Source organism: Ambystoma mexicanum, chromosome 4q (genome assembly GCF_040938575.1).
Source record: "Ambystoma mexicanum isolate Mex_15411 chromosome 4q, UKY_AmexF1_1, whole genome shotgun sequence".
Lineage (NCBI taxonomy): Eukaryota > Metazoa > Chordata > Amphibia > Caudata > Ambystomatidae > Ambystoma > Ambystoma mexicanum.
The window spans coordinates 728,266,020-728,410,198 of record NC_090928.1 but is presented as its reverse complement, the minus strand read 5'-3'; the positions used below and the strand labels follow the sequence as shown (position 1 = coordinate 728,410,198).

Below are 144,179 nucleotides of genomic sequence, written 5' to 3'. Positions count from 1 at the left end.
GATCTCAGTCTCTCTGGACTTTAGGTATGGGTGCCCGACTTGCACAGTTGCATGGTATCCGTTTGCTTCACTCTCCTGCCAAATATGTGATTGTCTTTTAATTCAGCTCAGGATCCCAGGCTCTCTCTTTAGCTAGGGTCCCAGACCCTCTGGCTTTTGGGTGCGAGTACCGGACTCGCACAGTTATGCTGTATCTGGTTGGTTTCTCATTGGTCTCCCTGTGACTTTCAAAGGGTAGGGTCCCCGTCCCTTTTGTTCTTGTTTTCTTGTGTTCACCCTGTTGCTTTCCCCGCCCTCTTACAAGCTCATGGGCCATCCACGTAACTCTCTGCCTTCTCCTTGCCGGTACCGGAAGTTCCCAGGCAGCTGTGGTCTTCCTGGAGGCTCTGGTAGCGTATGGGCATCCAGCGGGATCTGCAGCATCTCTGCAGACTGAGGCCTCCCTTTGGCTGTGCGCTCGGTCTCTTCCGCGGTTCGATTCACGTTCAGTTATGGCTCCTGCTTGTCCTCTTCAGGGGATGGCTCTCGTGTCTCCTTGGCATCTGAGCTTGAGCTTGAACTGCCATGGATGTCCAACATCGGCTTGCTGTATTCCCTGTAGCCAATCACTGGCCACTGGGAATTAGACTGCTGGCTTGATTCCTCATGAGTGATCCTTCTCCTCCTGATCATCTTCTTCATCACAGTCCAAGTCTTAAAGTTATAGGGGCAACTCTGGAACACCCTACCACTCAACATCAAAACTATCAAGTCCTTCCAGATCTTCAGGAAGCAGGTCATCAGCTGGCTCCTAAACAAAGAGTAGCCCCACTAACACCAGATCTCACACCCCCTGCGCGGTAACTGGCTCATGCACTGTATGTATATTGTAACTGTATATTGATAAATGTATATATGTGTATGTATTATAAGTATGCACGAAGTATGCAACACAATGATACTTCTCAACGCTGTAACCGTATTCTTAAGCGCCCTTCTACTGTGGGATGTTTTTACCCATGCATCCAAGCCCTACCATAAAACTGTGCAGTACTGGCATGGAAAACATCATGATGGCCAGAACTCCCCAGAGAGTGCACAGGGAAAACATGAAGAATAGGCTGCCACCCATTTTTGCCTATGTTGTGAGCACAGGAGGGCACTGCCTAAAACAACCATTGGGCTACACACACAGTAGCCTGAAACCATTGGGAATGGCAATGCTGATTGCCAAAAAGCAACTCAGAACTGTGGGGAATTCATTTTCTTAATCCCAAAAATGGTTGCAATACCGGTACTCACCACTATCGGAAAGCCTGCGTTTTAAAACCACCAGACTTTTGTGTAAAACTGAACAAATGAAACAAAACCAGGCCAAGGAAAGACTTGCTTAGAGGTGGATACAATGTAAAACTATATTCTGAAATGACTTGAAGGAAGTAATTATTTAATGTATATGTAAAAATTGTAAGTTTGATTTAAACTCGGAACAAATAGTGACATTTAGCTGAAACCTGGCTTAATGAAACTGGATTCTGCCTGACAACTACCCCCGACAGGAGTTGAAACCTGCTCAGCCACTCTTCCCAGGCCTAGCTGCATCCTGCTGCCCCTTGCCAAAAGGAGTTGACACCTCTCTGATCAGATTAGGGGTGGAGCACCTGGGAACTGTAAGGGACAGAAGAATGCAACTTCCTTGACTCAGGCAAATGTTATATTGGGGGGGGCCGTAAAGTGGCTTCCTCTTAGGGGAAACTGGGAGGGGCAGTGCCTCTGCAAGCCAGCTGAGCTTGGGGGAAGTGGATAAACCAGTTATTCCACCATGTGATGTGGGAAGCCACACCCCTTTTTGACCAGGGCATACTTTTAAAAAGATGGATAATTCATAGTACGGACCTGTAAAAATTATATAAATAATATCATTATTCTTGTGATTTTTCTGTGCACATTTTAAGAGGTGTTAGGACCCTGTGGTATGTTCCTGGGGATAGTAGCGGAAAAAAGGTTGCTACTCCAAATGTATACATGTTAAAAATCTGACACTTTATCATCTGTAACCCATATCCCTGGTGCACATTTGTGTAAAATCTGGAAAGGTTTATAGGTCGTTATCTGGATGAAAAGGGGAGAATTCTGTCATCAGTGGACACGACATCGTACAAAGACAGGGATCGGATGGTTTGGTGCTACCGAAAATATGTAAACTGGACCTATAATATGAGAAAAATGGTACATAGATAAATATGTATTTGGATCAGAAATAGATGTGTGTGCAATTTGACACAGGGAGGTTCCTCTGACCATAAAACTTACAGCATCACTCTGACACTCCATTTCTTTCCCCCAATCAAAGGAGAGAGGAGAATTGGGCCAATGACAAGTAGAGAGGGGCAGGCTCAGTTAAGCCACGCACACACCCATTTTCAAAACACATAAAAAGAGACTGCTGGGACAGGTAGAGACATTCAATTCCATTTGCTGCGGAGCATGCTGACCGACGACTTCACATCCAGAGATCCAGACTTCAAATCCATCAATCACCAGAACCTGTAGCAGAAATTGACTCCAGAATTTGTAGCAGAGAGGCCTGAATCCACCAGCTGAATCCTCTTCAGCAGGCCTCAAAACCAACCAAACTATTCAACAGCCCGGCGAGCTGTTTGAATTTTTGCCAAGAATTTTTGCAAGAACCTGTAGCAGTATCCAGAAAGCTGTGCTTTGTCCGGAACCCGTTGTGAGCAGATCCGGTGCTTGACAGACCCAAAGAGCAGAGCTGACCGAGATAGCCGGGACTTCAGAACCACCCGCCGGAAGTCCCGTCCAACCTGACCAGACTGTGACGAGGCCTATTTCAAATAGATATTGTGAGTACCTAGCAGAACTGTGCAGAACCAATCTCTTAGTTAAAATAATCTAATCCAAACTATTTTAACCTAAGTAGAACAGCCTCCTAGAAATCGTGTCATCTGTCATTTTTAAAGCTGCACAACTGTCACCTGTCAATTCTGCAGCTGCAAGCTGTCACCTGTCATTTTGAATTTTACTTTAAATCCGAAAATCTACCTTTATTAAATCGTCCGTATCCCTGGAACCGTTTGGGCTAGGAACGAAATGTAAAGCTGTGATTCTAGGCTTTCCAACGAACCTAGAACCGACTTCCTACTCCTTATACTTTTTCCGCAATCACGATTTACGCACTCGCGAAATTTACCGCGATTTGCGATTTTGGCTCAATTTCTCCACTTGTCAAAATAGCAGCTCCATTCTTTCTTTTGTTAAAATCTGTTTGCAACTTGGTAATAACTCAGAGCATTGCTAAAGTGAGCCTGAACTAATACCAACACACATCTCCCACTCACCCTGAATCTCTAGAGGGAATTAAAGTCAGTTGGCACATTTTCCCATCCATTGCCATCACATTTAAAAAGCATTTTGCGCCTGTGTTTCAAACTCCTACCTGTTTCCTCTAAGCTTGCTGGGGGGGAACTGAATACAAATAAAATAAACAAACAAACAAAACAAACAAATACTTTGTACCATCTATGTTTCTATCCTTGTTATGGAACTTGGGTTGGCAACAATATATATTAGGTATCTTCTCTGTCACAGTATTGGCTTTCAAGCCACATATGGTGTAACCTGTATTATCTGACTTTTCAATGTTATTATCCAAGTTAGAGTGACTAGCTTGGTAACAACATGAAAAAGGAGCTTGGCTGATTTTGCAAGAATATATCGGCTCTTTCCAATGAAGGGATCGGGGGGGGTTAATCAAAGGTGGTAATGTGGTTTGACACGGTGTCCCTTGTTAACAATCATCCTTAGTCCTATATGGAAACTCCCTCTCAATGAAATTCTACATCATCATACCACTCCCAGGCTAACTATTGTCTGTGGGCGCACCACCCTGGCCCCATGGGAAAGGTCTCCCTGCCAGGGAAGAAGGGACGACATCCTCGGATTCGTCACAATATACAAATCATTAAGTAAGGGCATAGACACATTAGAGAACATTCTTGATGAAGCAAAGTCAGAGATTGAACACCTGAAGAATTAAATAGCTGACAGACTATCGGTCAGGAGTCCACAGAAGAAACACAGATTTATCAGCAACAAAAAGGCTAATTAAATAAGGAATTAAAGGATATGAAAGAAGAAGTGACTTCCAGATCTTCGCTTTTGATGCTGGTCAGGCTAGCCTGAATGAGTCTAGGGAACAGCTAATGCAAAGTAAACAGGAGATCATAATTGAAATGGATCCTAATGCTAGGTTGAGACAAGAAAGTAAACATATCTAAGTGACTTTGGACTCACAGTTTAAAACTCACAGACAGAGCAGTTTCATGGAAGAGGAGAGATTGTTCTCAATCCCTGAGGCCACCTCTCCATTGTCAAAAGCTTTCCAAAGTCAACAGGAATTACAGCGCATGGTTCAACTCATTTATCAGAGACCATGTAGCCCACTTGGCTGACATTAACAAAATGCAACCTAAAAAAGCATTTTAAAAGCAATTATCTATGCCGGTGACTGAGCAGGTGCTCCAGAATCCCTAGGTACATGGAGAAACACAGATTTTTAGTGACAATATGATGACATGCCATATTATCTAGCTCATCAGAAAGGATTTAAGGCCCATAATCCAGACCACAAATGGGAAAGGGAAGTGAGAGAGGGACCCCAGTACCATGTACCTAGGCAATCTCCTTATAGTCATAGTGACAAAGGGGATAATATGCAAGTAGGGAAGGGGATTCAAGCAGGGCCTCTAATTCTGATGAAGGAAACTGAATCCAAGTAAAGAAACATAGAAAAAGAAAACCATAATCACAGTTAGGGTAAGACCCAATCGAATAGATTAAGGGCATAGAAAGCTTCATGACCCCTTACCATAAAAATCCTAAATATTCTGTCTGGCCATCTAAAAATGTACGAACAGATGATGCCATCATTAGATTGAACAATAATCGAAACTGCATGGACTGTTTGCTAGTTTCTTGGCTGGATCGTAAAATAACAATCATTACAAATGGTCCTTGTGCAATGTGGTCATTTAAAAGACAAAAAGTAACTTACAGAAGTCCCCAAGAAGCCTGCAGGGTAGCCTACAATTTTATGTGTGCTGAGGGCCAATCTCCTATGGAATTTTCTCAATAACTTGAATAACATTTGCCCAGATTTCTCAACGTGTCAATACCAAAAGTTGGAAATTCAAAACCTTTTTCTTCTATGTCTTCTTGGTTAGTGTGAGATTTCGCTGACTCAAGATCCCTCAGGTGGATAATGTGATGAATCCTGCTGTGTAATCATGAAATCCCAGCCTAAAGTCTCCTCCCATGTGGTTAGGCAAAGGCAGCCGCTACCTGAACCTAACCTGGTATTGGGAGGGAGGATCACATGAGAGAAGGCTGTCAAGGAAAAGTGGTGACTCCGTCAGGAGGGACGCAGTGTTCATCTTCTGAGGATGAGGTTTCTCTAGTGCCTAAATATTTAATGGCATGTTGTCACCGCAGAGCTCCCTCTCTCAGAATTACCCAAGGAGCCCAGTATGAGGACCCTTTTCATAAACATGATATACATACGGGTCAGGAAGTTAATATTACTACTTCCAGTAGTTAGGATTCTACATTATGTTTAGAACGTATATCCAAGAGAAAACCATCCCTTTCTTTAAAATCCTAATAAAAACAACCACAATATCTACAAATGGATAGCACATGACAGACATTTGTTTTTACAGTGTTTGAAGCATCAAGAGTATTAATGAGCTGTTATTCAATATATTGCTCATATCAAGGTTTGTCAGACAAACTTTGTTATGAGCAATATATTGAATAACAGCTCATTGTAGATATTGTGGTCGTTTTTATTACTTATGTATTTGTTTTACTATTTGCACCATGTACATCTTTCTAGAATAAATGTGTTTTTATTTTTATTTCCTGTGCCCCACTGGTGTAATCTAATTATGTTAGACTAGGTTTTAGAACTATGTCAACTACCGCTTCGTGCTACCAGGGAGAGATAGCCTTTGACTCAGCTCGTGCTTGTTCATATTGCATACATAACTGTCTGTTAAGTAGTATTCACTGTCAGTACTTTGACAAATCTGTGGATGTTGCCCCTTCTCTCCCAAGGGAAGACCTTTCCAGGGTAGTTGGTCCACAGTACAATAGTCTCCTTGGGAGTGGTGCACCGAGGGAGGATTGCATGGGGAAGGAATCCCCCCATGGGATTAGGGATGGCTATTCTCAGAAAATGCAGCATGCCCCCGCTTCCAAACACCCAATCCCTTCTCCAATACAAAATCCTCTTTTCCCATCTCTAGATAAAAGCAATATGTTCTGGTGTCAAGTTAGTCAACCTAATATACTGGGCAAGACTAACATACCAAAAATACCAAGTATGTTGCATCTGGTTTTAAAATACGTACTGTGAAGAAGAAGATGACCGAGTGTCTGAGTATCACTCTGGTTAACCAGAGTGAGCCCTCTAGCTTCTCATAGGAGCCGATTGGCCTGAACTAACACAACAATCCAGCGTGGGAGTTCAAAAGGAACTCAGCTGGGACACTAGAGGAGAACAGTACTCTGAGGAGGAACTATAGGAGCAGTGCACCAGGTGAGCAGATGAGACCTGAAAGAGAATTCGTGAATGGAGAAAGAGAATGCAAATGCGGTCCAGGACGGAAGGACAACTCGGGCTGCTGCTGTGACGAACAGGGGCGCTCCAGGGCCCGGCAAAGCATCCGTGCAAGCAGATGCGCACTTGTCAGAATCACATGTCTGCACAGACGCTGCGGACCCTGCCAACAACCCGCATGCTACCAGAGCTTTGAGAAGCAACACAGCTGCTTGGGAAACGTCAGTACCTGCAAGAAAGAAACAACGATGTATGCAGGTTACCCAAGAGGGGTAAGAGGTCTGTGAAGCAATGGGGTGAAAGTAGAAGCTGGAACAAGAGGGTCTGGGACCCATAGATGACCTTGCAAATCTGGGACCTGCACCCATATGAGAGGGTCTGGGACCCCGAGGAAAGCCAAGATAGAGCAAGAAGAATTGTATGTTTGGCAGGAGAGCGAACCAAACAGATACGATAACGGATTGCGAATCTGGGATCCACACCCATATGAGAAACCGAGAATAAGAGGGTCTAGGACCCTAATTGTAAAAGAAGTAAACAAGGAAGAGTTGTATGCTTGGCAGGGGAATAAACCAAGGAGATACAATGCTACATTGCGAGTCTGGGACCTGCACCCATGTGAGATCTGGGACCCTGTGAAAGAAAGAGAGACAGTCCCGGAGAGGACAATAGCTTGGCAGGAGAGTGAACCAAGCCGTTCGGAATATTGCGAACCTGTGACCCGCACCCACATGAACCTTTGGGAACAAATGGGTCCAAAACCCTGGAACTGAAAATAACTAATTAGAAGGATATGATCCTATGCTTGTTAGTGCAGTGTGCCAAGTTGGTGGGATAAAGAACTGAACATCTGAGAAGCCCATCCTTGTCAACTGCCAAGTGACCTTTTACCTAAAAAGGATACAGGGCTCAGAAGCCCAAAAGGAGGGAAAGTAGAAGACGACGTCTATAGGAAAGGGGCTCAACCCTTGCCTTGGAATCCTATATTTGTGAATATTGTTTATGTCACCAGTTTTTTATCACCCGAGAGACTATAACCTTTTCTGTGGGTGTGGACCACTATGAGCACTTTACTTTGGGAAGAGATCATCCTTGCACAGTTGGTTTAAGTTAGTAGTGTTATGGACAGAGATAGGCTTTTGAGACACGACAGTGATGGACTTTTTCACTAGTTTTCTTTGAGACAGGGAAACCCCTCCAAGCTTTTGAGATAGATATTTTTCCAACCCTTTCTTAATTAATAAAAGTCTGTACCCCAAAAAATGCCATTGTGTCGGAGCTTTACTTCTCCACCCTTGCAGAACATAGAGATGAAATATCTATGGTACACTAGTTTGCCTGCACACAATTTCAACATTAAATGTTTATCATATATTATTAAAATTATACTGTTAAAATGTGTCTCTGATGTTTTCTTTTTACATGAGGGAAACTTATTTATATGTATATTACTATGCCCAGTTCCTGCTATAGGGGACCTCTTTTAGTTATGAAACCAAATACAATGGTGGATCGCGTGCTCCAAACACACATATAACAAAAATGTGTAGCTACCTGAATCGACATAGATCCCATAAATACCTTTTTACTAAATTAATGTCAATGTGTATCCCCATAAAACAGGTTTCTCAAGTTACCCTGAACCACAAAATATGTCCCCAACTAGTTTCTAATTAAGCAATATGACCTGCGCGGCGGGGGCATTACCGACTCGGGTAATGCCTCGGGCCCATAGTTATAGGCCCGAGTGAAGATTTGCGTGACAGGGACACTAAAAGCATTTTTTCTGTCCCGAAAAACGTTTCGGGACAGAAATAAAAAAGGAAACACCAAGAAAATGGCTGCCAGGAAAGGGAAAACGGAGTCCGTTTCCATGACGGCCATCGGGAGTGGACGCGCTGGAAACATGAGTCTTCCCAGCCAGTCCGGCCCCGAAAAAAAAAGGAGAACAAGGTAACTATGGTTGGGAAAGAGAAAGGGAAAAAAAAAAAAAAAGACATAAAAAATCTAAAAACGTACCTGCATCCCCGGCGGGGGACGATGGAAGCCTCCAGCCGTGTGGAGGCATGGAGCGGGGATGGCCCCGCTCCGAGCATCTACGCGGCTGGAGGCTGCCATTGTCCCCCGCTGGGGACAAAGGAGCAAGAAGATAAGTGGGGTGGGGTGGGGGAGGGCAGGGAGGACGAAGGAAAGGGAAAAAAATGCCTTACCTGAGTCCCCAGCAGGGGGCCAAGGCAGCCCCTCAGCCGTGGGGAGGCTCGGAGCAGGGATGGCCCTGCTTCGAGCCTCTTCATTGGCAGAGGAGCTGCCACGCCTCCCACCAGGTACAATGGCCGTGGAATCCCAGCCGATGGATTCCCGGCCAGGTAATGCCTCGGCGAGGGCCAATCAGAATGGTTGTTTCATTCTGATTGCGCCCTCGCCGGGTTCTAAATTGAAATAATCATGAATAACCTGTAATCGATAAACAACATACATGCAGAATGAAACCTGTTTAGCTCTAGTCCAGTACACTAGGTTCCCAAGCTGGCCCCATGCCATCAAAGTTATTGTAATCTCGGCGTTCACTGTTATCTAGGTGTGTTTTTTTAGTGAATAACTATTTGCATATTTGGACTTGTAGTTTCACTTTTTCAGTAATTGGTATGGTCATTCAAGCCCCACCAAGCAAAGTATCTGTGGCTAAAAAGGCAAGGCTCGATAAAGGTGATGCTGAAAAGAGGAAGTGGGTTGGCAACAATTCTAGCAAGCATTTGGTATTGCTGTTGAAAGGTAAACCCAACCTCCAATCATCCTCCTAATGGCCTTGATTGTCAAAATGTGTAAAAATTAATAAATACATGTACAATGCAAGACAGTTCCATTTGGGTGAAATCTGGTTTAATGTTGTGGTAATGTTAGATCATCTGTTGGAATCTTTTACACTTACCACCTGATCTTAAATCTAATGTTCTATGTCAAAAGTTGAGTGGCCCCTGCTATGCTGTTCTTTTAAAAGTCTATCTTCTATACGTTTCTGCCAGTTACTGTACAGCATTAAAAGATAAGAGGATGCCAGCTTGGGACTATACTTACATTTAAATTTGTAATTATTTGATGCATTGAAAAACAGCAATGTATTCATGCAACGGTGCTATTAGGGCAAAACTGCAGAGTACTTTATGCACAAGACAAGAGAAGGGTGAGGAATCTACATAACACATTGTTTTTAAACTAAACAATAATGCAATAAACAAAACAGTAATGCAAGGACGATGGAGTTCTGGCAGCTAAAGAGGTGTATAACATGAGCAACCAATTCTACAAAGAAGATATAGGCCAAAGTCCAAGACTAGCATGATGAAGGGACATATTTGATAACACGCAGTTAAAGATGTAGGGCTGCCAAGCTAATGTGTTGCAGTTAATATAAAGATAAACGTCTTATTCACTGGTTTTGGACAATTTTTATAGCAAATCTAGAATGTACCTTGGGGTCAGGCAGTGTCAACTACGAGCACCACTGTAGGTAGGACTGATCTCCCCCGCTCTTTTTCCAATGTCATGGTATTCAAATAGCGCTTTACAGACCGAAGATTGTGTATGTTAGGATTTATTTGATCATCTTTTGCTTAATAAAAACAAATGTCTATCGTGTTGACAAGAGTTTTGAACCATATATGGTGCTTATTCAAAGCTTAAGCAAAGACATAGGAGAGATTTAAGCCCCGGGATGGGGTCATGACACATTTTTCAAGTTGGCTTTCACCTGAATTTGTAAATATACAGTACAGAGTACAGCTGCTCAGATGTAAGCACCCACGGAGTTATTGTAATTCACTGATGGTCATTCATTCATTCATTCATTCATTCATTCATTCATATGAAACATGTGCACATTAAGCAAGGGAAGGCTAAAAGATAATGTTGCATAAACTTTAGTCTTTTTGTCTTACGCAACGGATGGGTGTTGGTTACAGAGTCCTTTAAGCAGGTACATTTGTTACAATGAAAATTCTCCAATCATACGCCTTCTGCCTTATCAGTACCTTGGTTAGTATGGGGCACCTCTTGCCTAGCACCAAGATTACTCTTTGAGGTGAACAAATGTTATGGAAATTGTTAATAGTGTTCGGGCCATGACATTAGACATCTCCAATTTGGATGAAGGATGGGCTTGTGTGCAATAGTTAGTGAGAGGGCTAATGGAGTGGAGATGTGGCTTCAATAAAAGGTACTTACCATTTCAGTATAGAGCTTCCTGTTGTCATCACATCCACGTTGCCAATTTGAAGTGTTGAATGCGACAAGAAGGACGTGTGTGAAACCAAGGGTATCCTCAGATCTTCCCCAATTAGATCCTCTGCACAGGTGTCCAGGGAAAGGCCATCGCTTTTGGATCCTCACCCTAGGGTTGGTGAAGCGAGGGAAGACAACCTGAGCGGAGAGTTCTTGGGGGCAGGGAAGAAAATGTCCTCAGGTTAGAAGTGGTATTTCCCCTTTCCACTCCATGATGAAACTCCTGTCCCGGAGGCAGTTATGGGTTATTGTTCCATACAGGAAGTCTCAACAGTGCGGAAGAACCAATAGGAGGAGGAAAAGGACTAGGAGTGGGTTGCCCTTGAGAAAGACATGCTATCCCCCCCCTTTCCTACCAACAACCAACCTGACCCTACCCCGACCTTTATGGCCTATTGTAAGCCATTTGCCTCACTTTCCTCAATATGACAGGTGACCTCAATATGACAGGTGACAGTACTGTGACGAGGAAGAGGAGGCTAAGAGGAATTAACACTACACACTTGTACCACTTGGGTACTGGGACGAGGAAGCTGCATCCTGAACATTGTGAAGGTCAGGCATGTCTTCCTAATTATGGTCAGGCAGATCTAATTGTCCAGGCACACTGAAGCCTGTTAGAAGGCTGCAAGTACATAAAATGAGAGACTGGGAACACCCCAGTGAGAATCAGCGGGCCGGAATGGCAGAGACCAGCAGGGGACCCGCTCTACGCGGAGGCAACCGTGGTGGGACTGGAAACAGAACCAGGACGTTGGCAGACCAGGATTAAAGAGGAGGCCACCTGCGTCCATTCAAAAGCAGATGCAGAACCGGAGCAAAGAAAGAAGCATCCGGCAAGTGAGCAGGGCTCACGACAGTGGTGTTTCCCAGTTCCAGAAGCGGAGGGGAAACAACAAGAGCCGCTGCAAGAATAAGCAGACTGGCGGCAAGTGTCGGAAGGGTATGCAGGCACTGGGGAGCTCCAAAGAGGACCACAGGCAGGTGCTGGTCCGTCTCTATTGAATACCAAACTGAAAGCAATAACTACAAAAGTGCATTTTGAATACCGAACTGGAAGCAAACATATTTAAACTGCAAGAATGCATTTAAAAAACAAGAGTGGGTTTTTTCCCAGAATGATTAACCCTTAAGCAACACAAGAAACTACTGAATCGAAAGCAACTTGCATTCAAAGAATATTAAAACCATTAAGCAATACACTTGTGCAGCATGATAAGAATATTAAAGTATATCCCAAGAGGCTAACAAGGAGAAGCCACTAAGAGTGGAACGTTGTACATACGGCCAGGAGGCCAAACAAAACACTTAAAGCAGAACACCTTGGTGCACAGGTGCAAGTGTCAAGCAACTCCTTGTTGCAAAGGAGCAAGTGCCAAGGAACCGGCGGGGCTGAAGAGCACAGGGATCCTGGTTTCCTGGTTTCGTGACCTGTAATGTGTGGACCGCAGTCTGACAACTACGCCTAGACCAGCAAACCCTGAATACTGAAGACCCAGGATATTGGGAAAATTAACTGGTAAAACGAACTAAAACAAGTGCAAAACGTGAAGTTGAAGTCTTGGGAAAGGGAACCCTGAGGCTGAAAAACCTGTTCATGTTATCTTGAGAGCGAGGTCTCAAGACACTTTTTTGTTTTGAAATGTGTTGCATTAGACTTGGAGTAGGGAAACCCGAGGATTATCTTGAACTATGTTGCTTGAAGCTCGAGAGAGGTAATCTTGAGACTTTTGTGGAAGTATCTTATACTTGGGGAAAGAGGACTGAGAAATGAAAGAAGCACCGACCTTTGAGTTGAAAATTGTTTCTTTGGTTATTTAACATCCCTACCCATGGTTAGTCTTTATGGTGGTGGCAAATGTAAATTGTGCACACAGACAGACTTTCAAGTGGGTCTATTTGACTCAGACTTTCCCTAGTTTTATTCCGATAGGGAAATCCCACCTTAGAAAAGGACAAAATAGGCCTTTAACCATCCTGACATTTGATTTAATAAAGTGTTTTAGTTGGAAATAGACGTCTGTTGTCTGTGTCTTGCTTCATGATGCCTTCACAGAGGACACCAGGAAAAGATGAAGCTGAGCCAAAACCCATAGCAACAGTGAGTGTGGTAAAGAGGAAAGAAAAGGAAGTGCATACCATAAAAAGTCGGAAGAGTAAGATATTGCCACCGAATGTAGAAAGACAGCGCAAGGGCAGAGAATCATGAAGGAAGACAAAGCCCACCTCCAGACCTGGGTAGAACAAAATGTTTCAGATGTGGGCACATGGGACATTTTGCTAGATTAATATTCTGACAGGCAGTGGGACAAAAGTATTCAGCATGCGATTTCAAAGGCCATTTCATGAAAACATGCAGAAGGAGGAAAATAATAAACTACATGCAAGACTTGGGACTACTTAGAGCTGGAAGCCATGAACAACAATGATGATGATGATGATACCCAGACATATCTTAAGTGCTGAGTGGCAATTGAAGGGATTACGGTGGAACTGTATGTAGACGCTTGCTCCGTGTATTCTAACTATTTGAAGGCGATGAGGACAACTTCAGTGTCTGGAATGCGATCGATTAAGGTCAGATGTAAGAGACCTGAAGGCATTTGAAGGATCCAGAGTAAAAATAGTAGGGGTTGCACACATTCTAGCAGAACTCAAGGGACACAGAGTGACGCTTGAAATGTATGTGTCGGAAAAGGGGACAAACGTACTGGGCAAGAGGGATCAAGGTAGCCTGAAAATAAGTTTGGATAAAAACCGCACTGAACAGGTACTGGCAATAAGTGAGAACACGAGAGTGGATGGCAACTTTCCAGAAGTATTCATGAAAATATGTTGAAAGCGTGAAGGACTATGCCCATGAAATCAAATTGAAGAAGTATGCTAAACCCACCGTGCACAAAGCAAGGAAATGTCCACTTCACCGTAATGAGTGAATTGGAAAGCAAACTCAGATGCTTGGTAGAGGAGAAAATCATTGAACCCATCCTCGAACCCATCAAAACAGCAGAGTGGCTAGCCCCTATAGTGGTGGCTCTTAAGCTGAAAGGCAAGACCAGAAAATATGTTGATTTATGAGATATTAACAAGGATAAAATCGTGGACAGGTTCCCAATGCCGTTCATCTGAGATGTTCAACTACACGGCTCAATGCCTCTGGTCTGTAAGTGTGCTATACAAATGCAAATAAATGACGCACACACCTTTACCACCCTAGATCTCTCAGCCGCCTATTATCAGATACCATTAGTAGAAAAGAGCAAGTCCTTGGACCCGGTTCACAAAAGCGTTTTATAATGGCGTAATCCCATAGGAAACCGCTCTGTGAATCAAGCCTCTTGTCTTTTATAACACCTTTCAGCACCTCTGATTTCTGCAGTATGCCCTTTGGATTAGTCATGGCTGCAACCATTTTCCACACTTGCTGCAAGGAAATCTTTGGAGTAATGTTCTATCAAGGCGCCATTCTGATATAAGGGAAGAGAAGCAAACACAATGAAAGACTTGCAAAGGTGTTACACAGGTTGAGAGACAAAGGGCTGAACATTGAAGCAAGCAAATACAGAATTAGAGCAGAGTACGTGGATTGTTTAGGGCTTGGTAGACATGAACACATACACAAAGAAGTACTACTGAAGGCCATACACAAATCTCTAAAACCAGACTAAACAAGGTCCTTTCTGGGACTGGTCGCTTTCTACAGCAGACATATTCCCATGTTCACTGCCATCACACGCCCACTAATACAAATCATGAAGAATGCGACAGAATTCAACTGGGGAGAATGCAAACAGGTGATAGAACAGATAAAAGAAGGCATATGATCAGCACCCAAACTAGGGGGCTATGTCAAAATTCATCCTGCCATTATTAATGTTGATGTGAGCAACAAACGTCTAGGGGTGGTGTTATCTCAAAACATCAAAGGAGAAAAGATTACTGTAATGTATGCCTCAAGAGCGGTCACTGACATGGAGTCATGGTACTCAGTCATAGAAAGAGGGTTGCTAACTTGCTGTTGGTGGGGTCAAGCATTCCTGCAAGTACATATGGAGCCACAAAGTAACCATCCGTACTGACCATAAACCATTGGTCAAAGTGCTCATAATAAAAGTGATGACCAGGACAACACCAATGCTGGCGAGATGGAGCATGAAATTGCTGGACTATGAATCCACTATTGAATAATTTCCAGGGAAACAGAACTGCTTATCACACTGTATCTAGACTGGGTCTTCCACTTAGGAGCGAAGCGACCAATCTAGATCACAAATGTGTCATTACTGGGGGAGAGGTACAAGAGGTTAGTGCCATCACCAAGAAGGAGTGGAGAGAGACAAACTAGGATCTCATACTAGAAAGTGTGAATAAGTGGACCATGCAAGGGTGGCCCGAATATGTGTCCTTCAAGAACTGAGGGGTTTGGGGAAATGAGGTATTAAATATCAAAGGAAGAGAAACTGCTGGTCTGAGGCACAGACATTATTCCACCTACAAATCTCAGGGACGGGATAATTGGGATGGGACATAAAGGGCACACTGGAATCACTGGGACCAAACAAAAGGTGAGGTCCAGTTATTGGTGATCATGGATATATATAAAAATAGAGAGGTCAATCAAGAGTTGCAGGCATGTCTCAACTCTAACAAGAGCATTCATATTATGAGGCATCGCTTGTGCCCAATTCTCGTACCCGTTGAGTCTTTGCAACATCTAGGCATCAACATAACGTGTTCCTATGAAGGAGTAGGCAAGAAAAAACGGTTCTAATGATTAACCACTTTTCTAAGTGGCCGGAAGACACCATAGTTGACGTCATCATGGGTGGAGCACTGATGAATTTCTTAGGAAGGGTTTTCAGCAGGAAAGGGTTCTCAGAGATCATAGTTCATGAAAACACTCCCCAATTTACAAGTAAGGAAATAAGAAGGTACTGTGAGAAAGAGGCAAAGTATGGCATTACTCCTCACTGCACCACCCTCAAACAAACAGGATGGTAGAACATCTTAACAGAGTGTGTGGATAGTCAATCCAACAAGCCATATTGAACGGAATAAACTGCTGCAGCTCTTATGGAGCATCCGTACCTCTCCCAAAAGCAATCAGACAGGTTATTCCTTTTAGATTAATGAGGGGAAGGGAGGCAAAAACTAAAGTGAACTATTCAATGCAAAAGGGATCCAGACCCACAAACAGTCATGGAAAGCGTGAAGGAGACCCAGAGAGCCAGTAATGCAACATATGACCCATGTGCCAAACCAGTACTCTTACAAACCGATTGGGTGGGGGATGAGGTGAAAGTGAAGTCGGGTGCTGGGGTAAAAAAGGGACACTCCAGTTTCAATTTCAAGATGGCCTCCGGATTGTGAGGTTGCCCGTCTCTGTGCTCGGTTCCAGGCCACGACAAAAGGAGACATTAAGCAAGCGAAAATATCGGAGGATTGCACACATCCCTTTCCCCACAGTATATAGAGGAGCTGAAGAATACTGCTGGGTGTGGAATCAGGACGATCTGTAAAACTGCACCAAGAAGCGGGTGATTGAGGCAATACAAAACCCTCCCGGGCGTGCAGGAGAAAGGGAAGCCGAGGATGGCCTGACCGAAATCGAGGCTAGCAGGGGAAATCTCGCAGTTGTCCAACGCCCACCGGGAGGTGATGGGCATGATATTGAAGCATTTACAACCCTGTCTGCGAAACCAGAGAACGCAGCACGGAAGATGGTGCTGAGGGACGGGGTGCAGTCTGAGACTCCAGAAGGAGGGGACGGAGATAGAACAGGTGCACACCCGGTCAGGGTGGCGGTTATTAAAACAAGGAGGTGCATTGAAGCATGTGGGCACCCTGGCCATTACAAATGTAGAAGACGGTATCCCCAGCATGCGGAGGACCGGGCTCGCTGAGCATATGTGAACAGCTAGCAGAGAGGGGAGCTCCGGAAGTCAGATATCGTGCTAAGTATTGGCAAGAGATACAGGAGCAGCGGAGAGCAAGCTGAGTCAACGTGATTGACAGTAGTTATGCGATTCCCAGCGCACCAGGTTCTAACGCTTCGAAAAGCTTGGACTGAAAGACAGAAAAACTGTGTTAAAGAATGTCCAAGAGGGTGTGGGAGAGATTCTGGGGAAACCATATGAAAAGTGAAGATCATCTTAAAAGGATACTCAAGCTCAGGTGAGTCATAATGTACGGTGGGAATTGTCTAAAGCCGCGTGACAATACATGGATAACCCTTTCTCCAGAGTTCAGGAAACATGCCCCAGGCACACCAAAGCTGCAGAATAAGGGGGGGCAGTATTAACACTTTGATTTCCACTCTGCTCCTACGCTGCCTAGATGCGGACGAGTTGATGGTGCAGAAACAATGCTTCTGGTTAGCCTCCAACCCCATTCATTAAGGATAAGTCACAAGATAGAAAGCTCAGGGCACTCCCCTGGGGAGACGGGAGAGGGATGCAGTGAATAAGAGGTGAGAACAACGGACACTTCCTATAGGCCCCTAACTCCTTCATCCAGTTGCAACAAGCATATCTAATAGTAAACTCTCAGCCCCATAAGGTGATACAGACAAGGTGTGTGCTCATACATTTGGGGGAAACGTTTTCAAACCATCATTGGCAAAACCAGAAATAGGGGGAAAGCTCCCAGATAGCAGGGACAAAACCCAGGAGCACCCTAGTAAGAGACAACAGGAGATATACAGGCATCAGCGCCGGATAAACAAGCTGCGAGAGGAGATAAGACCGAGAACCCCCCTATCATGGCATTAAACAAGGAGGAGTTGCAAGACTGTTTGAGAGGAATGGAAAGCAGGATGATGGAATCATTCCAGGAACAATTTGGGAAAATGAAAGAGGAGCTTAAGACATAGCTTCAAGAAGTTAGAAAAGAAAATAATGACCTTGGGAACAGAGTAGATGTGATTGAACATGGCTTGTCGGAAATGTCAGAAGAGGTCAAACAAAATAGTGCCTTACTAGAACAGGTATAGAGTAGGCCCCAGGAAAAGGAACTCAGGAGCAAGTCCCGAGAGGTCTTGGTGGCCTTAACTTCGTATACCATGAAAGAGGATATACTCAGAGCGGCACGACCACACCAGGACCTGAAAATAAACGGCACCCAGATCCATTTATATCAAGACTTGGCACTGACTACATTACAAAACGGAGGTCAATGCACCCAGTTACGAAGGTACTAGTAGCAAAAAATATTGCCTATAAATGGACGTTTCCTTTTGGGCTGCTATTTACGTGGGACGGCAAGCAACAACGGATCACCACATTCGAGGAAGGTCTGTCTTTGATGCACATGGAAGGGGACGAGGACCAAACTGAGCAGATGTCAGGACGTAACACCTCGGATGAGGGTACCAGGCCGTGGGAATGGACAGCGGACAGAAATAGGAAGCGTGAAAGGTAAGTAAAACTGACTGGTCCCTGCACTAAATGAGGGAGGAGGGCCTGAATATGCATTAAAACAATTTGTAAATAATGGTGCCATGGCGGGCGGGGAGGGAGAACAGATAGGTAATTTGCTAGACAGAGCAGGAGTGAACCCGGAAGGACGAGAGAATGAGGGATTATCTTGGAATCTAATTCAAGGTACAGGTTATCCTGTCTGGGGGAATTCCCAGGGTTGTACAAGGCCCAATGCCCTGGGTTACCATCCGGGGAGTTTGAGAGGACCTAGGCCATGGTTCGGTAAAGGGAAAGGGGAGGGAAACAGGAGGTGGGAAGGGGAAGAGTTGGGGTTAGAGTTCGGGGAGTTGGGAAGGGTTTGTTGGATGGTCTAGATTTTACATCGGGTTTGACTGAGAAGAGGGAAGAAACTTAGAAAAGGGTAAATGTGCACTAGGATTCGCTGGATATGGCTGTGTGAATATTGTAACCTTGAATGTGCAGGGCCTGAATTTACCTGTGAAACGCCACTCGATACTGGGGAGGCTCTTAGAACTCCAGGCATCTATAGTATTCCTCCAGGAGACGCATCTACTCCCCAAGGACGAACAGAGGATGTCACACAAGGCTTTCCCCAAACAATATTACACTTCTAGTGGGACAAAGACAAAGGGGGTTGCAATTATGATAGAAGCCAAGCTGACCTTTATAAAACGGTTTCTATACAGGGATCCTGATGGAAGGTATCTGATACTCAAAGGAATACTAGGGGACCAGATATTTACATTGGTATACATTGGTTGTGATATTTTCTCCTAACGAAAAGCAGGATGCCTTTTTGAAGGGGATTCTTCAGAAAATAGGAAGTTGGTGTGAGGGACAGGTAATTATTGGAGGAGACTTTAATTGTGTAATGGACCCTGTATTAGATAAAATGCTCCCACATTCCTCTCCAGTCGAAAGAAATAGACAAGTGTTGGGGAAACTGAGACCTGGGGGTAACAGAGACATGGAGATTCTTCCATAACTTGGAAAGGAATTATACCCATTATTGGGCAGTACATAAGGGATATTCAAGAATAGACATGGCTCTAGTTTCGTCAACATTGATCCCCCAGGTAGGAAAGATAGCAATTGGGGTCAAACATCTTTCCGATCATACCCCGGTGATACTACAAATTGAAATGAGTGCTATTTCAAAGAAAACGATAATGGGGAAACAGATTGGAGGATAGTTTGGTGTGCAGGGAAAGCAGTAGTCTGGGGAGAATTTATATCCCAATCCATAGCATAAAGGGAGAAAGAAGTAATTAGGAGGAACTTGGAGGGGGAGGTCAAAGAAGCAGAAGCACAACATAAAAAAAAATCAACACAAAAGACATGGAGAGCATTATGACAAATTAGAGCGCAGCTGGAAGCACACGTGGCGGACCGCTCAGCACAAGCTCTATTAAATACTAAACAAGAATATTATATGCAGGGAGGTAAGGCCAATCGATTTCTAGCAGCTAAAATGAGGAAGGGAAAATCCCGGAATGATATTGCCCAATTTAAGGATGAGCAAGATACACCATTTACACCGGAAGCAGATAAAATTTGAATTATGGAAACTTTTCACACAGGTTTGTTGAAACAAGAAGGGTTGGACCCCTCTCTTCAGGCAAGCTGTATGGAAACATTACAACTACCCCAGATATCCAAAGAGGAAAAGGAAACCTTACGCATTACGGTAAAAGACATTAGTGATGCAATAACATCCCTACCAAGTAATGAGACTCCTGGTCCCGATGACTTAGGGAACGGTTTTTACAAAAAACGTTTAGGGTACAGCTACTTGCACCTTTAACACATCTTTTTAATTAAATAAGGGAGGGAGGTACGATTACAGAAGACATGGGGAAATCCACTACAGTATTAATCCTTAAACTGGGGAAGGATCCAACAGATTGTGCCAGTTATCACCCCATTCCCTTACTAAACAGTGACGCTAAGATTTACGCCAGGGTCTTGGCAGCTAGACTAATGAGGGTTCTCCCAGGGATAATCCATGAAGACCAAGCTGGCTTTATCGTTGGGAGGCATGCGCAGGATAATATAAGAAGAGCCATAGACATAAAAGACGTGGGGACTAGAACTGGGCAATTATTCTCTGTAGCTGCACTAGATTCACTATGAGCTTTCAGTAGCCTAGAGTGGGGATATTTGTGGATGGTCCTTGATGCATTTGGATGTGGACCTGATTTTACTAAGATGATATTAGCGAATTTCCAAATACCTACAACAAACTTTCTGGTTAATGGGCAAACCTTTGCACAGATTAGAATCATGAAAGGCACGTGTCAGGGAAGCCCTTTATCCTCCCCTAATATTCGCCATGGCCATGGAGACTTGAGGTCATATTTAGACAGGATTCAGTGGGTAGTGAGTGGAAAAGAGACATATAAAATAGCGCTATACACAGATGACATTTTGTTATTTCTGAAGAACACAAAGGTTTCGCTACCCAGAGTGATGGAGAGGCTACAAGAGTTTGCTATAGTCTCTGGGTTTACTCTAAACTACACTAAGTCTAAGGCTCTAAACATAACTGAGGGCCGAGCAGAAATAATAAGACTAAGCAAGAAATACCCTTTAATCTGGGAAGATGAGAGCATACAGTATATGGGGATACACTTAACTAGCAGATATAAAGGAATCTATGGGGTAAACATATCCCCACCATGGAAACAGCTAGTGGAAGACGTTCACAGATGGGACACTCAGGAACTCTCTTGGTTTGCTCGCATAGCAGCTGTTAAAATGACGAAGCTCCCCCGCTTGCTGTACATACTGGCTTCGCTTCCGGTAGAAATACCACCTCATATGATTAGGACACTACAGTCTGAAATTATCTCCTTTATATGGCACAGGAAGAAACAGAGGATACAAAGGAAATTCCTAATGCACCCAACGCTCTGTGGGGTATTGGGGTTCCTGATGTGGAAGGATATATCTTGGTGGCTCAAATAGCACCTATGTTGAAATGGGCGATGGATGAGACACCAAAAGGTTGGTTAGAAATTGAACAAGGGGTCACAGCTATCCCACTGAGGGTATTATACACCATGCGAACTGCCGTTCAAGGGGCAAGGGGACAACTCTTAGAAGCAACCAAGGTATCGTTACGGGGATGGGACAAGCACTGAGAAGGAAAACAATACCCCGGGGATTGGGACCGTATACCCCAATGGCTTATAATATTGATTTCACCCGGGCCAGAAACGTACATTTTGGGATACATGAGTAGGGTCGAAACCCCTGGCATGAAGAGACTTTCCAGAACGGGAGTCCCCTCCTATTTGGCGAATGTAAGGATAAATTCTGTATAGGAGAGGGAGAGCGGTATAAATATATATAGATTAGACATTGGATTTCTCAAAAGGAGGTTAAAGGGGCAGGCTTAAAAGCCCTGGTGGGATTAGAACTAACCCTCCATGAAGGCCTGACAACCAAAGGGTTATCGGGATTGTACAGGCTGCTGGATGGGGCACAATTGGGAGATAAACTCCCATACATGAATAGATGGGAAAAGGATTTAGGAATCCCTATTGCGGAAGAGGAATGGAAACAAATTTGGAGGAGAAAACACAAAATATCTAAAAGTATGGTTACTAAAGAAGCAGAATACAAGATTTGCTATAGATGGTATCTATGCCCCCACCGGTTACATCGGATGAATGTGAATTATCCCCCTTCATGCTGGAGGCAATGTGGAGAAATAGGGAATCTATATATCACATGTGGTGGACATGCCCTAAAGCTAAAATATACTGGAAAGAGTTCCTAGGGCACATAAGGGAGATCATGCGGGCACAATTACCAAACTCACCAACTCTGATCCTGTTGGGAGCGGAAGTAGAGGGAGTCTATGCTTCCAGTGGTATAACCGCCACCCTCATTACGCTTCTGCTAACAGCAGCACGAATGACTCTAGCCCAACGGTTGAAAACACTGGAAGGACCTGTAATAGCCTGGTGGTGGGTAAAGATTTGGGGAGTGCTGGACATGGAGAAGGTATGTGCACTGAGAGCCGGGACATACCATATGTTTTTGACGGGAATGTCACCTTCATAAACCAAGGCTGCTCAAGATTGTACATGTGATTTGACTACAATGGCAAGGGAAACGCCCTTTGGGAAAAGGAATAGTATACTTTATAACCCGGAACAGTAATATCGAAGCCATGTATGTTGCGGTTTGGGAGAGAAAGGGGTGGGGGGTAAGGAATAGTATTGTTAAATATTTTAGATTGTAATATATTATTTATTTATTGTGTTTTACAGTACAAAAATATACTTTTAACAGACAGCATTAACATCATACATTATTTCGTCATCGTTAAGATCATTTAAGAAGACAAAAAAAGATTAAAAAATTAAGAACATTGCAGAATATCATTCAATCTATCATACTAAAATCACTAACAATCCACTGCACAAGCCTTTAAGAACTCTAAAATATGAATGGACAAGCTCAACTCATTACAATTTTAAATCCTTCTCCAAAGGTCTTCGTCTGTAGGCATAAAATTCAGAGATAACATTTCATTACGCAAAGACCACAAGGTCCGACACTGGACACACAAATGCTTAAGGGCCTCTTTGTGTGGTGGACAGTGACTACACAGTCTCTGGTCCCGGGGAATATTGTTCCACCAACCCAGGGTTTCTTGTGTCAACACTAAATCTCAGCATTCGGAACCTAAAGTGCCGTGAGGGGTGCTTTTTCCGTATGGAGCAGGCGTATTGACATTTTTAATTGTCTGGTCGAAATGATCCCCAAAACATTTGTGCTGGACTAGGGATTCTCTTAATTTGCACCACATGTGTCTAAACAATTTTGTATTAGCCAATTTTTGTGTGGATCTCAATACATCTAAAGATATACCCCTTTCATCCAATATTTTTGTACACCCAGAGGCCCAATCTACCAATACCTTGCAACCGCCTTTGCTCCATACTCTATTCAATCCCTCATAAATGGAGGCAACCGGTGGGAACAACATACTTGAAAAGAGCTGTAACTTCCCCCAGTCAATCATAGTTTGAATTGGCAATTGTCCCAATTCATAAAGGACCCCCACTAACGGAACTGACTGGGGTAAATGAAGGAGCTCTCGCCAGATTAAACCCTCCAATTTAGGCCAATTCATTCGTCGACTACTGGTTTGAGCTCCATCTATCAATTTCGAGATCATTTGCTCTTTATATAATTTTAAAACCAGGAGAACTGAAAAATCTCCAGAATTTAGCATCGAATAGACGTAATTTAACAAGAGCACCAAGAATATTAGCCTTAAGGTCTACCACAAGCTCAGGCCCATCGAAATTATCATAAATCGGTGAGCCTAAATACACAAACTAAGAGACCACCTCAAGGCTACCAGATTTTAATGATCATGAAGTCATTTTGCATTTTTTTTCCACCACCTTTCAGCACCAATACCTTTGATTTCACTGTATTTAGCACCAAGTCCAAGCTTTCCATAAACTCTTCTACTGCCACTAAGGCTCTTTGAAGGCAAATGGCAGTGAGGTTGCATAATACAATGTCATCAGCGTACAATAAGTATTGTATCACCAAGGTTCCCAGTCTTGGTGGATTTGTACTTACTTTTTCCAAGTGGTCCGCTATGCCCAATAAATAAAAGCAAAAAAGAAAAAGGGGCCAACACACATCCCCGACGTAAGCCCCTGTTAGTTTGGATCCATACCGAAAATCCACCAAAGGCATCCATCCTAACCCCGATTCTTGGATCTGTATGCAATATATTAAACCTCATGATCACTGAAGTTGTGTGATTAGACACCAGATGGTTTAACTATATACATGGAGGAACCAATCGTAAAAGGATGTACTGGATGTAATGTGATTGGAATTTGTGATTATGAGTGAATACATAAAAAAATGTAACAAATATATTTTTTAAAAGGGACACTCTAAATACTCCAAACCTCTCAATGTTGCAAAAGTGTTTTGCAATGCAGTGCAAGTGGAAGGAAGGGCAGTGTGGAACATCAACATAGAGGACAGATGGAACTGTTAGGACAAAAGAGAGTGAAGAACACTAGAGGTTGGGGCCCCAGTCCACAGTCTGCAAGATAGAGGCGATGAGAAACATAAACAACCACAACTCAACTCTGGGAGGGCATGGGTCAATGAAAGGGACTGAAGGATAGTGCTGAGACCCCAAAGAAAAATGGGAGCAGGTTTAAGATGAATTAATCCAAAAGGCCCCCAAAAGAGACAACGAAAGGAAGGGTGGTAGCAGCAGGCTATCTCTCAATGAGGGGCAGAGGCGGGAGGAGGAGACTAGAGAAGACAGGAGAATGTCCATGAAACAGGTACATTACAAGATATAACAAAATTGTTAAGAGAACAGAACGGAATGCTGAGTGCATCCGTCTTTCCCAAATGTCCCTCTTCTTTCTCATTCCCCCATCTTTTGTCCACGATCTCTCCTTCTTTCGTCCTCCACAGGGAAGCAGTGGCGTTTTTCCCAGGCAGAAGACCAAGTGCTTTGGGCCACATCGCCAACTTGGAACTCTGGAAGGTTGGACTTGTGAAGAACAGTTGGTGGGAGGGCTGGAGATGTTGCAGGTGGTGCAGTCAGGGTCGCTTCAATAAAGATACCTACCTTTCCAGTACGGAGCATCCCAGTGTTATCCTTCTTGTCACACTTGCCACTGCAGCTAGTATCACCACTATTTGTACATTGAAGACCGAAAAACATAGGTTTGCAACCTTCAAGAGTTCTTTGATTAGCACGTTGGGGCAAACGTGGATGGCCAATGTGGGCGAGACGTCCAAAATTCTATTGAACAGCAGGGAATAATAATCAGTTAATTTATTTAGGTTATTTGTAAGGCACAAACATACTACAAAGAGCCTAAAGGTCAGAGACAGCACCACGGGGTGGCCAAGGGGGGCCACTGCCACCTTTATAAAAATGCGGGCCCCCCTACTTGCAGAGGCGCCACCAGGGGGTGCCAACAACAGTGACCTCATCAGGCCACCCCTATGAAAAATGTGTGGGGACGCCACTGCTCAACGTGCCTATCTAGATTGACTGAGAAAGAGGGCATTAGTTAAAAGTTTGGGCAAAGAGACTCGTTTTGATGAATTTAAGGCATAGCTCCACTCAACCCTTTCTCCCTGTCTTGTGGTTCCCCCTCCTCTGCTACCCCTGCATCCTATGTGTACAGTGCTCCTTGCTTCCTTCCAAGCTAGGTTTGAACTTTATAAATCCCACACATACATATACATGTCAAGCAGTTTGCAAACTTTGTGAAAACAGTGCTACTCTGTAAGGTTCATAGTGCTGTACACTGTGTTGACGTCAACCAACGCTACTCGATCTGCTAGGAAGCACAACGATCAGAGTGCTCGACCCAAGAAGTTACACACAAGTTTCTGCAGCAGGAGCGTAACCCATTTGAACTATGTTACCAAGATAAAATCAAAGATTAAAGAAGCAAAACGGATGTTTTTGCCAAAAAGAGGGGACTCAAAAAAACAGGGCAGGTGGCACCCCTAACCAAACCTTTGTTTGCCATAATGGTCGTTGAAAATGTAAAACCGGGCCGAAGCCCCGAAAAAACAGCAACTACAGAGGGCAACGTGTGCCTCCTGAAATCCACCACACAAACACAACAGAGTGAAGCAGATAATTAAAAGCACGCCACATCCCAACAGCTTGCTTTTTGTTTCTTGCAAAAGCGGCGTGTGGGCGTGCTGGGTCTCATCTAATGCCCCCTCTCCCCATTAAACTTTGCCCCTCTCTACCTGTCTCTAGCTCGCCGCCTCCCCGCGTTTTGTGTTCGCAGCTAAGAGAGGGCGCGCGGGGCGGGGTGGAAGAGGAGGGGTGGCTCAGATGGAAGGGAGGCCTCCGCCTGGCAGGGAGGGCGTTCCCGGCCCGCCGCCCCCCGCCTCATGCATATGGAGCGGACGCATGCGCCAGGCCCCGCCCGGGATGAAGCCCTCTCACTCCTCTCCCGGTTTCTCGCATTGTGGCTTCACCCCCTGGATCACCTAGCGCTGTTCTGCCCTCTCTCCGCCTCCACCAAGAAAAGAAGAGACAGCAGAAGAAAAGGAGGGGAGGCACAGCAAGGACCTTGAATAATAACCGCGAGACGGGGCACAAAGGGGCGCTATTGAGGAGCCCCCCGCCCCCCAGGAGGGCGCCGTCTGTCCTCCACTCGTGCATGCACAAATCGGGCCGGTATATGAGCCTGGCCCAAGGCGCCCAGCTGCATTAGAAGCCCACACCCCGGGGCCAGCAGTAGTACCAACACCACCACCGCAACCCAGTACCACACACCCCGGGGACGCACGGACCATGCATGCCTCTACTGCCCCGAGCTGCAGGAGGCTGCTCGCCCTGCTTATATGTCTGCGCTTCAAGGTACGTGCGGCAGCAAGACCTGCGGACACCCGGATGCTTGATTATTTCTGTTTCTACCTTTTTTTTGTTGTTGCACGGCGCAGCCTCGGGTGCACTACTGCAATGCATCGACGATTGTGTGTGGGTTGATCCACCGGAACATGGAAACTTCGCACCAGCGTTTTGAGTTTAGGGAGTTTGAAAGAGGACCGTGCTGTGTCAGAGGTCTCATCTCTTGGAATGCAGTGGACGAACCGTTTCATTTGCAAAGGACCAAACCGTTTGCATTCAAACTGGATCAATGTTGGCTGCGGTGTCCGGAGCATTTGGTGTTGTGTGCGGGGGTGTCCCACTTGCCCACATCTGGAAAATTAAGGGGGGAGATTGTGCAGCAACGAAGGGGATTGTATTCGCCTGTGGTTTTGTATTAGAATGAGTGATATTTCATATGGATAAGGGGTAGTAAATACGTGTAAAATAACGTGTTTGGTTTAGAAACCGACTCTCAAATATGGCGAGTTGGCATAGTTCTGGACTGTGCTGTAAATCGGGGCACCTGGTGTGGGGTTGCTACATCAGCACCCTCGTCTCGGCCATAGGTGTCACGTCTGCCCTTCCTATAGTGGAGGCAGTGCGAGGTGTGAGTAATAGGTGGCGTGTTCTGCAAACATTGTGTTTTCTGTGCCTAATTGACGTGCTTAAGAAACATGGCGGCTTTTTTGTATGGGGTAAAAGTGGTACAGTCTTAAAGTTGGATGGAAAACTGGGATACTTCCGCACAGTGCAGAGGGCGGGAGGCGTTCATTTAGCAGGGGACGCATGGCAGTCTCGTGTGCCGCGTCTCCGTGTGCAAGCTTGTGTGCAGCAGTGTAGCATGCGTCTTTAAACTTGCACAGAGCAGGAACGGATATGCTGTTGTGTTATGTACCGGAGAGCAATATTCGCTGGTATGTTTCTGTAATTAGTGTTTCCACGGGGCTACTAATTGCGTTTGTTTTCTCACTGATTATTGCAACCCCGCCCCTCAACCTAGATGCGGTCCATGCAATCAGTGTCTATTCAACCATGTTGAAGTTTGCTCTATGTACGTACACGTTGCCTTGCTCCGCGCTAATTCTAACGTTCTCCCATGTTGGTTGCAAGTGTCTGCACGTTGTCTTGTTGCGCCCATGGCATAATCCTATGCCCTAACTGCCTGTCTGTACTTCTGAGCAGCGTTGGGCATTAACTGCAGATTTTCGCCTGTTGTGCATTTGCCTTGTGTTTAGGGGTGGGTGCATACTTGCTGAAATTGTGCAGGGTTATGTTCCAGTCCGTTTTTTACTGCACGAGTTCCCGTTTTAAGTGCAGGACTACAAGTCCCAGAATGCAACGGCAAAACGTGCTGGTCAAGCACGATGGGGGTACGTTGGCGTTTGTTGTTGTACATGTCACCCGCCGCCCATGTTCTAGCCAGCTCTTTTTGTTTAGTGTTGTGCACACGCGTGTTGTGTCGTTCGTCGTGTACACGCTCTAACCTACAGTGGAACAGGTGTCGGGGTTTTCTTTGCCGTGTGCATGCAGTGTTGTGCCCACGACATGTCACTGCTCTAACGCCCATCTCTCCCCCACTGCAGGTGTCTCTGTGCTCCGGGCAGTTCGAGCTGGAGATCCTGTCCATGCACAACCCCCTGGGGGAGTTGCAGAACGGCAACTGCTGCGATGGGCCCCGCAATCCCGGAGACCGGCGCTGCACCCGCGACGAGTGCGACACCTACTTCAAGGTGTGCCTGAAGGAGTACCAGGCCCGGGTGTCTGGCTCGGCCGCAGGGCCCTGTAGCTTCGGCGGCGGCGCCACCCCAGTCCTCGGCGGCAACGTATTCAGCCTGCGCTCGGGGCGAGCCTCTGCCAGCAGCCGCCTAGTGTTGCCCTTCACCTTCGCTTGGCCGGTAAGTCTAGAGCTGATGTTAAAACGTGGAATTTCTCCGCATTGTGTGACAATTTGTACTTTTTTTCTGTACATATCGTGAGTGCGTTGCTGCGAGAGGCTCGTGCGATCACTGACGCGTCCCCCCTCCCCCGCAGCCTCCTGGTCGGGCGCGGCTGGTGATGTCTCGACACTCGCGGGACCTTGCGTAGCTCTATCCCCCGGGAAGAGCACATGCTAGGAGCCCCGGGCTGTAGGCCCCGCGCGAGGCCAGTGCGCCCTCTAGCGCCGCCGAAAGGGAGAGCTCGCCAGAAGCACACAACAGTAACAGAGGGAGAGAGAGAGAGAGAGAGAGAGATTACACACGCCTTCACTGCCCTGACCATAGTCCTTTCTCACCATGCATCACACACTTGACAGAGCCCCACTCCCAGGCCATCGATCGTTTGGCTCGAAGCACGTGGCTTCGCTCACAATAAAGGGTTCAAACGACCCCCCCAATCAGGAAATCCGACTTACTTGGAAGGGAAGTCACATATCCTAAGCCCTCATCCCCAACTATCAATTGGCCTTGGAGAGCAGGACCCACAAAACCCTCGCCCCAAAACACTTGATTCCAAGGTATTGGCCAATGACTCTCACCTGCTCCAATACTTTATTTGTTGTGTGCATTCCTTCTTGCCTCGAAACCTGTTAATTTGTGCATCCCTTTGAACACTAGCACACATGTCTGGTAACATTTTTGAAAACGGTGCACATGCACAAGTAATATAGAAACGCCACTAACATAAGGTTGCATGTACCCATGCTTATGGCAAAGCGCATGGTTTGAAAGATGACCGGGGAAAAGTATTTTAAGTGCACAGAATAACTGTTTTTGTGGCTATGGTGCTCAGGATTGATTCCTTGTTAAACATGCCTCTTTGAAGGATGTTCCGATTTGTATTTTCCTGTTTTTAATTTAGGTTCATCGGAATGTATTTACAAGTGGTTATTTAATGTGTTGCTTGAAAAGTACCAATGACAGTAGTTCATGCGGTCTTTGCTCATGGGATCATGATGCAACCTGATTTGCATTGATGGCATGCAGCAGTACCCCATCACATTTAGAGGCTCTGCTAGGATACTTCAAACCATGTTGTGAGCCTGATAATGACTTTTATGATTCTTAGAAGAACATGTGAGCAACTAGTATTTTGAGAACAATCACTACCCCAGAAATACTTATTGAATTCTTATACGTATACTTTTGAAGTAGGATGTATGTAAGATCTTATGCCATTCTATCAAGTCATTATAATAAATGTGTGGGGGGGGGGACGCGAGCGAATTGGCATCATTCAGTAATGTAATATCTGTGCATCAACTAACATAACCAACCTGTGCATGGGATGGTGAGAATCTGTCAAACTTCGAGGCACCTTTCAGATTGTGTATCACAGTACTGAAGGTACATCACGACCTGAAGTATGTGTGTTTTGATCTTGCTTCAATCGGCAAAATGCATTTTCAAAGAGACCGCATGCTTACAGCCACCATAGTCATGAAGATCTCTGCTTCACCCCCCCCCCCCCCCCCCCCCAGGATAAATAATTTCTGGAGCTATTTAGCTCTTTAGCTCCTGTTGTAGTCTAGGGTAGCCTGGTTGGCTTGACTCCAAGAGCTACCAGGTTTGCCAACTGGTACCGTACCTACTTGACATTAACTCTGGATTTGGGCATGTGTAAATGAACATTTAAACACATCTATAAGTAATTTAAAGCATAATGGCTTATGCAAAATGTACAGTAACCTATATACAAGCGTTCATCGTTCCCCAGAGGTAGCTCCTACTTACAGAGTAGCACCTGATGCTCCGTTTTAGCTCTTGCTTAATAAAATTCGTATTTAGTTCCTGGCCAAATGTACAACTTTTAAAATTGGGGGGCCTTTGGGTGGCTGGCACATTCCAGCGGTGTTCTTTGGATAATCTTTTGAGTCAATGTTTGAAGGAAAAAATCTAGCATCCATAGGTCGTGACTAGGGTGTCGTGCCTTAGGAGTGGAAGGTCAGGCACGTTTCCAGCATTTGCAACTATTTTTCTTAGCCAGTATATAGAACTGGGGATACTTGCTTACATTGGGGGGGGGAGGCAAGGGGCACCCCATATATCCTGTGATATTTGGGTGGTAATTGCACCAACAATAACGCCGCAGGTTAGTGTGTAGGATACTTGCAGTAAAATTGGATTATCTCGGCTGCATCTTTTGGTTATCCAGGTGTTTTGGACTATGCCTTCCATCAAACCCGAGGGATCGTAGGATCAGTCAATATCTGTGGAGCCATTGGTTACTGACCCTCTGCTCTATCATAAGCACATATCCGATGACCCGATGTAACTATTTCCGAGCATGGCTGTTTGGGTGCCCAATAAATCGACTGTTTGCAACACTTTCCATGTAACTTTAGAAGACACAGGGTTTCAAATATTGTAAAGGGTGCAGAATGCATAAATGTGACTGGGCAGGTGTATCCTGTTTTGCAACTTTGGATCACCAACCATTACTAGTGTTGATTAACCAGGACATCGAGTGTTGTTTTTTGTGTGTGTTTTTGAGTGGTTGTCATTCAAACTGCACATATTCATTGTGTGTCCTCCTCCTATGTGTTTGGTGGCGTTGTACTTCTATATTCCCTGTTGGTATGTGGAAAGGTGCGCTTGGTCCCCCTTAGATTCTGTGCGCATGGCCCAATTACAGACATCCATTGTTATGGAATTAGTGTGCCATTGTGTTTCCACCGAGTTATTACATTTTTGTAACGAGGCCTGTCGTGGGAAGGATTTGCATTGCACGCTGGTGGCACGCTACGTGTGTTTGAAAGCGGTCCTATGACTTGAACTCCTGTTCTCTTCCCACAACTGTGGTTTCCACTTTGATCTGGAAACCTTGGCAGTAGAGCACATGTCTGCGACCCTCTATCTGCTCCCGCTTTCTTTATTGATAAAACACCATTTCTGGAGTGCCTTCCCACAATGTCACAAGTTGGCAGTAGGGGGGGGAGGGTTCATTTACAAGTGTATCGTGTAACACGCATAAAGAGGAATGCAGGATGAAATGCCCTTTAGCGACTGTCTGCCTCCTGCACCTTGGGCACCTCGGCCCAGTTTCCCGAACTGCCGATTGGGAATGGGGCTTTCATTTTTGTGTGGGAGATAACAGTACCAAAGAACAGTGCTGTACAGTTCGCACAGCTATTCTTCCGGATGCATAAAAGTCGTTTTCGTTCAGAAGATGGAACATGATATCAAATAGGCCATCAAAGGGATTAAGGGCTTTATCAAAATGTCTGGTATTTGATGCGCTGCCAGTGCCCGTGGTTCTGTCTCGGTGGCATTTGACTTTTTCTCAAGGACACAGTTTTTCAGGAGGTTTCTCTGACCGAAGTATAAACGCGCTGGTGGGACATGGGAACCAAGGAGAAGGAAACATTTATGTTGTGGTAGACGCTTTTTCTCTGAGATTCTTTTTACATTTGTCTGTGAAAGATCAGGCTCTTGGTAACGTTGGATCACTCGTTAGAACCGTCTCTCTCCCATTTCTCAAAAGAAAGCACAGAACTACCTTGTTTGTAAAACTGGAAAATCCTTTACATTTTGAAGGCTTTCCATTCATAAACTGTTACTACGTTGTGAACTTCATTTTATTCCCCTTGGAAGGATGAGTGGCTCTGTGCAACATGCCTTTTATTTGAACCTGCCGATCCCACGGGGATCTGGCATCAAGTGCTTAACTCACTGAGCTACTTTCTTGCTAAATCTGTTGTAGTATTGAATATTGGTGTGCAGTACACAATGTGTGTTTGTTGGCCTTTGCAGCCGAAACTTGGACTACTGCCTTGTACTTTGTTTTAGGTTGTTGGCGCACTGTAAAGCAGTGCCTGAAAAGCTATCCAGTAGGCTGAACTTGTTTGTTTTGGTTGCAGTAGCGCTGCGTAGGTTTGTGCATGTTGTCTTCTCGGAGATGATGCGTTTAAGGGGCTATGGCCTAACTCCCTCTCAAGGAGCTGAAAGGCCTCCTGATCCACGTGTCTGCTTTTCTAAGCCTGGAACCCCATTGATGGATGTCAATAGAACGGGTTTAATGCTTCCAGGTTACCCCGTACAGCAGCTCCTTCGTGAATGTAGCAGTAGGACGCGTGCACGGAACATGTCCCTATGCTTTGCGTGTTCACATTGCTTGAAGGGCTGCTGCTGTCCTCGCCAGCCGCCGCTTCTCCTCGGTGCGCACATGGCAGGCCGCGGGGCTGCATGAATATGTATAAGCTTCGTTGGTTTGGAGGGATTTCACTGGCTTTCTTGCTTTAACAATTCCCTTGCATTGAAGACCTTGTTGCCCTGACTACTCTCCTCCTGCTGGCTGCAAAGCTGCCCCAAGCATGCACTTTGTATGGGAAGTCTTCTGTAGGTTCTTGTCGTTTTGTGTCCATGTTTTGCTGACTCGGAATAATGAGGGCAAGCTTCGTTTTGTGTGGCGTTTGTGCAGGTTTAGTGTTTGGAAAATGCTGCCTCGGCGAATCTAGCGCAGTTGTGTTTTGAGGGATTGTTCGTGGCCCCTGTTGTGATTAACGGCCAAATGGAGATGGTGGGCTGTAAAGTCATTTAAGTGATGGGAGGTTGGAAGGAGTTGCTAGGTAACCAGGGAAAGGACCAGCCCAGAAAGGGGTGGCACCCAGAAAGCTGCGCCTGTGAAAGAATGCAGTGAACTGTGCTGCTGGTGCTGGGTATGGAGCTTTAGTTTTCAGTCCAAAATACCGTGCCTTTACTTACATTGTCGCATGTGAGTTTAGAGTTTAGGCTATTTGATGATAAGGAAGTGCTGATATTTCCGGCTATTACTTACGCGTGGTGTTAGCATGATTCAGCCTTTTTGAGGGTGGCGGGGGAGCGTCCATGTTCAGATAAATTTCATTTGCGAGAATCTGGGCGTACATCTAACGGTAAGAGGAAGTTCAACTTTTGACCTTTTTGTGTCCAGTTCCAAGAGGGAAGGGGGATCAGTGATGCTTTTGTATTCATACACCCTAGCTTGGTGTAGGCCGCAAATATCCTTTCCTTGTGGCACAGCTCAAAGCTTCCCACTTTGTCTTCTCATTGCACAGTGATTCAGCGTCCATCCTGCCCAGCCTTGCTGGGTGGGTGGCCATGTGCTCAGTTGGTCATGGCTCTTGTTAGGCCTTCCCTATCTTCAAGGTTATCCAGTCCCCTTTCGATCTTGTTTTTTATTTTTGATAACGTTGTTGTTTTGCACACAAGGCATGGTTAGGTCTTGGTGCTTAAATCCACTTCCCTTTCTTTATGAGAACATAGACCCGTTTCTCCTCCTGTATCAAAGCTTGTATTTTCTATTCACATTATTGAAGCATAAGCGTATAGAAAAGTCACCAATACTGTTGTGTAGTGTTTAGCTACATTTTGTATTTTTACAAGCCTGTTCGATTGTGTGACATGTGTGGAGATGGCAATGTGCCTGCCACATTTACCTATATCATCTAAGTGAACGTTGAGTTTAATGTAGGGAATCGCCACAGAATATCACACACCCTCTGCTGCCCCTTGAATAAGAGGGCAACAATTCAAGTGGCAAGCTACACTCGGGCCATAAAAAGTGACAAGGCACCTCAATTCTATGCCTACACACAGCACACCATTTCGTGCTCGCAAAGAGTTACATGTCATAAGCCAGTGGCGAATACAATCTTTGTACCCTGCCTTGAATGACGTCCTTTCCTTCTCTGGTCAAAGCAATGCACTTGTCATGCTGCTGAAGTACATGCCTGTGCCAAGACCAAGTGTATACAGTGTCATCTTCTCTTGATGCATAATATTATTCCTTCTAGCAGCGGTGGTCTCCTTAAGCATTTGTCATTAGTTCTTCAGGAGTAGAAGGTAATGCGTTTGTTTGCAAAAGGCAATTCCTTCCGTAAGGGCACTGTCAACGCTTTAATAGCTCCTTACATTGGAATGTGGCTTCTAGGCACTCTGTATGGAATCCATCAAGCTGTGGTGCTTTGTTACCTTGATTTCCTTATTTTCTCCCAAAAAAGCTAACCCCCATTGTCAAAGTCCCACTGTAATTGCCCTGTTGGATAATGGACTACTCCTCTGATAAACGTCTGTCTGCCTCTCAAGTACAAGAAAAGGTTGCTTATTTAACTGTCTTAACAAGCTCTGGCTGGTCCTGTTGGTACACATTAAAACTCTGTACACTTTTTTGGGCATGTTCTCGAAATAAAGTTGATGATGACGACATGAAAACTCATATATTCTTAGGTGTTTTCAGATAGGACGATCCTGGAACAGAGTTGTACATTGGACCAGTTGGGGAAAGCGTCCCATGTACTTTGTGGATATAGTTTACCATCAATTTGCGTGTAGAGGGAGGCTTCCTTGTGAGCTGGTGTAGGGGTTAGACCGGCCCGCACACAGCCCAGCTCAAAGTCGGCAGTTTCTCTGGTATGCACTGCGTGCAGTGAAATTCCCGGAAACTGCTCTTTATTCCAACCTGGCAATGTTGGGCTCCTTCAACAGCGTATGGGACTGTCTGTGCGAAGTTAATGGGACATGCCTAAAGTAAGCAGTTCTGCTGCTCGGGCACTCGCTTTATAGCCTCGGGCTTAAACAGATGTAGGAAAGGCTGCTGGCCGATTTGATCAGGCTATTTTGCTAATGTTCTCGGGAGTTCACTGGTTGCTTGTTTGGGAGAAGGAATGTTTTTGACCTCGGCAATAGGTGTAGAAGGATAATTAGGAAATGTGCAAAATAGTTTGTTTGCAAAACATGGGCCAAAGGCACTTCGGATTGTCAATGGCTTACAGGGTACATCGACATAGTGGTCAATGGGATGCATTCCACATGTCTCCCTTTTTCGACCACACTGTTATGGAATAAGCAGTGCAAGTGTGTCCCAATAGTATGTCCTTTTTTGGCAATTCGAACAAATCACACTTGTGTTGGTTTAATTTTGAAGCAGAGTGCTGGAAAATGATTGTGGTATGCAGTGCTCTAAGAGACTAAAGCCCACTTACAAGGCAACTGGGACACAAGGAGTTAACGATGGGCCCGCAGTCCGTCTTTCGACCCTACGGTGACACGTGTGCCTCTGCAAGACGTCATGCTGTACTGAGACGCAGCACCCCATGCGCCGGTGTTTACTATCTACAGGTCGGAGCCGGCAAGCAACACTTCAGGAGATGGAAACGCTGTGTGCATGTTATATCCGTCATTGTAATGTATGCTTCTCAGGAGTGGTGTAACCTAGACACAGCTCACGGGGCAGTGGCTGTATGGTGCGGTTAGGTCAGGATATAGGGACTAAAGTTCTTGCACTGGTCGGGCACAATTCTTGAACTATACCCTTCACGAATCCCAGTGCTCTCCTTTTTGATTCATGAGACCTAGCTCCATCCTGGAACATGTTTTCCTAAAGGTATTGTCGTTGAAGTCTAAGTGACGCTTTTCAGTTGCAGACCATGGCATGGAAAGCGATCAGACTAGTCTGTGGCAGGGAATTTAGCCACTTTATCTATTGGGGGCTCTGGTGGTGGCCACGTTGGAGCCCGCTTCCACTGGTCACGTTTCCAGTGGTTTTAGTGGCTTGTTTATTATTTTACTTGTTTAAACTAAGTTCTGTTTTTTTAAACCGTTGGGGAGTAGCACTGTGTTTTTAATTCGGTTATTCAAAAATCTGGGCATGTCCTCAGCTGGTGCGAATGTGAAGATTTTCATTCAGTATGCGTAGTAATGAAATCGACCAGCTGCTTCTCGATTTCCCTACCCCCCTCTCGATAGCACGGCGCGACAGCCCCTACCTTGGTTGTTCTCCGTTTGACATTAGGCTGTTGGTGTCTGTGGTATTTCGACCATCATAGTTGCCTCCACTCTCCGGGAGGTCTGTACTGCAGTGCGTGATTAGTGCATCATGCTCTTATCAAAGATGTCGCAAGTAAACAGCAGAGACCATGGAGGAGAGAGAAGCTGGACTAAGATTGGCACTGGCACTGCCAAAGCATTAGGAAGCAGACCTGCTTGAGGGCAGTCCAGGCTTCTGATACCAGCTGCCATGGGCATAAACGACGGCTTGCAGCACGTGGCTGCTGGATTTGGCTGTACCACTTTGCATCTCCTTCAGAGTGGGAATGCAAGTGACCATGGTCTATCTTGACGATTTGTTACTGTACGAAATGCCGAGTGGGGTGCTTCTGGGATAAACAGTTGGAACGCACCATGTGTGCCAGCAATGCCACCCCTCGCCCCCCTTCACAAGAGGCTGATCCGTTTCAAATTACAGCAGCTCTCTCTGGAATGTTTTTTGTGACGAATAAGATGATCTGAAATGCACGTCGGTTAGCTCGAGCCATGGCCTGTTTTCCCACCGGTAGTGAGGCCTGCTCAGAGTGCTGGCCCGGATCCTGCATTCCCATTGCTTGCTTTGCCTTCGTGGTAGGGTGCACGGGGCGGGGCAGGGCAGAGACCGAATATCGACTACTTCGGTGGCCCCCTTTCACAAGCCAACTAAAAATGCTTGACTGGAAATCTGCAAGCACGTGACATTAACCCAAACGTGGTGTTCGCTGCGTGTAAGGCACTACAGCGGAAGCGTTTGGCGTCCCTTGTGGGAGCTTCGTAGGCCAGTGCCGCCAAGTGTCGGGGTGCTCGCCAAACCAGCCATTGCCCACGGTAGAAAGCCATTGCTTTTCACGAAAGCTATATATATATATTTTTTCTCCAGCTCAGACCGAGTAGAAAGGGGCCTTGTTCGGGCTTGCTCTTTGTGAACCTGACTGTTGTGCTTGGCTGGGTATGCGGTATTCTATCCATTAACCTTGCCACCCTGAGTAACTGGTGCATTTAATGATCAGTGGGCTGGTTAAAATAGGTAGGCTAGGTTAATGACTTGTGGGAACAGAGAATGAGTCTCCTCTTACAGAACAGATGGGGTCAAATTCTAAATATGTTCTTGCTGCAAAATATTAGTTTTTAAACTAATGACTCGAGATGCCATGCTTGAAGATAAAACTGTATGGCTTCTTTCATGCTCACCCGTTTGGCGGTTATAACCAATTGTCGTCTGGCCACCCATACAGAGGCCATGACAGCTAATATTAACCAAAACAATAGTGCGGCCACTCTGACTGCAGTGAGGATTACAGAACATAATGGGGGCCGTCCAAAAATAATGTTACTACAGGACAAGCAACAGGAAGCGGCAGTAGACTCAGCAGAGCTGGGCTCCCAGGCGAGCCATGGACGGACTTCACACAATGGTAACTTCTGCGCATTGTGTGTTCACAGGACACAGGGTTGCCAGATCAGACAGCAGCCCCGTGTATTGGCTGCTGTATACACATCCTTTTGGATAGTCCTGCTGTAGCCCCCCGAATCATTTGGCAAGAGGGTCATGGTTGTATCATTAGGCCCCTTTGCTTGTGTTACTGGTTTGGCCTTTACCATGCAGGCGTTTGCCCAGTCTGATATAATAGCATTCACGGTGGACGTGAAAGCTAAAGTGGCAATGAGGCATTCACCACTCTTGCCAAATCTGCAATTTACCCTGCACTATTAAACAACGGGTGTTTCCTTTTGAACACGTGCAAAAAAAACCCCAGAAGGTGTAGCTCCAGTTTGTCATGTATGTCACAGGAATTCTCAAGCGTGCCTTTTAACTTGGGGAGAAGGCTGGCATGGGCCAGGTTTCACTGGCTTCTGTCAAATCCATGAAGGCAATCCCTACCTGAAAATGAAAACCAGCTTGCATCGGAAAATGTATAGCATATGGAGGTGGGTAACCTTTTTAAAGCTCATTTCCCAGTGAAGGGTGGAGTATTTCATTTACAAAATCTATTTTGAAAGGATATTCAAATTCCAAGGCACTCCTGATGCAGAAATGTGACTCCTTCAACAGAAGACACTTGATGTGCTGCGATCCAATGCTTTTTGCACATACATGGCAAATCTACATCTCGTTCATCTTTGGGGGTCCGCCACGGTCTTGCCTGTCTCAGCAAGCCATCAAACTGGATGACTCTATTTCTACTTGTTCTGGGTGAGCGAGACCACATCACAGTAATAGCTGCTGAATCCTTCCTTTTTTATTTATTTTTTATGTTTGTGTGGCACAGATGTATTGGATTCGCTGTTGTTCTTTGGTGTGCCTTGTTAAAGTGTGAAACCCACGTGGACGTGTTTTTCTTTATTGGGGAACAGCTTGCCAGACACCCTATTCCATTGGCTGTGCCAATCTTGGTCGGATCCGATTACCTTGTTTGGCGCCTCAAACCTACATTGTTACTTCTGTCCAACCCCTCCTGCTCTGCCTGACGTCTTAGCTGCTCCATTCCCACGCGCGCGCGCGAATGGAACTGCCAAGCAGGAAGTTGCCAGTGAAGTAGGTTGCACTCACTCACTGCTAGGCCTTCTCATACGCAGGTGGCTTCAGGCATGTACCCAAACCACGGGTTCTATTGGGCACACTGACCCATCCATTGGTCCAAAAGATCCAATGGGCAGTTTGTATGTATCAATCAAGGGCTGTCTGTCGAGCTACAATGTAAGGCCCCCCCACCTTAATTGCATTATGCATAGTATGTGTCCAGTATATACTGCACATCTTTTACAGTACCCTGTTGATGGTGCTATGCCTCAAAATGTTCACTGGCCTCTGGTGAGTGATAGGCGAGAAAGTGTGTGCTGGCTGCATGTTCATGCAGACGCTTAATGTTTACATTGACCACGGGTAGTTTGTGGTCCTCTAGTTTGACTTGTACATTTAAATTTCACTTTTTGTGGAGGGGGTCGGGTTTAGAGGCCGGAACACCCTCATTTTAAAAACGAGTCGACTTACAAGAGTCGAACTAGAAGACCACAACATAGCTGGTCGATGTAATCGCATAGAACCAATGCAGGTGTTTACTTTTTATGCATGGCTAGTAGATTGCAACTTCTTTTTACCCCTGGGTGGCACTACCCTGTTCCTTTTGTGAAAAGCTGCGGTATTCCGGTATTCCAGAAGTACCGACCACGCTCTCCTGCCGACCATTACAAGCCATCTGCTCCCTTACTTTAATATCTGCCACTTGAACTGAAAGCGAGACTTTCCCACGCCCTCAAACACCCAGAGGGTGCTCTAGCTGCACGTAGCCCGTAGTTGGTTGATGGGGTGTGGCTTTGTAGTTCACTTATCAGGAACACTGTACTTTCTTCCGATTAAGTAAGGGGCATGGACGCGAACGGGGCGATGCGTCCAAAGGTCACCCGGGGCCCCGTCTCGCATAGCAGATGTGTCGGTGTGGAGTCTTGAAGTTTGCTGCTGCGGTCTCTCACGGATGATGCTTGCTTCTTCGGCAGACGCCCGTTAGCTTTATGCGTTGTTAGTAAAAAGCAGCTGTAGGTGTGTTTTGCTCTGCTGTGATGGGAAGATTACATTTATAATGGCGGTTTGCTTCTTTACGCCCCTTTGCATTGGTTTACCCTTTTACCTGGCATTGAAAAGATGGAAGGTGGTGGGGGTGTTTCACACTTTAATGAGGCATTTAAGTGTTGTCTTTCATTCCTATTCTAGCTTTCCAGCACACTGTCACAGTAAAAAGTAACATTTATGGTATTTACATGGATTTAAACATGTTGCGTGCATAAAAATATATAGCGATTGTCGTTTTCCCCCTTTTTGTTCTGCATTCTATTTACTCTGCTCTGCCTTTTTCATCACCCAAGATTTTAATATTCACCTCTCTCCTTCCTACTGTGTGAGAGTGCCCCGCTTTCTCCTCACACAGCCCTCTTTCCTAGCCTTCATTTCCTTTCTACTCCTATTTGGGTTTTTTTCTAGGTTTTTTTTCTAGGTTTCCTTCGGTCATTGAGGCCTGGCATTCCCTCTTACATTTTAACAATGTCAGAAAAGCAGGAGGTCCCGGTTGAGGGGCTGTGGGAGGAGAGAGCGCATGTCTGTCTTCATTATTTTAATAATTCTTCAAAGCACCAAGATAAATGTATGTATTAGCCGAGTGTGGTTGAGGCGACTGCTGCTACCTGCTCCCAGACCATTTCTAAGCTTTCCCTTTCATTCTTCAAAGGGATAACTCCGTTTTCCTCCAGAGGGGCACATGCATTGGTCTGGTTGTCTGTGCGGTGGGCACTCTACCATACTGTTTCCAACACAGATGGACTCTATGCGGATCTCTTGCAAGCACTGCCAGTGTACATTGATGGATCAGAAATCCAGGCAGTAAAATGAGTGCTCATAATCGCCACCTGCTGCCGGAACCAGACACAAGTTGGGTGGCCTCGCTCTGTAAGAAAAAGGGGTGCCGTTGGTGGGAGAGGCAGATTCAAAACCCGTGTTGATGGGTGCAGGTTTTAAGTAGCTGGTTCCTGTGTGCCAATCTCCTTTCTATTGGTTTGGTGGAGAGACCCAATTATGTTACCCATAGGAAAGAGCCTAATAGCCGACGGCCTTCAATGTTTTGGGTCTGATTAGCCACTGATATGAGAGAGTGGGATCGGGCTAAAAAATAAGAGCTTTGCGATGGCTCCATTATTGTTGGTGGGTAGCGGCTGGGCCTGCGGTGGGCATCTGGGGGATTTGTGTGTACAGTGTAAGCTGGTAACTCAGAAAGCAGTAGGCCTAACAAGGCTAGAACCATTTCACTATTGCACATTGCCACGGCCAATCTTTCGCTCACATGTGCTTTCGCAAATAGATGCATTGTACACCATGTGCAATTAAAAAAAAACGCCCCCAAGAGTTGGGAAATGGAACAGGGGCAGTCTGTAAATTTCCCGCACCTACATGGTGAGGTTTTTGGGGTGCAGGTACTTTTGGTTCAGAGAAAGGCGGCCTGAAATTTGAGGACTGCATGCACCAATTTAGTATGTTGGTGGCGGGCTGAGGGAATCTATCAAGCCTCCCTTGGACATGCTGAAGTGATGTTCTCAGTGGCCTGCTGAGACTTTTGCCTGTCTGCACAATGCACTTCAGCGACAGCACAAGATATTGGGTAATCTGGGAAGGGGTGATCATTACTGCTGGTTCCTCCCATAGGTATACCATGCTGTCTCCCATGTGCACCCAAACTCCTCTCATAAAGATCACACAACCCCAGGTCAAAATGAAATTCCCTCACGTCCAACGGCCGAGACACTCCCTGATGAGGCTGTACCAGAATTTTGGGTAGGGGCAGGCTGCAACGTGGAGCAGAAAATATTGATAGTGGAGTCTGGAAGTGTCCACGAAGCTGGGTGCACCACGCTGGGCAAAAGATGTGGAAGCTGCGGGAAGGTGAGAAAACATGCTGGCAGTGAAAGAATGGGCATTGGGCTGGGGGCTATAGGATGGACGGACCAATAACACGCAATCTCGAGTTTGCAGTGTCTTTGGACCCTTTTTAGGGAGATCTGTCAAGGTTCCCAACAAAGCTTTGTGCAACATATCTGAATCCAAAGCTCTGGTGCAGTGGAATCGTTTATAGTTGCAGAACCTTTTACATACGGTGCAGGCCTGCTGACGTTGAGCCGAATTGAAAAACCGTGAACACGACGTGGCCACCATTTGGTAGTTCTTATGGGTTGCACACAGGGAGTTGGCCAAATGTGTAAAACTGAACCACTGGAAAATGGGCACTGTCACATTACAGTTGGCCGTATATGGACACCTTTTGGTATCTGTAACATCAGAGGCCACGTTTTGAGTCATCTGTGGGCTGCCCTTTGCATACGTTTGGCAGAGCTTGCTGCATTGAAGAGGCAGTGGAGTAACTTTGCTGAAAATGTTGGGGGTGGGGAGCATGACCTCTGAAGAAAAGGTGCCCCGCCAAATGAATGGGGACAAAATGGTGTGACATGAAAGGTTGGAGGGCACAAACATCCCTGTGCCCTCCTAAAATTATGCCCATGTGAAGAGGAGATATCCATATAACAATCTTTACCTGCATCTCTAGGAGGTCTCCATGCTGTGCTTTCGCTATAGCACTGCTTGCACACTTTTTAGTAGAGGATTGCTTTGCCACGTCAGGATTTTCTCTATAGTAGCTGCACCCACCCACCTCATGGTTGTTGGCATGGTCTATCCCTATGTTAGATAATTCTGGGGGCAGACTATTGGTGTGGTGCGTTCTAGCCCAATACCACAGTGCAAAGAGGGGTGTGGAAGGTTTGTTGCCTAAATGTGCTAATGCCCGACATTTATTATTTAACGGCGTATCAAATATTTAGACATGGGTAAAAACAAAGGTGTGAAATGGCTGTCACATTTGGCCCATAACTGTCATAATATAATTTCAGTGGTTCTGTCCTCTGCCTGGCAGTGGTATGGTGGCATGTTGGGGACGCCATAGTCCCATGGGCTCGTGGCCTCAGGTCTGCCATCAGAAGAGCAAAGCCAGTGAGGGTAGTCCCCACATTCTTTGCTTCAGAAAATTTATAAAGGGAAACAAAGGTCCTGGTTTACAGTTGGTTAGACCAGGTGCCCTTGTCACTAATTATAGGACCCTACAAAATCGATGCATCTTTTAAAGTGTTGCTCGTGTATAAATCAGTTTTGCAAGTATGCGTGAGGATTTGGCAAATGGAAGTGTACACTCCAGTGAGTTTTGGCATGCTTCCTACATCTGTTTTGGGAAAAGTGAGCATTAGTTTGCCACTGAGTGGGACTGGGGTGGGTGCAAAGCCGCAGTTCATTTCGGAAATCGCAGGCAGTGGCGCATGTTTCAAAAGCCGCTTCTTTTGGTAATGCCAATAATAAATAATAGGCCTTTGCTGACTTGCCTGTGATTAGGCGCTGAGCTACATGCCCGAGCTTGCCCGTCTTTGCTTACATTTCTAAGCATTTTCCCACAGTTATCAGTGAACAAAATGGAATCCTGTTCAGCTTTAACTATGAAACCGATTTAGGCCGCATGCCAAGTCAGTACCTGTCACTGGGTAGGTTTTCCTCCCAGGCTGCAAGCTGGGTCAAGTCGCAAGCAGTAGGTTTGCTTTGACGGTATGCTACACTCTGCAGGTGTTTGCTTTTCGGTTCAAATGTTTGCTTCTGGCAACATATGTACTCGTTTCATGAATTAGAGAAATGGCTCTTTATATGTGAAGTGGCGGGGCTTGCACATGGGTTAGAGGGAGACTTCTGACTAACTGCCCCGTTTCAGAAAGTGTGTGGCGACGGGGGAGGCGTAGTCTGCGCAGCGTTCCATAGAGTGCTGCAAGTGAAGTAATTTCTGCTGTGTGCCAAGGGAATGCCTTGTAGGTGTGTCTACTGGAACGAATGCTGGCAGGGCTATAGAATTCCATAATAAGTGGGCGAGCTGTTCTTTTTATTTGTTCCGTCTTGCGATAGGTGATTAAAGGTGCATGGAGATAATGGCTGGCGAGCTTCCAGCAGAAGGAATGGCTTATGGTTATTACTGGAATGTTGAGATGTCCTCGGGAGATTATTGCGCTGGAAATGCGCCGCTTTTGCCGAATGGCTAGGGCGCCGGAGCGTCTTGCGCTTGGAGAAAGGCCGCGATCCCTCCCCTCCCCTTCCCGCCCCGCCCAAGATGCATCCGTTCTTTCCTGCGTCACCTGATACTTGTGGGAGCAGTGATGGGCCTTCTGTAGACAAAGCTTTCAAAGAGGTGCTGAAAAAAGCCCCCAGAGGATGTTCAGCGCAGTTTTGCAGCAAGCCCCCACCACCCCTCTTGTCATCACGCAAACGGCTAGTTGATATGGCTCTCGTTTTGTGACCAGAAGTGGGGGGCTAGAGCAATACTTATGCGACTTGGCATCGAAAAACATGTGCAGCTTGCTACCATGGCACTTGGTGGTTAAGTACATAAGATCAATTGGTGTATTCTAAGATGCACTCCGGCGAGCTGGAAGGAAGGTTTATGCTAAGCCCGTCCGGATAATGGTGTTTAAGGGGTGAGAAGAGGATCTTGTAGGCCGCACGTCTAAGCTGGTTGAAAACAGACACGATTTTAAATGAGATGCGAATGTTCTGCATGTGGTCTGCCTCTAGCAATTCAAAGCGGTGCAACAAGTTGACCATTTTTTTTTCACGCAGGTTATTTTCAGATGTTCAATTGTATTTTCCTCTTCTTTTTGCAGCGATCTTACACGTTGTTGGTTGAAGCATGGGATTACAATAATGACACGACCGGTAAGTCTCGAGACCTTTTGGGGCTATTTCTAGAAAACCGTTCTCGTCACTGCGTTCTTAAGGCGGTCACCAGGCCCCACGTGCTGCAGGCCCTGGTTAGCAGTGTCTGCCCAATTGCTGGGCATCTTGCCCAATCTGTAACCGAGTAGTGGCTTCGGCACACAGTGTGCCCTGTAATGGTACAGACCCACCAAGTAATGTGCACACATTTATAGAGTTGGCCTTTACACCAAAAGCCTGTTATTTTTAAATGTGTATTTATTGCTGCTTTTTGGCAATAGCTGGATATCATTCAAAACCACACACGTGCTTTTTGCTATTGTTCCTCGAGGTGCGACCACCCAACCATAAGCATGCTTAAGGGGTGTGTTGCCAGTAAAACGTGTACTACCCAAATGGCTCCTGTCTCCAAATGCAAGCGTAAAGTACTGTATGGCCAATACTTCTTCCTACTGTGGTCAAGGTCCTCCGGAGAGTCTTGCTGAAATTGGGCACATTCGTTATGGTGGATTGCATTTGGCACCCCGTACACTCGTTCTTCCCTTCTATACGTGTATGGTGACACTAAGGAAAATAATCATTGCGACATTGCATACAGCATGGTGGGGCCATTGTACAGAAATGCAGTCTAATTTCTCAGTTCCTAAATTATTCCTCCAACTTGTCATGGTTTTAGGCAGAATCGAACTGGCCAATAGGGCGATGCTGAACCAAAAAAAAAAACGCAAAATGCTAGTGTGAGCCTGTTTTTATTTTTAGTGCGCCACTTTTTTGGCCAGTTTGAGTTACTTTACTATGCGGTTAGTAGATTTGACAATTGTTGCTGAATAAATGTTCATTAAATTGTACAATTTGCATCACGTTATCAAAAAACGATCCCTTGGGTGCTATTCAAGCAGTCTGTCGCAAAGGGAGTGAATTGGCATTTGCAACTGTGAGCCACTTTTTCATTGGTGCCCGAGACCATTTTATGCCATAGTCCACCAAATAGAAACGTGCTGTCAGGGCAACCTTTTCTCAGTTCCGGCAGGTCCCCCACCACCAGCCCGACTACTTATTAACAGCCCCTGGGTGGGCTGCTGGTTGCTTTCCTGAAGACCTAGCTGTTCCCTCTGGCACAGCCTGCGTGGTGACAGGTTGGGCAGCTTTGGTAGCATACAAGGAAGCATTCCCCTTGCTTGGTTTATGAAACTGTTTTCATATGGGTGATGGCTCTTGGCAGGTGCTGCTATGGGGCCTGCACCAAGACGTAGCTGCACAGCTGTATTCTTGCACATTCTGTTCAAAGGCGAAGTTTTCAGCTTCAGAAGAATGGACATTATCCTATTTTTCTGCCTGACAAAAAATGTCCGTGGCCGTAATGGTAGTCTCGCATTCTCAGGGGCTACGTTTGGGTGCGCGTTCTTGCGTTGTTGTTGGTCGAGCTGCTGCTTGCTTTTCGCTGCGAGGCAGCTTTGCTGGCTGTGTGATGACTCTTCACGCCGCAGTCACAGCGCGGCCAGCAGCAGGTAGTAAGGCGGTGTCAGATCTCTCCAGTCACAAGGCCCAGTCCTGCGAGTGAAATACCACAGAGCTGTACAATGTTCCGCCCTAATGTGAAATATCGTTTAAGGCAAATGCAGCGTTTTAAAGGGGCAGCATGCGTTTGCTTATAGATCGTGTGCTGGGAGTTGGACCTGTGTGGACTGATGTCCTTCATCATTTCTGAACTGCTTGTCAGATGCCTTCCAGAGAGCGTGCTTAGGGGAAAGGCAAATTTGTCCCACAGGTACAAAGTAATTTGTACTGTGTACACAAATCCCTGTGAGCCAACCGTGAAAATCCATTAAGGAATGAAGCCCAACATCTCAAGTGATTGTTAATTTGCATGCTGTTCCCCTGCCAAATGTGAGTGAGGTCACTTATGTCAGTGTATTGCCAAATGTCACTGGCTTCCTTTCTAAACAACGGGTCTCATGGCATGTGTACCTGCGCTTTTTAAAGTGGCCTCTGCTCGTTGCTGTTTTATGCGTGATCTTTTTACTTGTTTCGAATAAAAATGTAGTAGGCGAAATAACTACACAGAACGCGCAAGCAAGGGTTTCCGGTGAAAAGTAGGCGGTTTATATGTAACACCACTATTGTTGCTAAAGAGGGAGATTGTAACGTTTTGCTTTGTAGAAAATGACGGGTGCCTAAAGGAAGCGCATGTCAATGTAAACTTGTTTTATATTCCTCCCTTTCGTTTACTAGATCCCGGTGATATTGTGGAGAAGGCGTCGCATTCTGGCATGATCAACCCCAGTCGACAGTGGCAGACTCTGAAGCAGAACGCAGGAATGTCGCACTTCGAGTACCAGATTAGAGTGGTTTGCGATGAATACTACTATGGTTTTGGCTGCAACAAGCTGTGTCGGCCGAGAGATGACTTTTTTGGACACTACAACTGTGATATAAACGGCAACAAAACCTGCTTGGAAGGCTGGATGGGCCCAGAATGCAAGAATGGTATGCACCGCTGTGGTCTTGATGCCTCTTGATTGTATCTGCAGCTTTTAGCAAGTGGGTCAGCTCACCACAACTTTTTCTGTGGGGCTGGGGGGGATGGTGGGGGGGGTCCGCCCCCCCCACTCAAAGACTTGTCAAGGTTGTTGAAACTTCCACCGCACCGCAACATGCGAAGCTCTTTGCTCCTGGAACTCCAAGATTAATCTTGTCCATCTGTTGCCATTTATTTCTATCGAATATCTCGTAGAGTGTCCCTCCGCCCTTGCCCCCCAGTAGAGTTAGAGCTAGTGTGAAGTGCCATCGGCTACAGCTTTGAATGGTACATTGTGGTGTGTGGGGGCTGGGGGCGTTGTATGGGAAGACTCTGCATCCCAACTTGTGCAGTGGCCATCAGCGGGCTCTCCAGGGTGATGGACGTGTAATGTGTTCAGCTTTGGCACGTGTATGAGGCTGGGTACGGATGAAACGCATTCTTCTGTGGCTGTGAGGGAGGCTGCGTGCTGATTCATTCCTCCCTGTGCTTTCTTTTCTTCCCAGCGATCTGCCGCCAGGGCTGCAGCTTGAAACATGGTACTTGCAAAGTTCCAGGAGACTGCAGGTAAGGACGCCACGGGCGATTTCTTCAATGTGTGCTTTTCGGGGGTGTCTGCGTCCATTCGAGTTTTAAGGGCAAGGGGCGGCCTTCAGTCGTAGCTATTGCCTGTTTCTCTTCTTGCACCAGTTCAGATGCCAACAGATTGGAGCTGCCCGCCACTTCACAGTAATGTGGGCCTAAGACGTTTCACGCGGATGCTGCTGCTTCTCCCTTTACCAATTGTCTAAATACAGCATTCCCTTTCTCCTGCTCCCTCGGCCCCTCCCTCCCTGCCCGGCCTATCAATGGGCTAAAGTCGAGCATTCTTTAGAGCAGGATTAGTTAAATCTCTCGGTTTCTTTGCTGTTGGGAGCCAGGCTCCGAGTGCTGAGAGGTTAATAGCTGGGAAGGAATCTTGTCAGTAGACTCTGACTGCAGAATGTGGCAGCAACGCTTTGATGTTGTGCCCACTCTGGCCAAGGGACAATGCGGCACAGAGCTTAGACATACCCCATCTTTAAATTATTGGAACTCAATAATTCCAAGTGAGGAGTTTTAGAGTGCTGTGTAATGTGTGTCCATTTGGTACACCTCATAGGTGTGCATCTTAGTGGACGCTGTAATGCCTGTTTGTGTCCTGGCTGCTTTGTGGTTTAAAGACGCTTGTAGCCATACTTTCTTAGTTCCATTGCTTTTTTTCGGCCTTCAATGTAAGGTTAATAAATGAACATTAAATCGGAGGTCTGGTCTGACGGAAAAGCTCCACCCCTGGCGGTTTTAACCGATTTGCCTATCCAGGGGCCAGATTACAGAAATCTTGCACTGGTGCAAGTGCACATTTGAACCGTATTAGAACTAACTCCACCCTCGTGCAAAATTGCATTGGAAGAATAGGCTTTTGCCTACATGCAAAATTGCACTTTTCGTACGAAGGTTTTCTAATATGGCCCAATGTTTTTGCACTAGGGCAAAGGAGTGCAAATACGGTGTTCTGTCCCCAGAAGGTAATGTGCACAGTTGAGACCAGTCATCTGTACATTTAATGGTGTCTGTAGTTCTTACCAGGGCTGGCGGATCAGAGCGAAGATTACTGCCCGAAAAGTGATCTAGTATTGCTGGTGTTTATCACTCCATTGTTCCCCCTTTCCTCCCTTATTAATCCTGAAGGTTTGGTCTTATTAGTCAATTTTAACACCACTGGTGTGAGCAAGATGTGGCCAGGTTTGTTAACTGATTTGAACAATAATGCTTTGTGTCACCAGTCCTTGCAAGAAACCTGCCTCTGGAGGGGGGATGAGTCGGGGCCGCAGCCTTTGTCCCTAGATGTCGCGGTCCTTTCTCTTTCCAGGGCTCACCTCCCACACTCTGCCCAGACGCGCGCTGTTGCTCTTATTGACTTAAGGTGCACAGTTCCCACGATTCATTTGCATACTTGAAACAATTCCTTTCTGATTAAAGCTAAACATTTGTCTGCCGCAGAGACCCCGTTGCCCCAACACGCTCTTTAATTCCAAACTATTCCATATCTTTCCAATTATGATTTTGACTTAAAAAGGAATGTCCCTGAGAGGAAATAGTCTAGCATACACAGTAAGTCATGTTTCCTCCAGTTGCAGCTTTGCATTCTATGCTTCAGCTGTGCCAACAATACCAAATGTGCTTTCTACAGGCTGGTTTTCTCATGAGAAAGTTAATGCACGTCTTGCGTCTGCATAACTTCATGGCTGGCTTGGCTTCAGTGACTATTTTTTTTTTTTTCTGCCCATCAGTGCACTCTTGTGGTATTGAGCAGAAACAGGTCCCGTTTATCTTGTGCGGCATGACTTTAAACCTTTCAATAAGATATCGCCTCCAAAACATGTTTTTCCTTTTGTCATTTTCAATGAGAGCACCATTTAAACGGGAAGGTTTTTTACCCCCCCCCCCCCCCCATACTCGTATATGGCAGGAAAGGACCCAAACTAGCAGGCATTCAGGGCTACAGTTCTAAAAAAAAATGTGGGGGTGCTCTGCATTACAGAATGGCAAATAACGTCACAGGAAGTAAACCTTTCTTAAAGGGCAATATGTACATTTCATTCAGTTTCTTTCTCAAATGAAGAAATACTGGGCAAATAAGCATTTGCCAGGACAACATATTTCCCTACAACCTTGCTGGCAGTATAAAAGGTGCACAAGAATCTACCGTGGAATGTCGACATTGGACTTTTTTGTAATTTAATTTATCTATTTTTTATTTTTTGGCTCTATAAGAGATTCGTGTGGTCTTGTGGCTAAGGGTCTCATCTCAGTTGTGTGACCAGGGTTCGAAGCCTGCTGTGGTACCATGCAGCCAATTCTTTTAGATTGCTTGGAAAAACACGAGGGCTGGTGGGGGACCACGTCCACCCTCAGAAAAAAGTGGATGGACGCAGTCTTCCCTCGACTTGTGACCTGTTGTCATTTTTATAAGATTCTAAGGCACAGACTTTTGTCTAAAACCTATATAGAAAATGCCCATACGAAAACATGGAAAACTAATACATTTTTGTTCACCAAATTAGTTACGTGATCTGAGGTGTTCAGCCCCTTCCAGAAAGGGGACACGCAGGAGGGGCTTTAAACTCTTATCGACTGTGAATGATTTAATCTTTTGAGTCATGTTTTTTCTTTATTATAAACCTGATGCCTATGGGAGCACCACCCGCCTTACTGTACCCTACTCGTGCAGAGTTGTGGTTTTAATCTGGAGACATACTCCTTATTGAGTTGGGGGTGGGTATTTAATCAAGCCTTCAAACACCAGGCCTTTGTCACTAGCTCCCCTTCTGCATTGTACACCATTTGTGTAGCTGCAGCCGTTGGAAGAGTTTTATAAATATGTGCATTGCTGGGAATGACCGCTGTATGAAAACTGGATATTGCTGTTTCAGTTTGTTGCACCTATCTCGTAGGGTTGGGGGGGGGGGGGGGACTTTACCATCCAGCCATAAAACCGATGGCCTTGCTCTGCACATCCCTTTCACCCACAACTAGCAATACAGTTTGGCATTTCTGTTTTAGGGTTAAAACATTTTGAGTACCTTTTTAGGTTCTTATGTTAATGAGCTTTTACTGTGCCCATCCCCATAATAGTTTTGCAGTGCAGAGGCTTTCCCAAATGGTGGCATATTGTGCCCCCACCTAGGGTAAACCAAACTGTGTTGTCCTCTCGCCCCAGGCACCCAAACAAAAGGAGGGCAGTAAAAGCTGGAGTTTAGCAATGAACAGGCAACCTCATGGATGATCACGTGAAGGGATGCTGGACAAGTGTTTTACGTACACATGTATATCGCCTAGTTTCCAAAGCAATTTGAGTCTAGGCGCCCTGCGCTGGAGTGGCACTCCAGCCACTATTAGACTCCTCGCTGTTCTGGCTCCTTATCAACCATGATCCTCTCAATTCCTTCTTCCCTGATCTAATCCTTCTCTTTAAGTCACTTCTAACGACATCCCCTTTGACCTGCTGGGGGACTTTAACCTCGCCAGCCCTCTGTAGCCACCTGCGGTTAACCTCAATCCATCCTATCTGACCACTCTCTCTACGACCAGCCTGATGGGTAAGCTGGTCGTAGGGAGACATGGGCCCTCTCTAGACATTCTCCCTCATTCGCTCTCTTCCTCTGACCTTTCCTTTTGTTACCTTTTTAAAATCTGTCCCTCCACCTTCACTCGTAATCTCCCCTCTTCAATGAATAAGAGGAAAGCTGGGCAGGACTTTCTTGCTCCTTAGGTTGACGTGAGGGCTTCTCTGCTCTTCCCCTTTTCATGCCTTTTCCCATTGATGGTTCTTTCTGACTTTCACTATGGGCTTATGATTCCATTTGACCAACACAAACCTGCGTGCACATGGACACCTTTCTGTCCTCTGCCTTGGATCACCTCTGAAATTAAGACCCTCAAAATAAGCATGCGCTGTTAACTATACCGCTTGCGCATATTATGTCTTGCTGCCCTAACTTCTGACCTGTACTCTGCCAAATCCCCCTACATAAACCTAATCTCCTCCCCAATCCCTCTGCAATCACCATGCAAACTTAATTTAACCTCCAATCTTTGCTCACCCTCTCAAGCCAATAGCCATCGCCTCCTCCCTTTCTGCTAATGGCTTTGCTCGCTACTTTTCCTCTAAAATGTGTGATCACAGTCCTCTGTCTGCCTCCCCACCCTCCTTCTAGCCATCACCTCTCCCCTCTCTTCCGGTCTCAACTACTTCTTCCCCTACCTCTCTTATTAAACTGGCACTCATACTTCACAGTGACAAACAATCTTGTACTCCCATCAACCCTTTTGCCCCTCAAATGGTAAAAGACTTTGTCTCACTCACTTGCCCTTATCTCTGAGCTCTTTAACCTCTCTTGGACTCTTCCCTACCTCTTACAAATCTGCAACTGTCTTAACCCTATAGAAGAAACTCTGCTGACCCAAACGTTCACATCAAACTAGCATCCAGTTTGTCTTCCCCACACCCCTGAAATGCCCCATTATTTAAGTCATTGAGCAGGTGGTCTTCGACTGGATCACAAAGTACTTTGAGAATTACGGCCTCATAGATCCACTTCAAACTGGCTCACATAGTAAACACTTCAGTAGAGGTGCACAAAGTCTTCAACTTTGTTACCTGCATTCTGTTCAGTCTACCTAGATCCTCCCCACTTTTTCTACCAACATGCCGGCTGGCTCCCCATGCACAAAGTGCTTGAAGTTCCTCCTCCTACAAAGCTATTGAATGGTCTTGCTCCTCAGTACTTGTCTGATTGTATTTCAGTTTACTCACCATCTCGTTCCCTCAGATTCCTCCGCGCTCCACCTCGCGTCCCATACCCTCTGCCACATCACACTTCTGCTTCTCCCTACTCGCTCGCTCCACTGGAACCCCCTGCCCATAACAAAGGCAGCCCAACTGGATCACTTCAAAGCTTGGTTTAAACGTCACTTATTAGCTGAAGGGCACCCTCATCCTCCTTACCTGTTTTGTCTCCAGTGTTTATCCCACTATTTTACACCCTCACAAACTGGCTCGCCCCTTGTTCTCATCTTTGTTCTATTGTACAAGCACCTTTCGTGGGAATGCCTCTGCCATCTGTAAATGTGTTATTGTATGTAGTTTCTGGTCTGAATTGGCACCTTGTTCTTCAAATAACCAACTACAATAACAAGACCCATTTTATGTGAGCTGTAATCGAGGCCATTTTTAAAAAGACTGCCAAAAGGTGTTGTGCATGTCTTCGTTTTGGTCGGGAACACTTGTTTGGGTCGAATGTAACCTTTCATGGTGCATCATTTTCAGTGCCTACAATGGGTGTATTTTGGCACATGAGAGCCGCCTTCCTTGCCTGGGCAGTTACTCATGTGTGCTGCTGGAAGTGATTTTCTTATTCTGCACTACGCTAAATGTGCCTTCTCTTTTTGTACGTATGGTCTTTACAATTTTTGCAAATTCAAAATGGTTTAAAGAGGCATAATTACCCTGGGGAGGAAGGCTGCAACCTGTGTTAGTGTTATCGGCCTGCACCAGAGTTATGGGCCTGAAGCAAAGCTTCTGGCATAGAACTAGGATTAGTGAGTGTTGGCTATTGGTTAAAAGTATTGCATATGAGGAACACAAAGCGTGTAGGTGTTTGGTTATTTACCCACCTGTTGACTGACCCTGGCCATGCTAATCCCTATGGCCATTGCCCACCAACTTCCTGACCCTCCACCCCGAAAACTCATCCTTCAGCACAAACTGATGGTAAGGCTTGATAAAGCTACACCAAAGTGCTTGCCAGTGTTCCCCCCCCCCACCCCCAAACAGTCTTCTTGCAGTTATTTAATTGGAGCTGTAAACACACAACGGGTGTTATACAAATGTCTTAACCACGTCTGCTTTGAACCACTCTAATGGTGTGTCCTTGACTGAAGTCCTGTGGAAAAAACAAGCATTGGCAAAGCCAACAGGGTTTTGACTTGTTTATACGTTTTGGGCATTGGCCAGGTACTGCTGTTATATGCCCAGGCACTCGCCCCACTTTGCAGCTCCCATCATCGATGCGCAGTTAATATCACTACAGTCTTTCCCACACCTACTCGAGCCAAAACTTATGGCACTGCCAAAGCTTGTTATAATGTCTAGAATAAAACCGTTCAAACCAAATGAAAACCGTGTGCCTAATCCTGGTGGCATGTGGATTTAAGGAGGACACTGGGCATTGGTTGGGAAACGTTGCTAGAGAATCCAGCTTTGCTACTGCGGTTAAAGACACTTGTTGGTTCATTGTTTGCCATGGCGCTACCACATTCCTACGCTATAATGGATTCTTAGCAGCACTTTGTCCCCTACCACTTTATGGCCAACTTTAGAGTTCAACTCGGACACCTGCCTGCCCTCTAAGACACGATAGTATGAGTAGGCCACTCTTTTTTTTCCCCGGGGGCCTCCTGCATACCCTTCCAGAGCAATTGTTTTATGAGTAGGGGGACTTGGACAAACTGTGGTACCCCTCCAGTTTACAAAAAAAGGCTGCTGCATTGTGGTTTAGTTATTTACCTATCATGTTTTGGTAAATCACTTTATTGTGTTTTCAGGTGTCAATACGGCTGGCAAGGGCAGTATTGTGATAAGTGCATCCCGCACCCGGGATGCGTCCATGGCACTTGCATCGAGCCATGGCAGTGTCTCTGCGAAACTAACTGGGGCGGGCAGCTGTGTGACAAAGGTAAACCCGTCTTGCTGATCACCGTGTGTCAAATTTGAGTTGGACGTGAGTCTGTGACAGTTGCTTCTTCAGTTGGCCGGTTGGTCCACTTTGCCAGAGCTGACATATACATTCGTGTGTGTGTATGTGCTTTAAAATGATTGTGAAACAAACGTGTTTGCCAGTTTAGTAACCCACATTTAATTTGACAGATCTCAATTACTGTGGAACACACCAGCCATGTCTGAATGGAGGTACCTGCAGCAACACGGGGCCTGACAAGTACCAGTGCTCCTGCCCGGAGGGCTACTCTGGACTCAACTGTGAAATTGGTAAGTGCTTTGAAGGTGAGAATAATTGATGTTTTGTTGCTGGAGAAGTATGTAGGTTTACAACGAAATGACGCATTCGTTGTAAGGCTAATTAAGCATGTAATGTACATCCAAGGCTACAGTCGGAATTCGTCTGTGCTGTGCGATAGGCTAGACAGTTGGTAAATGGAATATCCATTGTTCCTGCAGCATGCACCTTTTTATATGACTTCGGGGTGTCCCGGTGAGTATACATGTATATGCAAGGAGCTGAGGCCGTCCTGTGGGAACGAGCGCTGTACTGTACGAGCTGACCTGCGCCTGACTCCTGGCGTTTGGAGTCATGCTGTGGCGAACAGCTCCGCATGGCGTGAACCGAGATTTCCTGCCTAGGTTGCCTGAATCCACCGACTGATAATGGATGTGTAGTTTACCCCAGCCGGCTTGGAAGTTCCGATTTGCGCTGTGTATCTTGTCCTGCCAGAATCCACTTAATTGGTCTAATTGGTCTGGGTAATTAAGTGGTCAACAAACGCTAGATTTCACTTTGCAACAGCCTTGTGATGTTTAGTCTTATTGGCGGGCAGTAGTCATCGACACGTTCTTTTTCATTCCTTTAACACAGCCGAGCATGCTTGCCTGTCTGATCCGTGCTACAATGGAGGCATCTGCGTGGAAACCTCAACGGGGTTTGAATGCAAGTGTGCTGCTGGCTGGTCTGGCCCAACGTGCACTTTCAGTGAGTCCTTTCTTGATCTAGTCCCTTCTGCGCATGCGTGACTGTGAGCTCACCTCATGCTTTAGTAACTTCTGCGCATGCGTGACTGTGAGCTCAACCAAGCGTCCCTGCTCCCTTCCCACCCCCGCCGTAAAGAAAAGTGTACGTTCCTTGCTGGCACGTCTTCACATTTGGGTTTGTTTATTTGCAGATGTCGACGATTGTTCTCCAAACCCCTGCGGTTATGGTGGCACTTGCCAAGATCTAGTCGATGGGTTTAAGTGCATTTGCCCACACCAATGGACTGGCAAGACATGTCAGATAGGTAATGCATATGTGTTTCTACGTGCTTGCGCTACAGTGCTGGCGTCATCTGCCTGCTTTAGGTTTGCACCCACGCCGGTGCGGTTTACAGCCAGTAATTGAGCTCTGGGCAGAGATAAAGACGCATCACTCTTGGCTTAAGCCGCCGTTCTCCTCTGCTGGGCCCTGTGGGAAAGTTGCTCCCTCTGTTGAGCCGTGTCAACTCCTACAGGCCAAGGAGTTTACAGCTGGCCCTCGGTGTGGCTGATCTCATGAAGAGGGAGCAGTTTACATTCTTTGCTAATCCATCTGACCGCCCAAAATGCGGTGCCCGTCCCGACAGGCTGATTTCTTCGCAGGGGCACTCTGTGGCATGGGTCGCAAGACGCAGGGTTTATCAAATCCCGTGTTACTGCGCAAAGATACGTGGTTTTAAAACGCAACCGACACAATGTGCCTGTCGAGATTAAAACAAAAATGTGTATGTGTGGATGGTTTTACTTTGCTAGTCGGGGGGCCTGGTGCTGACACTTGTCCCGTGTTTCCCTCCTTTTAGATGCAAACGAGTGCGAAGGGAAGCCTTGTGTGAATGCCAACTCCTGCAGGAACCTGATTGGCAGCTACTATTGTGACTGCATTGCGGGCTGGACTGGCCAAGACTGTGATATAAGTAAGCATGTTCAGCACTCTCTCTTCTGTTCGCGCGCGGGATTTTGCCGGGAAGTTTCAGCAGCTGATGTTTTTTTTTTGGTTTAGGGGGGGGTGGGAGTAGTCATCATCGAATGAAAACATACAATTTTATCAGGTTCGTTAGTCCGTTGCTTGGCCGTGCTCTGATAAGGTAATTGAAACAATGATGTGAAGTTTCACGGAGTCTACTGGCGAGTTGCTTTTGGTTCCCACTCGTCCGAATAAGCTTATCGTACCGATATTGGAATTGTTTGTAATGATCAGGAATGCACTTTGCCTTCCTAGTCATGAGGTATGCTCACCAATATATTTTCTCTTGGCACAGATGTAAATGACTGCATTGGACAATGTCAAAATGGAGGCACTTGCCGGGTATGTTTCATGCAATGTATCTTGCTTTCTTAAACTCTATTCATACGTTTGTGAAGGCACCCGATCACTCACGATTCTTGTGTGGTACCATGTGGGACTAAGTACTAATTCACAGAATAATTTGGACCGGACATCGCTAGTAGGTCCTGGTTTCTGGAAAATAACTTGGCCTGAGTCTGCGCTTTGTTTAAACTTTGCCACAATTAAATGTTTCTCCATATCTCAGTAGGAGATGGAGGCTGGAGGGGGTGGGCATTTCACCCTATTTCTACAGAACAGTGCGCATGAGGGGATTTATTGTACTTAAACCACCAAAGCAATTTCCTCTTCCAGCCTTAAGTACACAATACCATGTTTTGGGGAGGGGATTTTTTTCCCGTCCTTATTTGGCTTCTTTTGGGTCGCACCGACTCTGTGCTGCAAGTTGTGTGCCGGTGTTGGAAGCACTGGGTAGATAATGGGTTGTGTGTTGCCCTTCTCCTCTGCAGGATCTTGTTAATGGTTATCACTGCGTCTGCCCGGCCGGCTATGCAGGGGATCACTGTGAGAAAGACGTCAATGAATGTGCGAGCAGCCCCTGTCTGAATGGGGGTCACTGCCAGGATGAAATCCATGGATTCCAGTGCCTGTGTCCCGCCGGTTTCTCTGGAAACCTCTGTCAGGTGAGCCCTACTGATAGCGGGAGGGGGGTGGCAGGGAGTCCTTCAGCGCATTCTCCATGTGTCCTCTGCCCCCCCACCCCCCACAATCCCCTTTAATGATGTCTATACTGAATGCCTCAGAACTAGTGAAGCAGAACATAGTCCTGCTCCTTATAAATCGCTGCCAAGAAGGTTGCCGGTGGAATATTTGTTTTGGGTTCGAAGTTAGAAGCTGCAGCCTGTCTTTTGTTGTGCTGGGGTTGCAGCAAGTGTGCTGTGCAATTAATAGGGGCTGATAGATAAAAAGGGCAGCTTTCCAGGGTCTGGTGCTGTTAGTGAAAAGCCCTACAATGCATTCTTTGTTTCACTCCTGTTTTTTTCTTCTCCTCTCCCTTTTGAACATTTACAGTTGGACATAGATTACTGTGAGCCCAACCCTTGCCAGAACGGGGCCCAGTGCTTTAATCTCGCCACCGATTACTTTTGTAGCTGCCAGGAAGATTATGAGGGGAAGAATTGTTCACACTTGAAAGATCACTGCCGCACTACTCCTTGTGAAGGTATGTGCACTGTCTAGGTTGTGCGTCCGGACCTTGGACCCTGGAAGTGTTTGTGCTATCTAGTCTTCATGATCGCACTGTAAAGATCGTATGCAGTGCAGACGAGTCCTTTTACTCATTAAAGCTTCGTTTTTGGTATATACGAATTCGCACAGCACGAGAACACATTGGATAGATTGCATGCGATGCCCAGTGAAGATCAACTGGTTTCTGCGTGCTTCCGGTTTAACGTCTCCCGCAGTCCCTTCTCTCTACCGAGTACTCCCACCCTAGCTCTGGGGCTATTGCCAGCCTCTGTTGGTCTCGGCTATTTTTGATTTTTAATGATCTTTTTATTTTTTTGGCTTAGTGTAATAATGAGTGCATTCAATGAACTTGTTTACTTGCTCCCAAGCCATCCCACCACTGGTTCTAGAGTCCTCTCCCACTACATTATTTTTGCATGTTTGCCAGTTTATTCCTTTTTGGTCATTTGAATATTTCTACCCTAATCAATAAAAACCACTCTGAATTAAGTATTCCAAATAATGATGCAGAACCATGGTTATGTGAACGCCACACAAATCTATTGGGAGCGTATACGTTCTTTACCTCAATAGCCCTCGTTGAAATAAGCCTGATGGTCTATCACAAAACGTAATTGCTCAAATTAATCCTCTCTCCTGCTGCGACATGTTTATGGAAAAGCCACGAGCCAAGCTCTTGTAATATAAGTTGAACTGTCATTAACAACCAATTGTATTTTGTGTCAAGTGGCTTTTGGCATCACAGACCCCTGCACAATTATTTTACCTATTGCCCTTCACTCTGGGGCAATCTGGTTTCTCTGTAGACCTTGAACTGTTGTCTAAAAAAAAACACTTCTGTGTTTGTTTTCCTGTAGCAAATTACCAGGCCTTCTAACTACCTGTGCGAGCTGACAACTCTTTGTGCCTTGGCATATCTTAGTTCGGTTTAAGAGACGATAGTTTAATACCAAACAGTTTTATTTGACTAAGTTAGGAAAGTGTTTTGCTCATAATTGTAGATCTGAAAGCCTATATGAATAGCCAACACATTTTATTTTGCCAACAGTTTTGTTTGGAAAAATCTTTGTTGACTACTTCTTTCACAGTGATTGACAGCTGTACTGTTGCAATGGCTTCTAACAACACACCAGAGGGCGTCCGTTACATTTCTTCAAACGTCTGTGGCCCCAACGGAAAGTGCAAGAGCCAGTCTGGAGGAAAATTCACCTGTGAATGCAACAAAGGATTTACGGGCACCTACTGTCATGAAAGTAAGACTCAACATTAACTGTTGTCCGTGTTCTCGGTTTGCTCCCTTTTTGTATTGGTTATCCCTTGCTTGTGAGAGTTTTATGGGTCAACAATTCCAGGGTTAAGGAACGGGCAAGACTGCGGCAGGAGGATGAGGTGGTGGTGGTGGTGGTGGTGGTGATGATGATGATGATGATGATGATGAGGAGGAGTGGAGTCTCATTTAAATAATGCAGGCAAAAGGTCCGACAGCAGGACTGTCTCAAGGTGTCGCACAGGACGAGGCATCTTGTCGCTGGTGGCTGCCATACTATTGCCCAGTGGTCTTTGACCATCACCCGCCAATGGCAAGCATAGATATTTCTTTTCGTCCTATTAACTGTACTGATGACTCTGGTTTAAAATCGCAGAAAGACAACGGTGGCTTCTGTTTTTTTTTTTTTTTTAATTTATTTTTTTGCTTGCTCCTCGACACTCGTACACCAGAATAAATTGAATTAAAAAAACGAATATCTGCCATTTCTTGCAGACATCAATGACTGTGAAAGCAACCCATGTGTTAATGGCGGCACTTGCATCGATGGTGTGAACTCCTACAAGTGCATTTGCGGTGACGGATGGGAAGGCGTGTTCTGCGAGATGAGTGAGTAACCTCCTGCTTGGCTTTCTGCTGCATGGCCGTGGGTTGGGGTTTGGTAAGCTCTCTGTCCTACACGCAGGTTTGTGGAAGTAGTTAACAAATTGCATCCAACCAGGAGTTCTCCAGGAACATGGATTGTTAGGCCTTCTGTGAGCATTAAGGTGTCTGGGATGCAGAGCGCAGGCGTTGTGGGGGGGGGGGGGGGCGTAAAAAAAAAAACAACAAACTATAACCAGTTTAAATCCTGTCTGAGGAAAACTGTATTGAATGGGTAGCATATTATTAGAATAGGTAAACCAAGACTACGCATTCAGGATTTTTTAAAAACAATTATTCCAATGACTTCCCCACAAACATTCCGTTTTACATTGCAGATATAAATGACTGCAGTAAAAACCCTTGCCACAATGGAGGGACTTGTCGAGACTTGGTCAATGATTTCTTCTGCGAATGCAAGAATGGGTGGAAAGGAAAAACCTGTCACTCGCGTAAGTATTTCTTAAATTGTAATCGCAAATCCTGTCCAATGTCTGTCCTCTGCATACAGTCACGTGTTTTCAAAGTGTGCCTCACCCTGCAATCTTCCATGGTTTCCCTCAGGTGACAGTCAGTGCGATGAGGCCACGTGCAATAACGGAGGCACTTGTTACGATGAAGGGGATACCTTCAAGTGCATGTGTTCGGGAGGGTGGGAAGGAGCCACCTGCAATATCGGTAAGCTTCGGTGTCTCTTGGCTAGAGTTAAAATGCATTGCAGTAGTGTTCTGTTTTTCATCTGTGTGTCAACACTATACCTTCAACTATTTTACAGCGAGAAACAGCAGCTGTTTGCCGAATCCCTGCCATAATGGTGGTACCTGTGTTGTTAGCGGTGATGGATTTACTTGTGTTTGTAAAGAAGGATGGGAAGGACCAATGTGCACACAGAGTACGTATCTTCGTTCTATTTAACATTAACTGGAGTCATGCAATAGTCCCCATCGGGCAACGATTTTCAGTCAACCCTCAGAATTAAAATTGAAAGTGGAAGGCAGAATAGTTCGATGTTGCTTGCAGCTTCACCTGACGGAGGGACTTTTTGTGGTAATTCCTGACCTTGGCATGAGAAAGTTGCAAGTGAGGTGTACAGGAGATGTTGCCTTGAGCTTGCGGATTCTTTTTAGGTAAGCAGCCTGTCTGCTTCCGCTCAGTTTCTGTAGCATCTCTGCACGGCCCTCACCATGTGTGCAGAAGCTTCCCTCTCTCCATATGGAATGCTGTGCAGTGGGATTAGGCTATTTCAAATTATTGTGCAAGCTGTGCCTATGACTGATCCCAGAACATGGAGAGGCAGTGGTACTGGGCATACTGGGTGCCCCGTGTCACATAAGATGTAGATCAGCAGTGCCATGAAAGGGGCGATATCTTAACAATCTAGGGGTTCAGTAGAATTCCGAAGGGAAGAGTTGTATTTGCCAGATGTAAATCAGTGTTCCTACTGGCACTAGCTCCTTGCTTATGCATTTCATGGTTTCGACCAGGCAGGTGGCCTTGTATACTTCACATGTAGTTTCGCAATTATCTATCAATTGAGGCAAAATGAGACCTTAAATTGAGGCCATCTTTGATAGATTTGAATGTTTTACTGATGAATGGAACAAATCTTCATCCTGAATTTGAGAGCACCATTAAAAAGCCTCGCTCCTGCGCTTTAGAGGCCACTTTTTTTGTTTGTTTTTTTGTGGTGGCTCATGCGTGACCCACAGAGTGGATAAACAAAACGAAATGGAATTTGTGGTTACTATTCAAAACGGCCATGTTTTAAGATGACCAAGCAGACCAATGGCCTTACAATAAATTCTCACCCATGCTTACCTGCTCCGAGGAAGCACACTGCTTGTGCTGTGCATGAGGGAAGCATTCCATTGCATTGCATTGTACCTCTTGCTCTCCCCTTCCCTGTGACCTCATCTGTCCGCATTTGCGTCTTCCCCATACCACACACCCTGCCTTCTCATCCTTCTAGAAAGTGAGAACCGAGTGTGGCAGTAGTCATCTGGTTATCTGCTCGAGGCACATGTGAAGTGGGGGGCAGGGCAGTTAATCTGGACCTCTATCGGAGGCAATGGAACTGTTGCCTGTGAGATCTAATGTTTGAAAGGCTATTCGCTGCACTGCAAACGGGTGAATTACTCTGCCCCATAAGTCAAGATTTGTGAAAGCGGTCAGGTCGGATTGCCCAAAACGTGTTAAGGAATGAATAGTTATTTCTTTTTTCCACAAGCTAGAGAATGTTTCATTTTCACTTCACCAAAAATCTAATCATTGCATGTTGAAGTTTAAAGTAATCTTTTAATCCGAGTTGGAAAATCTCTAGTTTTGTTTTTTAGTATACACAAGCCCCAGATGAATTGTCCTAGCTATTCCCTCGACCTTCCATGTTCTCAATATGCAACTACTTTTAGGCCAAAATGGTAATAACACGAGTTGGACAGATCTAGGACAGTAATGAAACACAGGGAGATTAGCAAGGGCAGGCTGGGAGAGCCATATGGTCCGTTTTGGTTCTGAAAATCTGCTATATCTTTTTGTTGTACAATATTTAAATGCAGAACGGTTTCTAACTTTGTTTGTTTATTTTTAGATACTAACGACTGTAGTCCCCATCCTTGGTAAGTACTGTTTGTGTTCATTGCATCTCTATAGGAAATGCTGTCCATTTTAAAATTTCCTGCATGATGTCTCTGTCCTAGTGTTTTAATACATATTAATGGTCACTATCTCTATATATTGCCAATTTAGTTACAACAGTGGAACCTGCGTGGATGGCGACAACTGGTACAGATGTGAATGTGCTTCAGGGTTTGCTGGGCCAGACTGTAGGATAAGTAAGTATAGTAGCATTGATTTACCAGTATATTCCAGCAATCTACCATATACTTGTTTTATCTTGTCAAAGTGATACCGTGAACATTGTCTGGCCTGATTTTGTAAGGCACACGTGTATGGTTCACATTTGTATTCCATGTTTCACTCTGATATAATCCTAGTGCTCTTCTGAACATTGCTTTTGGTTAATCAATTTTACTATTCAGTAATTTCAATACATATTTAGTCACATTGTGTAGCTTACTTTCCTCTCTTCAGTGTTCCTGCCCGCCTCACCTGATTGTGTGCTCTGCCCGAGGCATGGCTAAGCAGTACGCTTGCCGACGCTCGGCACAAACCCACCCCCCTTTTTTTTTTTTTCGATCCGGTTGAGTGTTTTAACTTGGGTGCTCCCCGCAGCATTTTCCCTCACAAATGTGATTAGCAGGGCCGTGCCACATTGCGGCCCTTGTGTGGCTTACTTTCCCCTCTTCCCACCCGCCTCCGACACCTGATTGGCACTCTGCCTCCTTATGAAATTTCGGTAGGGCATCCCCACTGCAGTGAAGGGCCCCGAAGCAAAGGGCAGCTCAAGACTGTGTTGACCCATGTTCGCCTGTGGAGCCTGCAGCCGTCAACTAGCAAGTGTGGTTCGAGCAGGGGGTGCAGCCATTAATTTACCCCACAAAACTGAAAAACCCAAACCTATCTTCTTTGTCTTATTAACATACAGTCTGATAAATTCAACCCACAGTTGGTATAGTAATCCTATTTTGCATCTAGCCTGATTGCTTTGGCAAACCATAAGTCTTAAGTGTCACTGCACTTACTGTTGTGCCCCCATTTTAGGCCATGCCCACTCTATCCAGATGTCACAAATCTAGGTGTTATTGCATAGACTGTTGTGCCCCCTCATTAGGCCTTTCTCCTTCCATCCAGGTATCCCAAATATAGGTGACACTGCAATGACTGTTGTGACCCCTTTTTGAGCCCCTGTAGCTTCATCCAGGTGTCACAAATCAAAGCGTTAATGCGTTGACTGTTGTGCCCCTCTTTTGGCCTTCTCCCTCTGTGTAGGTGTCCCAGGACTAAGGTTGCCACGATAACTGTTGTGTAGCCCTCTATCCGGGTGTCCTAAATTGGGGTGGTGTTTGCATTGGCTGTCGTGCCCCTGTTTCCAGGACGCCTTTCTCCCTATCCAGGCATCCTGGGTCTGGGGTTGCGGCATCTGTTTTGCCCCTCTATCCAGTTGTCCCTGGACAAAGTGTTGTTGCATTGGCTGTTGTGCCTACTCTTTGGGCCCTCTACCTCTATCCAGGTGCCCCAGGTCTAAGGTTTCTGCATGGACTACTGTGCCTCTGTCTGGATGTCCCAAGTCTGGGTGTGACTGCATTGACTGTTGGGCCTCCACACAATCCCTGGTAGCTAAGGTACAGGTGCCCTTTTAACAATCATTGTGTCTCCAACCCAGACACCTTCACCCACCATGGGCTTGGAGCCTGAAAGAAACTACCAAAGTACAAGGGTTTACTACCCTTGGTTCAACAAACACCCCTAAGATAAATAACTAAAAAGGCATAGGAGCCAGAAAGGAAATGACAGTAAACCAACCTCACCAACGAGCCCTTCAACAATCCACTATCTCACCAACTACAAGCAACAACGAACCATAAAGACCTGCAAACACACCAATCCAGAGAGTACGCCCACTCGGAGGAATACAACCCACAACTCAAAACACCACGTCTCACAACAAAAAAGTCAGAATGGACAACAGAAATAATGAGAAAACCCAAACCGTTCGGGAAGGTGCAGACCATCATGATCCCACAACTCTGAAAAACGGGACAAAAAAACACCCTCTGACAGCGTAAGGAGACATGCAAAGACTGACTGCATCGCCTGCTACCTCTCCAAACATGACTGCATGGTAAGCAAAGACTGACCAGCAACAACCAACCGACAGGCAATAAGCATTACTAATGCAGAGCCAAACAGGACAGCAAATGTTTCATGACAAGTAATAAACCATCCCAACCCGGTCTACACCATGGACAATACCACAACCAGAATCGGGGACAAACTGGAATCAATCACTTGTACATAACCTACGTCAAAGACTGGAACCATGGATGTGTACCAACACAATCCACCACCTGAAATGAACCGAAACCAACCAACCAACCAACCTAGCCATAAATCATATCAGTCTACTTGACGAAGAGACTGATCACCAAAGAAACACACCTGCCCAACATGTTCAACCAGGAAAAAAGCACCAACGGACAAAACACCGAACCAACAATACAAACAACCCAAAAGGAAAATCAAACTATACTGCAACTTTCTTGATGATCGATCCATGGCAAAACACTCAATAGAAATCCATGACCTTCTAAGCGAAGAAACCTGGTTATCCGACAAATACAAAGCCATCAAACTATGTGATACCAGACAATTTTAAACTAATACACGCCAACAGAGAAAACTGTGTATGATTGCGATTCCGCCTCCTTCAAAAAACACATCCGTGCATCTCAACTCATCACAACCAATGTAGAAGACTGATAATCCCTCCTCGATGGAATTCAACGACCAAACCAACATAGTATTCCTCCTGATCTACAGACCACCTTCTTAGAACCGTAACTTTGCAACTAAACTACCGGACGTGGCCACCATTTATCAACCTACCATGACAAACTGGTCATACTGGGATACATCAACATCTGGTTGGAAAAAGAAAACCAATCAACTGCAAACTCGCTCTGTGCACTCCTGGAAACTTTGCATTTCAACAAATAGATCCACCCACAATGCTGGACACGCCCTGGATGCAATCTTCTGCAGGGAAAAGACTATGCGCATCCTCGCCACCTACACCAGTGGTATGGAGCAACCACTACTCCATACCATTCTACAGCACATCCCAAACCAGTCTACCGGCCGGAAAGGAAATATTCCATACCCGCAAGAAAAGAACTAGAAGAACCTAGACCTAGAGGCATAACAAGCCTTCTAGACTCAACCCTCCCAAGTGAAACAGAATCCACCGAAACAACCGTAGACACAGCAGAGGACGCTCACCAGTTGGATCACTAAGGCCCTGGACCTACTCGCACCAGCATAAACATTCACAGCAACACCCAAAAAACTGGCAGCAAAATGGTTCACAGAAGAACTAATAACGAAAAAAACGCAAAATGAAAAAGTAATGGCGAGAACAATACACCCAACAAGACAAAATAAAATACCAAAGACAACTCAAACTATACAAAGCAACAGAATGTGGTCCAGTAAAGTCTTTTTCATAAATTTGGTGATTTATTTCTTGGTTTAATTAGCACCAAAGAAAACATGATAATAGAAATGAATGACAGTTTTTGACATGGTGAATCGCTACACAGCCGACGCGCGTTTCGACCTAAGTCTTTTCCAAGGCCAATTGAGTTAGGGGTTGGGCTCTGTGGTGTTGTAGTCTGGTCCTCCCAGGTAAGGGCGCCAGGGATCAGGAGATCCCTCGCGCAGATCAACTCGCCGAACCCGGCCTACGAAAACTGCTAGCCAGCCGCCCTGGCGCCCTTACCTGGGAGGACCAGACTACAACATCACGGAGCCCAACGCCTAACTCAATTGGCCTTGAAAAAGATTTGGGGCGGCTGTGTAGCTGTTTCTATTGTGATGTTTTCTTTGGTGCTAATTAAACCAAGAAATAAATAACCAAATGTATGACAAAGACTTGACTGGACCACATGATAATTAATTTCACGCAACAGCGATCATTGGACTAATATATCCAACCAGCGCCCAACTGATCCATGCGTTTGTCATCCCCACAATTCTTCTAAAGTAACTGGGAACCTCGGAGTTGGTTCCCTGACAAACCAGGATCCAGGCTGCTAGCAGACCCAGAAAACAAGTAAAGAGGAGGTGCGTAGGTGAGAGGGAGTCCCGACAACTTTAACTCCAAACAAATGCTAATATACAAAGCAACAATCCTCAAAGCAAAAAAGTACTATTCCGCCACAAGAATAGAATCGGCATTCAATCCACAGAAGACGCTCTTCAAAATCATCAGATTAAAAAAAACCTTCCTGCAAGAATTCCATCTACATGACGCACGCACTTTGTGACAACATCACCAACCACCTGAGATCAAAAATAGATGCAATCAGGAGACCATCAACCTAGCCTAGGCAAATGCAACCACGCTGGCTGGTCCACAGATACCAAGCGAAACGCAGATTACAGAAAAACTCAACTGCCTAAAACCAATTGCAGAAGAAACCTTCACCACACTGAGCAAGGACCACAACCTTGCAGGATCCCTAAGGGACCCCTGACTTCTTCAAAGGAATCCTCAACCACAGAACCCCAGCAACACTTCCAGAACCTAATGAATCTATACCTCTACTACTGGTCTTTCAAATCAGCATACATTAAACAACTGATAAGGAATTTGAAAGCGCAGAAGACCCAAGCAACTACAGACCGATATCCAACCTTCCATACCCAGCAAAGATCCTGGAGAACCACGTGTACAAAATCCTTCTTAAAAACGTCGAAATAAACCTAATACACGACCGGTCACAAGTTGGCTTCAGACCAATAAGTGGAACAGAATCTGCTGTGAGCCTGAAAATAAACGCAGGCGACGATGCCCAATCGGTCCTCATACTACTGGACAAATCAGCGGCATTTGACTAAATCACGGCATTTGACAAAATCGGCAATGCAACACGAATAAAAAGAGTGATGGAATGTGACCTGCAGGAATCCGCACTAAAGTGGCTTAACTCATTCCTAACAAACCGAAAGAACATATCCACCACCCTTCAACTGAAACACCAAAAATGTATCCTGCGGAGTCCCACGGGGATCCAGCGTCTCCTCTTCTCTTCAACATCTACATGTGCCCACTGATGAAAATCATTCAAACCCACAGACCTACCGCCTACAACTACGCAGACGATGCACAACCGATTGTGAAAAAAAAAACAGAACCGAGGAACAAAAGAAAAGCCTCAACAACTGCCTCACAGACATCTACAACTGGATGACAACGAACCACCTTAAACTGAACCAGGCAAAAAACTTAAATGCTCTCACCCGCAGGATTCGACAGACGAAACCCACAACTGGACTGGGTGAATGGCATGGGAACGCAACCAGAGACCAACGTCTTAGTAAATAACCTAGGAATACTCCTGGACAGCGGACTATCCCTGGAACTGCGGACTATCCCTGGAACCGCAAGTCAACGCGATCGACAAAAAATGCTTCTCCTACGACTAGAGGATTACTCCCCTACCTTTCCTTCCGCCAGAGAACCCTCACAATCATATCCCTGATACTTGCAAGAATTGACTATGCAACCGGCCTCTACCTAGGAATGCCAGAAAAACTCGCCAAGAAACTCCAAATGATGCAAAATACTGCAGCCAGGATCCCATTAAGACTAAACAGAAGAGACCACATCACTCCAGCACTGAAAAGCCTACACTGTTTAGTGTAAAAAAAAATAAAAAAAATAATACTGCATCAAATTCAAAGCACTCTGCGTCGCCAACAAAGCCTTGCACAGACAAGGCGCTGTATTGCCCCAAGATTAGATTAGCCAGTATCGCAGAGGGAGGGTAACTACCTACAAATGGAATGCAAAACACTACAAAAAAATGTAGCAGAACAGCATTCTCAAGTCTATTTGCTAACCTCTGGAACACTGTGCCCAAAGAAATTAGAACCACATAAGACCACATCACTTTCAGGAAACAGCTCAAAACCTGGCTATTCAACAGACCGTGACAACCTTGAAGGACACCAGCAATAATAACACCACAGACCAACAACTAGAGTGGTGACGAGATGGGCCAAAGAACCACACACAGGCACCGGGCTAGATACCACCAAGCCGTAACCAAAGAGCGGCGCCAGAGGCTCCAATAAACTGAACAACTTACTAACCCATTCTCCCCGTCATGCTCCTCCCATAACGGACGCCATACCATGCCTTGGGCCAGCCACACTACACATACACAAACCAATTCTATGTTCACACATAACATCTCTAGATGCTGAAGCACGCCTAGAGTGAACCACCCACATTGTCCATAAAACCATAAACCATGCAATCACACACCGGATAATCTTACAGCTACAGCCACCCGTGACGCTGGATCCCTTATGGACACTAACCAGTGCGCACAGCTAAACACACCACAACCCCACTCCACACACTAACACAAAGCACTACCACACACCTGAGGCACTGAATTGTACCCATACGGTTACAGCACACTAGGCCTACCATATGTAAAACACAGAGGCCAGTTAATTCTGGTTCTGAGCCTATCCTCTCACCCTATTCTCACTAACCTCCCGCCCCCTCACTAAATCACCATAACGTACAAAACTGACTTTCCATGAAATCTCACTTCTTGCTGGCTTTTTCCCCTTCTTGGTTTGCCTATTTCCAAAGGATATGTTACTGGTGCCCTTACAGTTTGCTTTGACAGTTTTACTTTTCGATACAAAACGCTACAAGTTTAAATGGTCATTTTTAAGCTACCAATGCTCTATCTAGATTAGATAAGGGGGGGGGGGGGCTGTTTTCTGCTGCTGGGGAGATTCATTTATCCTTGATGTTAAATTAGAGCTAAATGAAAAGGATAGTATTTTTGTTCAAGCGACTGGATTTCATTAAAGTTGACCATCAATAGTCTGTGGTGTATATAGGAGTTGGCTGTAGAATGGTGCAAGTTCCCAGTAATTTGTTATTGCCATAAACCTGCAGGTGAGCACATTGTATCTAATTGTTGAAAGCTTCATTCTTAGCCATTACACTATTTTCTGCAAAGATCCCAGCATAATTTAAATTGGCCCTTCCAACACAAGAGCAACAAGCCTATCCCCTCACTCGTTTTGTGTAAATGCCAAATTCTTTTTTTGTGGACCTACCAGATTATGGCTCCATTATAGAACTAGAACTCATCGTCTGAACAAGTGTGTTAATTGAATACGGTATGTCCTGGGGGATGTAAAGGATTGATGATCTTGTTTCTCTTTGCAGATATCAACGAGTGTCAGTCATCACCTTGCGCTTTTGCTGCTACGTGTATGGATGAAATAAATGGATATCGTTGCATCTGCCCACCTGGACGCAGTGGCCCTAGATGCCAAGAAGGTAGCATTGGGGCACAGTTGGCATCTGGGGTTACATTTTTTGGGTTATGGTTTCAGAGTGATTCTTGATGGGAATCTAGAAAATACATGGTTTGTCTCTTTTCCAGTTACAGGAAGGCCCTGCATTACAAATGGACAAGTCATGCCAGACGGAGCTAAATGGGATGATGAATGTAACACTTGCCAGTGTGTAAATGGAAGAGTTACATGTTCAAAGGTGTGTGTAAATATCTTTACTTTCTTAACACAGCAGCTTACTTGAATTCATGCTTGGCATTGTCAATTATTGTGAACTCCCTCAATTTGCCTTTACAACTCTTAAACATCAAAATGCATGTGTATAGATTACTCCTAGGTTTCATCTCTGGTAGCACTAATCGGTTGACAGGTGTGGCCTGCTCTCTTGGGGTGCTTGCCTGCACCCCTGCGTCACTTTTGAGATGATGCCATTACTGCCTTCTGCAGTGATGACTATGCTGGCATGCTTTAATCTGTGTGATAAAAGGGGGATGGGGGGGTGCCCGAGAATGTGCATTCCTCAAACCTGAACGTCTTTATGATGTGATCGGAAATGATAATGATGCAGCCTTAAGTAGGTGACTGTATTGATATTCCCTTCAATGGCAGTAATGGTAACTAGAGTTGTTAGTGTTGGATGGGTTCTGGAGACTTGAACAGCGAGTGTTCTTCCACATTTCAGTAACACAATTGTACCATAGAAGTCTTCACTTTGTACAAACCAAATAGCATTAACACACCTGTGGGACTTGAAGCCAATGTTCAGTTTTACATGTTCTTAGACGACTGGTTCCGATCAAGAGACTGCTAAACTCCCAGAGGCCACTGGCTTTTAGTTTCTATCTAATCTAAATTGATGGCTCTCGTATCCCCAGCATTTGAGTTTCTGAATGAACCTCCAGCCGCCCACATCAGCCCCCCCCCCCGACTTGAATGTACAGAGTTTCCAGAAGAGGTCTTGAATCAAGTGAAAAATCATACAGAAGAAACTGATTGAAAAAAATGAAACAAACTGAAAACTGGAGCTCGTCAGAATGGAAAACTGCAGATTGAAACAAAATAATGAACACAAAATAATGGAAATTCGCAAAACTTTGCAAGAAGCTGAATATTAGACAGCAATAGCAATATGGATAATCCTTCGATAATGTTTTATGCTTTTGAAGGGAGGGATGGGATGAAGACGGCTCAAGGGCTTTTCAAAGCGTGCTCAATAGACTCAACACCATCAAAGAGCTACTAGTCAAGAAAATTCAGCAACGGGAGGAGAAACTTGGAAATATTACTGATCAGCTGCAGGATCAATTTACTGGAATTGCATAACTCTTGCAGAGCGACCCTGCTGTGGATCCTAAACCGGAGTAGGGAATCTTTCCATATTTATATATGAAAGGCTTGGTACTGTGTCAGATACTGCTAGTTATAATGCAACACAAAGTAAACCAGCTATTTGTGCGGGTCTTAACATCTAACCAATGCAAATAAATGGCTAACTCTAAAAGAATAATAATTTCCAGCAGTAGTACTTCAGTGAGTCCTGATGTCTCCCTGCTACTGCTTAGATTTGGTATGGCATGCAGACCTACATATGGTATAGGTTGTGCCACATTGGATCCTTGCAAACAAACTTCCAAGCAGAAGGATACAATTCTAATCTTGCCAGCAGCTGCCCAGTTATTGATGAGGTTGGCGAAATGTAGGCAAAGGACACTCCTGCATAGCCAGTTCCATACCACGGAAAGTGCGAGCAGTTGCACAAGTGCTAGGCATCCCATTCCACGGATCCGCGAACTCCAAGGCCTTGGTTTCCCAGTCAATGTGTTTCAATACCTTAATTGGGCTAACACAAAGGCCTCCATCGGCAAGGGGAGAGAACTTTCTGAGCATTTTACAATTGTGACGTGCTAGTAATGAGGTGGTGTGATCTTCTCCCGCTTGTAAATTTACCCGACAAACGTTAGCTTGCACAGACCACTTTTTTCTTTCTAGCTGCTCTTGGGAGTCGTTAACAAAACTCGAACGCTAATTTGGTTGTGGCGTTTTGTTTAGTGTAATTTTTTTTTTTTTTTAAATTGTGGCTTAACTTTGCAACAAACTATCCCACAATCATTTGCTTTATTACATGAATATTTTGGAGCTAACTGCTAATGAGTCCAGCCCTTTGTAGCTTTTTTATCTGTCCTTGAAGTGGAGTCGTTTTCGAATAGATAACGCTACAAGGGTGTACTCCATTGGGAAACTAGGGAGGAGTGAGAAGCTCAATAGTTGGGGTGTGCAGGGTTTTGTGCCACAAGATCACTCATGGTACAGTGTCTGCTAAGAGTGTGAAACACAAAGATCGAACAAGAGCTCACTACAGAGATGTGCGGACTCAGTTGTCAGAATATGGGGTTTTCATCAAATAAACCTCTGTGCGTCCAGGTTTGGCTCTGAGGGATGCTTTTTAGAGAACCCTGTTTTAGTCAATATAGTTTTGTCCTAGACACTTCAGTACACCTTCCCCAATCCAATTGGCTGTGCTGTGGGAGGGAGGGGGGGGGGGTTCAGTGATTTGCACCTCAGGGAAGAGTCCATCGATGATGCAGTGCAGACTGTTGCAGGCTGAGATGACCAGGATTGAGAACCAACCCAATCTTTGCCCCCTGCTCTTCAGAAAAATGTAGAGTGCCTAGGAAGTGAGGTTGGGGAGTGGGGGAGGCAAGATGTTTAGTCACAACTGTATGAAAAGCTAAAGAACCACATTTTGCTGCTTGCTGCACACAAGGTCCGAGCAGCCGGTGCTGGCAATCAGTTGGGCTCCTCTGGTCTTCTTTCCCCAGGCATGTGATGCGGTCGGCATTAGATCTAGCTCAATTTGCATTGGCCAACAGATGTCTTAACTGACAGTGTTAACACCATTCTTGTGCCGACTCATTTCAGAGAACTGTTTCCCAATTGATGGTAGGAAGAGTAGGTTCAAGAGTACTTGGAAATGCTTCTAGAATATAGCTAGCCGCAACGCTTAGGATGGAGAATATTCTTTTCTGGTCCAACGGTTTGACTTTGAGTAAACAAATCATTACATTAAGCATTTTATTTTCCTTGCAGGTGTGGTGTGGTCCCCTTCCTTGTCAAGTAAACCTCAAAGGCCACAGCGAATGCCCAGCTGGACAGACGTGTGTACCAATAAAGGAAGAGCACTGCTTTGTTCCACCCTGTGTCGGAGTCGGTGAATGCTGGCCTTCAAATCAACCACCAGTGAAAACTAAGTGTAATTCCAACTCCAACTACCTAGACAACAGCTGTGCCAACATCACTTTTGCATTTAACAAAGACATGATGACGCCAGTAAGTAATTTTAAAAAATGCAAGGAATTGTTATTTTTGCAGCTCAATCAAACATATAGGCATTGGGAGAACGAATCAACTGACCCAGGTTGAGGAAATGCATGATGCTAGCTCATCCTATACCAGGTGGACTGTCTCCAGACAAATTAGCAGTATTCAAAAGGGGGGCGGGTGGTGATGGAAGATTTGTATGCTGGTGTGGCTCTAGTCTAAATTGTTGCCTTCCCCTTATCTTGGAGGCAAAGCAAAAGTGATGTGTGTTTTTGGAATTCGATGTTGTGTTGCTCGGCCATTCCTTTTTAACATGGTACAAATCATTTGATGTTAACCATTTATTGTGAATGCAGTATTAAGATTAAACTGTATGGGTGTAAACGGGGCTGCTTTTTATTTCTTACAGTATAATTTCCCCAGAGACCTTTGTTTTCAGTTGAAGCTTGTATCCATCTTAACGATTAAGTTGTTAAAATGTGAGCAATAATAATCAGCGAAGGCTGTAGTAAAATATTTTTTTTTAAAAATGCTTCACCGAGTCTTGTCACGGAAGCTTCAACGCTATTTTATATGGCACACTTTCTTTAAGACTATAATGCAAAGCGGCATGACCCGATGTGAAGTCAGTCGTCGTTTGTTGGCTGGGTTGTTAGTTGCAGGATTTGTGCTTGCAATTTTTTTTTAAAAACGTTATGATTTCTTTGTTCTTTACCATGGATTAGTAACTAAGTTCCGCTAATGCTCCTATTCTCAGAATAGAAAGATCTTCCCTAAATCTGGTTGATTTTCGTTAAGTCTGCGTTGATGAACACACATCTGGACTCGGTGCGAGATTTCGCCCACTTTGTGTCGGTGGCAGAGTGTTTTCAGCCTGGTGCCACTGCCAGCCCCTCCAAGAAATGTGACCAGATTTCTCCCCCCCCCCATTGTTTTCTGTTGTGCTTCGATAAGTGGGTTTCAAAATGTGTCTTAATCGCATGTTATTTTGTCTAATAATTGTAACTGTTTTGTGTGTTGTTCTAGGGTTTTACCACAGATCGTATTTGCAATGAACTGAGGAATCTTGGCATTTTTAAGAATGCTTCAGCCGAGTATTCTATCTACATTACCTGTGAACCGTCACTCTTGGCAAGCAATGAAATCCACGTGGCCATTGTAAGCAATTTACTGGCGTCTTGCTCTTGTTGTTCTGATTAAAGATTTGCAGGGAAATTTGCAATCGTGGGCAGTGGCAAAGATGCTTCCAGACACTGCCCTCCCACACCCTTAACACCTCCACGTGGTGTCCAAGCACGATCCCCCGTTGCACCTAATTTGGCATGTTTGAAAGGTGCCTCTTCACGGTTGAAAATGCAGATAATGTGCAGCAAGGTCTTGCATGCGTTTTTCACTATTGTGATTTGTCACAAATTGAATTGGGTTCTATGACGCATGTAATCCGCATGCTATAAATAAGTCACCCTTTGTGTAATGTTCACAGCGTCAGGGAGCGATTTGCCCAATATGTCAATCCATTTGCACCACATAGTCCTTGGCTCATAGCTTAGGGAGAGGGGGGGGGGCTTCCTATTGTTTTAGCCTTTTTCCTTTGGGATTCCAGCCCTGGCTTTTAGGTCGACCATTACGAAAGAATGTGCGCCGGGGCATTGGACTTCGATATAGAGGGCACTTCTCTTGTGAACAAGATTCTTCTGAACAATCCTGTTTTATAATAAATCATGTTTAACCAGACATACAAGTCCATCCAGCCAAAAATTGCGTGCAGTGGGCATTGTTTTTCTCACGTTTTCTATTTGTATTGGTGGTAGCATTAGTAGTAAAATTAAAATGTTTTTGCGATGGCTTTTAAACCACCCAGATAAATGTTCCTAAGGGGGAGGGCAGTGTAGTGTGGGCTTGCTTTCAACCTGTATGTTAATTTATGTTGCCACTTCGATATTTTTCCCTTACGTTTTTGCTTTGGCAGTTTTTTATTACTGGAATCTTAGTGCCTTACATTGATCTTTCGTCTCTTCTAGTCTGCTGAGGACAGTAGCGAGGAAGAAAACCCTATAAAGGACATCACAGACCGAATAATTGAACTAGTTAGCAAGCGAGATGGAAACAACACCTTTATTGCTGCTGTTGCAGAGGTCACAGTACAAAGGCGGCACACCAAGAACAAGACCGGTGAGTCTGGCTTCTCAATAGGGCTGAATCCTAAAACCTTTTCATTAGATTATGGAGGTATGAGTGCCAAGGCATGGAATAGATTAATAAAAGAAATGCTAAAACAGGACCAGCTTGCTTGCGCGTGAGGCCATATCGTTTGGTGGGGATTGCAGTGAGCAAAATAGACCTCCTGTCTAGTATAAAGGACCAAGAATGTGGCTGAATTTGCTGGTTTTGATACGCATTGCTTGCCTTTCTCCCCACGCCTTATATTCTTCCATCGCCTCAGGAAGTACTGGATTGCTGTTGTGTTGCAGATATCTGCTAAACCACATCCAGATTACTTGTATTTGGGTGTCGGCCATTTTGAGGCTTAGGCCATTACTTGCACTCTTACAGTACCAATATGGTTTTCAAACTATGCCACATTAATGTGGGTCTGCATAGATGCCACAGCTGTTTTTTACGTTGCATAACTAATTGCTTAGGTACTTGACTGGAGAGCGAACACTACCTACTTGCCCAGGTTTTGCTAAATGGACTATATTTTGTTCCATTGGCATGACCTCCAAAATGCAAGTATACCTTAATCTCTGTTGGAAACACTATTTACAAAGTAAGGTGGAATTCATTTTCCACTGCAGTTGCATCCTCTAGAATCCATAACTACATTTTAACCAAGTCCTGAGAAACTTGGCTTCCCTGCCCAGTTACCGTTGATAAGTGAAGGTGTCACTGTTCGGAAATTAAGTTTTCTGAATTGGCTGCCACTGAGGTGAGGTTTAAGAGTTGCTTGTCAGTGCCGGACGAGGCTAATAACGGTGATAATAAAATGTGTGCCACATATAAAGCATTGTGGTGGTGGTAGGTAAACCACTATGAATGCACATCTTCACAAAATGCAATCTAAGAAAGTCAAGGAACTACTTATTGCACTAGGACACAAGATGTGTACATCTTCCCTATTGACATCAAAAGCAAGTGGCCAATGGCGGTGCTGTGAGCTGCACCCCCTAAATGTGGGGAGGCAGCTGGGCAGTACCTATGTTGCATGATAAGGATCTTCCAGCATGAAGCTACGGTTTGCACTCTGGCATGCAGAAGTCCCTGTTCTCCCCATTCTGAGGCAAATCATATGTTGTGTGCTTGTAAAATCAACGTCGTGCCTCGACACACTTGTGTATAGGCGTGTTATGCCATATCATAACTAATCCAGAACATAATAGTCTTATTGCCATCATCTCTGACCAACTTTATTATGTTCGACTAATTTGGTGCTTTTATTGGCTATTTGTTGCTTTGCAGATTTCCTGGTGCCTTTGCTGAGCTCTATCTTGACTGTTGCTTGGATCTGTTGCTTAGTAACCGCCTTTTACTGGTGCATGAGGAAACGCAGGAAGCAGAGCAGCCACCCCCACACTGCTGTAGAAGACAACACCACAAATAACGTGCGAGAACAGTTAAACCAAATAAAAAACCCAATTGAGAAACATGGGGCAAACAGTGTACCCATAAAAGACTATGAAAACAAAAACTCAAAAATTGCCAAAATAAGGACACACAATTCAGAAGTTGAAGAAGACGACATGGACAAGCACCAGCAAAAACCGAGATACGTTAAACAGCCAGCATACACACTGGTAGACAGAGAGGAAAAGCCACCCCATGGCTCTCCGACAAAAAACCCAAACTGGACAAATAAACAAGACAACAGAGACTTAGAAACTGCACAGAGCTTAAGTCGGATGGAATATATTGTATAGCAGACAGTGCCATCGTGCAAAGCCTTCATTGGAAAGGCTTGGAGCTCATAGTTCTTAAACTGTTGTGTAATATTTGAGTCTAAGGCTATTATTTACTTAGAATCCCTATGTTAATTTAAGTTTTGACAAGCTGGCTTACACTGGCAAAGATAGTTGCTGTGGTTGGCTGGAATACCAAGTGCTGCATTTCACATCTATGCAAAACTAGTCAAAAAGTGCCCAAATGTACAGTCTGCTGCAGCTGGTACATCCTGGATCTGTCTAGTGAGTGTCTGCATCGCCATTAGCTCTTCCGCCTGCTTCAACAACGGTCTGGCTGGACTTCTGAAATATATATATATATAGCCTTAGGAAATGCATTTTATTTATATTTATTGAATGTCTTGTTTTCTTTTTTTTGTATATTGGTTTTTATGTTGACGAACAACTAGTTCTGTATTTGAAAGTGCCTTTGCAGCTTAGAACCACAGCAACTATCAAAATCCACTTTATTTATTTTTTTTAATTGTATTTTTTGTCGGGAAGGGGTGGGAACTCTGTCAGCAGTTGCTGGTAAAATGAAGAATTTAAAAAGATGTGTCAAAGTAGGTTTGTATAGACATGTAAATATTTTTTTTATTAATCACTGTGTATATTTGATTTATTAACTTAATAATCAAGAGCCTTAAATATCATTCCCTTTTATTTATATGTATGTGTTTAGAGTTGACTGTTTTTGATAGCTTTGTAAGCTCATGGCTCCTTTATTTTTGAATTTTTCTTGTTACATGTTGCCTATATGCCAAAACTGAGGTGTTCTAAAAATAGTTTATTTTTTAACAATAGGTGGGATTTAAAGCCCCCGTGCTGTTTTTTTGTACATTGTCAAATGTTTGAACCACCTTCTCTAGTATCACTTGACTATTGACTGAGGCAGTTTAGGAACTTAGACTAGAATATTTTTTGCTGCTTTAGTTTTCACGAAAAAAGAGTGACCGGCAGATCTGCTCCAGAACAGTGCAAGGGAACAAACGATTTAGAACAGTGTAGATGAGTGGTTGCATGTATTAAAAAATCAAACTAGCGTGTGTAAGTTGGAAGCACAGCAATCTTCTTTTGTAAATTGATTTTTTTTTCTTCACCATGGAAACAAACCTATTGCCGAACCACTTGTAGATTTGATTTTTTTTGTTATTGTAATCTACTGCTTTTAGGTAGTATTCTAATAAGCTAGAGGTTGAATACTTGAACAGTAGAAGGTCCAGTGAGATCACTGTCTAGATTTGCTGTAGACTCCACTGCCTGCCTTAAGTGAGGAAATCAAAGTGCTATTACCATGTCCAAGGTAAACCAGTAGGCTGACTAACAGTCATCTCATTGGCAAGCCATTGGGATCATGAAGATATCTTGTATTGTGATATTAGTGTTATATATGAAGCTGCAAATACATCTTTGATGTGTTACTGGCAATACATTTTGAAAAGTAATATTTATTAAATTTTTTGTATTAAAACCTGAGATATTGGTTGGGACGGATTTATTTTGAATCGATGCCAGTCACCACTTCCCCTGCATAAAGTAAGGGACTACATTTGAGTTTTAACTATGAACACAGCCTGCTTCTGGTCCCAGAATTGTAAGGTGTGAGTGTATATTTCTGATGCTTGTTCACCTGCTTAGAATCGCATGCTGTGCATATAGTCCGACATCTAGTGGTAATCGCAGAGTATTGCATCTTTCTTTCGAAGATCGAAAGGGGATGTCGACATGGGCTTCACTGTAACACTATCCTCAACGTGACGTGTAGTGTACCCAAAATCCCTCACGCATAGTGGTCCCTCAGATTGTTTTTTCCGCCCAACTAGTTGGTCCCCTTAGGCAGAGCTTGCAAGAGTTGATATTGCTTATTGGTACTTTGTCCCAAGGACGATGGTCGTCTAGTCTTCGCTACTTCCTTTCGACGACTACTTCGTGGACTCCTACGCCGAAGACATCCACTGCTGTTCGGCGACTGGTGCATTGATCGCCCCTCTGGCCAGGCCCTTACAGTAGGAAGAGGGGGCCCCTAGGTTGATTCTTTTTCGAGAATGCATGTCCTTTTCCCTTCTCTTTCCCTCTCTGGTCTGGCTGCGGTCTACCTCTGCTATGGAGAGGACAAATTCCTGTGGAAAGGCTCCCATCGCCGTTGCAATAGGTCTACCTCGTGATCACGACTAGGGTTCTTGCAAGTCCTGCAAGATTTTCCGTCCCAAGACATTAAAGGATAGTCAGACAAAACGGCGGGTGGCCTACGCAATGCAGGCCGAGTTGTTCCCCCTGTTGGCGCGGTCTCTTCAGATGACTAGGATTCCAGCCTCCGACCTGGCATAGACTTTTCGGCGGAACCTTCTGGTTCCCAGATGCCCGTCCCAGCCTTGACAGACTGACAAATCGAAGAAACTGCAACAGGCACGCCGAAAACTTTGACTGTCTGTCTGAAACTCACGGTCTGGCACCCTCCCTTCAACTGTCTTCTCGGCATGCGACTGGGCTTTCTTCCCATAAGGGCATTGCCACAAAAAACACACTACTGCCAACACGTCATCCATGGGCACAACAGCATCTAAGGCTCTGGCGGAGTCTGCAACTGCAACAACGCCTACAGGCATGTCAAACCCAGCATTCAGCTGTTGAAATTACGCAAGAGTCTCGCAGCTATTTCAGCAGTGGAAGAACGCAGCCCCTCTCCCCTCGTCGAGAGGAGTATTCTGAATCCCCCCAGCCTCTCTCAAGGGCTTTATCAGTTAAAACTCCCTTTCTGAACAGCCTTTTCCTCCCCCAGACCCCTCTGCTTCATCCCTGTGGACTAGGCAACAATTTGAGAATTATATGGATATGATGTCCCAATTCATAGACTTCTCAGAGAAATACATTACTTCCAAGAGACATAGGGAGGACTCCTCCTGCTCCATTCCACCAAAGCTGCAGAAGCTTCCAATTCATTGTCAAATTCCTCAAGAGGAGGTATTTGAGTATTCAGAACAAGGACACTAGTAGGTCACTCCTTTTTGATCAGGACACAGCTAAACAGGACCCAGACTGGGAACAAGACCAGCCAACAGATCAGGGGCCTTGGCTCTCACCCACTCATACCCCAGACCTTATTTGTCTAGACTTGCCTTCTTCACCTCAACAAAGGCAGTCATCGCCAATAGATGACCAGATGGTATTTAATGCCATCCTAAAGAGAGCCGCAGATCACTTTCAGATCGTTACACAGGAGGCTGTCCAGGACTGACTTCGTTGAGGACATTCTCAAAGAAAAACATCCCACTAGTTCGGCTATTCCTCTGCTCAACTCCATAAAGAAACACCTTGCTACTTCTTTATCATCTCCTTCCCTCACAAGGGCTGTCAACCCTCAGGTTGAGAAACTGTTTCGCCCCTCTCCATCTGACCCTATGTATATTCTAGGTCATGCCACACCAGATTCTCTGGTTGTTACAACCACCAGAAAAAGGGCAGGGGTGCCACTGTCCACGGCGGAGGCTCCGCCGGATAAGGACTGTGGAAAACTGTATGCCCTCGGCAAATGTTTTGCCACATAATACGACCCTTCTTGCTAGCCACAGTGATGTACAATGGGGCCTGTCCAAGAGGTCCCTGAATCCACTTGATCACGCGTACTGGCCGTTGTCACTGAGGGTGGACAAGTGACCCATAATATTTTAAAGAAAGCACTAGATGCTGCTGAACTGCGGGACACACCCTGGCACAAGGGGCTCTCCTCAAGAGACATGACTGGCTGAAAAGTTCAGGCCTAAAGCTGGAGACTCTGGCCTCCCTGATCAATGAACCCATAGAGGAGTCAAACTTATTTGGTAAGACTGTCGAGGACACCTTGGAGACTGCTACAAAAAGAACATGAGACGCTAAAATCGCTCAACCATATTACAGCCAAGCTTTTCCAAAAGCAGGGCGGTTCTCCAGATATCCCCATGGTCCTCCGGACAAGGTTCATCTGGCAACAGCCAGTATCGGCAAAGAGGGCAGCGCAGAGGCAAGGATAGAGACAAACTAATCCAAGAGGCTCCCCGGCCTCCACATCAAAGTGACTCGCCAGTCCGTGTCCCCTCCATGCCTCCTCGGTCGGGGGCGGTTGTCGTTCAATCATGCATGGGAGGGGGAATCACATCAGACCAGTGGGTGCTCAAGACCACTGTTATTGTATAGAGTTCCACCGGCCACCTCTATCACCCACCAAAGAGCAGACGCCTATCACGAGCACACCTGCAAATCCTGCTGGTAGAGGTGCAAATCCTTCTAGAAAAGAGCGCCCTACAAGTCGTGACCATTCACCGGGTAAACAAGGGTATTTATTCAGTGTACTTCCTTGGACCCAAAAAGGATCTCACCATGCGCCCTGTGTTAGACCTGCGCCGATCAAACAAATATGTCAAACTGCAAACATTTTGAATGACAACAATGCAGGAAGTAATCCCACTGCTGGTGCAGGAGGATTACATGGCTGCATTGAAATATGAAAGTATGCATCTTTCATATCCAATGTTGCCAGCACACAAAGTATCAAAGTTTCATGATAGAGGACATGCACTATCGGTTCAAGGGTCTTCCCTTTGGCATCACCTCAGCTCCACGGGTGTTTACGAAGGTACTGGCAGTAGTAGCTGCTCACCTGCGCAGGCAGTCCATCCCAGTTTACCCTTACCTCGATGACTGGCTAATAACGTGATTCGTACGGAACATGCATACCAAATACCCAGAGGGGGGTAGTTCTCTTCTTCAACCTGGGGTTCTCCATCAACGGGAAAGCCCAGTCTAGACCCCAGCCAAGTCAAACAGTTTCTGGGGGGCTCTAATTCGAACCAAAGACTACATAGCCTTCACCTCCAAGAGGGTTCAAAACATGCTGTTCCAGATCCCTCACTATGTAGCCAGTCACAAGGTGACTGTACGCAAAGCCATGCGACTGTTGGGGATGATGGCCTCCTGCAGCTACCTAGTTCCACACGCACATCTGCGCATGCGCCCTATGAAAGAGTGTCTCTTTAGTCAATGGTGTCGGGCCAGCGGACAATGAGACGATCTAGTGGTTGTCTCGGCAGCCCTCGCTTATTCTCTGCAGCGGTGGTCAAGGGAAGAGCTCAAGGCCCTGAAGGCATTCCAACCTCACCTCCAGGGAAAGATAGTTATAGTCCTCATGGACAGTACTACGGCCATGTATTGCTTTTAACAAACAAGGGGGCACTCTAGGGCTGTCCAAAACGGTCACAGAACATGTGGAAATAGGCTCTCAAAAATAAGATGTACCTCCTGTCACAACACGTTCCAGGGAAACTCTTATCTTCTGGCGGACGTACTCTGCAGAGTCTTCCCACTACCAGTAGATTGAGAGTGGTGATTGCACGACGACATTGTTCCCAACATCTTCGCAGACTGGGGCTTCCGAGAGATGGACTTGTTCACAAGGAGAACGCACAATGCCAGGATTACGCCTCAACACCTAACATGTAGTGCACGACTGAAATCCTTATTTATTTTTGTCTAAAAGTTCTTTAGTCTGTATGATATACCACTCACATCACACCCTTCTCATGGAACCCCCCCCCCCCGTCACACTGAACCAGGAATCAGGCTAGTTTGCAAAGGTAAATATTTATTTAGGTATTAAAATGTAATCACCATAGGTTGCAATAGGTACACAACAATCACCAATGGGGTGATGTAACACTGAATAATATCTTTAATACACAAGGAGTAAGTATTGAGAAAAACATGCAGCACAGAAATAATACCTTTGTGCGGTTCAAATTAGATAGCACTGTGGTTAGAGGTTCCCCCTGCACACCCCTCAAACCCCAATACACAATGTAAAGAGATAGGAGGAGAGAGCAGGTATTCAGGAATGGCAGACTTCAAACAAAATATCAATCCACTTTCCCCCCCAGCAAACACAAGAGAAAAACAGAATTGACTGTCAAGCTGTCAGAATGGCTTTTAAAGTTATCTTGAGAATGGACTGGGCAAAAACACCAAATATGATCAAAATTGTTATAAATTCTTATGGGAGCCGCTTTGGATGGTTGCGCACAAACGCAGGCAATGATTTAATGATGAGCAAACATTTGAAATCTTAAAATTGAAGTCGGAAGCAATCAAAAGGTGTTTTACACGTGTAGGAATTTTACCAAATGAAATTTCGCGGCTAACTTCACTGCGCGATAATCGCGATAACAGGAGAATCGCATTGATTTAGAGTGGTCTTTGGTGCGATGGATAGGTATGGATGTTAGCTACAAGCAGAAGTTTGTTAACAAATTCTGTTTCTAGCACAACAACTAAGGAAGTTACAGATGTTTTAGTGGAGGTTGTTTTTTCGGGATAGACGCAAGAAGGGAAAACAGGAATGCGCTTTTAAACTGACAGGTTGCTTACACTAAAGGATGACTATGAACAAAACGAATACCCCACAGGAACAGTCACTTGATCAGGGTGACTGCCTGCCAAGGAACTCGCCCTCTTCAGATGAGAAAAAGATCAGCGCAGAGATAGTTTTCACAATACTGGTTATGGAGAAAAGAGAATGGTTTGGAGAGAGGTTCAGGCAATGCAAAGATAGTCCTACAATACAGGTTCTGAATACAAGATGGGATGTGGCTAAGGCTATGCAAAGTACATATGCTAGTGACACAATTCTTCCTATTTATACTCGCTGGATAATTTTATAAATGGAACTGTCAATTCTGGGCAGGGGATAAGATCTGGTTTAGAAAGACAGCTGGGCACATCAGGCAATGTCAGCAAGGTGCTCTGGTCACAGCACTGGACTGGATCTGCAATACACTCTGGTCACGGCACAGGACTGGATTGGATCTGCCCTTCTTGGTTCTGAGGATAATTATTTTCGGCAGGCAAGCAGAACAGCACAGCCCGGCTGTATTATGATGCTTCCCCTTTAGGCTTGTGGGGCTTCTGTTCTGGAATTTGAGGCCTAGCTGAGAATGGTTCAGCTATGCAATAGGCCTCTTGCTTTGCCAAGTTTCTGGAGTCTGGAGCAAGGTGCTCTGCCAGCATCGGGATAGTGAGTGACTCTGTCCTTATGTGTGGTGAGCTGACTCTATTTATGCTATGATAAAGGGGGAGTGTGGGCCGGTTTAGCCTAAGCTTGCCCCTTTGAAACGTGATTGGGTCAGAGTCTGCTCTCTGCCTTGATAGGAGCAGAGAAACTGAGTCATCTTTATGGTGTGATTTAATGAGGCTGATAATCCACCCCTAGCCCCTGAAACACAAAATCTACTTTTGGCAAAATAAATATTTCCACATGTGCAACCTCTAACCATCACATATACAGATTACATATTTTACATAGCAGCTACTCCTCAAAACCCTGTAGCTGTGGGATCTTGTCCGCCTTTTCACAGAAGTTTGCCCTTTTCACTAGGAACACAATGTTCAATTTCTAAGAAAATGTCTACAAGTGTGCATGTTTAACATGGGAATAAGTGTATAAGGTTTCACAGTTCTAGCGGAAATACATTTTGCGTAAAATCCTATTTCTTGCCATTTCTGTCCAGAACATGCCACGCAGTTCTGGTGCCTCTTCACCCGTGCAGCTGGAAATTACATTACATTAACACTTGTTATTTTTATATTTTTCACAATTTGAAATCGTAAGTTATCAGTCTTTTTACAATGTGTCCTTTGTCCTTCTTAAGCAACAAATGGTGGTTTAGCTCCACCTCTTTGGTCGCTCCCTGGAAGCCCAGGAGCCATCCACCATGTTTGCTCCTTGCAGAGGCCATTTACAACTGTCTTCGCACTTCGCATTTCCTGAGCTGGAGTTGGCCATTATTCCTTTTTGCCTCTGTAGACCAGGTTCTTTCCTGTCCTGTACTTCACACTTCTCCTGGATTTCCTGCTGGGGGGAGGGGGGGGAGACCATCCTTCTGTGAGAAAACCTGTTATTGAAGTTCTGCAGCTTTCAGCCAGGTTTCATTAATTGTTAACTCTGTTGAATTTTCCTTGGCACAAAACAACTGGTTGTATCAAATCACAGCTAGAATTCTCATGCAAGATTTTAAACCATGGGATCAAAACAATTACGATATGGGTTACTATCAGTAACAGGCCTCTTAGATTGCAAACATTTTATTTTAGCTTATACATGTTAAAGTTTAATCAGGCAGGCCACTGACCGCTGTCATCCCAGCAGCCCTCTGCTGCACAGAGATTTTTGACAGATCCACAGACAGGCCACTTTTGCTGTGAAACTCTTTATGCTTTTATCTTTTCAAGACATTGTAAGTTCACAATGGTTTCTTAATCTAGCACCCAGCAGGAATTTTGAATATTTGAAAGTGTTCTGTACCGGCATTCTGACATTTCAGCAACATAGACAAGGGTGATTTAAAGCAGGATTTGGGGTTTCATTTAGCAAAGCACTGCTTTTTCCTTCTGCACTCCACTTTCAATTGTTTTGGGGCCCAGTGACACATTCCGGTAGTGAGAGCTCTGCTCCACCACTGACAATATGCATGGCAAATTGGCAGCCATCTTTTTGTGGGTTGAAAAGCGCAATTTTCAGGGATTTTGGCACGCACAAGGGTTTCGCAGCCATTTTGCTATTTCTGGCACCACCATAGCAGAGTGATGCGGCATAGCAGAGGAAAAGTTGGTCAAAACATCCCACAGAGCCCCCCCCCTCCCGACTTGAGGTTGACAGCCCGTCAATGGGAAGTCGGGAGATTGGGATGTTCTTTTTTCCTTTGGTCCAGGTGGAGAAATCTAGCTGCCTCCCCCATCAGTGCTGGATAGACGCGCACTCCTCGCCGGTTCTGGTTGGGAGTCGGTTCTGGTTGGGAGTATGGAGCGATACTCCTGGCTCCTTGGGTCTTACCTCCCGATCCCCGAGTGGTCCTCCTTGGTACTTAGAATTTCTTAGTTCCAATGCTAGGAGCCAGAACAGAGCATGGTTATGGAAATTTCCCCACTACTACTCCCCAAGGGTGTAGTGGGGCAGATGCATACATTGAAGACAATTTGCAATATTCCCTGCCTATAATTACTAATGATTTTAACAGGTGGATTCTTCTAAGTTGCCGGAATTTCCCCCTCTGGATTTCCAGTTGGCTCCTATTTGCCGCAAAGTATGCCTGGGATGGCAACTCTTCAGCTGGTTGATGTGGACCCACTTGTCTTCCCCCTCTGCCAAACTGCCCTTGGGGATGCAGATTCTGTAGGTGACTGGTGAGATTCTGCGCACAATTTCAAAAGGACCCTGCCAAATAGGGAGGAATTTGCGCTCTTTGGCTTGGTTCCTTTGGAAATTGTACAAGTAGACCTGGTCTCCTACTTGATATTCTTTTTTTTTTTAGTTCTTAAGATCATAGTGGGTCTTCATAATGTCTGCAGATCTTTCTAGATTCCGCTGAGCATAGGCAAAAGCATGTTGAAGGTGTTTTCTCAGATTCTCAACATACTCATGAGTTGTGGAGGCATTTATCTAAGGTCTGCTCTTGTATTGTGTAGAGCAGATGCTGGGGTAGCACCATCCTTTGTCCAGTCAGTTCAAACGAGACATTTTTGTTGCAGAAGGGGTAGATCTGATGGCCATCAGGACAAGGGGTTATCTAATGTCCCAACTTGGCCCAGAATCTGCCACAAACATTTGTAATATGCTCACAATAGTTTTGTTGTATCTCTCAACTCCACCATTAGAGGATGGCCAGGAGGCAATGTGTAGTTTCTGTTTGACCCCAAGTATCTCCCATATCTTTGTCATCACTTCGCTAGTGAAGTAACTACATCGGTCTGACTCGATTCTTTGGGGTAGTCCAAAACGCGAGAAGATGTGGTTGATCATCAGGGCAGCTGCTGTTTCTGCCTTGCAATTTGGGGCCAGGAGACATTCCATCCATTTAGTGAACAAGCATGTTACGGTCAACATGTACATGTCCCCCCCTCCCCTACAGGAGCGAATCACAGGCCTGATAAAATCGACTTGTAAATCTGACCAAGGCAGTGTCATCCCCCTCTTTTGGAGGGGAGCATGGTGTGTGAGTGATGTTGCCTGAAATTGTGCGCACACAAGACACCCATTCAATTATTGGTCGAGGTCCTGCCCCATGTGTGGCCAGTATGCAACCTCGCAAGATTTCTAATGTCATATGAAAACCCTGATGACCGGCTATGGCCGCATCATGGGCGTGACTTAGCATCAGGCTTCGGAATGAGGTAGGGACCACCCACTGGTCAGGGCCAGATATGGATTTCCTCACCAACAAACTGTCTTGGATTTGGAACATTTTTGGACATTTCATCAACACTGAGGTCCTCTTTCCCCAATGTAATTGGTATCAGTCGGGAAAGTTCTCAGGGTCCTCAATATGTTGATAAAACTTACCAATTATTGGATCCCCTTTTTGAGCTGTAATCAAAACGGCATCTGGGGTCTCCTTACTCCATTGTGCAGTTGAGAGTTCATTGTGAGCATTTGTCTGGGACCTAGTGATAGCAGTGACCTGGATTTCCCCCTAACAGGGACTCTATCTCAAGTAGATCCCCCTTGGATGGCTCCAGTTTTGGCCAGCTGATCAGCTAGGTCATTTCCAGTTTTTTCTGGTCCCTCTACTTTAGAATGACCCTTGATCTTTTCCAGTAGATGGTCATCCTATTCGAGGTGACCAGATGATCAATATTTTGTATTAATTTCCCATGTTTTAATGGTTTGTTATTAGCACATAGCACGCCTCAGCTGGTTTTCCAGTTGACCAGGTGCTCCACGAACCCGTTCTGTACATAATCTGAATCGGTGATTATGACAAGTTTGTGGAGTTGGTGTTGGACAGCCATCAGCTCTGCCACTTGATAACTTCGGGGAATGATTTTGTACCCAGCGGAGGGTTCTGGGGCATCATTCACCCATGCATTCCCTACGCCGGCCACAAGTTCCTTTTCCTCGTTGTTGTCAACATGGTAGGAGCACCCATCCACACAGAGTGGGCATTCCCTCACACTGGTCTTCTTCATAGACTTTGTGTGGGGAATTAAGGTAGGCCTCCATGTTGTCCTTGATTTTAAGACTTTCGTCTGAGAGAGTTTTCTCTGGCACAATCATGCAAGTCAGCCAGAACTTGTGCGAGGGGGACTCTTCTTGTTTTGGCCATATCTGACCTCCACAGGAAAGCCTTGCATTGACAGAATCCAGGAAGTAATTTGGGAATTACTAACGTTTCCAGCCCAGATTGTGTCACTTTGAAGATATTGCAAAGGTTGGTGTGGAGTCTCCACTATGATGTGTTCTCCCTGGATAAACGGGCAGTAAATCTTCAATGCCCACACCGTTGCCAGGAGTGCCTTCTCACAATCGTTGAATTTTTCCTCCACAGAGGATAAAGTCTTACTCGCATAGGAGATTACTTTATTGACCTTGTCATGCTTTTGATATAATACTGCAGTCGAGCATGTATTTGAGAACCCTGTCTCCAAGAAGAACTCCTTGTTTTTGACAGGGTAAGCTAGGCAAGGCGCTTGTGAGAGGCTTCTTTTGAGTCGTCTTACTGCCTCGGCCTCTTCTGGACCCCACTCCCCCTTTGCCCCCCCCCCTTCAAAAGGTGGATCAGGAGTCTTGTGATCTCTGTGTAATCCTGAATGAACTTTCTGCTGTAATTAGTTAATCCAAGGAGGCTCCTTTGTTCCTGCAGAGTTGTCGGGTCTTTCATATTCTGGAGGGCTTCTACTTTCTTTTCCTGGGGACAGAGACCCTGAGGTCTCATGCCCCCAAAAATTGACACGGGTTCTGCACCACTGTGCCTTTTGAAAAGAGAGTTTTGCTCTGACAGCCCTCAACTGTGTCAGAACATAACGGATCTCCGCTATGTGTTCCTCCACAGTGGAGCTTTTGACTAGAACATAGTCTACATAGGCCAGGTTACCCCTTTCACCCAAGTCGGGCATGGCCTTGTGCAGAAAGATGTTAAATTAATTGCCGGAGTTGATGTATCCGAACTGCTGCCCCCTGAAGGTAAAGGTCAGCTTGTATTGGTCCTCCCTTCTGACAGGCACAGTCCAGTACCCATTGGTCAGGTCAAAGGCAGTGAATACCTTTGACGCCTGGATCTGGGCCAGCCCTTGGTCAATGTAGGGAAGAGGCCACTGGGAAGTATGGACCTGTTTGTTGAGCTCCCTTAGGTCAGCACAGAGTATCCACTGGCCGTTAGGTTTCAAAATCCCCAGCACTGGATTATTGAAGGTGCTGTAGACTGGACAAATTATTCCACAGGACTCAAGGTTCTTAATTATTTAAGTAAGGGACTCCATTGATGCGAGAGGCAAGCGATATTGCTTCACAAACACTGGAGTCAGGCCAGGGTCTGTGGGAATTGTTGTGTCGATGTCGGTGCGACCGCAGTCATATGAGTCCACCGCAAAGAGATTTTGAAAATCTAAGAAAACTTGAGTCTCGCAGGCATCAGCTAGGTTGACTCTCTTCAACCATCTGCCTGAAGCCTGGAAAGACTTCCGGTTTGGCTATCTCAGCGGCCTCCTCCAGCTAGGTGAAGTCCCTAGTCAAAGTGCTGGTTTGGACTAATGGCTTCAGGTGGGGAAGGCAGTCCTTGTGAACTTGAAAGATCACCTCATCCCTCCTGAAGTCACATGTCACATCTTCCTTACCATAAGAGAAGGAAGTGTACACCAGGAAATTGCCCCCATGCCAGGTGAAGATCCTGTCTGGGGTTGTGTCATCGCCGCTATCGCTGTCAAAACAGTTCTTGGGGATTGGTCCTAACAGTTTGTTACCTAAATCTATGGAAAAATGTCAGTTATCAACTGCTATTCCAATAATGGTGCCTGCGCCCAGAGTGATACTCTTTAGGTCGCTGTTATCCACCTCTATTGGAATGGTGTTGTGTTCTATGTTGACTAGTGATGTTGGGTTTACCCCCAACCCTTGCTGTTGGAAATGAGCATTTAGATGTACATAGGCATCAGGATTTTTCAGTTTCTGTCCTCTTAATTTTTACTTCCAGTGAAAATTGTCGGGTCCGTTCTGGGATGGCGACTTCCTATCCAATCTGAATTTCAACTGCGTATGGCAGCAGTTGAGCTGACCGAAATGCTTTCTCTGGGTCATCAAAGTCCATGGGATTACCCGCTAATGGGGACCAAGCTTTGAAGTTTATTAGGTCCAAACTAATGGCAAAGCGATTGAGAATGTCACTGCCTAAATAAAATGCAGCAGAGACATCTCGCACGACCCAACAATTATGGACTATGCTCCTGTTGCCTATGGAGATTTTTTAGCATACAGGTCCATTTCCCATTTGTCTAACAGTTTAAATGTGGGAATGGCTGGATCTTTCCGGAGTTTACGGCACATGGCCTCGCTGATGAAGCTCTTACCGTTGTTCACGCATACTCGGGCGAGAACAGAGTCCTTGCCCTCATTTAACTGAATAGGGATGAACAACTGCTCTCCAATTTTCTGAATATCAGTCAAGCTTTGAGCTGATTTCTCATCTTTTTGGACTATAGAAATGGGATGTTTCAGTTTTTTTGGTCGGTTAGTCTCGGTCCAGAGGACCTTGTTTACACAATCTATGAGGGGAGACAATCTACGCAGGTTGTCATTCCCTAGTAAACTCGGTGTGCCCTCTGGAATCACAATTAAGACCGGGTGCTTCACCTTGTGTCGCCCAATTTTAATGTCTAAATCCACAGTCTCCTCAACAGGAATTTCCTTCCCATCGAATTTCTGAAGTCCAGGAAGAGGGGTGAGAGGAATTTGGTATTTCTCCCCCCTTCCTGAATTCAGCTGATCAAAGGCCCTTTTTGACAAAAGGGTGGCTTGGGATCCAGTGTCAAAATTGTGCATTGCCACTGTATTTTGACCGGGGCATAACATCTTGCCTCCTTTTCTTCAAGGGGGCAAAGATAATGCAAATTGTTGGCCAATTGGTGGGTTAATTTCTTTGCTTTGGATTCTGACAGAGAGGTGATTTGGGCTGGGTTTTGTTTGGGATCTTGGGAACCTGTAAGCAAAAGGTGACAGCTAGATATGGGGGGAAGTTTTGGGCTCCCCTGGTTCTGATTCTGGGCTGCCCCCACCCCCTTTTTGGAGGCAGTCACCAGAATGGGTTTGAACAAGGGGATTTGCGTGCTGGTCATTCTGGGTTTCGATGATGGGCGGTTTTAACTCTGTCCCCACATCTACCCAGTCTGGATTGGGATCCTTTGGGACCCATTTTTCTTTGGGAGGAGTTCCCCCATCCTTGAAGGAGAAGATCCTTTTCCCAGAATCCTCCGAGGACCCCTCTTCTTCAAACGGGAAGATTTGCACCTCCTCCACAAAATGGGCCTTTTTAGGCTCTTTATTTCTTCTACCTACCCTCTGTTCCTTGGGTTGTAGACTTTCGGGGGCAGGAGATTTTGGTTCCGGTTCCTGGGTTTTCGGGGGCTTTCCACAAGTGGGGAAGGAAGCTTCCTCTAAGGCTTTACACCCCCCTTCCCCTTGTGCCTCCTCCCTGGGAACCGGTGGGTTGTCGGGGTTCTTCCCCCATCATTGTTCTGGAGTACCAGACCTTGGATTTGAGGAGTTCTGGACCGCCATGCTCATCTAAGGGTTCTGTTGAGCCCTCAGCATGCGACCCAGATCCTGTGCCATGTTCTGGACCTGGCGCTCCAGTTGGGACACCCGCTCTGGCTAGTACAGGGTCCTCTGGTCTACCCTGGATTGATCCCGAGAAGGGTAACTATCCTTTCTCGCATAATACCCCTGGTTAGGATAGTTTTGGTACCTCTCCACATTTGGCCTCCCCTCTCCCGGATTGGGCTGTCTGGGTTCAGGAAAGTGGGGAAAGAAAGAAGGGTTGTTTTGGGGGTTGAAGTTTGGCGGGTACCGGGGAAAGAAATTGGGTCTGGCATTTGGGGGGATTACTGCCCTCTTGGGGAAAGTGAGGAGGAAAGTTTCCTGGGTTTCCAGCTGTCTGGTTGGATCCCCCCCCTTGGGCTGGGGGAGTCCACACATAGCCCAGGATTGGTCTGTTGCCCTTGTAGCATGGTCTGATATAGTTAGGGGTCCCATTGGTTGGGTTACCTCCCTGACCCCCTGTCCGGGATTGGCCCGAGGGCCGTCTGGGGTTGGTCAGATTCTGCGCAGGAAGGTTTTTAGGCCCCCCCCATCTCTAGATCTAAAATGGGGGCAACCTTCACCTCTGCCACCTTAGCAGCAGCATGAAAGTCCCTCACTAGCTGGGTCATAATGTATTAAGGGAGCGCATGAAAGAAGGTGTTCACAAATTCCTTACTGTCAGTGCGCAGCCTTCTAGTGGTCTGCGCAAAGGCGCATTTCAATTCCTGGATAAATTCTTGTGGGGCCTGGTCTTCCCCACATTGTAGGTTGCCTTGGGGCCTCTTGAGGGTTCCTATGAATAGAAACCTGTTTTAGGATGGCCGCCCTATAGGTGGACCATCTGGAATGGTTCTGATCCTCCAGCCCCGCAAAGAAGCTGGAGTACTCAAGTGAAAATGTCCACTTTAAATATTGAATACAGCTTTGGCTGTCCTTCAGGTGGAAAGTCTCCATCTGCTCAAATAATTCAAGGTGCTCCCAAACCGAATATTTGGCATTTTTGTGGTAGGGCGTGATGACGCTCCTAATAGCTTTTATTTGCTTTAGGGGATCCTTGAGTAAAGCTCTCTGGACTTTGTTAGCCTTTTTAGTTCTGGTCACCCTGGTCCACTCATCCTCTGACTCAGAGGCACTGCTGCCAGGGGTGGCTGTCTGATCTTCTAGACTCCCCGAGCTTGGGAATGGCTGGCAGAATGTGGGGGCCTAGTCTCTTGGGACCTGTGTCGCTCAGAAGAGTCCTCTGACTCTTCCTTGCTCCCAGGATTGGTTGAGTACCCCTCCCCCCCACTGTCCTATCTGGGAAGAGGTTTTTAGTATGCTCTTAGTGGGCCTAGTCTCATGGAATTCCCCACCAAATTTCACTGGCTGATCCCTAGGTATGTGATATTTCTGAGGATCTAGTTCTCCCCTCACTGGAGTCTCCCTGATCAGAGAAGATGGCCCTAGCACTTGGGAACCTGCACATAGATGTCCGCCCATCCATTTCTGGGAGGCGCTGACCTATTAGACCCATATTTCCCATTGGGTTGAAGTCTACCATCCCCGTGGACCTTGGTTCATATGAGCCAGTGGACCTGGGGGTGGCAGAGTCCATGGAATTGAAGGGATTAAAGGCTCTGATGCCAGAGTTCCTGAGGTTATGCTCGGGGGGGTTTACCTCTCCCATCTGACCTCCTCTCTTCCAGCCCTTACTCCCTGATGACATGCAAGAATCTGACCATTTTGTTCCTCTACTAAGGCCTTGCAGGTCTCTATCAGTTGTTCCTGCATGGCTATCAGTCTATGGAGCTTGTCATATTTTTCACAAAGAGCCTCATTGTCTCTGTGTTTCCTACCTGCATTGGGAGTATTGGGCCAATTTTTGCTGCAGGAGACTCGCCTCCTGAGTTTGGTCCTTACTAGCCTGATTATTCTTTGCCAGAGCATCTTCCACCCTCCTGGTATGCTCTATCAGCTTTTCATAGTCCATTTTGAGTTCACCCAGTCCCTGAAGGGCCAGGTGATTTTCTTCTAGCTCTGTTTTTAACTGGCTGACCTCCTGGCCTAAGGCGTGCCTTTCCTGAGTTAGAGTGCCCCTCTGTGCAGCCAGGTCGTCCCTTTGTTTTCTAATGGCACATAATTTCTGGCGTTCCTCATCAAAATCTGTTTGAGTGTGGAGATCCTTCACTATTAATTTATTATTTTCCTCCTTTAGTTAATCAATCTGACTTTCTAGGGCAACTATCTGCCCTGCGCAGGCTCTATTATAATTTAATTGCCGTTCCAACTTTTGTTGGCTCTGTTGTAGAGAATCCAACCTTTCCTGACACTCTATTTTCAGTGTACTGTTTTGGTATCTTGCTCTACCTTCTCTTGCTGCAGGAGATCCAGATCTTCCTTTACTTTTGTCAGGTACTGTCTGGTTTCTCTGTCTGATTCTTGGCTCTTTTGTACCCTTTGCTCTGCAGAGTCCAAATCAGTTTTCGCTAGGGATTGTACTTGCCTCTTTGCCAGATATAGGTTTTTGGCATATTGTTCCTGTATTACTCCAATGTGGAGGTACAGGTAAGCCGCAATTTTACATTGCTCTTTTACTTTTGGGGCCATATATAATTCACTAAGTGCTTGGTGTAATGGATCCTGGTCCTGCTATGTATCTAATTCTGTGGCAGTGACTTGTTGTTTGATTTCCTAAAGCCAGACTTTCTCATCCTGCTCTACCCATTCACCCCTGACAAACTATTTGTGCAGTAGGTGTTCCTTTGCAATATTGATTTCCACTGGGGTCGCCATTCCGGAAATATTAATTTCCTTCTGACTTATCTCAGGGTTACTTTACTTTTGCAAAACAGGCCTAACTCGTTTGAGTATTTCTATTGAAGGGTGTTTATTTTTACAGTGTAGCACAGTATGGTAGCCCAACAAGGTGTATGTACCCCGTCAGTTAGCACGCTGTGTTAGACTGTCACAAGTGGTATGTCTAATTCAGCCCCCAAGCTGTAAGTGATTTCAATCCAGCACACGCCCAAGTCAACGCCTAGCATGTAGTGCACGACTGAAATCCTTATTTATTTTTGTCTAAAAGTTCTTTATTCTGAACGATATACCACTCATATCACGCCCTTCTCCTGAAACCCTCCCCCCCTCCCCCCTCCCCGTGTCACACTGAACCAGGAATAAGGCTGGTTTGCAAAGGTAAATATTTATTTAGGTATTTAAAATGTAATCACCATAGGTTTCAATAGGTACACAACAATCACCAATGGGGTGATGTAACACTGAATAATATCTTTAATACTCAAGGAGTAAGGATTGAGCAAAACAATTCAGCACAGAAATAATACTTTTGGGTGGTTCAGATTAGATAGCACTGTGGTTAGAGGTTCCCCCTGCACACCCCTCAAACCCCAATAGACAATGTAAAGAGATAGGAGGAGAGAGCAGGTATTCATTAATGGCAGAATTCAAACAAAATATCAATCCCACTTTCCCCCAGCAAACACAAGAGAAAAACGGAATTGACTGTCAAGCTGTTAGAATGGCTTTTAAAGTTATCTTGAGAATGGACTGGGCAAAAACACCAAATATGATAAAAAATTTCTAGCATTGTTATACATTCTTATGGGAGCCGCTTTGGATAGTTGCACACAAACACAGGCAATGATTTAATGAAGAGCAAACATTTGAAATCTTAAAATTGAAGTGGGAAGCAATCAAAAGCTGTTTTACACGTGTAGGAATTTGCCAAAATGAAATTTCGCTGCAAACTTTTCATTGCGCGATAATCCTGATAACGGGAGAATCGCATTGATTTGGAGTGCGGTTTTTGGTGCGATGGATAGGTAAGGATGTTAGCTAAAAGCAGAAGATGTTTCTAGCACAAGAACGAAGGAAGTTACAGATGTTTTAGTGGAGGTTGTTTTTTTGGTGTAAGTGCAAGAAGGGAAAACGGGAATGCGCTTTTTAACTGACAGATAGGTTGCTTACACTAAAGGATGACTATGAACAAAACGAATACCCCACAGGAACACAGTCACTTGATCAGGGTGACTGCCTGCTAAGGAACTCGCCCTCTTCAGATGAGAAAAAGATCAGCGCAGAGATAGTTTTAACAATACTGGTTATGGAGAAAAGAGAGAATGGTTTGGAGAGAGGTTCAAACAATGCAAAGATACTCCTACAATACAGGTTCTGAATACAAAATAGTATGGGTCTAAGATAGGGCTAAGGCTATGCAAAGTACATATGCTAGTGACACAATTCTTCCTATTTATACTTGCTGGATAATTTTTAAATGGAACTGTCAATTCTGGGCAGGGGGTAGTATCCGGTTTAGAAAGATTGCTGGGCACATCGGACGGGCAACGTCAGCAAGGCGCTCTGGTCACAGCAGGGCACAGGACTGTACTGGATCTGCAATGCACTCTGGTCACAGCACCGCACAGGACTGGATTGGATCTGCCCTTCTTGGTTCTGAGGATAATTATTTTCGGCAAGCAAGCAGTACAGCACAGCCCAGCTGTATTATTATGCTTCCCCTTTAGGCTTGTGGGGCTTCTGTTCTGGAATTTGAGGCCTAGCTGTGAATGGTTCAGCTATGCAATAGGCCACTTGCTTTGCCAAGTTTCTGGAGTCTGGAGCAAGGAAAATGTAGAGTTCAGCAGCAGGGTGCTCTGCCAGCATCGGGATAGTGACTCTGTCTGTCCTTATGTGTGGTGAGCTGACTCTATTTATGCTAAGATAAAGAGGGAGTGTGGGCCGGTTTAGCCTAAGCTTGCCCCTTTGAAACGTGATTGGGTCAGAGTCTGCTCTCTGCCTTGATAGGAGGAGAGAAACAGAGAATCATCTTTATGGTGTGATTTTATGAGGCTGAGAATCCACCCCTAACCCCTGGAACACAAAATCTACTTTTGGCAAAATACAAATTTCCACATGTGCAACCTCTGTAAAAATCACATATTCAGATTACATATTTTACCTAGCAGCTACTCCTCAAAATCCCGTAGCTGTGGGATCTTGTCTCCGCTTTTCACAGAATTTTGCCCTTTTCAATAGGAACACAATGTCCAAGTTATAAGCAAATTTCTACATGTTTAACATGGGAATAAGTGTATACATTTTCACAGTTCTAGTGGAAATATATTTTGCGTAAAATCCTATTTCTTGACATTTCCATCTAGAACATGCCACGCAGTTCTGGCGCCTCTTCACCCGTGCAGCCGGAAATTACATTAACACTTCTGTTCACAATTTGAAATAGTAAGTTATCACTCTTTTTAAAATGTGTCCTTTGTCCTTCTTAAGCAACACATGGTGGTTTAGCGCCACCCCTTCGGTCTCTCCCTGGAAGCTCAGGAGCCATCCCCCCATGTTTGCTCCTTGCAGAGGCCATTTACGTCTGTCTTCGCACTTCGCATTGCCTGAGCTGGAGCTGGAGCTGGCCATTGTTCCTTTTTGCCTCTGTAGACCAGGTTCTTTCCTGCCCTGTACTTCACACTTCTCTGTGATTTCCTGCTGGGGGAAAGAGCTTCCTTCTCTGAGAAAACCTGTTCTTCAAGTTCTGCAGCTTTCAGTCAGGTTTCATTAATTGTTAACTCTGTTGAATTTTCCTTATCACAAAACAACTGGTTGTATCAAATTACAGCTAGAATTCTCATGCAAGATTTTAAACCATGGGATCAAAACAATTACAATATGGGTTACTATCAGTAACAGGCCTCTTAGATTGCGAACATTTGATTTCAGTTTATACATGTTAAAGTTTAATCAGGCAGGCCACTAACAGCTGTCATCCCAGCAGCCCGCTGCTGCACAGAGATTTTTGACAGATCCACAGACAGGCCACTTTTGCTGTGAAACTTTTTATGCTTTTGTCTTTTCAAGACATTTTAAGTTCACAATTCTTCATCTAAGTGAATTGTAGCACCCAGCAAGAATTTTGAATATTTGAAAGTGTTCTGTACCGGCATTCTGACATTTCAGTAACAAAGAAAAAGATGATTTAAAGCGGGATTTGGGGTTTCATTTAGCAAAGCACTGCTTTTTCCTTCCGCACTCCACTTTCGATTGTTTTGGGGCGCAGTGACACATTCCGGTAGTGAGAGCTATGCTCCACCACTGACAAATATGCATGGCAGATTGGCAGCCATCTTTTTGTGGGTTGGAAAGTGCAATTTTCAGGGATTTTGGCACGCACGAGGGTTTCACGCGGGGACCGGTCTCTGGATAACATGGTCGGGGAAATGTGTTCACACTTTTCCCCCCGGATTCCCCTGATCAATATGATGGTGCACAAAATGCACCATGAGCCAGTCAGGATGATTCTGGTAGGCCCACCAACCTTGGTTCTCCCATCTCATGGCAATGTCACTCTCCCCTCCCAGGAAGCTGCCATGCCCTTACAACATGCTGTTACAAGACCAGGGGGAGACACTACATCCATGCCCTCAAACTCTCAACTTGGCAGCCTGGCTCCTGGAGTCCGAGTTGGGGCACTTACAACTCCCTCAAAGATGTATGGAAGTACTCTGGGGAAGCACTGAAACCGAACACCAGACATTGTTACTCCAGCAAATGGAAACGCTTTGTCAAATGGTGTAATGGCAAAAGCATCAATCCTATTGCATGTACATCAACACATACTGTCCTGTACCTAACTCACCTGTTAGATTCAGGCCTCGTTTTCAATTCCCTAGAGGTTCACTTGGCTGCGCTTTCAGCATACACCACGTCCCAAAAGAAGGTTTTGTGGTGGTAAATTCCAGTAATTAAAGCATTTATGGAAGGGGAAAAAAGACTTCATCCCCCTATTTCCAACCCAGCTCCCGGGTGGGACCTGAACGTTGTACTTACCAGACTAATTGGGCCTCCCTTTGAACCAATGCACTAGGCTAGCCTTCAAGCAGTCACCTACAAGACCGCCTTCTTGGTGGCGATCACATCAATAAGGAGAGTTAGTAAACGGAAAGCCCTTTCAGTCCAAGACCCATTTGTCACGATTCACAAGGGTAAGGTGGTTCTGCGCACTCACCCATGATTTGCGCCTACATTTATTTCAAAGTTCCATGTGAACCAGTCCATAGAACTACCCACCTTTTTCCAGAACCCCACTAAAGTGGCAAAAACAAGCCTCCACACACTAGATGTGAGGAGAGTGGTTATCTATTACCTGGAAAAGAGAAAACCACTTAGAAAAACAAACCAGTTCTTTGTTTCAGTGGCAGCTGGTAGAGCAGGGGACCCTGTCTCTAAATCAGCTATTTCAAAGTGGATCGTAACCTGCATCACACTGCTACACTCTTGCCAAGAGAGATCTGCACTTCACGCCTGGAGCACACACTACTCAGGTATCAATAACTAGCATTGGTGCCAGAGAGAAGTTACATACATATTAACATGATTATCAGTCAATAGAAATCAATATGGCGCCTACAAATAAATCTAGTGCTATGGTTTGGTAGTATTTGCATCCAATTTGAATGCAGGCTATCTAATTCTGCTAGCGATTTTAAAATGCACAGGAAATGCATTTTATCTAACCCATGTATCCACCCAAGATTATGATTTTTCTGCAAAGATTACTATTCCCAACCAATCCCCTTGAATTAGTGGGGTGGATTTAGTTAAGGGTTCTCACCTAAACACAAAGTCATTGGTGAAATCGTAGTGTTTATTTGCAAGTAAATATTTTCTATAGAAATGAAAATCCAATGACTGTCATTTTAAATATCTATGGCTTTCATGGGTGTGGACTTATCTTATCTGCTGCGTAAGGTGTTGACTATAGCTGTCAAACCTAGGATTCAGTTTATTTGGCTATCATTTCCAAAAATGCTGCACTGGGAAATGCCCCCATGTAACAATGAGACAGTCAGGCGGTGTTGAGAGAAATAAAAATGGGTCTTTATTCAAACTTTAAAAAAAATGAGAAAAAAAATAGCTTCACGCAGAATTATTTCTGCAATGTCCTTCTTTGTGCTTATGCTGGGTTTCTTCTCTGTTCTTGCGGGGAATGGGGTAAGGACTTCTGGCAAGACTTCTCCTCCTAGTCCTCATATGCCCACCAGCCTTCAGTAGCTCCGGATGTTCTGTCTGTTTCGATCTGCAACAAAACCAAGAATGAACACACTCTTGCCTTCCAGTGTTGTCTTTATATATGCAGAACTTAACAGGCCAATTAGTGTTCACTTCCTCCTCTATTCTATATAAACTCCCCCAAGCCCCGCCCCTTTTTCCCTTGATGCATTGCAACTTGTCTTCCTTCTCGACCTCCATCCGCTCCCTGTCCCAGTCTCCTCTGCCCAGGTAAGTGTTTAATTTCTCCCTGGAAGGGACTGTGTGTGTCTCTGTGAGACCCGTGCTTTTGGGCTGTATTGTTATTGTGTCACAAAGTTCTTTTATATTCCGCGGCACTTATGTGGGCTGTTGAACAACTGCGGCTTCCCGTGCCGCGGCAGCCCCGCCTCTCACGGCTCGCGGTCCTTTGACTGCTGCCTGAGTCGAACGTTGACTGCGCTGCTACTTCACATGAACATGGCATTACGGCTCGAGTGTGACCGCCTGGAGGTTCAATGTCTTCCTGACGACTGTCAGAGTCGAACGTCGGCATCTCTGCCGTCTCGCATAAACGCGACGTTCCATCTCCTGTGTCCCCATCTTGGAGCTCCACATTATATTTTCCTGTCCGTTTTTCTCCAGGACTAGCTGTCTCCTGGCCCCACCATTCCCCAACCATGTGGGTCTCTGGGTCTCGGGCCCCTCTGTTGTATAACTGACCCTCTTGACTGTTACATACACCCCCCCCGAAGCATCCAGCCAATCGGGCTGGTCAGGATTTCTGGACAGGTAATCAGGAACTAATTGGAAAGCCGCTGGTCGGTGACCTGTTCAAAACAAAATTCCTGTAAGGTCAGGAACCATCTCAATACTCGTTGGTTTGAGTCCTTGTGCGTGGCCAACCATTGGAGTGGAGCATGATCTGTAAAAACTGTAAACTTTCTTCCAGCGAGGTAATATCTGAGTGTCTCAATGGCCCACTTGATAGCTAGACACTCTTTTTCAATGGCAGAATACACCACCTCATGTGGTAAGAGCTTACGACTTATAAAGGCCACTGGCCGTAGATCATTTTCACTACCTTGTGATAGTACGGCCCCCATTCCTATTCCTGATGCATCTGATTGCACAAAAAACCTTTCTTGGAAATTGGGACACCGTAGAACAGGTTGTGTTGATATTATCTGTTTTAGCTCTGTAAAGGCTTTACAGGCTTCTTCATCTTTAAGCAGGTCGCCTTTGTAGGATGATTTGAGAGCATCCATCAACGGGCTGGCAATGGAAGAAAACAAAGGTATGAAGCGCCGATAATATCCAATGAAGCCTAAAAAGGCCCTGACCTGTTTCTTATTGCTGGGCATAGGCAGTTTCCCTATTGCTTCAATCTTGTCCAACTGGGGTCATATAACCTCATCCCGACCAGATATCGAGTCTGATTGGCGGCCAGTAGGGTTTTCTTTGGGTTTATGTTAAGTCCTGCTGATTGCAATGATTTTATTACGGATGATAGTTGACTCAGATGATCCTTCCAGTTTTTACTGTATACAACTATGTCATCCAGGTAGGCTGCACTGTATCCATGATGAGGAGCGAGAACCTGATTAATCAGTGATTGAAAAGTTGCTGGGGCTCCATGTAAACCAAATGGTAGTACTGTAAATTGATATAGACCGGAAGGGGTAGAAAAAGCGGTTTTGATTTTATCTTCAGTCCTTAAGGGAATCTGCCAATAACCCTTTGTTAGATCAATGGTACTAATGTATTTAGCGGTGCCTAACTGTTCAATAAGTTCATCAATTTGGGGCATGGGGTAGGCTTGGTAAGTAGAGATGGTATTCAATTGTCTGTAGTCCATCAAAAGCGTATACTCCCATCCGGTTTTGGGACCAGAACAATAGGGGATGACCAGTGGCTACATGATGGTTCAATTACCCCCAGCCTCAGCATCTCCTCCACTTCTGCTTGTACTGCATTCCTTTTTGACTCCGGCAATCGGTAAGGACGGATCCTTATGGTCTGTCCTGATTCTGTTTCAATTTTGTGTTCTGCCAAGTGTGTTCTTCCTGGGTAGAACAAAAACACATTACTCAAAGGCTCAAGGTGTTCCTTCAATTCTCTTTTCTCTTCTGGGTTGAGCTGTTTTCCCCACTGAACTGAATTGAATGCCGGTTCCTGGGTCGTTCTTGTGACTACCTGTATAGCTTTGTCCGTGGTCTTCCATTCCTTCAGCAAGTTTCGTGGTAATTCTGTGTTTTTTCCTTTCGATCAGGTTGATCCACCAAGTAATTTACTGGTCCTAATATTGCCTTTATTTTATATGGCCCCCTCCATTAGGCCAACATTTTGTTCTGGCTTGTGGACAATAATACTAGCACCTGGTCACCTATTTTAAACTGTCGAACTCTGGTTTTCCAATTGTAATATTTTTCTTGGGTCAACTGGGATCTTCCCAGGTTGGTTTGTGCCAGCTCCCTCATCCTAGTTAGATTATCCTGGAGTTCGATCACATAAACTGTTAGGGTGGCAGGATCCTCTTGACCTTCACACTCTTCTTTGGCGATATCCAGTATTGTTTTTGGTTGCTGTCCAAATAACAATTCAAAGGGTGAGAAACCTGTTGAAGATTGTGGGGTATCCTTTAACACCATTAGGACCCGGGGTACTGCTCTGTCCCAATTCTTTCTGGTAGGTGCCGTTACCTTCTTAAGCATTAGCTTAATGGTCTTGTTATAGCGCTCTACTAAACCATCGGTTTGTGGATGGTAGATAGACGTACAGATTTGCTTTATTTGAAGCTGTTGACATACTCTACTCATCACTCCAGATACAAAATTTCGACCTTGATCCGTTACTATTTCTGATGGTATTCCTACCCTGGCAAAGAAGGGAATCAATTGGTTGCACACTTGGATGGTACTTGTTCCTCTCATAGGAAAAGCTTCTGGATATCTTGTAGCGTAGTCCACCACTACTAATAAATATTGGTACCCGTGACTACTGGGTTCCAGTGGACCTACTATATCCATGCCAATCCTGAAAAATGGTTCTTTGATTAGTGGCATAGGTACTAATGGGGCACGTCTTGGTTTGATTTGTGGCATGTGGGGCATTCATCACAGTACTTTGCCACTTCCCTATAGACCCCTGGCCAGTAAAACCGCTTCAAGATTTTCTCTAGGGTTTTCTCTCTGGCCATGTGACAGCCCGTCTGGTCATCATGAGCCATTCCCAGTATAGACTTTCTGAAACTCGGAGGTACCAGAAGTTGTTCCATTTCCTGTTCATCCGTTTTTTTTGTAACCCGGTATAGAAGCCCCTGCTGTACTTTGAACCTCGGATAACTGCTTGTACTTTCTGGGTCTTTCATTGCTTGCCCCAGGACATTCCTTAAAGATGGGTCAGTTAGTGTTTCGCTTCTAAAAGAGACTCTGTTATCTTCAGTAATCCAATCTACGAGTCCACTGAAACTTTCCACCCATCTCCGTTTCTCTTCCCTCACCTCTCTTCTGGTTTTCCTTGGTGTTCTCCCACTATTCCCTTTAATATCAGTTTCTGAGAAAGGAGCTCTTCTTAACCATTCCTTTTCTCTAACACAGTCATCAAAGTTGGGCAGGTCAGTCCCTATTAACACAGGAGCAGGTATATGAGGCATGATGGCTACCTCCATTGGTGTGTGAACCCCGTTAACCTCTATGTTTACTTCTTTGGAAGGGTATGTTTTTATATCCCCAAGCACACATTTTACCAAAATATTTTGCTTCCCTTTTTTCCCCCCAAGACACACACTTCCGGTCTGATGGTGGTTTGCTCGCTTCCACTGTCGACCAGGCCTTGTCGGGGTACACCGTCCACTCGAACTTCCACTGTATAGGGCTCTCTTCTCCTTCTAAACTCCCGGTTCTGCATACAACCAATCTCCATAGGTTCTGGTTTGTTCTTCCTTGGGCAAAACCGGGCGATATGGCCCCACTCCCCACAATCATAACATTGGGGTTGTCTGCTGGTGGTGGGCCATGTCGTACCTCTGGGATCTACCTTGGTTGGCTTTACATCTCCCAAATTAGTGGGTCTAGGAAGCAATAGTTTGTTTCCTCCTTCCATAGGAGTTATCCTGGCTCCACATGCTTTTTGGAATGCTGTGGCAATATCTATGGCTTCAGTGAGAGTGGGTCGGTGGTGTTGACGGGACCCATCGTTGCATATTGCTTGGAATTGCATCCACAAATTGCTCTAACTTCACTTTGTCCATGATTTCAGGTATGGTGCAATTGGCTGGTTTTAACCATTTTTCGGTTAAATCGTGTACCCGATAGTACAGTTGCCTCGGAGTTTCCCCACTGCGGAGTTTGGTTTCCCGTAGCTTCTGACGATATGCCTCCTCATCCACCCCCATCCTTTCTAGGATGGTTCTTTTTATGTCCGCGTAACTTGTGTCTCCGTTGGGGTTTGCCGCCTGGTAGGCCCCTTGCATCGAGGCTGTTAGCAAAGGAGCTATGAAGTGTCCCCGTTTCTCCACCGGGAGTTTCTAGCCCCCCTTTTAAAATTCGTAAAGAAATATCCTGGATCTTCCCCGGCCTGGAATGTCTGTAGAATGTTGGAAGGGGCCGGCGTCCTGCCTCTATGAGCGACCACAGCTTCTGTCACTTTCTTCAGGGCATCCTGGGAGGCAGCTTGCAACTGTAGAGCTTGTTGTATGGCTTGTCGATCCGCCTGGGCTTGATGTCCCTGCACCAGTTGCTGAAGCTGTTGCTGTCCATCTGCTAAGGCCTTGATGATAGTCTCCATACCGTGTTTCAGGATCCCACTGCTGCCACCAAACTTTGTAACGATAAGACAGTCAGGCGGTGTTGAGAGAAATAAAAATGGGTCTTTATTCAGACTTAAAAAAAATGAAAAAAATTAAATAGCTTCACGCAGAATTATTTTCTGCAATGTCCTTCTTTGTGCTTATGCTGGGTTTCTTCTCTGTTCTTTGCGGGGAATGGGTTAAGGACTTCTGGCAAGACTTCTCCTCCTAGTCCTCATACGCCCACCAGCCTTCAGTAGCTCTGGATGTTCTGTCTGGTTCGATCTGCAACAAAACCAAGAATGAACACACTCTTGCCTTCCAGTGTTTTCTTTATATAGGCAGAACTTAACAGGCCAATTAGTGTTCACTTCCTCCTCTATTCTATATAAACTCCCCCAAGCCCCGCCCCTTTTTCCCTTGATGCATTGCAACTTGTTTTCCTCCTCGACCTCCATCCGCTCCCTGTCCCAGTCTCCTCTGCCCAGGTATGTGTTTAATTTCTCCCTGGAAGGGACTGTGTGTGTCTCTGTGAGACCTGTGCTTTTGGGCTGTATTGTTATTGTGTCACGAAGTTGTTCTTTTATATTCCGCGGCACTTATGTGGGCTGTTGAACAACCGCGGCTTCCCATGCCGCGGCAGCCCTGCCTCTCACGGCTCGCGGTCCTTTGGCTGCGGCCTGAGTCGAACGTTGACTGCACTGCTACTTCGCATGAACATGGCATTACGGCTCGAGTGTGACCGCCCGGAGGTTCCATGTCTTCCTGACGACTGCCAGAGTCGAACGTCGGCATCTCTGCCGTCTCGTATAAACGTGACGTTCCATCTCCTTTGTCCCCGTCTTGGAGTGCCACATTATATTTTCCTGTCTGTCTTTCTCCAGGACTAGCTGTCTCCTGGCCTCACCATTCCCCAACCATGTGGGTCTCTGGGTCTCTGGCCCCTCTGTTGTATAATTGACCCTCTTGACTGTTACACCCCAGTTTTGCACTGCACACACCGCAGGTGAAAGCAAAATACTATTTGTTCTTATTTAAATGTAATTTTACTCCACTTGAATTACAGTGAAAACCGGTTATAACTCACACTAGCACACTGAAATATCCTATTCTCATTCCGTTAGTAATTTATCCGCGCCTGCAGTTTGTACAGAACATAGCTTTTTTTCTGTGCACAATCTCATTTGGCTTTTAATATAGTGAGCATGCACTGTTGCATTTCACACACATACCATCATTTGGATATTTGGAATAAGCTCCCTCCAATCAAAACCAACTCACCCATTCCTACGACTCTTAGTTCCCTGTGTGTTTCTACTTTTATAATGGCATTTGTTCCCACTCTTATGTCAATGTGACCTCCCATTTCTTTATTGGACAAACGTTTCCATTGGCTTCTTTGGTAGACACTCAGGGAATACCCCCAATTTTTTATAGGATGGGCATGTGAAGAGATGGGTGGGCTGCCTGCTCTGGATACTTTTGAATTAAAAATACTTTTAAAAAAACTATTTGTTCATAGCAACATGACACATTAACGAAATGTAGATTTCTGGAATTGCATGGGCCATTCGACCTGAGTATGTTCACAAAGTTATTGACATTCATAATTGTATCAATTGTTTGAATTTGAAAAGAAGGCTATTCGGATTTGATAGCAGAGAATTCCATGGTCCCAACACATTTTTCTTTTTGACTGTCATATTGTTGCAGAGTTATGTTAAACATTGTTTTTTATTGCACCAAACAATGTAGTTGAATTAAAATAACACCCTATATTTGAACTCTGGACCTTAAACCTAGTGTTCAGCATAATGACGTGTGTTAGCAGCTCTTTGTAATGCATTCAGTCAATGATTGGTTGTCATTCTTGATGGATCTCTTTTGTTACATCTTCCATAATTAGGCTGGCCAGCTAGCGGACTTGATTACCTAACTTGACGTCGAGAGGCGACACTTCTAAGTGAATTGCGCAGTGTGAAATAATCAGCCCCCCCAGCATTTCACTTCAATTTAGAGTTGATCTCTTGAGACGGACATATGTGAGACAGAACGGGAATGCAATTACATGTATTTTCACAGGGTATTTCTCAAACCAATCTGATGTGGGTGGGAGTAGTTCCTGGCTCGGAGGCCTGGTCTATATGGTGCTTTGCTCTCTGGTCTTAATGTGTTTTGTTGAACAACCCTATTCACTCCATATGGCAGAGGCGCACAAATACTGGGACCGGCTGGTCTCTACCCCCTCATTTGTTCATGTATGGGGGTGGGGGGAGTGGCTAAAATGGAAGAAATCAGCCTGACCCAGATCTCGCTGGGGAGCGAACAAAATTAGCATTGCCATAGCCCTGTTAGAAAACCAATGATTTGCTATACATTTAAAACAGTAATGAATTACCTCATTTTAAAGATTTGCATGCCCAATCATTGGGTATTCACAATAGACTTCTACATGAATTTATAAAGGTATCCCTTTTAACATTTATCCGTATCTCATTCTGAATTAAATGCACTGTGCACTGACTTGCCTGGTATAACAGAGTTATTTTGAAGACCCATACCAACATTTTGATTTATAATACTACAGGTGAATACATTACTGTTTTGCAGGTAGTATAACTAGCGCCAAAAACCTGGACACAATTTGCAGGGGGTAATGTTATTAGTTGTAATGCTGTTTAACATTCTGCAGATTCCACATCTCTTAATAGTTCTGTACAGTACATTGTTGCAATGTGGTAAGATACCGTTTTTCATGATTGCAGAAGAACAAGTTACTTACCAACTGGTAACATTCTTTCAACTGGATGTTCCTCCAACGTATTCCACATCTTTGACATGTAATGTCCACAGCTGTGCACTTCGGAAACTTTTTCCGCAGAGGGCGTCCTGCGTTGATGATGTTGGGTCGATGTCCCCCGAAGGTCTCTGTCGAAGGCGTCACCGGATGTTATAAATAGGACGCCCGACGCCCGTATCCTCAGTTTTTTTCCCCTCAGAACGTGTGGCACAAATCCAATGCCTGCTTGACTACACATAGCCTTGGGGAAACGTAAGCTGCAAACGCATAGGAAATTCTCCAGAGGGACAGGCTGGGAGGGCGATGTGGAATACGTTGGAGGAACATCCAGTCAAAAGAACGTTACCAGTTGGTAAGTAACTTGTTCTTCGAATGGATTGGGTCCTCCAACGTATTCCACATCTTTGACAGACTCCCAAAGCAGTACCAGAAAATGGAGGAGGGAAAAGAATTTAGAGTACCCAATCAGATGGCAGAATAAAGAACTGCCTTACCAAAGGCCATATCCTGACCATGGATCGTATCCAGGGAGTAATGTTTAACAAAGTTGTGGATAGAAGCCCATGTGGCTGCATCACAAATATTCCTAATAGGAACTCCGCGTTGGAGGGCTGTGGAAGTAGCCACGCCCCTAGTGGAATGAGTGCTCAACCCTTCAGGAGGGTCCTTACCCGCCAATCGGTAACACTTGGTGAGGATAATCCACCTGGACAGGATCTGTTTGGTAACAGCCTGGCCCAATCAGTGTCCAGCATATCCAACAAAGAGTTGATCGTCCACTCTGACCCTGGACATCTTAGAAATATTAAAGCTCAGAGCTCTCCTAGGATACAACCTATGGAGTCACTCCTCTTCCTTACCAGGGTGAGGAGGAAGATGGAAAGAAGGAAGAACCACTTTCTGGCTCAAATGAAATTCAGACACTACCTTAGGTAGAAAGGAAGGATGCACCCTTAGCACAACCCTGTCCTTGTGGAACACAGTAAAGGGCGGCTTAGAGAAAAGTGCCTGCAATTCACTCACTCTGCGAGTGGAAGTAACCGCAACCAAGAACACTGTCTTGAAGGACAATCTCAAGAGTGCAAAGGTTCAAACAGAGCACCCATTAGAAATTTCAAAACCAAATTCAAACACCAAGCCGGTACCTGGAAAGGGGATGAGAGGAACTCATTAGTCAGTCTTTTAAGATTCCTTTGATTTCTCAATTTCCTAAAGTAAGAGCATTCTTCAGACGAGCGCTTAAATATAGACTGCGCCGCCAGGTAACCTTTAATGGTACCTACTTGAAGGCCCTTGTGGGCCAAAGAAAGTAAGAGACAAAACCATAGGAATGGAACACTGAAAAGGATCAACATTTTGTCCTCTGCACCAGTCGCAAAACTTAAGCCAACGGTACAGGGATTTAGTCGCTGGCCTCCTGGCCTAAAGAAACACCTCCATCACATCATCCAGGAGGTCCCAATCCTTATATCTCAACCTTTCAGATACCAAACATGAAGGTTGAGAGTTCTGACCTCCGGATGGAGAACCTGACCCCGTTCTCGTGAGAGCAGATCCTCTCAGTAGGGAAGACGGCGTGGAGGGCAGATGGACATTTCTAAAAGGTCCGAGTACCATGCTCCCCTAGCCCAATCCGGAGAAATGAGGATCATGTGGGAACCGAACCTCTGTAACCCTTGAGGAATGACGGGGACTGGAGGAAATGCATACAGCAATGGAAATGACCAATCCACTACGAATGCATCTCCTAAGGCTCCTCTTGGAGGAAATTCCCTTGAGCAGAATCTCTCACACTTCCGGTTGGCACTGGTGGTGAAGAGATCTACTTGTGGGGTACCACAAAGGGTGAAGATCTCCAGAAGGACTTCCTGAGCCAACTCCCACTCATGAGAGATTGTGCTCTGCCTGCTCAGAGGGTCCACCACTACATTTTCATCACCGGCCAGATGAACTGCCGAGATCGAAATTTTCTGCTGGATGGCCCAGAACCAGAGCTGCATTGCCTCTCTGCACAACGGGAGACCCTAACCCCCCACTTTTATGTTGAGTTAATGCATGGCCACTGTGTTGTCTGTCATGATCAGGAGACACTTCCCCTGCACAGACAGCAGAAAAGCCTTCAGGGCGAGCCCAATGGCCCTCAGCTCTAACATATTGATGTGGAGTTTGGACTCCGACAGAGACCAACGACCGCTGGCGGTCAAGTCATTGGCATGAGTGCCCCATCCTGTGAGGGAAGCATCGGTCACTACAGTCCACTCCGGCCACGGTTGCCAAAACGGCTCCCCCTTCATCAGGTTCCCTTCGTTGGCCCACCACAGAAGATTCTGGGAGACTGAGATTGGAATCTGAAAGGGATCCAACATCTTGCCTGAGAACTGCGACCACTGCATCTTGAGGACTCATTGCAGGGATCTCATCCTCAGCCTGGCCTCTGGCACCAGAAAAATGCAGGATGCCATGAGGCCGAGCAACCTTAAGAATTCGAAACCCAGGAGATGCTGGGCATGTTGAAACTTGGCCACCATCTGCACAATGTGATGAGCCCTCACCTTGGGAGGCAAGCACTTCCCCAAGGATGCGTCCAACACAGCCCTGATGTACTGGAGCAGTTGAGAAGGTGTCGGATGCGACTTTTTGAAATTGAGGGAGAAGCCCAGCCTGTGGAGGGAGCGGCAGGTGAGACCAAGGTGATCCAATGCTTGCTCGGGAGAATGTGCACGGATAAGCTAGTCGTCCAGGTAGGGGTAGATGTGAATCCCCCCTCGCCTGAGATACGCTGCCACCACCACCACCATTAGCTTGGTGAAGACCCTTGGGCGGAGGTCAATCTGAAGTGCAGGACCCAAAACTGAAAGTGCGAGTCGCCAACCGCAAACCTCAGGTACTTTCTGTGCTTGGGCTGAATCGACATATGAAAATAAGCATCCTGTAGGTCCAGAGACACCAACCAATCCTGAAGTTGAAGGGCCTGGAGGACTTGTGAAAGAGTGACCATCTTGAACTTGTCCTTCCTGAGAAGTTTGTTCAACCAATGCAAGTCCAGGATGGGTCTCTATCCCAGTCTTTCTTTGGGATAAAAAAATAAGGGGAATACCAACCCTTGTTCCTCTCCGTTACAGGCATTATGTCTATAGCACCTTTCTCCAGCAGTGTCAATATTTCCTGCACAAGGAGCGGATCTGGAATCTTCAAAGAGAGTTTCCCCGGTAGATTGTCATGAGGCCGCTTTAGGAAGGGAAGGCAGTAGTCGTGGGCTATTGTATCCAGAACCCACAGATCTGAAGTAATTGCTCGCAACTCTTTGAGATGCTGAGACAGCCTGCCCCCAACTGGCGAACCATGGCACATGGCCTAATGACTGTTTTGGAGTGGCTGCGGCAGTGCCTGAAGGCAAAGAGGCAGCCACCTGAGCGGCTTTGGCACCACTATTTCCCGGACCATCACGGGTACTTTTGCGCTGACCCCTTTGACTGGCGGCCCCTCTAGTTATTCCAAAGGAGCAGTAGTAACGAAAAGAACCTCCCCGCCACTGCTGTCCCCTAGGACAAAAAGGCGGAGGTTGACGCACAGCTGCGCTTAAAGATTTTGCTGCAGCTTTTGACGTCTGCAACCTCTCAAGGCTCTCGTCAGCCTTGTTGCCAAACAAATGTGCGCCATCAAAGGGCATGTTCAAAAGACGGGCTTGCACATCCGGGGCAAAACCCGACTTCCACAACCACGCAAACCTGCATATAACGGTGCTCGCAGCCATGGACCGGCTAACACTGTCGGCCCTATCCAAACCCGACTGAAGGGATTCGCACATGGCATCCTGGCCATTTTGCAAGAGAGCAAGGAACCCATCCCTTTCTTCCCCCTCAGGAATATGCTCAGCCGCTAGAGAAACACAGTTCCACAGTGTGTGAAAACCTTGTTAAGGCACAAGTGGAGTTGGCTGATTTCAATGCCATGCTCCCTGCAGAAAATACCTTGCGAGCCCAACCGTCAAAGCGTTTGTTATCCCTATCAGGGAAACTCTCGGGAGTGGGGTGAGTGGATAAATAGCTGGGGTCGCTAACGGAAGGGCAGTACTTCTTTGTCAATGATTTATTAACAGCCGGAAGAGATTCCGGTGACTGACAAGCAGCCGCCACCCTTTTCTGTAAAGTGAGATAAAGAAAGGTAACACCGGGTCAGAGGACGGACTTTGGTCTCAGATGTCCATAAGATCATCTTGTACAAAATCTTCAGGAGGACTGGACCACCCCAGATCTCTGTGACCCTAGCCATGAGCTGCCTGTATGACGACTCTGCATGAGCCCCAGTCTCAGGCCTGCCAAATTCCACTTCCGGAGAAGTGTCCCAACCACTGGCATCATGGAGGGTTTGCCTTAAATCCTCCAATTGACTGTCTCCAGAAAAGACAGGAGCCACATCCTGCTCAACAGGGTCCTCAAAATCAGACCTTTCTTCCTCCTCATATATGTCATCCAAAGGGAGGTGAACACCTGGCCTGGGGGACAGAAGGAGGCCTGGAGTCCACCACTGGCCTCACAGACTTAGCAGTAGCCTTCCTTGGAGGATCCACCAGATCAGGGAACTCCAACAGTAAATTTCGGGCAAAAATCCCCAAAGGTGTTGAGGGTCCCGAAGGCGTCGACGCCAAGAGCGTTGTCGGCTTCGGCGCCGAGCGCGCTGAAGGCTTCAATGTCGATGATGGTGCCGATGGCTGATAAGAAGGAAAAGCCTCGACATCTGAGTTTGCAGCAGTCTCGCTGGGGACAGAGACCTGTAAGCATGTCTCTTGCAACTATCCAAAGCCTTGTCCGCAGGAGTTCTCAAAGGTTATGGATGTGAGTCACGTTGCGGACCCGATCCCGCAGGCAACGCGAGCCGTGGTACGAGACCATTCCCTGCCGGCTTCATCAGAAGGTGTGACCGGAACCGTGCCCTGCGATTGAAAAATCAACATCTGCACCGTTAAGGCATCCCATTCCTCCGGAGTCGAGGATTTCGTCGGGCATGCCACTTTCTTCGCGGCTCCATCCTCCGAGGAGTAGGGGGATGGCAACCGGTGATGGCGCCTCATGGAATGCTGCGATGAGGAAGAAGAATGGCAGGAACCACTTCTCGACCGAGAACCTCGGGCTGCCCCTCGAGTCGTCTGTGGACACCCCTTTGGATATCGATTTCCGGGACTTACTGGGCTTAGAAACCCTACCCACCTGAAGCTTCCCCTTATGCTTCTGCAAGGTCTTGGCAGTCAGCGACTGGCATTTTGAACAATCGTCGGTGTCGTGACTCTCGCCCAAGCACCACAAACAAATGTGTTGCGGGTCGGTGATCGACATTTTAGACTTGCAGTCCCGGCAGGTCTTGAAGCCAGACCGCGGAGTCGGAGGGGTCGAAGAAGAAGACATCACTATGATGAAACACACAAGGCGTGACGAGTTCTCGAAGCAAACACGTTTGCGGAAAAAACAGAACTGAGGCTACGGGCGCCTTGCGTCCTATTTATAACCTCCGGTGACGTCGCCCTCGACAGAGGCCTTCGTGGGACATCGACCCGATGTCATCGATGCAGGACGCCCTCTGCTGAAAAAACTGCACAGCTGTGGACATTACATGTCAAAGATGTGGAATAGGTTAGAAGACAATCCATTTGAAAGTATTTTACCACAATGGACTTGCACCATTTCTTGCTTTTAGTGTAAAATTGTCCTAGGACCAGTTCAAAGGAATTATAAATAACCAATTATAACATGCTTAATACTCAGAGGTTTCTAAGCGCAGACTGAGGGCATGGAGCTGATGAGAGCATGGTGCGGATGTAGGGTGTGAGTGGATAATAGAGTGGAGCGGATTAAGGGTGGTGTGCAGATTTAGGGTGGTAAGCAGATTTAGGGTGTGGTGAGCCGCTGTAGGGTGTTGAGCGGATGTAGGGTATGGTGCGGGTGCGGAGCGGGTGTAGAGTGCGGAGCAAACGGGTGAAGTGGTTGGAAGGAATGGATGAAGTGGTTGGAAGGAATGGGTGAAGTGGTTGGAAGGAACAGGTGAAGTAGGTGGTAGGAACGGAAGATCGATCTGGAAGAACGGGTGATGTATATGGACGAGATAGGTAAAGTAAGTGGAAGGAACGGGTGTAGTATGTGGACAAAATGGGTCAAGTATGTTGAATGGAACGGGTGAAGTATGTGGATGGAACCAGTGAAGGGGATGGATCAAGTAAAAAATGTGGTTGGAACAGAGGAAGTATGGGGTTGGAACAGGTGAAGTATGTGAGTGGAACGGATGAACTGGGTGGGACGGAAAGGGTGAAGTATATGGACGGAACGGATAAAGTGGGTGGACGGATCGGGTAAAGTGGGTGGAACAGGTGAAGTAGGTAAAACGAAAAGTGTGTGGACGAAACGGGTGAAATGGTAGAACGGATGAAGTAGGTGGATGAACGGGTGATTTGGTTGGAACCGGTGAAGTGGATGGAACTTGTGAAGATGACGTATGTGGATGGGTGATGCATGGAGAAAGGATACGGCGAGTAGAACGAATGAAAGGAGCAGACCGGATGATGAAGGGATGACATGCATAGATCGGACGAAGTGCACTGATTAGAAGGAACACATAGAACTGATCAAATTGATAGTGCACATAGAACTAAGCAAGTTCATGCAATGGATGGAATGCACGGAACAGATGGAGGGCACGGAATGGGCACTGTACAAAAATGATAGTGCATGGAATGATATGAAGTGCATAAAATGGTTGGAGTGCATGGAACGGCTTGGAGTGCATACAATGGCTTGGAGAGCATGGAACGGCTTGGAGTGCATGGAATGGCTTGGAGTGCATGGAACGGATGGAGTGCATGGAACTATTGGAGTGGGCTCGATCTCAAGCACCTAAGGTAAACCACCATATCACATCTCCACGCTTACTCTGTTATTTACACCGCCACTCAACTAGAACACAGCGATACTATGACACCATTCAGTATAGCTGTTCTCATACCATCATTTGCCTCATACTCCCCATCACCCTAACTAAACACTGCTGGTTACACACCCTCCAGCATAGGCGTTCTCATCAGGCCTAACGCAGCCAGAATCGGTCTGGATAACAACCTGCCAGAACAAACACATACTCTTGATCTCTGAACCACCACACCTACCGCTAAGAAGCAGCTATCACACAAATCCCACACCAGCTGCACACATATCCGGTGCTCACACGCACCTTTATGACTCTCTCTACTGACTTGAACTTCGGTTCCCGAGGGCTTTCAACCTACCAGCATCTTGAGACCGTACCAATGGCACATAAGGCGCTATATAAATGCAAAGTAATATAACATAACAAATTGAGTCTCCATGTCTCTTGGCTTCTTCTACCACCCCCCCGGTAGACAAACACAAGTCTTGAGGGGAAGGACAAGGGTTCAGGGTTTGTAGTTTTTATGTATAACAGAGACTGCTTTCATTTACAATGTCGATGCAAAGTTTCTCTCAGAATGAAAGATTGATCTCTACCTTTTCACGCCGCTACAATTTGCATTTCGTTTAGTATCAAAAGCTCATCTCGGGACAGGTATCTTCTGGGGTGAGGATGTTGGAATCGTCTCTGCCTCTTTTTATTTTTCCTTGATTTTTTTGGGGGGTGGGGGGGAGATTTTGCACCTTTCACTCCCTCTTATCCATCCTGGAAAGAACTTCAGGATATTTAACTAAGAGAGAAGAAGAAAGGCTGGTTTAGCATAACAGTGTGACTCAACTGTAATTTTGCATGTTCCCTTCTATAACCTTCTCTATTCTTTAATCCTAATTAAGACTTTGCAATTTTAGTTTTAACTATAATGCTCAAGCTTTCACCCAAACTACTTCCTCAATTTGATTACAGGCAGATCTGGAATGACTGGTCTACGGGTGGTTCCAATGGACGAACGTACCACAGTCTGTTGCCCTTTTGGTATCTTGATTGTATAGGCAATGGGAGAATTTTATCTATGATGGTGAAGTACCCTCCCCATGAAGAAAGGAATTTACGCTCTTTAGGTTGGTCCCTCTTGAAAATTGTAGAGGTAAAGTATCACCTACCTTCCTTTGGGCATACACAAATGCATGTTGGAGATGTTTGCTAAGATTTTCTGCATATTCATGAGTGGTAGAGGTGTTGATCAAGGTCTGTTCATATGTTCTGTTGGGGCTAGACCATTTGTCTAACAATAAGAACTTCAAAAGGAGACAACAGAAGTAGGGATAGACCACTGGTAATTGCAAGTTCCATCTGGTTCCAGAATCCACCATGAGCATCTTTACTAATTCCTTCTCATCACATTCTTTAGCGCGGTAGAAACAACCACATAAACTCAGGGACTTCCCTGACCGCTGCTTTCATCATACACCTTATTAGGATAAACTAGATAGCCCTCCGGATCATTGGTTGTTTTAAATTATTTTTCCTCCAAACAGTTGTCTTGTACTCAGTCATGTAGATCAGCTAATCCTCGACTCTTATTTTGACCAGATCTGATTTCAAAAGGTTAACATAACATTGAAAGGATCCAGAAAGAAATCCTTTAATTGGAGACATTACCAGTTTGTATTCCCTATAAATACTGTGGAGGTTGGTGGCAGTTCTGAACTATATGTTCCACATAGAGACAAGGACAGCAGTTTTTCAATGCGCAGTCTGTTGCCAGGAGTCATTTCTCACATTCATTAAATTTGATCCAAATGGGCTCGCGTACAGGAGCATGTTGTTAACCTGATCATGTTTGACTGCAATTACACATGTGTGTGAAAATCCACTTTCCAGGAAAAATTATTTAAAACAAAAATTGGGATAAAACTAGTATGGAGCTTAGGAATAGTTTTCAGTTGATTCACAGCCTCTGTTTTAGTGGCCTTGCCCTTACTTCACCCCTTCCTTCAAATGATATACCAAGGGCTGAATGTTCTCTGGATAATTCTCAATGAATAATTAGTAAATCCTAAGAGACTTTGTAATTCATGCAGGTGTGTGGGTTTCTTCAATTTCAATAAAGCCTCCACTTTTTCAGGGGATGAAAACACTCTGCTTTGATTTCATGTACTTGTTTCCTATAGTTCTGCACCACTAAACTTTTTGAAGTGATAATTTTGGGTATTACCCAAATTGACCTTTTACAATTGACCTTTTGCACAATCGACCTCATTATAGTGTTTCTAATTGACCTTCTGCACAATTGACCTTTATATTATTTTATATATGTATTGGGTTGGTTTTGGATTATAAATAATATAAGGGGATTGGGTGGGGAGTTGTGAGGGGGTTTTGGATTGGGCGGGGAGGCTGTGGGGGGTTTCCCCATGCATATATGTCCTAATTGACCTAAATTAGGTACATTCTCCCAAGGTCAATTGTGAAAAGGTCAATTAGTGTACAACCATCATTTTGCATATGTGTTTCTTAGTTGGTGGATCTCCACCAGGTGGTGTTCAACAGTTGTACTTTTAATTAACAGGTCATCTACATAAAGCAATGTAGAAAGAGGAAATGTGGTCTATGTAGGAATATGTTCCATTGTTAAAATATCCACACAGAGTTCGGTTCCACGTGTATTGCTGCTCCAAAAGGTAAATGTAAGTATATATTGGTGTTTATGAATTACCGAGTCAATCCAATATCCATTAATTAATTCAAGGGCAGAATATAATTTAGAACCCTGGATCTGTGCCATAAGCGAGAGGCCACCGTGACATGATTTAAACAATGCTCTCCGCCAATTGTTTAACCTGTCGCTCCACCCTATAATGTTAACTATCTCTTCTAGGAGAGTAGTTATGGCAACTCTAACTTGTGTACTGGGATCTGATATCCTGGAATGTACAGAAGGTACTTTTCCTAGTAATTGGTTGTAGGATGTGGTGATTAGCCTTTGTCCCTAGTGAAATTTAGATTTCCCTGGGGACCTTCTTCTGGATTCGGACTATTTCTCCCTGAAGGAAGAACATACTAGGATAGACCTAGAACTTCAATACTGAGGACTAGCAGTTTTGTGGGATCAGTGTTTTGCATGCCAGGTGGAGGACTTATTGACTGGCTTTGAATAGTGTGTCTTCTCTGTCCTTTTAAGAGTACTTAAAAGCAGAGGAAAAGTCTTTGGCCCCCTATTTTGAAGTCTATCTTTTCGTGAATATGTTTACAACCCCCAAACCAGGTGGAGCATCCTGCCGTCCAGGTGACCCGAAATTAACCTATATTACCTGCTACCCCTGGGGGGCCAGGATGCTACTTGGCATGATCAAAGAGAAGCAGATCTTCGGAACAAGCGACTAGGGTTTCTGTCTCTATTCCTGTGGTCTGGGTTGATTTCGCTTTCGCAAAAAAATAAAATGAATGCGCACCAGGAGTTGTCTCTTTGGCATAGCATGTAGTATTTACTCACCATCAACAACCTCAAACCTGCAATATACTTACGGGTTAAGCTATTTTAGGTCCACAATTTGACGGGACCTAATGCACAGAGGAGGAGGAGGCAGGAAAACACAGTACCAAGCCACACCTTAATAGGCACGATTAAAAAAAAAAAAAAAATCTCTGATGGGCATATCTGCATCCGCAGGGAGGCAAGAAAACCAGTCTTGGTTTGTATAAAAACAAGTCCACTTTATTTACATTTGTCACAACCATATCCCTCAAGAATTCTCACTAGCTTTCATGAGTTACAACTAAAATAGAATCCACTGAGTGGACATAGAACCGTTCAACACCTTGGATGTAGCACAAATTACTTGGTATTTCCAACACCTCTAAGGGAACCACCATATTCTGATTGCTATTACACACCTTCCAACTGTCACCACTTTACTACTGAAAAGTAGCATCTAAAACAATTCAAATCATCCTATTGTATATGCACACCAAGAACAAGACACAATGGTTATCACATTTCAAGTGAATGCAAAGCAAAGTCTGCTTTAAAACATAGCTTCTTAAGTCCGAAACCATTATATTAAAGCATTTAGCTGATCAAAGCAGATCCACACAACGGCTTAACTCCCTTGCTCCAAGGATCAACCCAGATCTAGGGGAAGAAAGTTTTTTTTTTATAAGGTATCGCTTGTAGAAGTCCTCTTATCTCAAAGTCCAGCTGAAGAGCACTCTTCTCAGCTACCCATAATGGTGGTTGGAGCATTAAGAGTTTTTTTTCTTTGTTGTTGGGTTTTGTACTGAATAGATCCCAGTAGCCTGTGTGAGCAGCCACCCGTGAGTTCTTGGGTTGGTAAAATCACAAACTGAGTTGCTGTGTATTATGGAGGGGCATGGAAGAATGACATTTTGAAATCTCGACTTTCAGTATTGGCATGTCGAGAAACTTGGACAAATGTGCACTTGAAATTGTGAGCCAACTCCCTAGGAGACTGATCCTCTGCTGCGGGTTGAAAATATTTCAAAAGGGCCAACTTGTATAAGGACCATTTGTAAGGATTTTGGTCTTCCATCTCATCAAAGTGCCACAAGAGTCCGGGTTTAGGGATGTCAGTTTTATGAATTCAATATTGCCATCATCTATTTGTACAATTCTAGATGTTCCAAAACAAAATATTTTGTATTTTTATGTTAAAGGGGTCCTACAACATGTTATGGACTTATCTGTTTGATTGGGTCTTTCACAAATGTATTGCATTTTCCATTTTCCATGCCACACACGAGCGGCTCAATTGCTAGGGTAAAAATAAGCAGAGACAAAGGATTCCCCTGCCTGATTTCCCGCAAGAGAGAAAATGCAGGGAATGCTACCCAGTTCGTAAGCACCTAGCATGAGGGTCAGACTATGATAAGTTTACTCAAGAAACAAAGTGCCCGCCGACTTCCATTCTTTCCAAAACTGCACCTAGAACAGAAATTCAACAGAATCAAATGCCTTCTTGGCATCTAGTAGCATGGCGACAGCTAGGACCTGGGGAGCCATGAAGGCCAGCATTAAAAAACAACAAAAATGTGGACCTGCCTGTTCTAAACCAGATTATTCTGGGCAGACTTTCCTGGAGAGAATGCAGGTGATTCACAAATATTTCAACCAAGAGTTCATAATCCATTTTAGGGAGGGATAAGGGCCTATACGACTGTCCCTTCTCACTGTGGTAACCTGGTTTTAATAGTACTACGAGCAGGGAAGTATGCACCAACAATTAAGGACATGCGATAAAGGAATTTAAGATTAGCGATCAAAAGCTGTGTGTTTTGTGTAAAATTCTGCAACTAGTCCATCAGGACCAGAGTTTTGGTCAAGTCCAAGTCACTAACTGCTGCAGCTATTTATTCCCCTGGATAGGAGCCCCAAGTGAGTCCCTGTGTGCATCCTCCAGGCAGACCAATGTGGCGCAGTGCTGGTAGCCCTGCCACTGGGCCCCCACAGTTGGTGTGGATGGATGAATATAGAACCTTGTAGCAGTTCACCAAATTTCTGTCTGCATGACCCAAATGGCTGTGCAGATTCTCTGTTTTGAGTATTTCCCTCCCTTTCACCTCTTGTTTAGTAGCCCTAGATGAGACCTAACCCAGCCAGTTCGATTCCCCATATTTATGGAGCATAGCGTTGCAGGATGCATTTAACTATTTGGTCAGCCACAGGGCACAATTTCAACAAATTATCCTTAATAGTGGAGAGGAGTTTTTGGCACCTTATATATCGTTTTCCATCACAGAGCCACAACCCCCCTTTGCAAGGACATCTAGCTCTTTACCGTGAGATTGGAGGATGCTCCTCTATTTGGAGATGCTTACCCCATGGATATCTACTTTATAAGCTTCCCACATCAATAGTAACGAGAGACAGTCTTGATTGTCTGCAAATGAGTGGGGGATTTATCCTCCCAGAGAGATACGAAATACCAAATCAGTTCACTCATCAATTTTAAATTGCCAAGGGGCAATCTTTGGACACATTAGGTTAGGCAATACATAAATCGAAAACGGGGGAGGGAGCAGAGAGGATCGGGGGAAGCAGCCAGCATTTTTTTTTTAGAGCATGATAAACCCAGTCAGCTCATAACCAAAGGTAACCTCCATGAGGAGTAGTCCTGAACAGATGAATAATACATAAACACCTTAGCTAGAGCATTCATTTTAAGCCAAACATCTGTCAAGCTAAACCTTTCCATGTATTGCATGAAGGTACTAAATGATTGAGAGGACCTTTGGGCAAAAGAGAAGGAGCAAAACTAGTTGTGTCAAATGCCAAATTGAAATCCCCCCCAACCAAACATTTTATATCATATCCACAAATTCATAGCATTGAGAAAATACCTGCAGAAAAACATAGTCAGCCTATCAACACCTAAAGCGCTAGACACTGTTAAAGCATGCCCTGCAGGGTCACCTAATACCTCCAGTAGTGTTGAGATATGTGTTAATATGTTGGTCTTTGCGCTAAGTGGCAATTTGTGATATACAATCCCACACCACAATTCTGGGACAATAAACAGGCTATTTATATTCAAAACCTGAATTTATGTAAACAAAGAAACTCAAAGTTAGTCCCCTTAGTTTATGCAGGGGAAGGCCGCACAATAGGGTATACAAATGTTCATACATTATTTACACAATTAAATTTGACCTGCCTCCTGACAGTGTCATTAAATATGATGCACACATTCAGTCACGGAACCATTAATGATATTTCTGATTCAAATAGTAATAAGAGAATCAAACTTTAAGGAGGTGCACCTGGGAGGCGAAGCCGTGGAGCGAAGGACTGGAGACAAGGCCTCGCTCCCTCTCTGCAGCTCCGCTGCGAGGGACTGCCCCGCAGATCCTCTGCTCATCAGCTGCACCTCCGATTACATTCAGTGCACCTGAGTGTCCGAGGAAGATTGCGGCACTGGAGAAAGGCCACAAGTCCTCTGGAAGCTCCAAAATGGCCCCAGCGGTTACCTTGCTAACCTGTGATCATCATAACATCGCTGTGAAGCCAGATTGGCCAAGTTGCGCTTCCAGTCCCATCCCTCCTGCCTTAAATGGAGGGGAGGTGCAACAGGAGGGGCCGCTGCTCGACGTTGCAGATCCACACCAACCTATCCAAGGTAAGAGCCAGGGTTTCACCCCTCAGGCCACCCGAGCAACGAAACATGAGGATGCTATCGCTGGAACTCCCCTCTGCCCCTGCTCATTGTCCATGGAGGAATCTGCACCTCTGTGTGCGTACCTTCCCACCCCCCCCAACAACGTGCCATCCACACCCGTCGCAGAGAAACGCTTGTCTGAGAGCCAGAATCACGCACCCCAGCCACAAACCGAAGGGCTTGAGCACGTCTCCCTACTCCGCTCACTTGCATGCCCCTCCCCTTACTACGTCGCAGGAGGTGCCCCTGCCGAATCCCAAATATGGTGCACACTGCTCGTGCTCCCATGCCCCCGCACTGGATCCTCTCAGCCCCCGTGACACCATCTGCCACTCACCAGCCTCATGAGGTATGCCCCAGCTTCAAAGACACTCCGCATGCTGACCCTGGGACTACGACGGGTCCTACTTCAGTCTCTACCAGAAAAGCACCGCTACCTGGTGCCATGACAACAAAAGACTTGAATTTGCCCAATTGACACTGCCATCCACCCATTATGTACGCCAGCCTCCCTCTGGCATTAGTGTTTTAACACGCAAAATGCCTTTGCCTAATGTCATGTATATGTCGCCTCAGGTTGTTGATGCCATTCTGCCAAGTCCCCTGACTAATGCTCTGTGTATGCCCACCATTCCCCCGGTTGTTGTTGATGTCACTCTGCCAAGCCCCCTGCCTAAGCCCGGTGTATGCTCACCAGGTTGAGGTTGATGCCACTCTGCCAACTGCTGGGTGTATGCCCCCAAAGGTTAAGGCAGATTCTCCCCTACCAATGCTCCTGCGCAAAGCAATGCATCTGCCCTCTCAGGCTCCCATTGATGATACCCTGCCAATACATGAATTACCCTGAACGAACCCCATTACCTCTAAAATAGCTGCTACAGATGTCACATTTCCCACGTCCCTCAAATGTGCACTGTTCAATGCTCGCTCCCTCCCTGCACACGTCCTAGATGTACATGAGCTCATTACTAAGGATAACACTGACCTTTTTATACTCAGCAAAACCTGGCTGAACAAATCATCTGGCCCAGCTCTCACCCTCACCATTCTGACAGGTTATACCATCTTCTGGCAAGACCACATCCTCCAAAAAGGTGGAGGGGTTGCCCTCATTGCCAAAGACACACTTGCAATCAGAAGGATTGAAGGAGAACTCTATCAAAACTGTGAATACCTTATGCTCAAAATTAATCTCACCACCAACTGCACCATCTCTCTGCATATTGTATATTGCCCCCCTGGCCCAGTCACAGACTTCTATGAAGCTCTGATTCACTCCCTGTCGGACAACCTAAAAAATACCTCTAATGTTCTGCTCTTAGGAGATCTCAATCTAGGATTCAATGACCCTAGCGACTCCCATGCAGCTGCTCTGAATAAGGCCTTATCCACCTTAGAGTTCTCTCAAGGCATCTCCCAGCCAACCCATGTTAAAAGGCGTGCCCTGGATTCGGTTGCACACCATAAAAGCTCTTTTCTGATCACTGACATTACTGCTAACATGGTGTGACCACCACTACATTCAATTGGACCTCAATACATCTAAAGGGCGTCCTAAAACAATCACCCTGCTTCCTGCATCACTAGCCAGGAGTACCGGCAGCTCACCAAGGAGAATATCTCGCCCCACCTGATGGGCCTGCCCTCTTGCCCCCCTTCTCCAATGACCCTGAAGCCCTGGCCAGTGCATTTAAACCAGCCATCACTCAAGCTGTTGAGGCCATAGCTCCACTCACCTTGAGGAGAGCTAAGAGAGCTAAACACTCAAATGCCTGGTTCTCCCAGGAGCTTCTGGAACTACGCTCTAAGAAAAGAGCAGCACTCTCAGCCTGGAAAGTGAACCCTAATGACGCTGCCAAAGTAGCTTTCAAAGCTATCTCTAAAGAATATAAAATTGCCATAACTAAAGCTAAAGCCGCCTCCTTCAACACAAGGATTGCAAAGGCAAAATCAGGGCCAATAGACATTTTTGCCATCTTTAGAGAGCTGGAAAATCCCTCCACGCCACCATCTACCCTATGCAAGTATGAAAAGTGGTGTAATGAGATTCAAAACACCATGCTTGATAAACTCAACACTCTACAGTCTAAATCATAGCTCATCAAAAAGCCCTTAATCGACTAATAGCTGACACTAATATGAACCCACCCCCAGCTACCATGTCTGCTGAATCCCTGCCCTTTGACTTCAAGGATATGAGCGAATCTGAAGTCATCTCCCTCCTTAATTCCATCAAACCCACTAACTGCAAAGGAGACATCTGCCTGGCTCAGCTCATCAAAGACTGTGCCCCTACCCTTTCCCCCCTTCCTCACGGCTTTCATCAACTCCTCATTCCAGTCTGGCCATGTTCCTACTGGCCTTAAGGAGGCCTGGGTATGCCCGCTCGTCAAGAAATCTTCCCTTGACCCAACGGTTCCAGGGAACTATAGACCCATTACTACCATCCCTTTCTTATTGAAAATCCTGGACAAGGCAGCCTATCTGCAAGTTCAGAAATACCTTGAAGACAACCGACTTCTTAGCCTTCGGCAGTCAGGATTCTGTCCACGACATGCTACCGAAACGGCCTTACTAGACCTAAAAATTCAAATGGATGATTTCAGGCAAACCTGAGCTCCTTCTGCTCCTTGATCTGCCGCATTTGACCTTGTGGATCATAAGACCCTTTGCCACACCTCGTTACTGCAGCCAACGTCTCGCCCAGGGAAGGTGCGTGGATCACCTCATTTCTACAGGAAAGAGCTATGAAAGTCTTCTTCGACTCAGCTTGTGCTACGCCTAGCCACATCAAATGCAGAGTCCCACAGGGCTCCTTTATTACCCCCACCCTTTACAACCTTTTCACAAGGCCGCTGTTTAACATGTTGGACGCACTGGGCATCGCATATACCAATTATGCTGATGACACTCAGGTGCTTATTCCTTTCACAGGTGATTAGAAGTCTGACATGAACACCCTCAACTACATCTATTCAACAATCCAATCCTGGATGGCAGAAAATTGGTTATGTCTTAACAGTGACAAAAATGAACTCCTGCTAATTGGATTCCCAGCCTCTCTGAGTAAACTAGATTGTCAGTATAGCTCCTTCACCATTGATAACATACCTATCATGGTGTCTCAAACAGTCAAGACCCTGGGTGTTTATCTTGACTCTAATCTGACTACGAATAGACAGGCGAGTGCTATTGCCTCCTCATCAGCATACTACTCCAAACTACTTAACGGAGCCAGACAATTTCTATCTCAACAGAACTCCCTTATCATTGCAAGGGCAATAATTGGATCCAGAATGGACTATTGCAATGCCCTCTTTGTAGGGAGCTCGGGCAATAATATAGCCAAACTCCAACTTGTCCAAAATAATGCCCTCAGAGCCGCTACTGGGATCTCGAGGAAGGACCACATCTCTGAAGTGAGGAGAAAGGTGCATTGGCTTCCCGTTAGAGAAAGAATTATCTTTAAAACCCTCGCCCTTATGCATAAATGCGTTCAAGACTAGAATAGAGAATAACCAAGCACACCTCATCCAGACCCTCCAGAACGGTCTATGCAAACAGGATTGCCATTCCCAAGACACGTAGGGTTCGCGCAGGCAGTACCAGTTTCCCAGCCATGGCCACATCACACTGGAACGCTCTACCTGCGCACATCAGGATGACTGACTCCCACATTGCCTTCCGCAAAGCTGTCAAAACTAGGTTATTATATATGATTGCATCTCTCCTGCTGAAACTCACTTCTTTACTCAATGTATCTAATGTTTAAACCTTATATGCATGAGCTACCCAATATCTTTCATCAAACTGTATGTGTAACTAAGAATTCTTAATGTTGGGCAGCTGTTGATGTAACCCTGAATCACGCCTCCTTACAATTGCATGTACCATCGCCTCGATGCCTAAGGGCTGTAGCGCGCTCTACAAATCCAAATAAATAAATGATTCCATAATAACATTGCCACATACCGGCCAGTACATTCAGATTCTCTTCAGTTAACATTTACATAACATTAGGTTCTTTATAATCAATCAGCAAGATTAGGGCATTTTATTTTCTCCAGTATCAAAAAAAAATACTGGTACTGGGTAAAAGAGCACATGTCTATTAATGCTATAATGCTATTTGGTGCAATAAAAATCAATTCCACCCCTTGTAGATATGGTGCTGAGGGATGCAGGTATATGCATGTAATTTGAATGCAAGCTGAGTTTTATCTAATTCTGCACGTTTGGGTTAGGAAAGCAATGCTATCGGCTTGGAAATCCTCAGTAACAAAGAGCAGTTTTTATTTGAATTCTAAAACTGCAATCATTAGAGTAGTTTTGGGTAATCTTGCCCTGCAGCCAATGGGCAGCATGTACCTCAGCTCCTCCCCTAGAGGCTCACTCTGGATTTGTACCACAAGTTCAAGTGTTCAGAGTCATCTACCAGTTCTTTGTGCTTCTTTGATGTTTTTTCCAGAAAAACCTGACCAAATTCTAAAAATCCAGTATCTATTGTACACCAAACCTATCCTAACTATTAGTGCCTGTTTTACGATCCTGGGTTCTGGTTTTTCACTCTGGAGACCAGGGTTCTCCAAATTCTTTCTGTTTCCATGGCTGATCCAAAGAGTAGGAGCCTTTTCAATGCATGCTCCACCTGCCATTTGATTTGTGGAACACCAGCATGAGCAGTGCATATACTACCTATAAATGAGTATGATGGGAACTTCTGTTCCACATGTCACTCCTTCTCCAGTAAAACCCCAAAGGGCAGACCTTGAAGGTAAGTGAATTGGCTGGTTGATGACACCAAGGCTTCAGACACAGCTTTTGTAGCAAGTCAGGCCTCCCTTTGCTATAGACCCCAATCGCGTATTCCTGCTTCCAAGAAGTCGAGGTAGCTGTGACAAATTGGCTTCTGCCCTGCAGGAGTACAAGGATGAGTAGAGGCTAAGACAGCCGCTCAGCCCTCGCACTCCTACAAACCAAGAGCCAACACAATCATAATGTTAAAACAGGTACAGTCAAGAGATCTACCTCTTTTGCCGTTTTGGTATCGTGAGCCGTGGGGAGGCTATGCTCTCAAAAGGGGTGTGAAGGCAATTCAGTAGCAACCCAAACAGCGAAGTAGAACAGTCCAAAATAAAGGACTGTCCAGTCAAGGTTCTATAAAAATATATACTTTAATCAGACACACCATGCATAATGCTAACTAACAAAAAAACACACAAAAAACCTTCTAAAAGAAACACAGAATATGCACAGATAGAATAGATGCAGCACTCTGGTTGAGGAGACCAGGGAGAGAGAGGCAATTTAAAGACTACAATGTTCAAAAATAATACTTCTTGAGGTTACAAAGGATATTAAAATTATCTCGCCAGTCTCTAGAGCCCAAGGATGCACCACTGGGCAGATATCTGTCAATAATACCTCTACAAATGTCTTTTGGGTGATGGGGGGGTTGATGGCATTGACCGCAGTGTCTGCTCGGGTCGCTGATATAGCAGTTGCGAGGGTCCAGTGGCAAGCTGGCATCTGTAAGAGTCCAATGGAAGGGGGGAGCTTCGGTCTCGAAGTGTCTACTTTTGCTGTGGGGATCGGGTGGTTACCAGGTTGCTTCGGTGGTCGAGCTGATACCAAGATGCCAGATGAGTCTGTTCAAGGCAGAGGCGTGATAGCGTAGCTTGTGGAACACCAGGGTCGCATGAGGATGTTCCTCATGGCAAGAGGATGAACAAGGACCATTTCACTCCTGCTGCCCCTGTGGAACAGAGCACAACACATCCACACATAAATGGCCAGTGTCCATGGTCACAACCTCTACCTAGTCTACGACCTCATCAGCAATGCCCTCAGTGTACATGAAAGCTTTGATCCCTTCGGTGACGACAAAGCACTCTAGGAAGTCCCCACCAACTATACCGTCAACTTCAGCCTCATAGACCCAAGGCCCGTCGACAGTCCCATCTACAACACTATCTGCAATTGCACTGTCTTTTTCAATTACATGTTCTGGTCGAGTTAAGAAACCCTTGTTTACGCTGGCTCCATATGTCCTGTCAGCTATTCCTGGTCTCCCACAGGCTACGGAGGGAGTTTTTTTCCAAAGAAAACGGGGAACATTTCTACTTACAGCCTCTTCCATTTATGCAAACATATCGCACAACTGGTGTTCCTCAACCTCCATTTGCCCTTGCTCCACTCAACCGCTCTATGAACAGATTATACACCTTGTTCTCAACTCTGAAAACTAGGGTAGCTCTACTGCCACCTGTGGAGGTCCCCCAAAATTACCCCCAGATTTTCCTGCCTCACTTAGGCGCCACAACTGTTTCGCAACATCAGTCCCTTGCCATTGTCCCTAACACTGAATCATACTATGACGTCTCATTAGGGGATGCCTTACCACACACTACTAAGGATAAGTTTGACAATCTTGAACCGTTAGGTCCTTTTTAAATGAGGAAGTTTGTCATTACATGGGTGGGGGTGCAAAATAACTCTCACACTAATAACCAGATCGACTCAGGAAGTTGGCAAAAAAAACCTGTTTTATTGTCAATTGTCTAAAACAGGGAGTACAAAGGACATCAACGCACGACTCTCAGCATAATCTTGAAGCATCATATGAAAAAACATCCTTGTATAGCATAAATATGTCATAAGTGACGTCATACTACGTGGCAACCTAAGAAAACTTATTTGGGATTGTGATTGGTCAACAGGGAATATCTAGGTATACTTTCTGTAGGGGATTGGATTATGATTGGGTCTCTATAATCAGGTGGACAATTTATGCCCAGCCCTTGTGCAAGTCATCCTCAATATTTGTTAGATACACGACACACCATTGGCTCTCAAACTATAGGGCTCTTTAATACATGGCTCTCTATAACTGGTTGGCACGCTTGTAGCCTTCTGGAATATTCGACTCGCTAGCAGCACGCTGGTACCCCAGGTACTGATGGGTGGACTTGACCATGCCTCCCCACCCAATTAGCCCACCATCCATCATCACTCATGCCATCTGCCATTTGAATTGTCTTTGAACTCGGCCTTGCAAAGTATCACTGCTCCTGAGAATAGAAGGGAGGGCAAGCACGTTATCTTCAAGTCTCGATGCAGCTTGCCCATTTTCTATTTCCATCCATCCCACGTGACAGGAGACCGCGTATGAGCTCCTTTCTTCGCATTTAATGATATTAAATGAATAAAACATGGCACTCAGTGTTTCTGTTGCACCTTAACAGGAGCTCACCTTGTTTCTCACGTTCTTTGTATCTCATTAAATAGATAACCAGGTCTTGGCTGCTCCAACCCTTGACACTGCGCCAGACAGCCTTTGCAATCCTTCAATGATTCTCAGCTGTTTTTCTGCTCCGCCGCACTTTCAGCCCTTTTCTTCCACGGGTCCTGGTTTACTAAAGTTGCGAAATCGAACATCCAGATTCTATACATATATATATATTTGTTTATTTATTTTTTTTCAGTAAAAAAAACATTGTTAAAGGGACGTTATGGTTCCAAGTAAAACCGAAAAACCCCTGAAATTCGCCAGTTATGGTAAGCTAAGCAACCATAACTCGCGCCACCACCGTGCACTGCTAAGACTAACACCCAGGACATCAAAGATGACATCACAAATGTCATTGATGACATTACTGATGACATCACATGTCTGGTTCCCCCTTCTTTCCTTTACTGACATATCTAGGCCACATGGTTTTCTTCAGTAACAGTCAGGAACTAAAAATTGTAAACGTACAATATTTGTAGACTTATCCTTCAAGTATGTTCTTACAATAATTCCCTTAGGGTCCAGTCATATCATATGAAACATATACATAGGGGAAGACACAAGCTTGAAAGACAGCAATCCTTTCTGTGCATGAAGATAATCAGTAGAGTTTGGGTGTGGGCAGTAGAGTCCCCCTCTATAACTTTGCCCCCCCGGACCAAACCTCACCAAACTTTGCAAAAAAATTCAGAGTGGGCCATATACTTTTTTTGCAAAGTTTGGCGAGGATTCGTCCAGGGGGAGCGAAGTTATCTTCCTATGGAAACAGCAACTTAACCATAACTACACGCCCACTATCGTGGCCATGTTATATATATATATATATATATATATATATATATATATATATATATATGCGCCACCGCCTTCAGTCTATTCACTACATATAGCCAGCCTTCATGATTACTTAGTCTACTTGCATTGCAGAATCTGTACAGTTATTAAGCAACTTATATTGTCTTCAGTGTTCTTCGTACATGCAATCTTCATTTCGCACATAAAATGTCACTCGATTCTTTATCTCGCCATCAGTTTCCATACGGTCTATGCATTCTCTTCTCTGACCATCCTTCTCAGTGCGTCACCATCATTTCTTGTGACGTCACCAACATCTTGCATTCACTACATCACACTTCTTCAGGGACCTCCCTCAAGAGGCTGTCCTCTCTCTGTTGAACATCTTATAGGGCCTTCTCAATTGATACCTTGTTTCAAAGATCTTTCTCGGTATTGGGATCATTATTAGCGTTGTGCATGTCACAGTTTCCGGCTTTCAGCATATAGGCAAAATAGGGGTGGGATTTCCAGTAGTGGTATTTGGCTCCTCCTCTACACTCCCCCCTCTGGTTGATTCATCGACCACTCTCCCATCAGTCTTCACATCTAGACATCCTCTTTTGAAAAAGTACTTCTTTGGAGCCCATATCTTCATTACTCCTTTCAGAGATCCTGCTGACTTTACATGGTCATCCACACTCTAGGTCATGTGGCTACATTGTCCATTCGGGCTGCAGTAGACCCATCGTCGCACATACTTCTTGTGGTTTCCAGGTGCTAGAATACTTGCTTCTATATATTTTCTGATTTCTTCATCTGTCAGCTCTTTGGGTCCACACCCAGACTCAACATCGACCATAACCTTCATTCTAAATGCTTTCTTTGCTGTCTTCTTGCACTGCACGATTATTATCTTGATCACACAGAATCCAAACATGATCATCACCAGTAGTGCTCCAAGAAACTAGAATATATTCGCCATCCATTGTGGAACCCATGAGAAGACTGATGCAAACCAGCAATATCTTTTGTCTCATCTTCCATCTTGATGTGTAAGTTTGTCTGCAACGTTATGGCCTGTGTCAAGGTCCCATTCTCGTCATTGTGAAAAGGTAGGAATGTCCAACCTGATTCCCCGATTTTGGTACAAACACCTCCATCCATTGCCGTAATCATGTCCAGGACATACCTATTCTGGAGAATCATCAGTCATATGGCTCTCAATTCTTCCTTGATCGAGTTGAATCCCTTTATAGAAGTGTTGATCGTCTGCAGGAGCCCCCAGCAAGTGATTTGCAACCACTTCGTATTTGCCATCATCTCGATCCCTAGCATAAAGATAGTTGTGAATACTGCAGTAGTCTGACTGAACAACCTGTGTTCATATGGAATAGAATCAAAGGCTTCTATTGACTTAGTTGAAAAGTAATTCTCCCTTATTGTTCGATTGAGGAATCCAAATGATCTCCTCTTCCTCATGTGACCATCTGCCTTTGGAAACTCCAATGTTCACGTCACTCTTTGGAATCACCAATGCTGGAACATCCCTACCCAAACTCTGGACAACTTCATATAAACTCTGGATCCACAGCCACAGTGGTGGTCCATTAACACTACTGTTCCATCCTTCATTCCTGGTACATCGAAAATTCAACCACACTGCTCATTAATTTCAACCTTTCTCGTGCCATTGTTTCTGAAACACAGATGCATTTGCTGGAGGTACTATCTACAAAGATCCTCCTTTATCATCGACCCATGTCAGCAATTTCACAATGTTTGGCCAAGGATGCTTGCATTCATTCTCTGCAGTATCTATGACTGGTTCATAATATCCTGTTAGTGCTAATGCGTTACTTACAATCAGGCCTTCAGCCCATCCTTCCGGAGTCTGCACTATTCCCTTGATTTGCAGCTGACCTCTCTCCATGCATCTTTGTATTTCTTCATGATTCTTTCCTTGACAATTGAGCATTTTGTTTTCTTCTCTTCTGATTCAGTCATTGCAGGCTGTTCATATCTCATCACTTGATTCCTAGTCTGTGATTTCTCTCTTGTATTTAAATCTTGCACACAGTCATCTTCTCTTGGAGACATCTTCTCAGTCACCCATACCAAGGATGTTGTTCGACGGTGGAACTGACCTCTCGTCTGGCAAGGTGTGTCCGGCAGTAAGCTTTCTGGACTGCTACTTCTATAGCTATGAATATCTTAGAAGTTCCCATAGCATAAGGTATGAGAGATAAACATAGCAACTCTTGTTAGATGTTCTCTCTTCTACCTTTTTCATGTGTTGATTTCACAAGTTATTAACCAAGTATGCTGTGCTGTCTAGATAACTGTTTAATTCATTATCATCTTCCCTTGTGTCTCCATCTCACAAAGTGAGTTCTTGCATAATACTCAAGAAGCATATCAGTAATAGTCCTTCCTACAGAGGAAATCATAGGAACATTTGTTTTAACAATAGGCAACCCTACACGAGCTACTGGTGTGGGGAAAATCACAAATGGTCTCAGTAATAGACAATTCTGTGTGAGCCACTGGAGTGGGAAAAACCAAAGGGAATTCTACTTTGCTTGGACCAATAAAGTAAACAGTATGGATTAAAAGAACCTGGAAGACCGGGATGAATGCTGAGCATGCATATATTATACACCAATAAATTAATCCCCAACAATTACGATTCTCAGAACGTCGTTGGGCTTGCTCACTTTACAAAACTGTACCATTTTCAAAATTCCTCATTGTGCCAGTGTACTGCTTTAAGGAAGGAAAAAACCTTTTTAATCAGGCAATTCTGGTAAATCAGGTAACTGCAGGATCTGTTCAACTATTGCCAAAAGTAGCCTCCTTATCGCAGGGCCATTTTTAGGATAATGCAGAAAAGTAGGTATGTTGACACTACGCCCAACAAGAGCAGAATAAACTCTAAAAATAAATATGAAAACAGCGATAAGGATTCTATGGGCATTGTCGTTTGTCAAAACGATAAATTCAACCTAACAATTGCGTTGTATGAAAAGAATCAGTGTATTGTTCATGCTTCCAATCTCTTACCAGGTGGTGTCGCTCAAACATATCCACAATATGTCAACATTTTTCTAAAGTTCTTTTTCAAAAGATCTCTGCGGCTCAAGAACTGAGTTTGCACTCCTGCTACAATATCTATAAAGAGTGTCCGGGGAGAGCCACAGTCCAAATGTACACTTGCATTTATTAAATCAGCAACCTTAGCACCCTTCTTCTTCGTCATCAATCGGGTCTGCACGCGCTGAACTTCGTCTCCTTGTCTTGCTTCTGAATCAATCATTAGGGGTAACGTCGGCCTCGCCAGCGTATAACTTTACGTCACTCAAATTGATTCAAGCCCGTCTTCCTTGGACTTTCACTGCTGAGGGAGTAACGTACTCCACTAGGTAGGGTCCACTAAATTGTGGCTAGTGTCACTTTCTGGTAAAGTTCCAAATTAGCACGACGTCGCCAATAAAAAGTCTAGGTACAGGTATTAATTCAGAAGCTCCGGCTGCTGAATAGTCTTCATCTGTGTTCTGAGGCCGACCCCCCCCCCCATGGTGCTTGAGTTGATATGAAATGACAGGGATACTAGCGCTCCTACATGTCAAATACGCACATAACTAATTTCCTAACATTTCTGCAGTCTTCTGGGCATAATTTCTGCTCCTCAACGGAGGAGCCAAAAGGTGTTCTCATTCGCCTCCCTGTCACTAACTCGTTGGGAGTTGGTGGTCTGACCCAGGCTGATTCCTTAATGCATATAAGGATAGGGGTAGGCAATATAGCCATCCCTTCTTCAGTGTCAATTTAAGTTTTGCAATCCTCTCTTTAAGGAGGCCGTTGAGTCTCTCGCATATCGCATTTGCTTGCGGGTAATCAGCAGAAGAAAACCTGTGCTTAATATTCAATAATAGACTAATCTGTTAAAATACTTCATTAACGAAATGGGGCCCATTATTGGATCTCAGCACCTCACACACTTCCCATCTTGGCAAGACTTCTTCTACTAAAAATCTTGCTGCGCAAGTTGCATCAGGGTGTATACAAGGGCCTGCTTCAATCCACTTGGAGAAGGGACACACCACCACTATCATATACCTGTATCCACTACATACTTGCAGCATATCAACATTATTTGTTTGTTTGATTGTTTATAGTGCGCACCGAACCTGGAGGTATCTGGCGCATTACAAGGATATGCAGTTTTATAGTTACACACCGTAAGTATACAATAGGCAATGCAGGAAAAGTACAATAATATACAATGAAAATACAGTTAGAGCTATTTACACACAAGTCTATATACAGATTAGGCAGGCAATATCAGCGTATACAGTTAGTTGTTTCAGTCAATCAAATTGAACAGATTTAATATGGTGCGTGTAGAGTGGAGGAGCATGTAGATTGGAGGAGCGTGTAGAGTGGAGGATCGTGTAGAGTGGAGGAGCGTGTAGAGTGGAGGAGCGTGTAGAGTGGAGGAGCGTGCAGAGCGGAGGAGCGTGTAGCGTGCGGAGGAGCTTAGAGAGCAAATTAATTTATAGAACTGGATTACTGCGTACTAACGAATGACTCTAAGGGGCTGATGAGGGCATACTAATGTTGAATGCGGGGAAAGCATGAGTGCATAGAGCGGATGAGTGTGCGGAGCTGGTGAGTGCAGGGAGCTGGTGAGTGCCAGAAGTGGATGAATGCAGGGAGCGGGTGACTGTGCAGGTGGGTGAATGCAAAGTACAGGCGCAGACAGGGTGCATGCGAAGGGCAGACATGAGTGCATGCGTGGGGCAGTCAGGAGCGTGCGGGGCGAACTGGAATGCATGAGTGCGTCGAGCAGACCGGAGTATGCAGCATGGTGACGGGGACGCATGGAATGAATAAAAGTCCAGAGAACGGACTGGAGCGCATAGAACTGCGCGACGTACATAGTATAGTCTGGAATGCAGAGAACGTATGAATGACCACGTAACCCATCATATCACACCCCACGCTTACCCTCTTCTTTACACCACCACTCAACTAGAACACAGAGATACTATGTCACCATTCGGTATAACTGTTCTCATACCAACACCTCCCGCTCACTCCCCATCACTGCTGGTTACACCCCCCCCAGCCAGGTATTCTCCTCAGGCCTAACGCAGCCACAGTCGGTCTGGATAAATCCTGCCAGAACAAACACATACCACTGATCTCAACCACCACACCTACCACTAAGAAGCAGCTATTTAACCAATACCGCACCAGCTGCACACATACCCGGTGTGCACACGTGCCGTTGACTCTCCCTACTCTCTCTACTGACCTGAACTTCGGTTCCCAAGGGCGTTCAACCTACCAGCACCTTCAGACCATACCAATGGAATATAAGGCGCTATACAAGTGCAAAATAACATAACATAACATAAAATAATATACATGGTTCAAGTTAAGGAGGTCTAACCGGTATTAGTAAGGTGCATCATTGGCGATGAGCCAGTTTTTCATGTCTTTCCTAAGTCAATATGTAAATGTTGAAAAGGACCATTCTGTCGAGGAATCACTTCTCTAATCGCTTGCAGTGTATGCCCAGCAGTAAACATTTGACATATGATGTAATTTACTACATAAAATGCAACGTGTTCTAACAGGTTCAGTACGAACCAGTCCTCCGCAATAGTTGCTGCGAGGCTCCCCATAGTTTCATGTGCAGGGTAGTGCAACAGTTCAAGCACTACCTTTAACAATGCCAATGGCATCACCGGCTTCCCAGTGCTTTTTTGTCGCCATATTGCTTTGGAGGGGGATAAAGAACACCCCCTTCATTTCCATAATTCTTGCTCTTCCTGTGGTGCACAGCCCTGAATTTCCATCAACTTTGTTCTCAGTAAAAAATTAAAGCCTTCATTCACTACCATAATTGTGACTACTTTCTCTTTTACATCAGGAGTCTCAAAACCTGAAATATCTGGTGGATATGCAACCCTTTTGGCCTGTACATCTGCAGCTTCGTTCCCACGAGAAATAAAGTCTGTTCGCTAATTATGTGTTGTGCATTTAACTATCGCTATCGCTACTGGGATTTGTAGTGCCTCAATAAGCCTGCCCAAAAACGCTGCGTACTGCACTGGAGTGCCATCCACTTGGAGGTAGCCCCTCCTTTTCCAACATACTAATCCTGTGTGCACGGTTGGCGTCACATAGGGAGAGTCACTGTACACCATCACTTCCTGCCCTGCATGATTTTCGAGTGCGCCACTAATTCTGCTGCTTGGGCTGAAAAGTGAGACGTAGTCTTGCACTTGCAACAACCTCAAACTCACCATTTGCTATATGTCTTACCACACCTGCGCCAGAATGCCTTTCTCCACTAGTTTGATCAATTTTCAAAGAACCATCAATAAAGAGAACCTCCCCCTGTTAATGAATTTTCCATCACACCCGGGATGTCGTAGAATTCTTCGTAGTTCGCGCTCGCCATCCCCATGCTCGCGGCTGCTGCCAGCGACTATTCGCAAGGAAAGTGCCCCATCACAACTGGATCCAGAATCCCACTGTAATATGCCAAAGGTTTATAACCTAATGTAGTCCTCTATGTAAGTACTGCTGTCATAACTGTCCCATTTGTGTGCGAAAATAAAAAGAACTCCTCATCAAAATTGGGAATTCCTAAAACTGGAGCTGTACAAATTGCTTTCTTCAATCCTTCAAATCCTCCCTCCATTTCCTCAGACCATTTTATTTTCTCATTGTTTATCTGTGCTTCCTTTAGAGCTTGCAAAGAGGTCTTGTATATGAACTATAATCAAACACCCATGCTCTAACATAATTGCATAGCCCCAAAAACTGCAGCATTTGCTTTACCGTGTGCGGTTTTGCTGTTTTCATGATTGCCTCAGCTCTCTCAGGTGTGACCCTCTTTCCTTCATGTGAGATCAACTGTCCTATATACAACACCTCCTCTTGACAATACTGTAACATTTCTTTGTCTACCTTATATCACTTGTCTGCCAAGATAGTCATTAACTGGGTCGAGTCTTGCCTGCACTCGTCTTCTGTAGTGCTACAAATCAGAATGTTATATGCGTATTGTATCACAACGCTCTTTAAATCAATATTGCCTAGGTCCATCTGGAGGACCCTATTTAAGGCTGATGGAGACTCACAGTACCCTTGAGGAAGCCTATTATGTTTCAGACGAGTCTGGCAGAACGAAAAGTCAGTCAAGTCTTGTGAGTCCTTCTGCAACGGGAATGAGAAAAAACACATTTTTCAGGTCAATCACTGTGAAATATTGCACTTCTACTGGGATACTACATAGTATTGTCGCTGGATTAGAAACGAAAGGAAACTCTGCCTCTACAATCTGGTTAATCAGTCTCATATGAATCTCCACAACCCCCCTTGATAGGATAGGATAGGATACACCGCGGTATTGCACAATGATTCTGACGGTACCAGAATACCTTGTTCCATCAGTGCTGAATCCCTTCATCCGCCTCTCGAGACATGGGGTATTGCCTTGCTCAAAGTAAAATTGCTCCTAGCTTCAACTTTACCTTAACCTCCCCTATCCCCTTCAATAGGCCTATGTCATATGGGCCTGCAGTCCATAAAGCTTGTGGCACTTTTTCCAAGTCTTCATCAAAAAACGCTGGACGCTGCCGCACTATCGTCATTCAATGTGGGATCTCTCTTTTCTCTATTCTAATCTAATATGTAATGCTCATCTCGAATATTACTTCATCATCTGTCAGTTCACCTCTAAACATATCGTCTGTGACATCAGTCAGTCTACACCCTTCCCCAATAGCAATCACTGTCCTCCACGGCCTGCCCTCATCATCTGTTTCTTCGAACATTGCCATTTCTCCTCGTACTATGGCTGCATTTAACTGTAGGGGAATAATCTGTCCCCCCTCTTCATCCATGAGGGTATCCGTGGCCTGAACAAAAATTCATCAGGTATTCTCATAATCATTCCCACTAAGACAGGTAACCATGTCAACAGAATGTGTACCCCATAAAGAAAAACATCTGGCTCTAGTGGCATTCCTCACAGAGCCAATTGCCCTGTAAATGCCAATATAAATTTGCCCACGTTCATATAATGTATCTCTGGAGTAGAGCACACTATGCCATCATCAGTGAAAGAAATCGTCATGTTAAGCTTCGTCATTAGATCTCGTCCTAGAATATTAACTGGTGTCTGCCTTGAATACAAAAATGGAACAGACATGTCACACACTCCTATGGAGATTGGTAATTTGTCAGTAAAAGGAACTCAACTCGTAGCTCCAGAGAATCCCTGAGCATTCATGGCAATCCCTGACATTGGGTATTTTCCCTTTCGTATACATGAACGAGTAGCTCCACTGTCTACTAAAAAAGAAAAAGATTTGCGTCCTATCGTCACATCAATCCTTGGTTCCTCTTGGGGATCTGGTGCCACTGATGGTACTGAACACATAAAGTTGCCCTGTGAGCTGTCCTATTGTGGATACATGCATACCCCTGTACTTGTGAAAGGACCCCCCCCCCACCACAGTGACACCCCCCATTCTAGGTGTCAATAATTGTCCCGTGTTTGCCTTCTGCTGTATCTGCATGGGTGCATGCTACGACTGCCCTTGTGGTGGGTTCAATGGTGCTTGCTGTGGCTGCAATGCTTGTTGTATTTGCAGCGATTGTGCCTGATACACTGCCTGATCTTGGGCAAATCCATCCCTAGCTTGCGAGCTATATGCTGGAGGATAAGCTGTCCCTCCTCTTGAGAACTGCCCATTCTGTACATCCCCTTGGCTTCCGCATGTGCGTGCAATGTGCACTGTCATCCCCCAAGACCAACATCCAGGAGAAGCCCTTCTGATTATTACCCCTTGGTTAAATCCTCCTTGCATATTCTGATTATCATTCTGCATATTCTGAAAACCGCCTTGGTTATTCTGAAAACCACCCCTTCCTCTGTAGCCCATTCCTCTGCCTTGTGGCACAAACCCATTCCCTCCTTGATCCATTTGGTGCTGATTATTCGCCTGGAATGTGCCCACTGTTTACTGTATTCCCAGTCCTTCTCCACTTGTCAAAACCACCCCTTCTATGGCATACTTTGACAATTTCTTCTGAACTAACTTGGCTTCCTCAATTTTTCTAGCCTCTTCCTTCTTCCTATTCTCCTCTAACAGTCGACAGTGATGCACTATAGTCACAGTATCTCTCCCCATGGCTTCGCTTCCATTCCCACTAGTTTCTTGAGTTGCCTCTGTACCTGATCTGGCAACCCCTGACATAAAATGTGGTAAAATACTGCCACTGTTTTTCCCAACCACTCTCGAGTTTCAAGAGTCCACCGTTCCTGAATCTAAGCAAGCAGATCCTGGTCTTCTTTCATTTTACGTGTCATTATGGCACCAATATCTGATGTGTCAGGATACGTCTGCTCTACAATTATTAAATGGCGCTCCATTGTGCACTGTGTTCTGTGCCGTGACACTTGAATAGTCTGCTCTCGTCCAAATCACATCAGCTCATTCCACCACGAATGGCTGCTAGGAGACCCTTAATGTCCCCTATTGTAAATGTATTTCCCCCTGTCATTTTCTCAAATTAATAAATCCATTTTCCCGCACCTACCATTAAACTAGGAAGTTTGCACCTAAATTGTCCTTATTCATTGGTGTCCATCTGCCGTCTGGCCCCTCCTTTCTCCAATAAAGGGAACTGCGTGAATCCTAACCCACAATCAGCTCCCATTGTCTGCCTATACATAGTGGGGACACTGGTTCCTGATCACCTATTTGGCAATGACCACAGCCTGCTTACAAATGGCAGTGATTCTCCTTTCTCGCTATACGATCATCGTCTAGGATGCTCTGGATATGCTACAGGATCTGGCGTCCTATCCTTAGGTTGCTCTAAATCTCACTTCCTTGTCTGCAAACATCCCTCGGGCCGCATGCACCTCCTTCCTCTTCCCCTCTGAAGGTTTCTCTCTCTTCGTCTGACATATCTAGCCCCCAGCTGGTATGGCTCTCTTCCCCTTCACCTTTGTCTAAAGTCAGCCTGTCTAAGGACAAAGGCTCTATGCTCGAGACTAAATGGGTCTCTTTCTTCGCTTTTTGATTGGAAGACCAGCGATCGATCTCCCTTCCCTCGGCTTCCAGATTTGCTACCTTCTCTTAAGTCTTGATAGGCCTTTTCGATCCTTTCTCTGATGCTTCCTATGTCAAATTTCTCTTCTAGGGCTACTCTAGATGGCCCTGGCATTGCCTTCTTTAATGGAAGAAACTCCTCTATATTACCCATGATATTATTGGGCTTGGTTCCATTAACTCTTTCTGAATGCGCTCAATATTGTGCTCCCACTGTCTCCTTTTGCGTGCCAATTCTTCATCTAATTCTCTTCGCTTTCTCGCTTCCCATCTAACTCTTTCCTCTTCTTGTCTTTTCTCCGCTCATCTTTCGTTTGCTCTACGCTCTTCCTCTTCCCTTCGTCTCTGCATCCTTTTATCCCTTCATTTCTGCGCTTCTTCCTCTTCTCTTTTCTTTTCCTTTCTTGCCTATCTCGTTCTTCGATTGCTCTCTGCCTGTTGTCATACTTTCTTTGCTCCTCTGCTCTTTCTTCTTGCTTTTGTTGCTCTTCCGGATACATCTGCTCTCGCCTCTGCGTATTCTTTCTCTTATGTTCATCCTCTTTCAATCTTTTTTCTCGTTCCATGTCTTTTTTGTCCTGCTCATCTTGATCGTCCCTTTGCCTGACTTCAATACTTTTCCTACCGAGCTTAAGCAATATCTGTCCTCTCATCCATTCGCTCTGTACGAGCGTTACCTCTTCAGCTTTATCCTTCTCTCCCTTCCATCTCTTAATCTCTCATTCTATGTCTGTTGTCATATTCGATCGCTCACTTTTCCCCTCTTTGTTTTGCACAATCTTAAAGATCTTCTCCTTTCTTTTGGTTTCTTCTGGACTATCGTCAGTGCTATAAGCAGGCAGCTAATATATCGGTTTACTATACCCTGTCGCCGCCTTCAGTTCCTTCAATGGATACAATCCTACGTGTTCTGTACTTTCGCCATTCACTTCAGGCGAGGTAAGGGGAGCAGAAGGCTCAACACCTTCCTCCCTACACTGAATATGCATCCTATCATAAAGGCCAAACTCCAAGGCGTAGGAGAGATGCAGTACCAACCACCCCCACTTTGGTCACGGAGCCCGCAAGTCAGAGCTTACACGGGTATCCTGGACCAGAGCAGGGAAGGAGGGTTAGGGTCTCGATGGTTGGATAGGTAGGGGGAAGTTAGGTAAACCGGATTGAGGGTAAGGTAGAGGTTATGGATAGGAATGGGGGATACTTAGGGTAAGATTGATTGCTGCACACTTTTGTTCAGGTGTCCTCAGCCCTTACTTGCTAGTCTTACATAAGCACCGATTTGCACATAAGAACGCCCTTACTAACCCTAAGTCAACAGACCAGTACAAAGAATTAGCATGCAAACTTAGCTCTGGTCTTCTGAGTCTTGTCCTTGAAGGGCGGTCGCGTCCTTGGGCACGTCTGAAGTGTTGTCTTCAAGATTCAAGCTAAAAGAAAATGACAAACATTAAAACGTGCCCTCTGAATTTGTCAGCATTCACCACATGCGACATCCGCACACACACACACACACACACACACACACACGTTAAAGTGCCCCCCCCTTAGGGCCTGGATTGTACTATGGAAGATGCTACACAAGCGGTCTTCCTGCAGACCCCTGCGAACGTGGTTTTTGCCGTAGCCAACATGCACGAGCGGTCTTCCTGCAGACCCTCGTGATCAATCGTGCTTTTACCTTAGCGAGATTTCTCCGGTGCGGTGTTTTCGCCTCGCGGGCCTCCAGTGGTCTCCATGAGGTGGAAACACCCCAATGACAATGCACCCCCGTACGGGTTAATATTCCCCAAAGAATGTGCCACCGGCGCGTAGGGTGCCCAAAGTTATGCCCACTTAGCTTTTCGCATCGGTGCAGGGGCTCTGGATGGGCAAGTGGTCGCCCCCTGCGCTTCCCCCTCGATCCCCTTGGGCGCTTAGCATGAAGAGGTACTTATCTCGTGTAGGCGAGGGGCCGGGCTGCTGCTCGGGTGGGGCTGAGCCCCTCGCGTATGATTCTCCTGGAGCTCCGGTCCGCACGTCCTTCCGGCATGGAGTCTCAAGCGCAAGCCCCGTGCTTGGGGCTCTGCGCATGCGCGATGGGGCCGCCGCGCCCCTCCTGGTCCCTGATTGGCCCGAATTGGCCCTTGGGATGCTGGGGATTGTAGTCCTTTGGCGCCGGCTGCTGGGTAATGCAGTCTTTAGCTTCTGTTTCCTGCACATGGGGCAAAGAAGCCTTCTGTATGGTTGCAACCTTTCATGAAAAGCTGGTTTCTCCACAACAGTGCCCACAACAGTGCCCACAACTCTCCTGTGCCCAGCCTGTCCATGTTTCTGCCTGCCTGTAGTCCTGACAGTACTCCCCCCTCCCACAGAAGTTAGCTGTCCCAGGTTTGCTAGGGTAGTTCTTATGAAAAGCGCGCAGCAATCTGGGGGCATGTATATATTGAGAGGGTTCCCAAGTGCGTTCTTCAGGGCCGTACCCCACCCAGTCAATGAGATAAAACACTTGCCCCTTTTTATCCCGCTTGGAATTCAATATTGCTTGAACTTCGTACTCGGGTTCTCCTTGCACTAGGACGGGAGGTGGTTTCTTAGTAATCGTCCCATGTGGGGCAGGTTTCAGGAGGGAAGTGTGGAAAGTGGGATGAATTTTCATTTGGGGAGGTAAGGTCAATTGCAATGCAACTGGGTTCACAATTTTCGCTATTGGGAATGGACCCAAATATCGGGGTTGTAATTTCCTGGGCCCATCCATGCGAAGGTTGCGGGTGGATAACCACACTTTGTCTCCCACACTATAAGGTGGGCTAGGTCGACGACGCTTATCCGCATAGCGTTTATATGTGTCCTTGGCTTTTGTGAGATTTCCTTGCACCTCCTTCCAAACCTGCTCTATGCCAATCCGTTGTCCAGCCAACGTAGGCAATTCTAATTCTGAAGCCGGAGTAGCCATTGGGAGTATCCGTGGGTGTCGTCCATAAAGACAGTAGAACGGAGTCTTTTTGGTAGAAGAATATGTGGCGTTGTTATATGCCAACTCTGCCAACCAAGTATGCTGAACCCAGGTTGTCTCCCTACTCGTGGCAAAACAACGTAAGTACTGCTCCAGGCATTGATTTACACGTTCTGTCTGGCCGTCTGTTTCGGGATGGTATCCAGACGACAAGCGGACTTCCATTCCTAGAATCCTACAAAACTCACGGCAAAAGCGAGAGGTGATCTGCGGGCCTCTATCTGTAACCACGCAATAGGGGAGGCCATGGAGGCGAACTACATTTTGCAGAACTAGTTCGGCGATTGCACCAGCAGTCGGGACTCCCTTACAAGGGATGAAGTGGGCCATTTTCGAAAAGGTGTCTACTATCACTAATACTGAAGTGTACTCCTGAACCTCGGGAAGATCCACAATAAGGTCCATGGTGATCATATGCCATGGTATCGTAGGAGTTGGTAAGGGACGGAGGAGCCCAGCGGGTTTTTGGTGACTAGCTTTGTTTCGAGCACACACCTCGCAATTCGAGACATATTGAAGGATGTCTTGTCGCCACTTGGGCCACCAAAAATGTCTGGCTACCAACTCCTGGGTTTTTGACTTTCCCGGGTGTCCCGCTAATGACGAATCGTGGCACCATGATATGGCCTTTTCCTGTAGTTGCTTGGTGGGCAAGTATAAGGCTGACCCATGGTAGGGAAGTCCCTCAATAAGTGTATTCTGAGGATCTTGCTTGCCAAGATTCACCACTGATGAATTTCTTGCATAGTGAGATCCTTTAACACGGCCTCAAAGAAATCCGAAGTGGCCCCAATGATACGGGTCGAAGGAATAATAGGCTGAGGTGTGATACCAGCCTCTCGCTCTGCTGACTCAGGATATCGTGACAATATATCCGCCTTTTGGTTGTTGGCTCCGGGTCTATACGTTATGATAAAATCAAACTCAGCAAAGTATTGAGCCCATCACAACTGGCGCGGGCTTAGCGTCTTGGCGGTTTTTATGAACTGGAGGTTACGATGATCCGTTATTACCGTGATGGTATGACGTGCCCCCATCAGGTAGTGTCGCCACTCACCAAGAGCATCCTTTATCGCCAACAATTCCCGATCGGCAATGATATAGTTCTGTTCAGCAGGGAGTAATTTCCATGAGAAGTAAGCCACGGGATGTAGTAGGCCTGTGTGAGGGTCCCGCTGGGACAGGATGGCACCCAGAGCGTAGCTAGACGCGTCCGTCTCTACCACGAACGGTCTGGACAAATCTGGATGTTTCAGTACCGGCGCATCGGTGAAGGCCTTTTTGAGCTGTTGAAACCCCTGGTTGGCCGATATGTCCCACACGAATGGGCAGCCCTTACGAAGAA

The 144,179-nt window shown here is 45.5% G+C and overlaps 1 protein-coding gene across 1 annotated transcript; it reads left to right on the top strand.

Moving 5' to 3' along the window:
- The first annotated feature begins 26,273 nt into the window (after positions 1–26,273).
- JAG1 (jagged canonical Notch ligand 1) lies at positions 26,274–78,817 on the top strand. The gene is made up of 26 exons (XM_069608328.1): positions 26,274–26,737; positions 28,333–28,644; positions 44,737–44,788; positions 47,021–47,275; positions 47,813–47,873; positions 54,435–54,565; positions 54,757–54,876; positions 55,481–55,594; positions 55,785–55,898; positions 56,433–56,546; positions 56,892–56,938; positions 57,427–57,600; positions 57,989–58,139; positions 59,254–59,418; positions 59,928–60,041; positions 60,413–60,526; positions 60,639–60,752; positions 60,850–60,966; positions 62,662–62,689; positions 62,820–62,905; positions 69,955–70,068; positions 70,175–70,284; positions 73,173–73,412; positions 74,430–74,561; positions 75,425–75,575; positions 76,863–78,817. Exons 1-26 carry the CDS (start codon positions 26,672–26,674, stop codon positions 77,318–77,320), a joined length of 3,654 nt encoding a protein of 1,217 aa, XP_069464429.1. The 5' UTR covers positions 26,274–26,671; the 3' UTR covers positions 77,321–78,817.
- Positions 78,818–144,179: the final 65,362 nt, after the last annotated feature.

Excerpts from the sequence above, each read along its gene's own strand:
- JAG1 (XM_069608328.1), top strand. The coding sequence starts at position 26,672 with ATGCATGCCTCTACTGCCCCGAGCTGCAGGAGGCTGCTCGCCCTGCTT. Across the intron at positions 57,601-57,988 it reads TCTCTGGAAACCTCTGTCAG|TTGGACATAGATTACTGTGA; the intron begins GTGAGCCCTACT and ends GAACATTTACAG. Across the intron at positions 74,562-75,424 it reads ATGAAATCCACGTGGCCATT|TCTGCTGAGGACAGTAGCGA; the intron begins GTAAGCAATTTA and ends CGTCTCTTCTAG.